Source organism: Sciurus vulgaris, assembly GCF_902686455.1.
Source record: "Sciurus vulgaris genome assembly, chromosome: 16".
Taxonomy (NCBI): domain Eukaryota; kingdom Metazoa; phylum Chordata; class Mammalia; order Rodentia; family Sciuridae; genus Sciurus; species Sciurus vulgaris.
In genome coordinates, this window is record NC_136477.1 from 67917581 (window position 1) to 68061759 (window position 144179).

A 144179-nucleotide genomic window follows, 5' to 3' on the forward strand; every position below is an offset into this window, starting at 1 on the left:
CTCTGGGTCTGAGCTCTTGACTCTGAGCTCTGTGCTCTCGTCTCTGTGCTCTGTGCTCTATGCTCTGATCTCTGGGCTCTGGGTACTGTGTTTTGTGTGTGTACTCTGGGTCTGAGCTCTGGCCTGTATGCTCTATGCATTGGTCTCTGTACTCTGCTCTGTGCTCTGGGTTCACTACTGTGGGCTCTGGTCTCTGTGCTCTGTGATCTTTGCTTTGTCCTCTGTGCTCTGGGCTCTGTGTTCTGTCTCTGTACTCTGGGTCTGGATTTGTGCTCTGTGCTCTGTGCTCCGAGGTTTCTGCTGTGGGCTCTATGCTCTTTCTCTGTTCTCTGGTTCTGTGCTATGGTCTCTGGTCTCTGGTTTCTGGTCTCTGTGCTCTTTTCTCTCTCTGGACTCTGGGTCTGAGCTCTGTGCTCTGTTTCTGTACTCTGTGAATGGGCTCTGTGCTCTGTGCTCTGGGTACTGGTTCTGTGCTCTGTGCTATGAGCTCTGTGCTTTAACTTCAGGCTCTGGGATCTGTGCTCTGTGCTCTGAACTTTGTGCTCTGGTCTCTGTTCTGTGCTCTTTGCTCTGGTCTCTGGTTGGCACTCTGTGCTCTGTGTTCTGTCTCTATACTCTGGGTTTGTGCTCTGTGCTCTATGCTCTGCTCTGGTCTCTGGTCTCTATGCTGTGTGCTCAGGGCTCTGTCTCTGTACTCTGGTCTGTGATTTGTGCTCTGTCTCTGTGCTCTGTGCTCTCGTCTTGGTGCTCTGTGCTCCATGGTCTAGTCTGTGGTTTGCACTCTGTGCTTTGTGATCTGTCTGTCACTCTGTGTCTGGGCTTTGGAATCCTTGCTCTGCTCTGGTCTCTGTGCTCTGTGCTCTGTGCTTTGGGCTCTGGGCTCTGTGCTCTGGCCTCTGGGTTCTGGTCTCAGGGCTCTGTGCTCTGTGCTCGGTGTTCTGTGCTCTGTGCACTATGCTCTGCACTTAGGAATTTGGGCTCTATGCTCTGTGCTCTGTACACTCTGATCTACACTCTGTGGTCTCAGGTCTGTGCTCTGTGCTCTGTCGTCTACTATAGTCTCTGTGCTCTGTGCTCTGGGCTCTGTCCTGTGTCCTCAGGATATGGGCTCTGTCTCTGGGCTCTGCCCTCCGTATTCTGGTTGTGGCTCTGCACTCCATGCTCTGGTCTCTATGCTCTGTGCTCTGTCTCTGTACTCTGATTCTCACACTGAGCTCTGGGCACTGGGCTATGCGTTTGTCACTGTACTCTGGGTCTGAGCTCTGGGTTCTGTGCTCTTTGCTCTATGCTCTAGGATCTGAGCTCAGTGTTCTGTCTGTGTACACTGGGTCTGGGCTCTGGGCTCTGGCTCTGTGCTCTGCGCTCTGTGCTTTCACTCTGTGCTCTCCTGTACTCTAGACTTGGTTCTGAGCTCTGGACTCTGGGCTCTGTGGTCTGTCTCTGTACTCTGTATTCTGTCTCTGAGTTCTGTGCTCTGTGCTCTGTATTCTGTCTCTGAGTTCTGTGCTCTGTGCTCTGTGCTCTGGTCTTTGTGCTGTGGTCTCTGTGCCCAGTGATCTGTGCTCTGGGATCAGTGCTCTGGGCCTTGGGCACTGCACCCTGTGTTCTAGTATCTGTATCTGTGCTCTGTGCTCTGTGCTCTGCACTCTGATCTCTGGGCTCTGGGCTCTGTGCTATGTGCTCTACACTCTGGGCTCTTGGCTCTGGCTCTGTGCTCTGTGCTCTGGGCCCTGGGCACTGCATGCTGTGCTCCAGGATCTGTGCTCTGTGTTCTGTGCTCTGTGATCTGGCTCTGTGTTCTGTATTCTCTGCTCTGGATCTGTACTCTATGCTCCACTCTCAACACTCTGGGCTCTGGCTTTGGTCTGTCTCACTCTCTTCTCTGTACTCTGTGCTGTGAGCTCTGGGATGTGGGCTCTGTGTTCTGTCTTTCTACTCTGGGTCTATGCTCTAAGCTATGTGCTCTCTGTTCTGGGCTCTGTTCTCTGGGCTCTCTTTTGCAGCCTCTGAGCTCTGTGTTAGGTGCTATGTCTCTGTGTTCTGGTATTTGAGCTCTGGGCTCTGAGCTCTGTTCTGCAGTCTCTGTGCTCTGTGCTGTGAGGTCTGGGCTCTGAGATCTTGTCTCTGTGTTCTGTCTCTCTACAGTTGGTCTGTTTACTGGGCTCTTTTCTCTGTGCTCTGGTTTCTGTACTCTGTGACCTGTTCTCTGTACTCTGGGCTCTGGGCTCTGTGTTCTATCTGTGTGTGCTAGGTCTGTGCTCTGGGCTCTGGCTGTGTGCTCTGGCTCTGTGCTCTGTGCTATGGTCTCTGTGGTCTGTGCCATGTGCTCTGATCTCTGGCTTCTGGGTTCTGTGTTTTGTCTGTGTACTGTGGGTCTGGCTCTGTGCTCTGTTCTCTGCTCTCTGTGCTCTGTGCTCTGGGCTATGGGCTCTCCATTGTGACCTCTGGGCTCTGTGCTCTGTGCTCTGGCCTCTGTGCTCTGTGGTCTGCACTCTGTGTTCTGACCTCTATCTCTGAGCTGTGGCTCTGTGCTGTGTGGTCCGTTCTCCTGGTTGTGGGCTCTGTGTTCTGTTTCTGTACTCTGGGTCTGTTCTCTATGCTCTGTGCTCTGGGCTCTTTGCTCTGGGCTCTGCGTTCTGTTTCTGTACTCTGGGTCTTGGCTCTTGGCTCTGATCTCAGAGCTCTGTACTCTGTGTTCTGATCTCTGGGCTCTCCGTTGTGAGCTCTGGGCTCTGGGCTCTGTGCTCTGTGCTCTGGCATCTGTGCTCTGTGGTCTGCACTCTGTGTTCTGACCTCTATCTCTGAGCTGTGGCTCTGTGCTGTGTGGTCTGTTCTCCAGGTTGTGGGCTCTGTGTTCTGTTTCTGTACTCTGGGTCTGTTCTCTATGCTCTGTGCTCTGGGCTCTTTGCTCTGGGCTCTGCGTTCTGTCTCTGTACTCTGGGTCTTGGCTCTTGGCTCTGATCTCAGAGCTCTGTACTCTGTGTTCTGATCTCTGGGCTCTGGGTTCAATATTCTGTTTGTGTACTCTGGGTCTGGGTTCTATTCTTCATGCTATGTGCTCTGGTCTCTGTGTTTTGTGCTCTGAGCTCTGTGTTCTGGTCTCTGTGATCTGTGCTCTGCAATCTGTGCTCTTGGCTCTGGATCTGTGCTCTGTGCACTGTGCTCTGGTCTCTGGTCTGGATTCTGTGCTCTTTTCTTTGGTTCTGTACTATGGTCTGTGGTCTTTGGTCTCTGCTGTGTGCTCTGTTCTTTGGTTCTGTGCTCTAGTCTCTTGTCTCTGAGTCTGTGTTCTGTGCTCTGGTCTCTAGTCATTGTGTTCTGTGCTCTGAGCTCTGAGCTCTGGGCTCTGGCCACTGTGCTCTGTGCTCTGGTATCTTGTCACTGTGCTCTGTCTGTGTACTCTGGCTCTGTACTCTAGGCTCTGTGCTCTGTTCTCTGATCTGTGGTCAATGCTGTGGTCTGTGTGCACTGATCTCTGTGTTCTAGACTCTGGGCTCTGGGCTCTGGGCTCTGGGCTCTGGGCTCTGGGCTCTGTGCTCTGTGCTCTGTGATCTGTGCTCTGTGCTCTGGGATCTGGGATCTATGCTCTGTGCTCTGTGCTCTGTGCTCTGTGCTCTGTGCTCTGTGCTCTGAGCTCTGTACTCTGTGCTCTGTGCTCTGTGCTCTGTGCTCTGTGCTCTTTCTCTGTCTCTTTGCTTCCTCTGTCTCTGTGCTCTTCCACTGTCTGCTTTGGCTCTGGGGTGTGTGCTCTGTGCTAGATGCACTGGCTCTGTGCTCTGTGGGCTGTACTCTGTGCTCTGTTTTCTGCACTCTGTCCTCTGGGCTCTGTTCTCTGTGGTCTGTTCTCTAAGCTCTGTTCTCTGGGCTCTGGGCTTTGGACAACCGGCTCCTGCTCTGTGCTTTGGGTTCTGTGCTCTGGCTCTATGCTCTCTGCTCTGTTCTCTGGCTCTGGGCTTTGGACAACCGGCTCCTGCTCTGTGCTTTGGGCTCTGTGCACTGGCTCTCTGCTTTCCGCTCTGTTCTCTGGCTTTGGGCTTTGGTTTCTGTGCTCTGTGCTCTGGCTATGCACTCTGTGCCCTGTGCTCTGTGCTCTGCACTCTGCACTCTGGGCTCTAGCTTTGTGCTCTGCACTGTGCTCTTGACCTTGTGCTCTGGTCTGTAGTCTCTGTGATCTAGTCTCCAGTCTCTGTGCTCTGTGCTTTGTGCTCAGGCCCTTTCTCTTAGTTCTGCGTTCCTGGCCCTGGGCTGTCAGCTGTGTGATCTCTGCTCTAGCTGTCTCTCTTTCCTTTGTGCCCCTGGCTCTGGGCTGTGGGCTCTGGGCTCTGTGTTCAGGCTCTGAGCTCTGTGCTCTGTGCTCTGTCTCTGATCTCTGGTCTCTGGGCTCTTTGCTCTGCCTCTGAGCTCTGGTCCCTAGGCTCTGGTTCCTGTGCTCTGGGTTTTGTGCTGTGGTCTCTTGTGCTAAGTTCTCTGAGTTCTGGGCTCTGGGCTCTTATATGTGCTCTGTGCTCTGGTCTATGTGCTCTGCACTCTGTGCTCAGTGCTCTGTACTCTCGGCTCTGGGCTCTGGCTCTGTGCTCTGGGTTCTGCCTCTGGGCACTGTCTCTGACTCTGGTTCTGGGCTCAGTGTTCTGTGCTTTGGCTCTGTGCTCTGCATACTATGCTCTGGGCTGTGACTCTGGGATCCTGCTCTGTGATTTCTGCTCTGGGCTGTGTGCTCTATGCTCTATGCTCTGGCTATGTGCTCTGGGAACTGGCTCTGGGCTCTGGCTCTGGGCTCTGTACTCTATGCTTGCATTCTGCACTCTGCGATCTGGCTCTGAGCTCTCAGTCTGTGCTCTGTCTTCTGTGCTCTGTGCTCTGGTCTCTGAGCTCTGTGATCTGTAATCTGTCTCTGAGCTATGGGATCTGGGTTCTGGGCTCTGGGCTCTGTGCTCTGTACTCTATGCTCTGAACTGAGTACTCTGGGAATTGGCTCTGGGCACCTGCTCTGTGCTTTGTTCTCTGTGGTTTGTGCTTTGTGCTCTCTGCTCTGGCTATGTGCTCTGGGCTCTGGAGTCTGGGCTCTGGAGTCTGTGCTCTCTGTTCTGTCTCTGAGCTCTGGTCTCTGGAATCTGGGCTCTGTGCTCTGTGCTCTGCACTCTGGACTCTGTGCTGTGGTCTCTGTCTCTCGGTTTTAGCACTGTGCTTTGTTCTCTGTTCTCTCATCTCTGCTCTGGCTATTTGCTCTAGGTTCTGGTTCTTGGCTGTTGGCTCTAACACTGTGCTCTGTACTCTGTCCTCTGCACTCTGTGCTCTGGAATCTGGCTCTGTGCTGTGTGATCAGACCTCTATGCTGCAGTCTCTGTGCTCTGTGTTCTGGGCTCTATGCTCTGTGCTCTGTGCTCTGCACTCTGCTCTGGGCTCTGTACTCTGTGCTCCTTGCTCTGGGCTCTGGGCACTTGGTTCTTTCTCTGTACTCTGGGTCTGTGCTCTCAGCTCTGGATGTGTGCTCTGGCCCTGTACTCTATGGTCTGGTGTCTGTGCTCTGGCTCTGTTTTCTGGGCTCTGGATCTGGTCTCTGTGCTCTGGTCTCTGTGCTTGGGGTTCTGGGCTCTGTTCCCTCTGCTCTTCACTCTGTGTTCTGGGCTCTGGCTCTGTGCTCTGTGCTCTGTTTTCTGTGCCTTTTGCTCTGCACTCTGTGCTCTGGGCTCTGGCTCTGTGCTCTGGTCTCTGAGCACTGTGCTCTGTGATCCATGCACTGTCTCTTCACTCTAGCTCTGTTCTCTGGATCTGGGCCCTTGGCTCTAAGCCCTGTGCTCTGGGCTTGGAGCTCTGGCCTTTGGCTCTGTGCTCTGGACTTCAGGCTCTGTGCTCTGAACTCTGTCTCTGTTCTCTGGGCCTGGCTCTGTGCTTTGTGCTCTGGCTATGTCATCTGGCTTTGTGCTCTGCACAGTGTGCTCTGGGCTCTGGCTCTGTGCTCTATCTCTGTTTTCTGTGCTTTGTTCTGTGAGCCTGGGATGTGGGCTTTGTGTTCTGTCTCTGTACTATGGATCTATGTTCTGAACTCTGTGCACTGGGCACTGTGCTCTGGTGTCTGGTCTCTGTGCTATGGTCCTGATCACTGAGCTCTGTGCTCTGTGTTCTGTCTCTAAACTCTGGTCTCTGGGCTCTGTGCTCTGGTCTCTGGGCTCTCTGTTCTCTGCTCAGGGTTCTGTGCTCTGGGCTCTGTGCACTGACCTGTGTGCTCTGAACTCTGGGGCTCTGTGCACTGACCTGTGTGCTCTGAACTCTGGGCTCTGTGCACTGACCTGTGTGCTCTGAACTCTGGGCTCTGTGCACTGACCTGTGTGCTCTGCCCTCTGTGCTCTTGGTTCTGGGCACTTTGAGCTGTGCTCTGGGCTCTGTACTGTCATCTCTGTGCTCTGTGCTCTGTGCTGTGTGCTCTGTGCATGGGCTCAGAGCAGGAGACCAGAGCCAGAGCACAGAGCAATGGGCACAGAACACAGTGCATGGAGCACACAGCAGGAAAACATAGCCAGATCCCAGACCGCAGACTGACAAGCACAGAACATAGATCCAGGACACAGAGTACAGAGACAGAGCCAAGAGACAGTGCCTGGAGGACAGATCTCAGAGCACAGAGCAGAGAGACTGAGATAGAAGAGACAGCACAAAACACAGAGACAAGACCCAGAGTACAGAGACAGATCTCAGACCACAGAGAACAGAAAACAAAGCCCAGAGCACAGAGCCAGAGCCCAGAGCCCAGAGCACAGGGTCAGGGCACAGAGAAAAGATCAAAGAGCACAGAGCACAAATTGCAGAGCACAGAACACAGAGGGAGAGCACTGATCCAAAGCCTAATGCACAGAATGCAGAGCACAGAGCACAAAGCAGAGCCAGATACTGATCAAGAGCCAAGAGGGCACAGTGGAGAGCACAGAGCCAGATCACATAGCCAGAGCACAGAGCACAAAGCACAGAGCAGAGATAACAGAACACAGTAAAAATCAGAGAACCAAGACCCAGAGTACAAAGGAGAGCCCAGAGCCAGAGCCCACAGCACAGAGAGTAGAGCACAGAGTGCAGAGCACAAAACAAGAGCACAGACCACAAAGTAGAGAGCCAGAGCACAGAGCACAGAGTGCAGAACACATAGCCAGAGCACAGAGCACAGAACTCAGAGCAAAGAGTCAGAGCACAGAGCACAAAGAAAGAGCCCTGAGCCAGAGCCCATAGTGCAAAGTGCAGAGCACAGAGCAAAGAACACAGAGCCAGAACACAGAGAAAAGAGCCTGAGTCCAGAGTTAGAAACCAGAGCCAGAGCACAGAGAAAAGAGCCTGAGTACAGAGTTAGAAACCAGAGCACAGAGCACAGAGCACAGAGCACAGGGTCAGAGCACAGAGTAAGAGCACAGAGCAGAGAGCACAGAGCTAGAGACCAGAACAGAGGGCACGGAGCACAGAGCAGGAGCCCAGCTCCAAAGCTCAGAGCACAGAGTTCAGAGCAGAAAGCAAAAGACCAGAGCACAGTGCAGAGAGCCCGGAGTACAGAGCAGAACACTGAGTCCTGAGCCCAGTGCTCATAGCTAGAGCCAGAGTAAAGAGACATAGCACAGAGCATGAAGCACAGTGAACAGAGACCAGAGCACAGACCCAGAGTCCAGAGCACCATGCAGAGCAGGGAGCCAGAGCAGAGAGCACAGAGAACACAGCCAGAACCCAGAGCCCAGAGCCCAATGCCCACAGCACACCACAGACCACAAAGCACAGAGACAAAGCCCAGGTCACAGACACAGAGCACAGAGAACAGAGCACAGAGACCAAAGATCAGAGACCACAGAAAAGAACAAGGAGCAGAGTCATCAGAGTACAGAGACCAGAGCACAGAGCCCACACCCAGAGTACAGAGACAGAACAAAGAGCCCAGAGGCCAGAGCTCAGAGCCAGAGCAAGAGTACAGAGATAGAGCACAGAGATCAGAGCACAGTGACCAGAGCACAGAGCAGAGTGCAGAGGAGAGCCAGAGCCCAGAACCAGAGACCATAGTGCAGATTGCAGGACCCAGGACAAGAACAAATTGTCAGAGCACAGAGCCAGAGACCAGAGTGCAAAGTGCAGGAGACAGAGTACAGTACACAGAGTCAGAGCCCAGAACCAGAGCACAGAGCAGATAGCACAGAGCAAAGAGCAAAGATCACAGAGCACAGGACACAGAGCGCAGAGCCAGAGGACATAGCACAGAGCACAGAGCCAGATCACAGAGCCAGAGCCCAGAGCAAAGAGCACATAGTCAAAGCACAGAGCACAAAGCACAGAGCCAGAGCCCAGAGCCAGACCCAGGACACAGAGTGCAGAGTGCAGAGCACAGAGACTGAGATAGAAGAGACAGCACAAAGCACAGACACAAGACCCAGAGTACAGAGACAGAGGACAGACCAGAGCCCAGAGCACAGAGCGAGAGCACAGAAAACAGAGCACAGAGTACAGATCAGAGCCCAGAGCCAGAGCCCAGAGTGCAGAGTTCAGAGCAGACAGCACAGAGCATAGAGTCCAGCCCAGTGTGCAGAGCATAGAGCATAGAGCCAGGACACAGACTATATAGTATAGAGCAGAGCACATAGCCCAGAAAACAGAACACAGACCCCAGAACACAGAGTGCAGAGCAAAGATAACAGACTACAGAGACAGAGCACAGAGAGCAGAGCACAGTGACCAGAGCCAGAGAGCACAGAGCAGAGCCAGAACCCAGTGTCAGAGACCATAGTGCAGATTGCAGGACCCAGAGTGAGAACAAATTGTGAGAGCACAGTGCCAGAGACCAGAGTGCAGAGAGCAGAGCACAGAACCAGAACCAAGAGTACATACTGCAGAGCACAAAGCAAGATCACAGAGCCAGAGCACAGAGTACAGAGAACAGAGCAGGAGCCCAGAGGCAAAGACCAGAATGCACAGAGCAGAGAACAGAGCACAGAGGACAGAACCAGCACCCAAAGTACAAACAGAGTTCATAGCCCAAACCAAGAGTATTGAGACAGAGCCAAGAGCCAGAACACAGAGCACAGAGCACAGAGCTCAGAGAACACAACACAGAGCTCAGAGCACAGAGCACAGAGCAAAGAGCCACAGAGCACAGATCACAGAGCAGAGAGCCAGAGTACAGAGAGAACACAGAGCCCAGAGCCAAGAGATCAGAGCCAGAGCCTGAGTAAACAGACAGAGCACAGAGTGAGAGTCAAGAGTCCATAGTGCAGTGCAAGGAGAACAGAGCACAGAGCACAGAGAACAGAACAAAACACAGAGCCAGATCCCAGGGCACAGAGTACAGAGTACTGAGTGAGAGCACAGAGCTTAGAGCACAGAGCTGTGAGCTAGGAGTGCAGAGCACAGAGCACAGGGCACAAAGCCAGATCCCAGAGCACAGATCACATAGCACAAAACACAAGACCAGAGCACAGAGCACAAAGCACAGAGCCAAGTCCCAGGGACCAGAGACAGAGCCCAGAGCCCAGAGCAAAGAGCCCAGAGAACACAGCAAAGACACAGTACACAGAGCCCAGAGCACAGAGTTGAGAGCACAGAGCACAGAGCACAGATCCCAGAGCACTCTGACAGAACACAGCAAACAGAGCACAGTGACCAGAGCTCTGTGATCTGTCTCTGTACTCTGGTTTTGTGATCTGTGCTCTGTGCTCTGTGCTCTGGGCTCTGGGCTTGGTGCACTGGGCTCTGGCTCTGGGCTGTGTCTTTGTACAGAGCACAGAGCCAGAGTACAGAGAGATAATACAGAGCCCAGAGCCCAGAGCTCAGAGCCAGAGCCTGAGTACCCAGAGCCCAGAGTGAGAGCCAAGAGCCCATAGAGCAGAGCAACAGAGTACAGAGCACAGAGCACAGAGAACAGAGCACAGAGCCAGATCACAGATCAAAGCACCAGAGCCCAGAGCACCAAAGCCAGAGCACAGAGTGCAGAGCAAAGAGCATAAAGCAGAGAGCCAGTACACAGAGCACAGGTCACACAAAACAGAGCACAGAGTGTAGATCACAGAGCACAGAGCAGAGAGCAAGAGCTGATCCAGAACCCAAAGCACTCAGTGGGAGCACAGAACCAGATCACACAGCCAGAGCAAAAAGCACAGAGCACAGAGTACAGAGCAAAGAGCACAGTGCACAGTGCACAGGAGACAGAGCTCAGAGCACAGACGGTAGAGCAGAGAGCACAGAGATACAGCACAGTACAAAGAGCACAGAGCCAAGACCCAAAGTACAGAGACACAGCACAGTGCCCAGGGTCAGAGTATTGAGACAGAGCCCAGAACACAGAGATAAGAACACAGGGTGCAGAGCATAGAGCCAGGACACAGAGCATAGAGCACAGGGCATAGAGCACAGAGCATAGAGCACAGGGCGTAGAGCACAGAGCAGAGAGCCAGAGTATAAAGCCAGAGCCAGAGTCCAGAGTGCAAAGTGCAGAGCACAGAGTATAGAGCTCAGAGTCAGAACCCAGAGACAGAGCCCAGGGCCCATAGACAAAGCACAGTGCAATGAACACAGAACCGGGACCCAGAGTACAAAGAAACAGCCCAGAGCCAGAGCCCAGTGCACAGAGCCTAGAGCACAGAGTACAGAGTGCAGAGCACAGAGCACAGAGCAGGACCCAGAGTACAGAGACAGAGCACAGAGGCCAGAGGGCTGAGGGCAGAGCACAGAACACCGAGACAGAGCCTAGAGCACAGAGCACAGAGTGCAGTGCACAGTTACCAGTGCCAAGAGCACAGAGTACAGAGCACAAAGTCAAAAGCAAAAAGACAGAGCCCAGAGCGAGAGCCCAGAGCCCAGAGTGCAGGACACAGAGCCCAGTGTGCAGAGTGCAGAGAACAGAGCCAAATCCTAGAGCACAGATTGCAGAGCACAGAGCCAGAGCATAGAGTACAGACCCAGAGCCCAGAACTCAGAATGCAGAGCCCAGAGCCCAGAGCAGAACAGAGGCAGCACACAGAGCACAGAACACAGAGCACTGAGCCAGGACCCAGAGTACAGAGACAGAACAAAGAGCACAGACCCAGAGTATGGAGACAGAGTCCATTGCCAGGGCCCAGAGCAGAAATCTCAGAGAACTGATAGCAGAGCACAGAGACCAGACCACAGAGCACACTGTACAGAGCACAGTGCACAGAGACCAGAACAGAGAGCACAGAGCCCAGAGGCGGGATCCTGAGTACAGGGACAGACCTCAGAGCCCACAGCCAAAGCTCAGAGCACAGAGCACAGAGTGCAGAGCACAGAGCACAGAACACAGAAAACAGGGCCAGAGCACAGAGTCAGAGGGCAGAGCACTGAGTTCAGAGCACAGAGATCAGAGACCAGAGCACATAGCACTGAGCAGAGAGCACAGAACACAGAGATGAGCACAGAGCATAGCACCAAGAACTGAGACCCAGAGTACAGAGACAGAACACAGGGCACAAAGCCCAGAGCTCAGAGACAGAGCCAGAACAGAGACAGAGCACAGAGCACAGAGCACAGTGACCAGATACCAGAGCTCATTTCACAAAGCCCAGAGACTAGAGAGGAGAGCACAGAGCCACAGCCCTGTACACCTGCACAGTAGGACAGTAATAGCTTACCTGATAGAAGAGACCTACATCACAACCACATAGATTTTCCTTCTGAAAACCCCATTAGTTGCATCCTTAGCCACAGGGGCTGTGTGCAAAACATGGAGCTCAGTGCTGTCTGCAACCATCTACCTGGGCCTGAGCCTTCCTTCTCCCCTGCAGTCATTCACAGGCCTACCCCAGTCATCACGTTTCCCCTCATCCCTTCTCAAGGTGCTGAAAACTTTCCTCTCACTCCTGGTGTGACCTCTGGTACACCAGATGTCCTGGGCTTCCAGATGGGGTCCACCTGACTTCACATGCATACACCCTTTTCATAGCAGACACACAGCTTCTGCAAACACCAGTCCTCCTAGAAAGACAGACATGTTTTCTGGACCAATGCTCTTACTGCAGAGCACCCTTACTAACGAAGGAGCTCCCCCACATGGGGACTGAGGCGGCTTGCTGTGTTGGATTTTAAGACAGAACGTCTTACTCACTGCCACCTAACTCAATTCCACAGAACACTTTCTTGAAAGTGAGGTTGTGGACATGCCATTCCAAAGGCAGGGACCTCAGCCTGCCTGTGCTCCTTGGCTGTGGATCTGGCTTGCTCAGTTTCTCCCCTGCTGGAACCCAAGTGTCCTTTGATTCATAGCATGACTTGTCTGCCCCTCAAATAAAAGACTCCAGAGCTTCCAGAGGGTGGACAGAGACCTCTCAGGATCCCAGTTTCCTCCTGCACACAGTACCAGCAGCTATGTGGGAGGACAGGGCTGGGTGCAGGTTGGATGAGACCCTTAAATTTGGAAAGAAAAGGTTTTGTTGGATCATGCACTGAGTGGATGTTGGGTGAAGAAAGACCAGAGGCCAGTAGGTTGCTGGGATCCCTGACTGCAGCAGACACTGCCCAGTGCTCCCACCTTTCTTGGTGCAGTTCTCCAAGCTGCAGCCCAATATCTGTACTCATAAAGGTTCTACTTTTTGCACCACAGGGGCCCTCATGCCAGGTATGCTCCCTACACCCCACCCAAGGCTCCTGCCTGGATCCTCCCATGGTGCCCATCCTTTCCACATGTGGGCACCAGCCAGACCTGGAAAGAGGTGCCAGACATGCAGAGCATGAAGAGCATGTTTTGAACTCTGCTTCACTAGCCCTGTTCCCCTCCTGCAGGCCCTGGCAAGGGGATGCCTCTGCCCAGAACTGAGGACTGTCCTGTGAGGGGTGCATCAGTCCACCCTCACTGTCCAAAAATATATACAGTGTCTTGGAAGATGTCAGGCTTGGGGACTTGCAGCTGACCCTAAAAGGGAGTCCAAGTCTGTTGGGCAAGAAATGTGTACAAGGCTCATGAAAAACCCTTGGCAGAGACAGACCAGCACTGTGCACTCAGGAAGGATGTGAATGCAGGGCCTGTACCTGTAGAAGAAATCATTAATACACCAAGGTGTCATGGATTGGCTCCTGGAAGCTTGTTATAATTAAGTTAAGGTTTGAGTTGCTGTGATTGGGAGTTCAAACAAATGCTGTGTTTCAGGACAGTGATGGGTAGTGGCCCAACTGAAATTGTTGTAGGATATTTGGACAGAGACACGAGACACCAGGAATGGCAGCAGGAAGCAGTGTTTATATGTGCTAGCCCTGGCTCAGTGGATTCATATCCAAAGGCTGAGCCTTTGGCAGGGAGCATAGCCTTGTATAATTTTGTTAGTTTCCTTTTATGCACTAGTTCTCTGTCTCCTGTATGAGGTAATTGACATTCCTTGTTGAGCATTCTATTTTTATACAGAGACTATCAGCAATGTCCCAACTGAGATGTGGAAGGATCACATTGATACTGATAGTGCCATATTATCGTCTTCTTTACTATGAGAAAATCTGTACCCAAAATAAGTTGGATGTGCAGAGATAAATTACTTAGGTAACATAGTTACACCTTGAATAACCCTGGGAAATATAATTTCATGAATGGATTTTTTTTCTTTTGCTTCTCTTCATTTTCTTTTTACAAGAGAATATTTTTCAGGTCTTCTATCTTTAGGCTTCTTTTCAAGGTATGGAAAGTGAAAACAGAAAGACAGAGCTGGGGTGTGGCAGGTCAGGTCAATCACTGATCCAGCCTATTGCTGGAGTCACCCTGACTTAGTGAAGAACAGATGGGGAATCAGTATCTGTATATTTCTCACTCAGAAGGAAGATTTTCCTGGGAAGCCCGGACACGTGGATGCATTAATCATCAATGAATTTAGAAGATAAACCATCCAAGTACCCACACTATTAAATTGAAATGAGTTCAACACATTTTATTATCTAATTCATTGATATAAAATTGGTTACTTTTTTGTTTGCCATTTAGTAAACATATAATTTATCCCTAGGCCAGAAGTTACTGATTATAAACATTTTGCTTGACCCACCCATCCTGTCTCTGAGCCCATGTGAAAACACTTCCCAGAGGCCCTGCACCTTTGACTTCCCTTGACTGTGGCCTCCAAAGCCTGTATTCAACTCCCATTTTTAGGTGGTGGTGGTGGGGGTATTGTGTTATTTATTCTGGCCCCAAACTCCAGGGCTCAGGGGATCTTCCTGCCTTTGGTACTGAGGGTACCCTCGGCACAGAATTGAAAAACAAATGTAACAAACGAGCAGCATGTAATTGCAAAAAAAATTACAAAGTAACATACTCCTGCCAAGAGAAGGGTAGTCAACAGAAAAATTACTGACTTGTTCTCTTCAGAGGCTTCTTCTTCTATCACATCCCCCTCCACACTCCCCACATTCTTCACTGATACTACCAAGCCCATGTGTTCTAGTCAGCTTGTTTGCTGCTGTGACTAAATAATCTGACCAGCACAATTGCAGAGGAAGAAAGGCTTATTTGAGCTCAAGACTCCATAGAAGGGCAGTTCCATTCCTCAGGTCCAAGGTGAGGCTAAACATGATGATGGAAGAGTGTGCAGAGGGAAGCAGCTTGCATCATCAGGAATCAGAGAAAGACTCTACTCTCCAGATACAAAATATATACCTCATAGCCATGCCCCAGTTCCCACCTGATCCAACCATACCTTACCACATTAATTAATCCCATCAGGGATGAATTCACTGATTGGGTTAAGACTCTCACAACCCAATCATTTCTCCTTGAACCTTCCTGCATTATCTCAAATGTGTTTTTGGGGATACCTCACATCCAAACCATAATACCATGCATCTTGCTTTTTCTGTTGGATTCCCCCCTCATGTCCACAAGCACTTTGGTCAGCTAGGCAATTGACCTTCTTGGTGAACCATCTTTATTCTTGCTGTCTGAACCTGAACCTGCCGCCCTGACTTTCTCCTTCACCATCCTGACCTAGCTGCACATGCAGTTCTAAATCTCCCTCACATCTTCCCTTGAGACAGCAACTGCTCAAGAGATGGCCTTGACCCTGAGTCACTCCCATGGGCCTGGCAAGGAGCATCCAGGAGGGTGCCAAGGTACACTATCACTGCATCTCAGCCTCCACCTCACAACTGTCTCATTAGCCCTGAAAACTGAACCATACCCATGGGCCTGGGGAGGTGCAGCTCCCTTTCTCTCTTTGGAGTTTGAGCTCTGAGGACATTTTTCAGGGAATTCTGGGGAACAGGAGAAAAGGACTTAAAAAGGACTTAAAAAGGGAGGATCAGAGAACACTAGGAGACCTGCTGTTGCACCCCAGAGGAGGCATTCCTGCCTATCTTGGCTTCTCCCCAGTTGTGGAGTCAATAAGATCCTTTGGACAGAATCCCTTCCTGCTGAGTTTTGAACTGATGGGGCAGTTGGCCAGGCCCCTTTTCTTTCTGCCTGTGGCCCTGGAAACCCAGGGGAAGCAGAAGTGCCTATGAGAGTGCCTCATGCCACAATCCCTACCCCTTCCACTCCAGTCTACCTACAATGACCCTGCAGACCAGGGAAGCTCTCCTGGTACACAGATGCCCATCTGGTTCACCCCTCCCCAGAGTCTGGGGTGTGGCCTATTCAGTGACCACACAGAAACAACATTCTCTTGGGCACATGGTATGCACTCATGGAGAACTCTTGGGAGGCTAGGACTGTATCTGGCTTCCTTGAGAATGTGCCCAGCCTCACACATCACTAGGGGAACCTCAAACCTCTCAGAGACACCAATCAGGATGAGATGTCCTGCAGGGGAGCTGGTAAGGGACCCAGGTGCAGCATGTAGCTTCTCAGGCAAGACTGGCCACTCCAGTACCTGCAGCCATACAGCCCTTCCTCCAGATCTTGTGCAGGCACCACTCCACCTCAGCCACCTTGTTCTTGTGCAGGTTCTGGTGTTCCTTGTACTGAGCCTGCTGCTTTCTCCACCATGTGGCTGAGCGGTGTGGCTGCACCCAGGGTTTCCCCTGTGTTTCAGGCCCTCCAGCTGCAGGCACGCATTGCTGCAGATCATCACACAGTACATTTGCTTAGCCAGGTGGTCCACTTCATCTTGGTCTCCAGATACTGGACCTGCCCTGCATCCTGCTCCCCGTGCATCTCTTTCAGTGGGCCTTGCTGTGGCTGCTGGCACTCCAGCACCTGCAGGCGGTTCTGGAGTGTCACCATTGTGAGGTTCCCTTCATCTTCTGCTGCTTCTCTTTCCTACACTGGGCCTTACTGGCTGGTGCCACCTCACACATCTCCACCTTAATGAAGATGAGCACCAGTTCTGTGGCTCCATGCAGGCCACCTTCAAGGAAGCCTGACTGCCTCCTCTATCTTTGTTGCCTTCTCTGTCCCACCAAGACCCCTTTGGTCTGGCTCCTGCTTTCTCCATTGCCTTTTATCCAGAAGAGCAGTGGACAGCTTCTTAGGGCTGCCCTGGTCCCTGGCCTGCTGAGTCTTTTCCTGCAGTACTGTTGCAGGGCCTCCAGGGCAAAGAGAGTCGGGCTCTGCCATCCCAGCATAAGCCTCTTCCTCTTAGGTTGGTGCTGGCTTCTTGGCCCCAGAAGTCATTGGAGACTTTTCCCCAAGGTGGTTGGCCTTGTTCCCAGCCTTCTGTTCCTTTATTTTAATTTTTTAATGTGGTCCTAAGGCTTAAACCCATGACCTCATGCATGCTATGTGAGTGCTGTAATCACTGAGCCAAAACACCAGTCCACGCTTCAGTTCCTGTTCTCAGAATTTTTTTCCTTTGCTTTTTTGGGGCCCAGACCCCTCAGGACCTTGAATATTTACAGCTTGTGTGAGCCAGTGACATGGGCCAGGTCAGGTTGCAGGTCATCCTGACCAGATCCCATAGTTCAGCATCTGGGTGGCCTCCCACCAGGACCCTGCAGTGGCATAACTCATGTTTCTGCTTTTGAAAAATGTCTACATAGAACTTTGGTCCATTGTTTAGTGTGCTTTTGTTTATTTCTCTCTCTTTTTTTTTTTCTTTCCTATGGAAATGTTTGAATTTCTTAGAGATTCTGGGCATAATGAAAAACTTATAAATATCTTTCCTCCTCTCAGAGATTGTCTCTTGACTCAATTGATTATTTTCTTGGATGTTCAGAGGATTTTAATTAGATATGAATGCATTTGTCAGTTTTGGTTGATGTGCTTTTGAGGTTGTATCCAATAAATTGCAGACTGGTTTTCTAAAGTGAGTTCTATACTGAACAGCTCCACTCTGTGAGCAACAGTCAACCTAAGGAGATACCTTCACCTTTATTCTGGACAGAGCTTCCCCATGAGCACATGAGCATGGTCTGAGGTAGGCTGTGAAGACAGGCCCATATATATACATCTATTTCTATGGAAGAAGAATGGAGATGGTGCTTCTAGTGCTCCACTGTGGAGGTAAGCCAAGAGGCCCCAGACTGCAATCAGCCCCTCAAACTGTCCACCTATGTCCTGGTTATCTTGATGCTGGGTGAATAGGATCTGTGGACCCATTGGTGATGGAATTGAAATTGGTTCAGGTCAATGGACCTGCGCTGGGCTGTCCTAGTTCCCATCTCCCATGTCTCACCCTTCAGGCCCCAGATCCTGGACTCTGCAGTTTGAATCCCTGCTACCATCCTTGGTCTGACCCCTCAAAGCCATATCAGCCCTATGCAAGTTGTAACTAATTGTCCGTACTAATAATTATGAATTGTACACTACAATACAAAGGTATCACTCCAGCTTCCATAGAAATATCACCCTAAATGTAACTTGTCATTTTTCATTCTTCTTTCTAGGCAGGGCCATTTGGGTAAAAAACTTCTGGAGTTAATAATTTCTTGTTCAGAAACCTTTATAGAAAGATTGTTAAAATGATCTGTCTTCAGGGCTAAAACATGATTGCTTTTTCATCTGACTTTTTCTCTTACTGGCAGGATTTTGTAGGTACTCTGGTTTCTGTGTTAGCAACAGCTGTTATGTCAGGGGCTCATGCCCAGCTCTGCAGTAGTGTGCAGGAATCATTGGTACTCTGGTACAACTCCTTCCTGTTCCTCATATTCACACAACTTCTTCCATACCTCCCCTTGGCCTCCTTCCTCATCTTGATTGGTGGGCAATGGCTTCATGGATGGTAAGTTTTATCAAAAATATTTGAAAGTAGAAAGATGTAGAAACCTAAGTGAGACATGAGGACAGGCTTTTGTTCCATTCTGGGCAGAACATACAACCATTTGGGAACCCAGTCTTCTTCAATGCTTCCCAAATCCCAAACCAGAGATCATGGTGAAGATTCAGGTGAGGCTTGTGGGACCATGATTCTGGGCAAAACCTGAAAATCCCTGGCAGTGCATAGTATGCAGCAGATGGGGGCTCCATGAATCTACCATACCACCAAGAAGCAAAGGCAGTCAGGAACCTGCTGAGGCCTCCAGGCCCTGCAGAGAAAAACACCCCCTCCTGCAACCCTGAGAGTTCCCTGGGTAGTTCAGGAAACCCACAGAGGAGCAGGACCAAAATTAGGCTGTGTCACACACTGCACTGTGAAGAAGCCCCGTGACAATGAGAGCAGCCTTAGCTTTGACTGCTTTAATTGGTAGCTAATTTGCTACATAATTCCACTGGACTGTGGTAGCTGGAATGTGCTCTCCATCTGAAGCAGCCATAACTATGCCCTTTGAGGAGTCTGGCCTGAGGGCCAGGTGGGACCATCAACCACACACCAGCCAAAGGGCAACCTTGAGTCTGACAAGAGGCTGTCAGAAATCCTCTCTGTGGATTCTGTGGCATTGCTGGAGTTTCTCCTCGATCCTAATCACAGCTGATGGGCTGGTGATAGCCTAGTTTGGGAGGTCCTGGGGAAAGGCTTGGAGAGAGCCAGATATGAACACTTGGAATAGGCTGGACATTCTATGTTTTCCAGGAAGTGAGGGTGGCACTTGGGAAGAGTGTGAGATCCAAGGAAGGAGCAGGAGGAGCCTTCTATTGAACTGGGTTTCTTCCTTGGAGGGGTGAGGGCAATGGTGTCACCTACACAGTCACCAGGGACTCATTTGTGTGGTGGTGAAGGAAAATCCATTTATTGTGCACAAAGCTTTTGGTTACATAGACTATGCAGCTGCTTACGTGAGGGAAGGCTCCTTCTGCATCAACCAATGAAATTGACTCTGCTTATTGCAGATGTTCCCAAGGCTACAGGCAAGCATCACAAGTCCACTGGATGGCATTCCATTCCAGCCTGAGCGGTGGGCCTTTGCTCACACCATTGACTCAGTGACTGTTGCCAAGTATGCCTGTGGGACATGACCTACACCTTTCTACATGGCAGTCCTGTGTCCTGGCCACATAGCCTCCTGTGCCACAACTGGGATTCCTTCTTCTCACATCCTTCCAATGCCTTCAGCTCCTCACACCAGAGACGGGGCCCATTCACAGGGGCATTGCTAGGGAGGTAGGCAAGATGGTCTTGGAGTCCCAGTGCCCTGGAGCTTGTGTGGCTCCACAGTCTTGAGTGGCTACACAGTCCTTGCAGAGACCTCAGACATGTTTTCCAGAAGATGCCTGGGCTGGGAATGCCCATCCCTTGAGAGGAGCAGATCATCCATGGAGTATAACCCACCACTGATAAAGAGAACAGTGTTCCAGAATTAATCACCCTGTGGCTTGAGTCATCTTGTCACCTTCTTGAACAAGTATGTGCTGCCCCAAGCCACTGAATCAGGATCTGAAGGTAAGTGGATATTTGTCTTTGTACAATTCCCCAGGTGATGCTGATATACAGTAGCACTGGAGCTCAGAAGACTTATTCCTCTTCTGGAAAGTGGGCCAGGTAGGTGACTCACCAAGGCCAAAGGAGCCAGGTCTGGATCCCAAGCCTTCCAGGTGTCTGTCCAATCTTACATTACCCCCAATGACTGTCAGTATTCTGGGACAAGGCTGCCCCACCCACCCCAAGCTCCCTGGGCTTCCATCTTACCAGGCCACAGGTGCTGAACTCTCCTGTGTACCCATAGGTGCCTGCTCCTAACCTACTTTGCATGGGAGAAAAGTGTTCATCACTCTGGTTTCATAATTGGATGATAGGCCTACAATGCTATAGCCCACAGTTCCTGAACAGGGCTTAGGGCCCCCACAGGCTCTGGAGGAACAGAGAAGTCAAGTTTCTTCCAGGGTAGAAGCTGATGCAGTCTCATGGAAAGAAATCTAATTTGGAAGCCGGCTGGTGGGCATGCAGCCAGATTTTGCATATGAGTGTTGGATCCTGGACTTGCTGGACTTTTACTCACCTGTGAAATAAGGCTCTCAGTTTTCATGAGTGATCACTTGAGTTAACAGATGGGAAGGCACCTGCTCTGTTATCATAGGTAGAATATTGCCTATATGATAGTCAGGAGAGGTAAGGTTGCTGCTGTTACAAACACTCCCCAGCTCTCCACAAACCAAGGCTTCATTTCTCCCACACATTAGATGTTGGAGGAGGAACTAGAAGCAGGATTGGTTGATAGTTGACCCTGAGACTAAAGCTGCAGAGTCTCCATCTGCAATGTAACATCAGGTTTCAGGTTCACAGTGACAGGGAAGAGAATGTTGGAGAACCACACACCAGCTCTGAAGTGTTCTTCCCAGAAGTAACACATCATATCACTCACATGTATCAGGTAGAGCAAGCCAAAGGGCACATCTGACTTTGAGGGCAAGTTTTCAGAAGATGAGAATGAGAAGCCTCAGAGATCATGACCAACATGGACATGAAGTAAGGACTTAGCATCATCTGGATGGCAGAGATACACTGCCACACAGAACTGACTAGCAACCAGGTTCTCCTTGGTCACACCATGCAGTCACCAATGGGCAGTTCTTTACAGAATTACCATGACTTCTGAGTCCTTCACCTCTCACTGGATGGTCACTAAAAGGGAGATTTCCAGTGGGCAAGAAAGACATCTGAGCAAATGCACTAATGTCAAGTCTTCCTGCTGGAGGACAGTTCCTACTCTTGGGTTCATAGCTCCTGCCATATTGCTAAGTGTCAACAGTAGTACTTACATATGCAGCAGGATTTCAGGTATGACACATGGAAGGCATCTCACTCCTCAGCATTGCCTTTGACTTCGGTTGTGGGTTCACATCCTGGTTCCTGTGGTCACCCACAGAGAGCCCCTCTTTCAGCCAAGCTCTGCAGAGGCTCTCCAGCATGCTCACAGGGACCTGGATATGGGGAATCTCAGGTCTGCAGTAGCTGCTGGGACAGGAGGTCTACTGAAACTCTGACCCACTGCAATAAAATCAGAGGCACCATGGAAGGGGAGAGATCCAGAGATCCAGCAGCAAAATATCTCTGGTTCATACAAGGTTCTTCCTTATGAGTCTACACTACAGCTAGAAGATCCTTAGTGGCTGCTTATACATGCATACTGTACTCAGCTTCTGCTACAAGCAGGGTTTTCATGGGCTTGGGGTCAGGCAATGAGTGGCAGAATTTCTGCTCCCCTGGAGTTGATATTCTTGAAAAGAATAGGAAAAGAGAGACCCACAGAGAAGGAATCCTGCTTTAGGTGGAGCATATTATGAGGAAAATCACACAAGGTACAGGGAGAAGGGGTGCCTTTGCCTGGGGAGGGGCCTCCCCTTTAATAGAGGGACAAGAAAGACTTTCCAGAGGAGTGCATGAAGACAGGCATGGAGAGATGGGATGAGTAAGCTGACACAGATGCACTCAGGGGTGTGCATGGTGCCAGCATGCCCATGTGGTGAGGGTGACATGCCTATGAAGTCTCTGCAGGTCGACTGGCATTATCTCAGGCTGTTAAGTTCAGTGAGGCAAGGAGGCAGTGTAGCAGATCACATGAGGTTGCTCTCTAAGCTCCTGCCCTGCCTCACCCTCCCGCCGAGTCAGGAAGTGACTTAGCTTATGAACCACCAAGTGGGTGAAAGGGGACAGAATTCAGCATCCAGCATCTAAACAAGAAGAGTGAGGGTGCAGGGTGAGGTCAGGTCCACAGTGGGTGCAACAGAACATAGCCCTTGAGGCCCATCTTGGCCTTCAGCAGCCACAATGCTGGTCTCCTGCAACCAGCTGTGAGAGCCATGCTGGGGAGAGGCTGGTGTCACAGGCCCAACAGGTGAGAACCCCCTAATTCCTGCACCATCACCCTGATGCAGTTGTTATGGGGCACAAATTAAGAACAGACCAATTACCACTGAGAAGTCCAAATTTGAAAGTCTTTATTAAGCTGGCCAGCTGACTATCTCACACAATGCCCCCCAAAAAAATGGCTATTGGGAGAACAGCCCCGACCACATTGTTGTAGGGGTTCTTATACCAAAAATCACATCAATCATAAGTGTCTGTTGCTATGATTTGAAATTACAAACTAACATAATGAAATCATTAACAGAGGGGGAAGTGGGTCAAAATGATCCTACCTAGGTACAAACTAAAGAATGGTTGCTAACATCCACACAATTACTGTTTACATGGTACATTATTTAGGATCAATAGGAATCAAAAGAGAGTAATTCTTTACTACATAGGAGTTGCCATTGTATATTATTAAACATGTCACACCAAGTAACTGATGATGGGCACAGAGCTTATTTCCTAAATAATATGGTGTCTCAGAGCAAAATGGAGTCTGTTTAGTCATTTCCCTTAGAGTCTGGCCTATAACATTCTCATGGAGTCAGATTTGTCAGCCTATCACATTCCCTACTGTTTTTTTTATACATAATCAAATCATTGATTCCTGACATTGTCCAAGCAAGAAAAACATGTTTAACATTTTTTCAGTCTTATATTTAGGTGGTGGTTGGGGTCTCTGAGGGCTGTCCATTTTTCTGTTGTCTTGACTCAGATGTGATGAGCCCATGTTGTGAGGAAGGTTCCTTCCATTTTAGCTGGGTGTTAGTCCTTTCTGGAACAATTTGATGTAGACATAGTCTTCTGACTGAAATGAGTGTTTGAAATCAGTGGTCTCTTGGGGCTGGTTCTCTCATAAGTTGAACCTGTTAGAGAGATTTAATAACAGTTTAGAACAGAAGCAGATTCTTGGTAAGGGTGGAGGAAGGGCTCTGAAAGCATTAACATTTTAATCTATCAGAGGTCATTTGCCTCCAACTCTGGACCAAAACTGGCCCTAATTTTTGTGATTTAACCTAATTTACCTACCTATATTGACTGTCTTTTAAAAATTTTATTATTGCCCCTCTAATTTTACTGCTGTAAGGAAAAATGGTGATGACTGCTCTTGCTGCTTCAAGCTGAGAGGGGCAATGTGGGGTGGGGCAAGCAGTAAAAAGTTCCTTTCTAGGGGTAAAAGTCTCGTTCTATGAAAGAAACAAAAAACCATGAGTACAAAATAAATAGCATCTGGAACATGTAGCTGAATATCATGAAGCTGATGGAAATTAATAATATCTTACCAGGAGGTGGAAGAGCTGAGAGGTTGTTCCATAAAAAAGCCTAACAAAGCTTTACAAGGCTGGAGAGGATAAGGAGTTTTAAGGAATGTAATGTCAACACTGTTGGAGTTATCAGGAATGTAAACACAACATTTAATTAAGTTACTTTACTGTCATCTGATTTTGTAAAAATATCTTTTTATTGGCATGATCTCTTTGCTTAGTAGAGATCCCTTTACTTTTGTTACTTAGGGTTGAAGAATCATACTAGCAAACATGATTAAGTCTACCTATATCAGAGGTTGGGCTGATCTAGCAGGCCTTAAACTGACTAAAAACCTATAACTCTGGCAATTTCTCTTGATAGTTTATCAGCATTTTGCTAAGAATATTTTTTGCTACCTCTAGTTTTACTTAAAATGTCCAGGAATGACTGTGTTTTAGTTTTAACTGTTTTTGCTAGGTGTTTAAGATCAATCTTGTCAAATTGACCTTGTTCCTAGCTGTTGATAAGAGTCAGCTGAGTTCCCACAGGGTCACTCTTGGGAAATTGAGAGCAGCTTCTTAGGTTCTTTAGTGACATTTACCTGGTAGGTCTCCTTGATGAAATGGCTTCCTTTGGAAGCATAGGGATGGCTTACTTTCCCAGGATCCTCCTCTAGAGCAGGTGCACTGATTGGCTTTTCATCCTTCTGGTTTTCTCATCAGTATCCCCTGATCAGAAGTTTGTGTGGCCCAGAATTGCAAAGCTCCTTAGAGAAGTTCTCTTGTTCCATGGGTTTAAGACTGACTCTGAGGCAAGAGCCAAATAATGATTCTCTTGACCCCTTTATTTTTAATCTCAATCTTTAAGTTTTGATCTTAAACATCCAGCAAGTCAGTTTCACCAGTCATACAGTAAGAGTACTGGGTTTTCAACTTTAATGTCTATGACTTTTATAGTTATTTACCAACTTTTATTAAACTGGGGTCTATATTATCTATCCTATAGGTGATGTCTTATTATCTCAAATTAATTTAGATTGTTCTTGAAGCTGTACCTCTATAAAACATTAATAAGTCAACAGTTACAGAGTTTACAAGGAAAATACGAAATGGAAATTAACAACAGTAAAAACATATTTAGTTATGTAATAGCTGTCTTACATTTTGACTGAGCTATATATTATATCCCCTGTTTGAGATCACAGTAATTTTATAACTAAAAAAAAATCTTTTGAATATAACTTTAAGTGAACTGAAGTCTGACTTATTTGGGAGCACTGTAACATGTAGTAAGGTGGGAGACAGAACCTCATCTCAGGTAAGGCAGGCTCTTCATAAATCTTAGGTAAAGTGGTCTAGTTCTGAAGCTGATCTTTATCTTTTTTAATGTCATTTTATAAAGTTTACATATATTGTTTCCTAAGTTTATATAAATGTTACTTAACACAGTACGATATTACACCTAAAATATGAATTAAAGAAAGCTGAGAGAGCTTTTAGCTTTCCTTTTGTGTAGTAAAGTGGCAAAATGTTTTTCTTGTTCATGATATTAACCTTTAAACAGATCAGACTCCCATTATCTTTTAGAAATACATTTTCATTTTCATCCCAGTGTAGAAGGTAACATAAGGTTCAGGTCCAGTTACAGAATATTAAATGATATAAATAATCCCCCATAAAATTTCTTATTTTGATAAGTTTAAAATTTACCATTACAACTTTAGGTTGGAGAACACCAGCCTGATAAAAGTTCTTTTAAACCTTTTAAAAACTTGTATACCTGGAAGATATGAACACATTTAATATATAGAAAGAGTAATAGAATCATAATTGTATTGATGTTTTTATATTAAACATGTTTAACTTTTAAAGAAAATTTAGACTTTGTAATGTAGTACAATACTCTAAAATAACAGTTGCTGTTTAACCAGAATTGTACAAACCCCCAAAGTTTTAAAATTAGTTGTTCTACAGATTAAAACTTAACAGATACAATGTTAAGAGTAAATTAATGCTTTAAAACATTTTAAAATTTACCCTTAACATTTTTTAATCACTTAGATGCTCTCGTTGTTTACTTAGATGTATTACAGCCTATTTTATCACATAAAGACATTTTTACCTAGAGACATTTTTATTAAATATATTTTATATCTAAACCTTGTAATGTTTTAATCTGCTGATCTCCTTTTTAAAATATATATTCTGAAACAACCCTTATAAATCTCTGAATTCAGATAAATTACTCCATTTTAATCTAATAAAATACTTTGTTACTTATAGAATTCTACTTAAATACAGTCGAAACTTTTGGACCCTTTACACAGAATAATACCTGTTAAGACTTTTAGTAATCATGTTTTTAGTGATAACATAAAGTAAATTTAAAACCTTCATTTATTTACTAATTTATAAAAACACCAAAAATATTTTAAGTATGTTACCCTGTGGAATCTAAGGAGTTAATAGTACTTGATGTTATACTTAACAGTTAGCATTTTAACTCTCTGAACCAATCAGATGATTCTAACAAATACATCCATGATCAATCCTATATATGTTAACCCTAATTTAGTTATGTTTAAAAGCCAAGATATCAGAGAACTGTATTGAGGCATATCAGTCATTTCTTTCCTGTTGAAGAAAAACCTAGAAACAATGAATATTAGACATTTTATAAAAATAATATTTTATTTATTTTTTTACCACCTGGAAACAAAACTGTGTTAGTAACTTGAAAGCCATATTTTTGTTTACCCAATTTGAAAACCTTTTAATCATGTAAAACAAAAGCATTTGGAGGGACTTTAAAACATCAGCCATGGCCCCTTCTTCCTGCTGGGAGAAGTCTGTATTATTACCTTTAAATAAAACGGGCTTAATATGGTTGCCTTGGTTTGCTTCTCTAATGTTCAATCTTCAACATTAGAAGGAGCAGAACTCGTCACTTGCAAATGGTGGTATTAGATTTGGAGGTCCCACCAAGATCTACGCCAAGTATACAAGTTTTTAAAGCAGGGAATTTATCAAGCTCTGCTATTCTCCAGATCAAACTTCTCTGTAATGGTAATCTTGAACTTATAAAGAGTAAATTTTAATTGGGATTTATTTATATCATTTAATGTTCTATTATAGGACCTGCTATCAATAGGGTATATGTAAAATTTGTTATTTTTACACTGAGATAAAGAATTTCAAATATAAATGTATTTATAAAAGTTAGAGCCTGACTTGTTTAAAGGTTAATATTGTGAAACATGAAAACATTTTGCCACTTTGACAAACAAAAGGAAAGTTAAAATCTCTCTCAGCCTTTCTTTGATTCATGTTTTAGATACAATGTTAAATTGTGTTAATTATAAAGTTTATATAGGCTCAGGAAACAGTATATGAAAACAACTTAATGACATTTAAGAAAGAAGCAAAGATCAACATCAAAATTAGAACACTTAAGATTTGTAAAGAGCCACGCCTTACCTGAGATAAGACTCTGCCTCCCACCTTACTGCATGTTAGAGTGACTCCAAAATAAGTCAGACTTCAGCTTATTTAAAGTTATAGTCAAAAGATTGGTATTTGTTGTAAAATTACTATGATCTCAAATAGGGGATATGTGGTTCTCAGTCACATTTCAAGATAGCTATTATACAAGCAGAATATATTTTTACTCTTGCTAATTTCATTTTTGTAAAACTGTTACCTGTTAAAGTTTTGCAGAAATAGCTGCTTCAAGAACACACAACCTAGGTAACTTGTGATAATAAGCCATCACCTATAGAACATAGTGGTAACTTCCAGTACTAATGCAGACTCCAGTTAGAAAATAGGGTAAATAATTTAAAGTTATAGACATTGAAGTTAAAGCCCAGTACTCTTACTTTATGACTGGTGAGACTGGCTTGCTGGATGATTAAGATCAAACTTAGAGATTGGAATTAAATACAGAAGGCAAGATAGACAAGTATTTGGATCTTTTGCCCTCAGTCAGCCTGAACCCATGAACAAGAAAACTTCTCTAAGGAGCTTTGCAACTCTGGGTCACACAACTCCCTGATCAAGGAGATTGTTGAGACTAGAGGATGAAAAATCACTCAGTGCATCTGCTGCAGAGGAGGGTCATGGAAAAAGGGAGACATCCCTTGATGCTTCCAAAGGAAGTCACCGGATCAAGGAGACCCTGCCTAACCAATGGCACTGGTGGAGCTAAGAAACTGCTCTTAAGTTCTCTATGAGTGACCCCTGTGGGAACTCAGCTGACTCTTTAACAAGACAGGAACCAGGCCATTTGACCCAGCTTGATCTTTAGACACCCAGCAAAACAGTTAAAACCAAATATAGCCATTCTTGGGCATTTAAAAGAAATAATAGTTAAATGTAACTTAAGATGTACACTTGTATTAGCCCTCTAGAATAATGACTGGAAGCTACAAATGATTCTCCAACAAATGTGCCTGATACCTATCAAGAGAAACTGCCAGAGTCAGAAGTTTTTAGTCAGTTTAAGGCCTCCAGACCTTCCTAAGCTACACAGGTAGACTTAATCTATGTTTGTTCATATGATTATCCCTAAGTAACAGAAGTATAGAGATCTCAACTAAACACAGGTTATACCAATAAAGGGATATTTTACAAAAATCAGATGACAATAATTAGCTTAACCATATTTTCTGGGGACATCTATGACATTAAGAGTTAAATGTTGTGTTTACATTCCTGATAACCTGGACAATGTTAAAGTCCCCAAATAAAGGCTTTGTCCTCTCCAGCCTTTTCTAGGCCTAGTTATGCGAACAATTTCTCAGTTCTTCCACCTCCTGGTGAGAGATTGACTTCTTCTATTTTCATGATACTCAGTGGCACGTTTCAGATGCTGCAACATTTACTTTGTACTAATCTCATTTCAGTATTCATGTCTTTTTGTTCTTCTATCATAGAAGCACCCACCCCCAGATGACTTTACAACCTGCTCTTCCCCAACCAGACTTCTACCTTGGACCCCTTGATTGACCTGATTTTTAAAAAAGGAATTCCAAACTGCTTGCCCCTCACTGCCCCCTTTCAGCTTCGAAGCAGCCAGAATGATCGCCGCCCCCTTTCATTTCCTTAACAAGCAGTTAGGAGTTCCTAAAGCTAAAGGGGGGAATGAAGCCAGAATAAAGAACAGGTAGTTAGTGTAGAAATAGGGAATCGGGGCATTCGAGGAAATGAAGCCATGAAGCCATCTGCCTCTGGAAGTTGGAGACTGCCCCTGGAACAATGGGATGTCAAGGATCTCCAGAGCCCATTGATTACCAAATTTACCTACCTTTATCAAGGACTGCAAGCAAGGAGCTACTAACTAATGCCCCCTGGGCTCTTACCTGCCTGAATCACCTTGGCCCTCCCCCTGCCGATGGCTTTTCACTTAATGCAAAACCAGGCCTAGTCACATAGGCAGGAAGGAGAGATAAGGGGGGAGAGAACTGGAGAACAAAAGAGAATTTAACCTATAAAAGATGTAGGGTGCATTCACTTTTGGGACTTTAGAATATCAGCCATGGCCCGCTTCTTCCTGCCGGGAGAAATCTGTATTATTACCTTTAAATAAAACCTGTTTAATATGGTTAAAAAAAAGGCATTTGGATCCATTTTTTTATTTTTATTTTAATTTTTGAGCTCACATGTCAATTTTGGTACCAAATATATGTAGACATGAAAATACACCAGTGTACACATACATAAAATAAACAGATGGACAAAGACCTTATAACTTATTTTTAAAAACCCACTAGACTGAGAGTTAACCCTTGTAAACTGGTCTTTAAATGAAACAGAGTGTTAAGAAAACCTTATACTTGGATAAAGTAGTTCTGATCAAAAACTAACCTAGGCACACCAGATGGAAATTATGAACTCAAAAAAATAGAATTTTAAAAGTCTTTTTGGCCTCCATCCTGAGATTTAAAAGAATTAAGAGAGACAAAGGTTATGCCCTATCCCTTCCTGAAGGAATTTCCTGAAGAGGCAGCAAGGGAGCTGCTTTTATTGGTCTACTGGGAGAGCACCCTCAGGTTGTGGTCTTGATCTAAACCAGTTTTTCTGGTCTCTTGGATAACAGCCATCAAAATTTTAGCCTGGCATTTTGGTGGACCAACTCCAATAGTTAGAAGTTCCTATTGGCAGCAGTTTACATTTTAATGTTTCAGTGAACATGGCTAAAAACCTTTTTAACCATTTTTTTTTCCAAATTTGACTACAAAACATTTGATCAAGATGTTCAGGCTGCCCAAAGACATTTTGGTGGTCCCCTGAGGGGGCCATCTGACCTCAAAAGTTGGTCATTCTCTCTCACAGAATTTACAGAGAGAAAAGACATTACAGCAGGTTCTGTAGTCACTTGCTCTCTTCTGGAATTCCTGGAAAATAGTTAACATGCACTGGAGGGGAGTACATGACTGATGTGAAGAAGACTGACCCAGGCTTACACTTAAGGGCAGCAAAAAACAGAAAAGGACAAACACAGAACAGGTAAAACACCAAAGACGCAGAGAAGTGGCCACTCCAGATTCCAGACCAGAGGGACTGAGCAACATCTTGCCAGTCCCGGACTCTGGATGTAATGCTGTGTCCAGCCTTCCTCAGAGTCCCCAGATGCAGATCCACCAGAAACAGACTTACCATTCCCCCGGGGTGCAGAAACAGGTGACTCTCTGAGAATTTAGTTGAGTCCTAGGGTGGAGCTCAACAGACCGTGCAACCTGGGGCTGAGGAACATCACTCAGCAGCCTTCCCCTAGGAGAAACTTTGTGGCCTCTCCCCTCTGCAGGAGTTGCCAAGTCAGTGGTGAGTGGTGATTGCTCACCAGGCAGCGAGGATATCACTGAAGCCTCCAAATGTTATGGGGCACAAATTAAGAACAGACCAATTACCACTGAGAAGTCCAAATTCGAGTCTTTATTAAGGTGGCCAGCTGACTGTCTCACACAATGCCCCCCAAAAAGTGGCTATTGGGAGAACAGCCCCAACCACAGGGTTGTAGAGGTTCTTATACCAAAAATCACATCAATCATAAGTGTCTGTTGCTATGATTCAAAATTACAAACTAACATCATGAGATCATCAACAGAGGGGGAAGTGGGTCAAAATGACCCTACCTAGATACAAACTAAAGAATGGTTGCTAACATCCACACAATTACTGTTTACATGGTACATTATTTAGGATCAATAGGAATCAAAAGAGAGCAATTCTTTACTACATAGGAGTTGCCATTGTATATTATTAAACATATCACACCAAGTAACTGATGATGGGCACAGAGGTGGGGTGTTCCCATGGGAGAAGCTTATTTCCTACATAACATGGAGTCTCAGAGCAAAATGGAGTCTGATTAGTCATTTCCCTTAGAGTCTGGCCTATAATGTTCTCATGGAGTCAGATTGGTCAGCCCATCACACAGTCTAGCCAACTTCCTCACTTCCACCCACCCACACCACCACCATGCATAGAGTGCAGGTGGCCTTGTGTACCCCTTTTGTCTGGAAAGTGTCTGGGCTCCCTGGAGCACTGCCAATAGCTTCAGGGACTGGAGGGATGCACCTCTCCCTTTAAGGAATGAGTCATGGGACAATAAGATGAGTAAGTGGGAAGCTCCTTGAAGCTTTCAAAATGACCTGGGTCAACCCTCAGAGGATCAGGATTTCAGAAAACAAACCCACTTTTGACCAGTCAGTCCAGGTTCCCCATCCACTCTCCATACCCACCACCATGATAATCACTTTCTTGGTATTGCAAGGTAACAGGTCACATTCGATTCTTTTCTTTCAAATATCCTTCTGACATCTAGGTGGAAGGATGTATGGTAAAAAAATTAACTGGGGAGGATCTGTGTGTTTCATGTCTTAGATGTGCAGGAATGCAGGCTGAGCACAGACAGTAAAATCCCCAGTTCATGGAAGGGTGGTGAGTTGGACTGTGGTCTACAAATGCAGGAAAAATCAGGATTGATAGCAGTATCGCCAAGAGCAAAAGCAAGAGTCAAGGGCAAGACTTTGGCAAGTTGAGATATTGTTGTGGATAACAGGGGATGGACACAGAGTAATAAAACATGCACAGGCTGCAGAGGAGGCCTGATGTGATGTAGAGGTGCAGAGAGGCAGGAATCTGACCCTGGATTCCTCTCCTGGGGTCCAGATATTTTCATCTGTACAAAGGCATCATGAGGTATAGTTTTTCTTGTCTCAGAACTTCCTCGACATTCCCGATTCAGGAACAATGAATTCTATTCCCAAATAGTCACTGGGTAACTGAGTAATTGAAAGTAATTGAAAGTAATTTCATTTTCATAACCTAGCACTGGTAATGGGATTTGGATATTGTCAATCTGAAGGAGGAGCAAGTGCAGGCATGTGAAGGAACTGCAGAGGTCTGATACAGCACCCAGTGAAGGGTCCCTGAAGCCTTCAGAAAAGAAAGGTCCCAAAGAGATATGTCATGGAGTGGGCTGCAGAGAAGTCATCTTGGAAGACTGCAGGGGAGGGTATACTTGGGGACAGAAGTGAGAAGCCTGCACAGGGGCATATAATCCTCCTGCCATCCACATCTTCCATGGTGAACGAGCCTGAGCATGTGGCTCAAGACAAGTTTGTCTCAGTATTAAGAAATAATGCTGCTAGCCATCTGAATTCCTTCCCTATGAAGGAATTTCATTATGATTACACTCACCTGAGCTGCATTGTTAGGAACTTAGGGAGAACATATCAGGCATTTCAGCACTATGGTGCATTTTAAAATAGGAGATCATATAATGAGCACAGGATGGAGGAGAGAAGAGGGGGACATTTCTGCCTCTGTGTTACTATCTGTCTCTGTGTCTTTGTCTCTCTCTCTCTCTCTCTCTCTTTCTATTTCTCGCACACACACACACACACACACACACACACATTTACTCTATTGCCTGCAGATTCTGGGATTGTTGGGGACAATTTGTTAGGTGGTAGAAACTCTTTGGATAGAGAAGCTGAGGGCACCAGAGAGAGGGCTGGGACTTGCCACATCCAACTTGGGTTTCATTCTATCTTTACCAGTGACTAGTGATGGGAATTCAGGAAGGTAACTTCCTAGGGTCTCAATGGCCAGAGAGAAATGTGATCCTACTGTTGTGAATTGAGCTGATGAGTGCTTTCCTGTCTTGTCACCTGGAGTACAGGGAGAACTCTTGGATTCCAGAACACATCCCCATATCTCTTGAGGAGCTCTGCAACAGGAACCAAGAAACTGTACTTCTGCATATGGTCCTGGAGATAATGGTGCATTGGAACCAGACTCCAAGTTTTGGAGAAGACTTGCTCTAAAGTTGTAGGATTTCCATTGAACTTTCACAAATTGATCAGAAAGAGCACTTGTATTTTCAAGATCAGCCTGCTAAGTGGCAGACTCCTTGCAATTCAATTGAGATCACTGTTCTAGGGGCAAAATTAAATCCAGGGAAAAGGAAAATGCTAAGATTGGTTGGAGTGAAAAAGTTAGAGTGTAATCTGCATGGCAAAGCAGCTGTATGTACTGCTATCTGCTCTCCACAGACCCCTGGAGAGGGGCTGGAGGGAAGACCCTCAGGTCCAGACATACTGGTGATACGACTCTTGCTTTCCACTGCTCCCTTATTGGTTGGCAGATTCCACTTTTCTGAATAGGGATGACAGGGCTGTGACCTCCTCAGAGTTGTGCAACTACTGAATGGAGGGAGATTCGAAGTGAGGTATTTCTGGTGTTTGCCTTTGTCCTGTTTACCACGTGCCACACTGCTTTATGTTAAAGCAGCCCATGGCATGCACTTGAATTCTCCTGCAGGCTCAGCAGCAGTGGAGTTGAAAATTAAACAAGAAATTGCATGAAAAAAGGAGAAAAAAATGGAGCAATCAAAGTAGAATATTTGGAGAAAGAAAAAGTAAAGAAGAATCATATGAATTGGATCATTGGAGTTCTGGGTTGCCATGGATCCAGACTTGGTGCAGCAAATACTTAGATGGGGGAGGTGGTGACTTTGATTTGGGACTTCAAATCCTCTTCAGAGTCTCCCTACTTCCAGAAATCAGGGACTAATCTGAGGTTCAGAGTGCATCTTTTCAATGCATAAATACAGATGACTGATGGGTTCTAGGCAAAGCCTGACAGACCACTGTTTTCTAGCAAGAAAAACAGAGACAGAGGATGTATCCATACTGTGGAATTTCAGGACACAGTACACTGTCAGAATGGGCACAGTGACCTTCTCACAGCACCTTAGTGAAAGGCAGAAGTCCCATGGCCTAGGAGGCTTCCTGCCACCCAAGCACAGGTTAGACACTTCTCCAGAGACAGGCTGATATTTGAGTTACCTGCTGAACCTTTGAGATGTATTCTGAGGTTGGAAGCAAACTGACCTCAGGCCAGTGTCCTCAAACCATTTCTTCTCTCCACTCTGTGCCTGTGTCCCACAGGCAGGCAGAACACTTCTGTTGAGCAAAGGTTCAGCCAACCTGAGAACATGACACATCCTACAGCTACCTGCAGCACCTGTGTGTGGCTGGTCACCTGTACAGTGCTGTCAGTAAACATCCCTCACCTGTAAAAGTTTCTTTCATTTAGTGGACAACACCTGGGAGCCCTACAGGTCTGGGGTCAATCCCTTCAGCAGATGCGGTCCATGATCCCTGGAGAGGAGCCCACAGGGAGTGAGTCTTTCACGTTCTGTCCTCTGATAGGAGGTTTTTCTTGCTCTTGAGCCATCCCTCTGCCCAGGGATTATCCCCAGAAGATTGTCATCATAAGATGCCTCTTCAAGTTTGAACAAGGAATTGGAGACATATCTCTTTCTCCCATTCCTGCTGAAGTTTTCTTTCTCAAATAGTTATTGAACTTCTACCATAATTAGAAGCCTAGAACACCAAGAAGTGTGGGTTTTCAGGAGCCACAAACTATCAGGGGAGATGGAGAACTACCAAGCAAATGTCATCCAGCATGCTAAGCAGAGAGAGGACAGGATGCTGTGCAGACTCAGGGCAGTGTTCCCTGCACTTGATCAGCTGGGCTGTGTTCTAAAGGACTTTTTAAGATGGCAAAGCAAAGTGGGAGAGTGGGGAGAGAAGTATTCCAAAGGACACCATGGGAGAAGCCCAGGGGCCTGCTGCATGATGGAGGAATTCCAGGGGCTCAGCTGTAATGTACAGTGGGTTGGAGGGTGGAGCAGGGACAAGGCAAGGGTCTCAGAAGACTGGGTCACACTCTGAGTATAAATCCTGAGGGTGAGCCTAGGTAATTTCAGGCATTTGCTGGGTTGCTTGCCCAACACAAGGAGTATAGGAAGGTCCAACTGGATCACTGGGTCCCAGGTGAACATATGGTTGCCCTATTCCTAGGTTCAGGAAGATCTGACTGAGGAGAGCCCTGGAGCTGGGCTTCAGTTGTGATTCACATTCTCCTTCAAGGGTAGTGAGCAATATGGTACCATGGCTTAACCTTGAGAAAATAATACAGAACTAGAAATAGGTCCTACATAGCAAGAAAGGGTGCAAATCACCTTGGAGCTCTGCACAACCACAGGATTAAAACCCCAGTTGGAGTGTAGCTGGAGGCTCTTCTCGGATGAAGGGGGCATTATATCCTGCCTGCCAAGGGAGGTTCTATTCTCACACACACACACACACACACACACACACACACACACACACACACAAACAAATAGGTTATAAACATCAAGGATATATCACTGACCAGTAATTATATTTAAATTAATAAAATTTTAGTTTAGATCCCAAAGTCACTGTTAAATGAAGAGTCTTCCACAAGTCAAACAAAGCAGTTTATTGTACAAGTTTAAAAAAAAAAATGTATGATTCACAATCGAGGAACACAATAGAACAAAATTAGGGGCACAGGATCAGGCAGCACTTAGTGACAGAATCCAGATGTTTCTGACTGAATGATACCTACCCCCCAACAAACTGCCAGTCTTGTCCTATTGCAAAATCTTTGTGGGTACGCAGAAGACCAGCCTCTAGGAAAAGATGGGCTGGGTCCACCTGACTTTATCACACACCTCAGCTGCAGCCAGATTGTGCAGATGTCTCAGAGTCTGCAACCATGGGACTAAGCTCCAGCACTGGGATGTGAGGGAAGTCAGCACCACTTTCTTTATATCTGGTCATTCTCCTGATTTTGCTGAGTTTAAATGTTTAGATATTTATGTCCCTCAGGGGCTCAGGTTGCAGCTGGTCCTCCATATATGCTGATTAAACATCCACATTTTCAAACTATCTTAATTGCAGAACAGTTAGAAATAATTCCATCTGTACTACATAAATAGGTACTTTTTTTTTTTGTTATTACTGCTTAACTTTTTACATAGTGCTTATGTTCTACTGGGTATTCTATGGAATTTCCTCATGGTTTAAAGCATGCAGGAGGGTGTGTATGCATTATATGCAAATGCTATTCCATTGGCTATGAACGACTTAGGGATTCCTGGGTTTTAATATCTATGGGGTTCCTGGAACCCATTCAGACCAGCGATTAAAAATTTCTGTTTATTTTGCCTGTGCAAAATTTAGATGATCTCTGGAATTGTGTTGTCTCCAGCCACATACTGGATATGTAAGGAAGTCAGCCAAGGAAGCAGACCTGGAATCCTCACAATATGCTTTGGAGAGCTAGGCATGAAGTTGAGTGTAATATTGTCAATGAGATTTATGCAAATGAGATAGCCAGGTGTGTAAACTACTTTTGGGGGAAATGAGGATGATAAAGACACTGAGAAAATTGGTGTAACTAGGGAAATATTTAGGGCCAGGAGTGGCTCTATTTTTGCGTCTCCATGTGTTTATGAATATTCCTGTGTTTGTATTTTGAGGAGTGAAGATATTGGAGCATATTCATTATTTGGATGACAAAACCAACTCTAGTTAGGACCATAGGAAACCAAAAGTTACTGCTGGTGGGGAAATTCTGCAATTCTTTATTTTGGAAGATACTTGCAGTTTTTGAGAGCAGTTTTGAGAAATGTAAATATGAGACAGTATGTTTTAAAATACATATTTCCTGAAGTTCATGGGACTTCAGTACTATAGGAAGGGATCCACCCTTCCCTTGGCCTGTCCACTTCAAGCTCATGGTCAAAGAAGCAGCTTTTCCTCTTTGGTTCATTGCCTCAAAACCAGCCCTGTTGAAGCCACAATCTTCTCTTGTGACCACTGTAGTCACCTCCTCTCTAGTTTACCTGCTTTCCCTCTAGATCCTCCTCTGGATCCCACTTTTCTACTGAGAAGTCAGGGAAAGGCAACCCCCATCCAGGCATTGCCCCACTTGGATCCGTTCTATGATTTTCTTTTGCAGTCAGAATAAAATGTGAAGTGCTGGCGAGAGTAACAGATGGGACCTAATTTTCCAGCATCTTTCCTATTGTCCTCATCTCAGCTCAGAGGTCTCCTCAGAGATGCTTTCTGTGGTCATCTGGTCTAAAATAGAACACTGCCCAGTTCCTACCATTCCTGTCACCTTCTCTTGTTTTACTGTCTTCACAGCTTCAATGATCACATCTTATCTTGTGCCCCGTGCTGTCTCCCCAATGAAAACTAATTGTCAACCTAAAATGAAATGTCCTATTTGCTACAGTCATCTTAGTACCAAGAACTGTTTCCAGCACACTGTAAATGCTCAATAAATACTGCTAAGTTAATATTCTTTCACTTGTCAATACCTTCTCTAGCTAGTGTTCCATGTACTCAGTCCTATGGTTTTAAAAGATGTGCTCTCATTTAATAACTATGGTTTGCAGGGGAGGGTGTCAACATAACTGCAAATTTGAAATGGATAAAACTTCTGCCAGGTTTCTTTCAGTTATGCACAAAATGCAAACATAAGGGGAGTTTTATTAGGCAAAATGGACCATCCCTTTGCTAACTGGCCTAGCAACATGATCACCTTGCCTCAAATGGACAAGGGCAACATTAGTTTTGCTTTTGAAAAAGATGAGCTACCTTAAGGGACACACTGATGCAGAGTGGAAGAATCCTTCAGTAAACCAGAAAACATTCCCTTGAGAGTGAGATGTCCTTTATGTTTTTTTTTTTTTTTCTTTATGGTATGAGGAATTGAACCCAGGATGCTTTACCACTGGGCCACATCCCCAGCCATTTTTTACATTTTATTTAGAGACAGCATCTCACTGAGGTGCTTAGGGCCTTGCTAAGTTGTTGAGTCTGGTTTTGAATTCATCATCCTCCTGCCTCAGCCTCCAAAGTCACTAGAGTTACAGGTGCACATAACTGCATCCTGGATGATTCTTGTTTGATCCACAGTTGTACAGTAAATTGCAGCCTGTGACTCTTCCTTTATACTAGTGCCAGTGAGTTTCAGAACATTGCTAATTTTATTGCATTTGCAAGTATGATATTGACAAGTCAATTTGACCACAGATCTAAGATCAAACCTTCCAATACACTTTTTAGGTAATAAAGATCATATTTAGACTTCCATCTCTCTGTCTACTTATTGGTTCTCATATGACCTTGTACTTAGGAGAAGTAGGTATTATTTTTTGACCATCCACCAAAAATCCCCAACAGATGTATGAGTCAGTTGGATACACAGTCCTTTTAGATAGGTCACTATTGATTGCTTTCTTTTCTTTTTTTTTTTTATTGTAAACAAATGGGATACATGTTGTTTCTCTGTTTGTACAAGGCATAAAGGCATACCATTTGTGTAATCATAAATTTACATAGAGTAATGTTGTTTGATTCGTTCTGTTATTTTTCCCCTTCCCCCCACCCTTCCCACCCCTCTTTACCCTCTATACAGTACTTCCTTCCTCCATACTTGCCCCCCCTCCCTAACCGTAACTCTAACCCTAACACTAACCCTTCCCTCCCCCCCATTATGTGTCATCCTCCATTTATTAGCGATATCATTCGTCCTTTGGCTTTTTGAGATTGGCTTATCTCACTTAGCATGATATTCTCCAATTTCATCCATTTGCCTGCAAATGCCATAATTTTATCATTCTTTATGGCTGAGTAATATTCCATTGCATATATATACCACAGTTTCTTTATCTACTCATCAATCAAAGGGCATCTAGGTTAGTTCCACAGTCTGGCTATTGTGAATTGAGCAGCTATGAACATTGATGTGGCTGTGTCTCTGTAGTATGCTGATTTTAAGTCCTTTGGGTATAGGCCAAGGAGTGGGATAGCCGGGTCAAATGGCGGGTCCATTCCAAGTTTTCTAAGGAATCTCCACACTGCTTTCCAGAGTGGCTGCACTAATTTGCAGCCCCACCAGCAATGTATGAGTGTACCATTCTCCCCACATCCTCGCCAACACCTGTTGTTGCTCGTATTCTTGATAATCGCCATTCTAATTGGGGTGAGATGGAATCTTAGGGTGGTTTTGATTTGCATTTCTCTTATTACTAGAGATGTTGAACATTTTTCCATATGTTTGTTGATTGCTTGTAGATCTTCTTCTGTGAAGTGTCTATTCATTTCCTTAGCCCATTTGTCGACTGGATTATTTGAATTCTTGGAGTAAAGTTTTTTGAGTTCTTTATAGATTCTGGAGATTAGTGCTCTATCTGAAGTATGATTGGCAAAGATATTCTCCCATTCTATAGGCTCTTTCTTCGCATTGCTGATAGTTCCCTTTGCTGAGAGAAAGCTTTTTAGTTTGAATCTATCCCAGTGGTTGATTGTAGCTTTTATTTCTTGTGCTATGGGAGTCCTGTTAAGGAAGTCTGATCCTAGACCAACAAGGTGAAGATTTGGACCTACTTTTTCTTCTATAATCTGCAGGGTCTCTGGTCTGATTTCGAGGTCCTTAATCCATTTTGAGTTTAGTTTCGTGCATGGTGAGAGATATGGGTTTAGTTTCATTCTGTTGCATATGGATTTCCAATTCTCCCAGCACCATTTCTTGAAGAGGCTATCTTTTCTCCATTGCATATTTTTGGCACCTTTGTGTAGTATGAGAAAATTGTATTTATTTGGGTTTGTGTCCGTGTCCTCTATTCTGTACCATTGATCTACCTTTCTATTTTGGTACCAATACCATGCCGTTTTTGTTACTATTGCTTTGTAGTAGAGTTGAAGATCTGGTATTGCAATACCCCCTGTTTCACTCTTCCTGCTAAGTATTGCTTTAGCTATTCTGGGTTTCTTATTCTTCCAGATGAATTTCATAATTGCTTGCTCTATTTCTGTAAGGTACATCATTGAGAGTTTAATTGGAATTGCATTGAATTTGTATAGCACTTTAGGTAGTATGGCCATTTTGACAATATTAATTCTTCCTATCCAAAAACATGGGAGATCTTTCCATCTTCTAAGGTGTTCTTTAATTTCTTTCTTTAGTGTTCTGTAGTTCTCATTGTAGAGGTCTTTCACCTCTTTTGTGAGATTGATTCCCAAGTATTTTATTTATTTCGAGGCTATTGTGAATGGGGTAGTTTTCCTAATTTCTCTTTCTGAAGATTCATCACTTATGTATAAAAATGCGTTGGATTTATGGGCATTGATCTTGTAACCTGCTACTTTACTGAATTCACTTATGAGTTCTAAGAGTTTTCTGGTGGAATCTCCAGGTTTCTCTAAATATATAATCATGTCATCAGTGAACAGGGATAGTTTGAGTTCTTCTTTTCCAATTCGTATCCCTTTAATTTCTTTCATTTGTCTAATTGCTCTGGCCAGAGTCTCAAGAACGATGTTGAATAGAAGTGGTGAAAGAGGGCATCCCTGCCTTGTTCCAGTTTTTAGGGGGAATGCTTTCAGTTTTTCACCATTTAGAATGATATTAGCCATGGGCTTAGCAAAAATACCCTTTACAATGTTAAGGAATTTTCCCACTATCCCTATTTTTTCTAGTGTTTTGAGCTTGAAGGGGTGCTGTATTTTATCAAATGCTTTTTCTGCATCTATTGAAATAATCATGTGATTCTTGACTTTAAGTCTATTAATGTGGTGAATTACATTTATTGATTTCCTGATGTTGAACCAACCTTCCATCCCTGGGATGAAACCCACTTGATCATGGTGCACTATCTTTTTAATATGTTTTTGTATGAGATTTGCTAAAATTTTGTTGAGAATTTTTGCGTCGATGTTCATTAAGGATATTGGTCTCAAATTTTCTTTCCTTGATGAGTCTCTGTCTGGTTTAGGTATCAGTGTGATATTGGCTTCATAGAATGAGTTTGGGAGGGTTCCCTCCTCTTCTATTTTATGGAATACTTTGAGAAGTATTGGAATGAGCTCTTCTTTAAAGGTTTTGTAGAACTCGCCTGAGAACCCATCTGGTCCCGGACTTTTCTTTGTTGGTAGGCTTTTGATGACTTCTTCTATTTCAGTACTTGAAATTGGTCTATTTAAATTTTGTATGTCCTCCTCGTTCAGTTTAGGCAATTCATATGTCTCTAGAAACCTGTTGATGTCTTCAAAATTTTCTATTTTGTTGGAGTGTAGATTTTCAAAATAGCTTCTAATTATGTTTTGTATTTCAATCCTGTCTGTTGTGATATTTCCTTGTTCATTCCGAATTTTAGTGATTTGGGTTTTCTCTCATCTTCTCTTTGTTAGTGTGGCTAAAGGTTTATCAATTTTGTTTATTTTTTCGAAGAACCAACTATTTATTTTGTCAATTTTTTGTATTGTTTCTTTTGTTTCAATTTCATTGATTTCAGCTCTGAGTTTTACTATTTCCTGTCTTCTACTACTTTTGGTGCTGTTCTGTTCTTCTTTTTCTAGGGCTTTGAGCTGTAGTGCTAGGTCGTTTATTCATGGAGTTTTACTTCTTTTATTAAATGCGCTCCATGAAATAAATTTCCCTCTAACTATTGCTTTCATAGTGTCCCAGAGATTTTGATATGATGTTTCCTTGTTCTCATTTACCTCTAAGAATTTTTTAATTTCCTTCCTAATATCTTCTGTTATCCATTCATCATATAATAGCATATTGTTTAATCTCCAGATGTTGGAATAGTTTCTGTGTTTTACTCTTTCATTTATATCTAACTTCAATCCATTATGATCTGATAGAATACATTCTAGTGTCTCTATCTTCTTGTATTTGCTAACATTAGCTTTGTGGCATAATATATGGTCTATTTTAGAGAAGGATCCATGTGCTGCTGAGAAGAAAGTGTATTCGCTCTTGGTTGGATGGTATATTCTATAAATGTCCGTTAAGTCTAAATTATTGATTGTGTTATTGAGATCTATGGTTTCTTTGTTCAATTTTTGTCTGGAAGATCTGTCCAATGGTGAGAGAGTCGTGTTAAAATCATCTAGTGTTATTGTGTTATGGTCTATTTGGTTTCTGAAATTGAGAAGGATTTGTTTGACATACATGGTGAGCCACTGTTTGGGGCATACATGTTCATGATTATTATATCTTGCTGATTTATGCTTCCCTTAAGCAGTATGAAACGACCTTCTTTATCCCTTCTGACTAACTTTGGCTTGAAGTCCACATTATCGGAAATGAGGATGGATACTCCAGCTTTTTTGCTGAGTCCATGTGCATGGTATGTTTTTCCCCATCCTTTCACCTTTAGTCTATGGGTATCTTTTTCTATGAGGTGAGTCTCTTGCAGGCAACATATTGCTGGATCTTTCTTTTTAATCCAATCTGCCAGTCTATGTCTTTTGATTGATGAATTCAGGCCATTAACATTCAGGGTTATCATAGAGATATGATTTGGTTTCCCGGTCATTTGGTTCATTTTTAAAATTTTATTTATTTATTTGTTTGACACAACTTGTTTCCTCCTTTATTTGACAATTCCTTTAGGATAATTCCTCCCTTTGCTGATTTGCTTCTTTGTTTTTCCTCTCTTCCTCATGGAATATTTTGCTGAGAATGTTATGTAATGCTGGCTTTCTTTTTGTAAATTCTTTTAGCTTTTGTTTATCATGGAAGGATTTTATTTCATCATCAAATTTGAAGGTAAGTTTTGCTGGGTGTAAGATTTTTGATTGGCATCCATTTTCTTTCAGGTCTTGAAAAAGGTTATCCCAGGCCCTTCTAGCTTTTAGGGTCTGGATTGAAAAATCTGCTGATATCCGTATCGGTTTCCCCCTGAATGTAATTTGGTTCTTTACTCTCACAGCCTTTAAAATTCTGTCTTTATTTTGTATGTTCGGTATTTTCATTATAATGTGCCTTGGTGTGGGTCTGTTGTAATTTTGTGTATTTGGAGTCCTATAAGCCTCTTGAACTTGATTTTCCATTTCATTCTTCAGATTTGGGAAATTTTCTGATATTATTTCATTGAATAGGTTGTTCATTCCTTTGGCTTGTTTCTCTAGGCCTTCCTCAATCCCAATAATTCTTAAATTTGGCCTTTTCATGATATCCCATAGTTCTTGTAGATTCTGTTCATGATTTCTTCCCATCATCTCTGTTTGTTCAACTTTGTTTTCAAGGTTAAATATTTTGTCTTCAATGTCTGAGGTTCTGTCTTCCAGGTGTTCTATCCTATTGGATATGCTTTCTATGGAGTTCTTAATTTGGTTTATTGTTTCCTTCATGTCAAGTATTTCTGTTTGGTTTTTTTTCAATACCTCTAACTCTTTATTGAAATGATCTTTTGCTTCCTGTATTTGCTCTTTTAACTGTCGATTGGTGTGATCAATCAATGCTTGCATTTGCTCTTTCATCTCATCATTCAGTGCGTGCATTTGCTCTTTCATCTCATCGTTTGCTTCTCTGATCATTTTAATTATATACATTCTGAACTCCTTTTCTGTCATTTCTTCTGCCATGCTGTCACTGGATTTTATTGATGTAACATCTAGATTTGTTTGCAGCATTTTCTTTCCTTGTTTTCTCATATTTTTCAGGTATCAGAGGACCGCTGAGTTATTGCAGATTTCCTCTATTGACTTACAATGTCCCTGAAGATTTCTATATATATCCCCCCTTAGCCTTCAGTAGGCTGAAGTCTTGGAGGAAGTTGATAATGCGGTACTCCACAAGGAAGCTGCCTCTCTAGGAGTGGTGGCCTTCAGGTGGGGTATAATCCCTGCTAGTGGGCAGAGGTGCCTCCACTTGTTGACCAATGGTCATCCAAAGGGGACCTAGGCTGTGGGCTGAGGCAAGGCCTGTTTGGGCCTGAGTCTCTGGTTTTACTGTCCTTGTGGGGAAACCTCACTCAGCAGGGAAGACTCACCCGGTGGGGAGGTCTCACTGGTCAGTTCCCTCCTAGAGGTTCCCCTCAATTTACAGCTACCGCCTGGGCTGGGCTGCCTTCCTCTGCAAAGTTCCCAGGGGCCCGGCCCTACCTCCTGGGCCTGGGAGCCTCACCCTTTGCAGATGACTCTCCTTAGGCTGCCCTTCCTCAGAGAATCTGCCTGCAGACCTGGAACCTTCGCTCCGCCCTAAGCCTGTCTCTGTGCGACTCTTCCACCAAGAAGCCTCCTAGATCCTGGGACCCTGCTCTGCACCTAATTGCCTGGCTATGTGGCCCCTCCTCTGAGCAGCCACCTGGGGCCCTGTACAATCGCTCTGAATCCCAGAGACCCGCCACACGCCTCTTCTTCCAGACAGCCTCCCAGTATTCCGGTGGGGTCACTAGGAGTCCAAGAAACTCACTGCGTGCCTCCACCTCCACCAACCACCCATAGCCCTGGGCAATCAATCACTCCAAGTCGAAGTGACCCTCCCCGTTCCTCCTCCTTCTCCAGATAACCCCCGGGGTGTTCAGGAGCGGTCGCTCTGAGTTTCTCTGAGTCCATGTGACCCGCAGCATGGGTCCTCTGGGCAACCGCCCGGAGCTCTGGTGCGGCCACTCAAGACCAAGCATCCCACCACGCTTCTCCTCCAGGCAGCCCCCCTGTGTTGAGGAGCTGTCACTTTAAGTCCAAACAACTCACCACTCGCCTTCTCCTCTGAGCAGCTGCCTGGAGCTCTAATGCAGTCACTGCGAGTCCAAACGCCCCGCCCCGCTCCTCCTCCTCCTCCTCCTACTCCTCTGGGCAGGCCCCGGGGTTCAGAAGTGGTCTGAGTCCAAACAGCTCACCACGCAGCCCCTTCTCTGGCAACCGCCTGTAGCTCTGGTGTAGTCACCCCGAATCCAAGCTGCCGCGCTCCTCTTCCTCCTCCTCGTCCTCAGGGCAGGCCCCGGTGTTCAGAAGCGTCGTTTTGAGTCCAAACAGCTCGCCGCGCGGCTTCTCCTCTGGCAACCGCCTGTAGCTCTGGTGCAGTCACTCCAAATCCAAGTGGCCACGCTCCTCCTCCTCCTCCTCAGGGCAGGCCCAGGTGTCCTGAGTCCACACAGCTCTCCTCGCCACTCTTCCCCTGGGCAGCCGTCGGAGCCCCAGTGGTTGCTCCGAGTCCCAGCGCTGTGCCGAGCGGCCTCCTTTACGATGCTCCCAGCTGTCCGAGTTCACTGCTCCAGCGGGGGGAGGGGCGTCTCGCCAGCAGTTCTACTTCACAAAGTTTCCTGCGTTCCGGGACCACCGTCCCATCCGGGATGCCTCCCCAGGGGGTGAGAGTCACCCGGCTGCTTTGAGTTGGTCCCAAACGTCTCAATATCTCCTCTTTTGAATCCTGAGTCCTGGAGCAACATGAAATGCAGCCACCCTCTAGGCCGCCATCTTGAAACCCCCTTTATTTTCAAATATGATTCTTCATCATCATGGCTGCAGTCTGACAACATTAAGTCAATCAAACAGCAAGATGTTTAAAAGAAATATCTAAAGTACATTTTGCAACACTGATATGTGGCTTGGTTTCAGGTACTCATTTCTAAATACCGTAAATACACTTTTATCTTGGAGGTGGAAATTCCCAGGTGGAGTGGGACCATGTTTATGGAACCTGGAGGCCTACTTCTCTGTTTCTGGTTCAGCTCCTGAAATTACTCTTGTTGACTGTTCTCAAGCCAAAGGGAAGACTCTCTTTGTCCATGTCAGTGTTGTGTCTGAAGCACCTATTTGTATCACAAAGGGAAGCAAGAAGGAAGGCTCTCCTCAAAAAGAGTGAAAATCATTCAGGCAGGCGTGGCCCAGTGGTAGAACACCTGCCTGTGTGCACAAGAGACCCTAGGTTCCTCTCCAAGTACTGAAAAAAAATATGTTCTTCCTTATAACCAAGAAAGATAATATTCTACTTTACTTCTTTTCCCTGAATAAATTTTAGAAGAAGTTATCCAAAAAGATGTTTTATAGTTTTACTAAAATTACATCATAGAAAAGCTGATTGTTGCAGAAACAGTTTGATATAACTATTGCTCCAAACAAAAACTGAGAAGCTATTAGAACATCTGATTCCTACTAGGACTGATGTTTTTCCTAATATTTAAAAATAAAAAATCTTTACATCTTGAGGTATTCAGTGGTATGCTGGTAATGTTTAACTGGTTCTCCAAAAAAGGAAGCAGGATCTTATTGATGGTGTTCTTCAGTTTTTTGTTGCAGATAAAACCACCATGGCTAATTTTAGGTGACCAATGCATTAAACAAAAGCTTGCAAAAACTTGAGGATTGAGCCATGAGCTTTCCCAAGCTGTGGCTAGCTGGCTGAAGCACACTACTGCATTTAGCCTTTACTTTTTCTTCACTTCCTCTTTTTTTCAGAGTGACATTTGTTGCAGTGACAATTTGTCCAGATTAAACAATTGTTATTTAGGTTCTGTGTGAATTGCAGCCAAAATCAGTCCTTCAGTGTGGGAAATTTGATAATGGATGTATGTCTAGTGGGGAGAACTTGCTAACAGAAGTAAAACAATTGAAGATTTTTTTTTCTGGAAATCATGTCATCACTTTCAAAAACTGACTACTTCATTAATTATTCTGTTGCTATGAGTTTACCTAAGATATTTAGCTTAGAAACAGAAATTTTATTCTCAGCACAGCACTACAAACATTCAAAGAGAAGAATACCAGTAACCTTTGTGACACATACAAGATGCCAGGGGTCACATCCAGTACTTTCTAGTCACCAGCATACTTGCTGTGTGACCTTGATGAAGTCACTTAACTTGTTGGTGCTTCCATTTCTGCATCTGTAGAGAAAATAGTGTCTATCTCATGGTGTTTTTTATCAGTGTATATTAATTACACAGAATAGTGGGTTTCATTGTGGCATATCTATACTCATATATAACATACTTTGATTATATTAATTCCCTCCCAATGACTCTCCCTTAGTCTCCCTCCCCTTCCCTAGGCCCTCCAAATTTTCTAATCTCTCATTGGGTTGTTTGAAGGATAAAGAGGTTAATAACATATGCATAAGGCTCAAAACAATTACTTACAAATTGTAAACCCAAGTATTAGATAACATCACCTCCACTGCCATCATCATCCCATAGACACCCTAATTCAATAAGCACTGCTATCATCTAACGATGAGGAGGATGGTGTATACCTTATTGGAAGGTTCTGAGACTATAAGCAGAAGATGCCTCTCAAGTGTTTAGCGTTGTTACAACTTTGTAATGCCAATTTATAACTTTTCTTTTCTTTTTTCCAATCAAGAATCATATACTGCATTTAGTTATATCTTCCTTTTTCCCTTTAACACCTTTGTTGAGATAAAATTCACATGCCATATAATCCACTCATTTAAGGCATAAAATGCAATGTCTATACACACGATGTAGTGCAACCACTACTAGAACTGATTTTAGAATAATTTCATCATCCTAAAACCTTTGGCTATCATCCCCAGTTCGCTCAATTCCCAATGACTTTCTATTTCTGTAGATTTGTCTCCTCTAGATTTTTCAAATAAATGAAGCAAACAAAATGTGGTGTTTTATGTCTACTTTCTTTCACTTGCAATAATTTAAAGGTCATCCAAGTAACATATGTCAGTACTCTGCTCCTTTTTATAACTAAATAATGTTCCCTTGACTAGATATATCTCATTTTACTTACTGAAGGAGGGTTCTGAACAGGAGAATGACCTGCTCTCAGTGGCATTCTACAAGGCTAACTCCAGCTCTTGCTGCAAGAAGCAGAAAATGAGCAGGTTTGATAAATGCTGCCTTTAGGAAAAATAAGATGAGATCCAAGAACTGACCTGTAAGTGCTCAAATAGTTTAACAAATAAGGGATTTAAAATTTACTTAGCAGACATATTCTGATATATAACTTAAAAATGACATTTTATGGCTTTAATATGATTTGTTGCATATCCTTTGAATAATTAAATATGAAATATATAATACTTGGTTAATAAGCAATAATTTTAAATGGAATTCTTGATGCATACAGGTACAGGGATAATGGCAGGAACATTCATTTACCATGGTTTTTGATGTTAATGATTCTGGAAATGATTATTTTGCTTCATAAAAAATTTACTCCTCAGACCAATTCTTCTCTAAACACAACTCAACATTTATGGTAATTATTCAAGATTCCATTCCAACTTTCAGAAACTGGCCATGAAAAAAGTTAATTCTTAGACAAACATCTTTTCAATGTCTATGCAAATCAGATATTCAGAAGTTTATTTATGTTCTGAAGGCGTTTGTGACATCTAAAAGGTCATACAAATTGGACCAAACAACTAGAGTATAAACTGCTATCTCCTTGTCACTTCTGTCATTATTTGAAGCAACAGAGCCCTACTCAAACCATTTAATTCTGAGTTGGAAATGCATCTATGGACTCGGGATTTGCAATAGTTACTAGGCTATCGAATTCGGGACACAAGCAACTTTTGGGGCTGCAAATCTTTGTGGGGAGAATGAGGGGAAATGAAAACTAGACAAAAAAGGGGAGAGAGAAAATGTGATCTGCTTTCTAAAGAAGATCAGTGCTCAAGGTGGATGTGATGTATGAAGGCCCATGCGAGAAATAAACACACAGCACAGGGAGCCTGATTTGCACATACTGCACCAATCCTGCTCCACCAGGAACACAGTCGCCACTGGGAAAGCCAGAAAGCTAGTCTGCTTTTTTTTTATTTTAGGCATAGTCAAGGCTAAAGTTTACTTTTTTTTAATTGTAAACAAATGGGATACATGTTGTTTCTCTGTTTGTACATGGCGTAAAGGCATACCATTTGTGTAATCATAAATTTACATAGAGTATTGTTGTTTGATTCATTCTGTTATTTTTCCTTCCCCCTCCCACCCCTCTTTTCCCTCTATACAGTTCTTCCTTCCTCCATAATTGCCCCCCTCCCTAATCCTAACTAAAACCCTAACACTAACCCTTCTCTGCCCCCATTATGTGTCATCATCCACTTATTAGCGATATCATTTGTACTTTGGCTTTTTGAGATTGGCTTATCTCACTTAGCATGATAGTCTCTAATTTCATCCATTTGCCTGCAAATGCCATAATTTTATCACTCTTTATGGCTGAGTAATATTCCATTGTATATATATGCCAAAGTTTCTTTATCCATTCATCAATTGAAGGACATCCAGGTTGGTCCCACAGTCTGGCTATTGTGAATTGAGCAGCTATGAACATTATGTGGCTGTATCTCTGTAGTATGCTGATTTTAAGTCCTTTGGGTATAGGCCAAGGAGTGGGATAGCTGGGTCAAATGGTGGTTCCATTCCAAATTTTCTAAGGAATCTACACACTGCTTTCCAGGGTGACTGCACTAATTTGCAACCCCACCAGAAATGTATGAGTGTACTTTTCTCCCCACATCCTCGCCAACACCTGTTGTTGCTTGTATGCGTGATAATCGCCATTCTAATTGGGGTGAGATGGAATCTTAGGGTGGTTTTGATTTGCATTTCCCTTATTACTAGAGATGTTGAACATTTTTCCATATGTTTGTTGATTGCATGTAGATCTTCCTCTGTGAAGTGTCTATGCATTTTCTTAGCCCATTTGTCGACTGGATTATTTGAATTCTTGCAGTAGAGTTTTTTGAGTTATTTATATATTCTGGAGATTAGTGCTCTATCTGAATTATGATTGGCAAAGATATTCTCCCACTCTGTAGGCTCTTTCTTCACATTGCTGATAGTTTCCTTTGCTGAGAGAAAGCTTTTTAGGTTGAATCTATCCCCGTTATTGATTCTTGCTTTTATTTCTTGTGCTATGGGAGTCCTGTTAAGGAAGTCTGATTCTAGACCAACAAGGTGAAGATTTGGTCCTACTTTTTCTTCTATAATCCGCACGGTCTCTGGTCTGATTCCGAGGTCCTTAATCCATTTTGAGTTTAGTTTCCTGCATGGTGTGAGATATGGGTTTAGTTTCATTCTGTTGCATATGTATTTCCAATTCTCCCAGCAACATTTGTTGAAGAGGCTATCTTTTCTCCATTGCATATTTTTGGCACCTTTGTCTAGTAGGAGAAAATTGTATTTATTTAGGTTTGTGTCCGTGTCCTCTATTATGTACCATTGATCTACCTGTCGATTTTGGTACCAATACCATGCCGTTTTTGTTACTATTGCTTTGTAGTAGAGTTGAAGATCTGCTATTGCTATAACCCATTTCACTCTTCCTGCTAAGGATTGCTTTAGCTATTCTGGGTTTCTTATTCTTCCAGATGAATTTCATAATTGCTTGTTCTATTTCTGTAAGGTACATCATTGGGATTTTAATTGGAATTGCATTGAATTTGTATAGCACTTTAGGTAGTATGGCCATTTTGACAATATTAATTCTTCCTATCCACGAACATGGAAGATCTTTCCATCTTCTAAGGTGTTCTTTAATTTCTTTCTTTAGTATTCTGTAGTTCTCATTGTAGAGGTGTTTCACCTCTTTTGTGAGATTGATTCCCAAGTATTTTATTTTTTTCGAGGCTATTGTGAATGGGGTAGTTTTCCTCATTTCTCTTTCTGAAGATCCATCACTTATGTATAAAAATGTGTTGGATTTATGAGCATTGATCTTGTAACCTGCTACTTTACTGAATTCACTTATGAGTTCTAAGAGTTTTCTGGTGGAATTTCCAGGTTTCTCTAAATATATAATCATGTCATCAGCGAACAGGGATAGTTTGAGTTCTTCTTTTCCAACTCCTATCCCTTTAATTTTTGGTTGTCTAATTGCTCTGGCTAGAGTCTCAAGAACGATGTTGAATAGAAGTGGCGAAAGAGGACACCCCTGCCTTGTTCCAGTTTTTAGGGGGAATGCTTTCAGTTTTTCACCATTTAGAATGATATTAGCCATGGGCTTTGCATAAATGGCCTTTACAATGTTAAGGAATGTTCCCACTATCCCTATTTTTTCTAGTGTTTTGAGCAAGAAAGGAGTGCTATATTTTATCAAATGCTTTTTCTGCATCTATTGAAATAATCATGTGATTCTTGACTTTAAGTCTATTGATATGGTGAATTACATTTATTGATTTCCTGATGTTGAACCAACCTTGCATCCCTGGGATGAAACCCACTTGATCATGGTGCACTATCTTTTTAATATGTTTTTGTATGTGATTTGATAAAATTTTGTTGAGAATTTTTGCGTCGATGTTCATTAAGGATATTGGTCTGAAATTTTCTTTCCTTGATGAGTCTCTGTCTGGTTTAGGTATCAGTGTGATATTGGCTTCATAGAATGAGTTTGGGAGGGTTCCCTCCTCTTCTATTTTATGGAATACTTTGAGAAGTATTGGAATGAGCTCTTCTTGAAAGGTTTTGTAGAACTCGCCTGAGAACCCATCTGGTCACGGACTTTTCTTTGTTGGTAGGCTTTTGATGACTTCTTCTATTTCAGTACTTGAAATTGGTCTATTTAAATTTTGTATGTCCTCCTCATTCAGTTGAGGCAATTCATATGTCTCTAGAAACCTGTTGATGTCTTCAAAATTTTCTATTTTGTTGGAGTATAGATTTTCAAAATAGCTTCTAATTATGTTTTGTATTTCAATCGTGTCTGTTGTGATATTTCCTTGTTCATTCCAATTTTTAGTGATTTGGATTTTTCTCTCATCTTCTCTTTGTTAGTGTGGCTAAAGGTTTATCAGTTTTGTTTATTTTTTCGAAGAACCAACTGTTTATTTTGTCAATTTTTTGTATTGTTTCTTTTGTTTCAATTTCATTGATTTCAGCTCTGAGTTTAATTATTTCCTGTCTTCTACTACTTTTGGTGCTGTTCTGTTCTTCTTTTTCTAGGGCTTTGAGCTGTAATGTTAGGTCGTTTATTTGTTGAGTTTTACTTCTTTTATTTAATGTGCTCCATGAAATAAATTTCCCTCTAAGTACTGCTTTCATAGTGTCCCAGAGATTTTGATATGATGTTTCTTTGTTCTCATTTACCTCTAAGAATTTTTTAATTTCCTTCCTAGTATCTTCTGTTATCCATTCATCATATAATAGCATATTGTTTAATCTCCAGATGTTGGAATAGTTTCTGTGTTTTACTCTTTCATTTATATCTAACTTCAATCCATTATGATCTGATAGAATACATGCTAGTGTCTCTATCTTCTTGTATTTGCTAACATTAGCTTTGTGGCATAATATATGGTCTATTTTAGAGAAGAATCCATGTGCTGCTGAGAAGAAAGTGTATTAGCTCTTGGTTGGATGGTATATTCTGTAAGTGTCTGTTAAGTCTAAATTATTGATTGTGTTATTGAGACCTATGGTTTCTTCGTTCAATTTTTGTCCGGAAGATCTGTCCAGTGGTGAGAGAGGCATGTTTAAATCACCTAGTATTATTGTGTTATGGTCAATTTGTTTCTGAAATTGAGAAGGATTTGTTTGACATACATGGATGAGCCACTGTTTGGGGCATAGATGTTTATGATTGTTATATCTTGCTGATTTATGCTTCCCTTAAGCAGTATGAAATGACCTTCTTTATCCCTTCTGACTAACTTTGGCTTGAAGTCCACATTGTCTGAAATGAGGATGGATACTCCAGCTTCTTTGCTGAGTCCATGTGCATGGTATGTTTTTCCCCATCCTTCCACCTTTAGTCTATGGGTATCTTTTCCTATGAGGTGAGTCTCTTGTAGGAAACATATTGTTGGAACTTCCTTTTTAATCCAATCTGCCAGTCTATGTCTTTTGCTTGATGAATTCAGGCCATTAACATGCAGGGTTATTATTGAGATATGATTTGGTTTCCCAGTCATTTGGTTCATTTTTTAAATTTTATTTATTTATTTATTTGACACGACTTGGTTCCTCCTTTATTTGACAATTCCTTTAGGATAATTCCTCCCTTTGCTGATTTGCTTCTTTGTTTTTCCTCTCTTCCTCATGGAATATTTTGCTGAGAATGTTCTGTAATGCTGGCTTTCTTTTTGTAAATTCTTTTAGCTTTTGTTTATCATGGAAGGATTTTATTTCATCGTCAAATTTGAAGGTAAGTGTTGCTAGGTATTAGATTATTGGTTGGCATCCATTTACTTTCAAGGCATGAAAATTGTTGTTCCAGGCCCTTCTAGCTTTTTGGGTCTGGATTGAAAAATCTGCTGATATCCATATTGGTTTCCCCCTGAATGTAATTTGGTTCTTTTCTTTTCTCTCACAGCCTTTAAAATTCTGTCTTTATTTTGTATGTTTGGTATTTTCATTATAATGTGCCTTGGTGTGGGTCTGTTGTAATTTTGTGTATTTGGAGTCCTATAAGCCTCTTGAACTTGATTTTCCATTTCATTCTTCAGATTTGGGAAATTTTCTGATATTATTTAATTGAATAGGTTGTTCATTCCTTTGGCTTGTTTCTCTAGGCCTTCCTCAATCCCAATAATTCTTAAATTTGGCCTTTTCATGATATCCCATAGTTCTTGTAGATTCTGTTCATGATTTCTTCCCATCTTCTCTGTTTGTTCAACTTTGTTTTCAAGGTTAAATATTTTGTCTTCAATGTCTGAGGTTCTGTCTTCCACGTGTTCTATCCTACTGGATATGCTTTCTATGGAGTTCTTAATTTGGTTTATTGTTTCTTTCATGTCAAGGATTTCTGTTTGGCCTTATTTCAATATCTCTAACACTTTATTGAAATGATCTTTTGCTTCCTGTATTTGCTCTTTTAACTGTCAATTTGTGTGATCATTCAATGCCTGGATTTTCTCTTTCATCTCATCATTCAGTGCGTGCACTTACTCTTTCTTCTCATCATGTGCTTCCCTGATCATTTTAATTATGTACATTCTGAACTCCTTTTCTGTCATTTCTTCTGCCATGCTGTCATTGGGTTTTATTGATGTAATATCTAGATTTGTTTGCCGCATTTTCTTTCCTTGTTTTCTCATATTGTTCAGGTATCAGTGGACCAGTGAGATATCCAGATTTCCTCTACTGACTTACAACGTCCCTGAAGATTTCTATATATATCCCCCCTTAGCCTTCAGTAGGCTGAAGTCTTGGAGGAAGTTGATAATGCGGTGCTCCACAAGGAAGCTGCCTCTCTAGGAGTGGTGGCCTTCAGGTGGGGTATATTTCCTGCTAGTGGGCAGAGGTGCCTCCACTTGTTGACCAATGGTCATCCAAAGGGGAACTAGGCTGCGGGCTGAGGCAAGGCCTGTTTGGGCCTGAGTCTCTGGTTTTACCGTCCTTGTGGGGAAACCTCACCCGGCAGGGAAAACGCACCCGGTGGGGAGGTCTCGCTTGTCAGTTCCCCTCTAGAGGTTCCCCTCAATTTACAGCTACCACCTGGGCAGGGCTGCCTTCCTCTGCAAAGTTCCCAGGGGCCCCGCCCTACCTCCTGGTCCTGTGAGCCTCACCCTTCGCAGATGAATCTCCTAGGCTGCCCCTCCTCAGTAAATCTGCCCGTAGTCCTGGAACCTTTGTTCCGCCCCTATGTGTGTCTCTGTGCGGCTCTTCCACCAAGAAGCCTCCTAGATGCTGGGACCCTGCTCTGCACCTAATCACCTGGCTTTGCGGCCCCTCCTCTGAGCAGCCACCTTGGGCCCTGTACAATCGCTCTGAGTCCCAGAGACCCGCCACACGCCTCTTTATCCAGACAGCCACCCAGTATTCCGGTGTGGTCACTAAGAGTCCAAGCAACTCACTGCGTGCCTCCTCCTCCCACCAACCGCCCGTAGTCCTGGGCAATCACTCTGAGTCGAAGTGACCCGCCCCATTGCTCCTCCTCCTCCAGGTAACCCCCTGGGTGTCCAGGAGTGGTCGTTCTGACTAGCTCTGAATTAATGTGATCCGCTGCACGCCTCCTCTGGGCAGCTGCCTGGAGCTCTTGTGCAGCCATTCCAGACCAAGTGACCCACCGCGCTTCTCCTCCAGGCAGCCCCCCTGTGTTCAGGAGCGGTCGCTTTAAGTCCAAACAACTCACCAATTGCCTTCTCCTCTGAGCAGCCACCCGGAGCTCTAATGCAGTCACTGCGAGTCCAAACTACCTGCCATGCTCCTCCTCCTCCTCCTCCTCAGGGCAGGCCCCAGTGTTCTGAGTCCACACAGCTCTCCTCGCTGCTCCTCCCCTGGGCAGCCACCGGAGCCCCAGTGGTTGCTCCGAGTCCCAGCGCTGTGCTGAGCAGCCTCCTCTCCGATGCTCCCAATTGTCCGAGTACACTGCTCCAGCGGGGGGAGGGGTGTCTCGCTGGCAGCTCTACTTCACAAAGTTCCCTGCATTCAGGGACTACCGTCCCATCCGGGATGCCTCCCCAATGGGAGAGACTCACCCGGCTGCTTTGAGTTGGTCCCAAGTCTCTCAATATCTCCTCTTTTGAATCCTGAGTCATGGGGCAACATAAAATGCAGCCACCCCTAGTCCGCCATTTTGAAGCCGCCAGTGTGCTTTTGCTACCCCTTGGAAGGAGCTGGCCATGAGCATGGGCCTGGGGACTGGGGACTGGGGGCGGTAGTTCCCGCAGCTCCCCTGCGCTGTCTGCCCACTGGGCTGGGAATTTGGAGAGGATCCCTGGTCCCTCCACCTGCACGCATGCTCGAGTGCACACGTGAAGGAGCAGTGGGTGGCTCCAACCTCTAGAAGCCAGCGCAACCAGATCAATCCAGGCTCTGGACCCAGGGGAAGGAAAGAGAGACTCAGTGGCTGATCTGGAGTGGAGCCCAGGTGAGGGGAGGGCCCACACTTGCCCGACTACTTGTGCATCCCACAGCCGGGGTGCCTCCAAGCCAGTAAAAGCAAAAGGACCCGAACCCTGCTTTCCCCTGCACACGTGTGCTCCATGGAACGGGGCTTCGGGGTACGGCCATCTTCCCCTTGGGGGGGTGCGGGCTGCGCGGGAGGGGCACTTCCCTATGAAGATGCCTCCAGCCTGCCCCAGGTACAAGTCTGCCAGCTCGCTTACCCTGGTTCCTCGCCCCCGGCTCCCCGCGCCACTTTGTCGCGTTGTAGCCCTCCAGTTCCACGTCTCTCTTTCCCTTTCCCCAGCCCGTCCGAGGCCCGTGCGCTGTCTGCGGCCCATGGTGTCCCACGCTGGTCCATCGACCCTCGCGGGGATGGGAGGACCTCTGCGGGCACTGTCCTTTCCGCCCCCGCCAACCGGTGTGCCCAGGAGGGGGACACCTGGTGCCCTGGTCCCAGGCATCCTGCGCGGGTTCTCTTTCATGCCCACCAGCCTCTTTGGGGTCCATGTCGGGGGAAGCTCGCACCGAAATTCTGTCTTGATTTATCCAAAAGGTTGGCAGCAGCGTGTAATTACCTCCTCTTCCACAGGCAACCCCCAGCATCTCCTAGTCCTCTCATCCCTTCCCATTACCGGATTCCTTGGCCTCACTGCACCTGTGTCCACGAGTTCCTTTAATCTGCAGCCGTCTTAGTGCTTCTATGGTTATTTCTGGAGGAAGGTGGGGCGGTGGGTGTGAGAGACCTATGGGGACCTGCTTTTCTGGTTGCTGAATTTCTGTGCAGGCTTAAAGAGAGCGTGTTTCCTTGATGTTCTTCAGGGAGGCAGCAGGAACAGATAGATGCCGGCCAGATCTCAAAACTACTGCAGTGGAGGCCTTTCTTTTGAGGCACATGCATTTTGTAAAATACTCTCTGAAGATAACGAGTGAGACGCCATCTCTGGAGAAAGCATTCTTTTCATGAGTACTGACAGCCTGCCCCTTCTCTTTCCTTGGTTCCCCCCAAAGTATGGAATGATAGAAAAGGTGCATGATTCCTGTTCTGTCTTCCTGTTGCTGAAGCTCTCAGTGGCTGAATCACAGAATGCCCTTTTTTTCTGAAAGAACATCTTTTGCTCAAATTGCCTGTGTTGGATAATGTACCCACACTTCAGGAACACCAGGAGAAAACTTTCTGGCCCAGGTTGATTTTACCTGTTGTTTATAACTGCTACCTAACATTGTATTGGTGGTAGGTGAGCTGTATTGAAACAAGTGTTTTTTAAAAAGAATCAAGGCAGATTCTGTGTTCACTGCCCAGCATTTTCAATGGGTGTAAATGTTTTTGCATCAGCATTGCTCTGATGTAGGTGCCAGGCCTAAATATGCTGTACTGATCAAAGAGTTTGTCCCCCACTCTCCCTCCCTCATTACCATTTGCAGTTATTTGGTATTTCTGTGCAGGTGGTGTACCATTCAGTATAATATTGCAGTACTTAGGAAACTGTAACCAGGATCTTGAAAGGTGATTTTCTGGAGATGGTGATGCCAAATTATCTAGAGGACCTAGACAGGATCAGATTTCTTCTGAGGGTAGGGATTTGTCCTTGATCCCTATTACCATAGGTATGTAACCAAATACATTTTTCCTTTTGCATTTTCCTTTCCTTGCAGAGCTGATTATCCTTGTGTTTTAGAGAAATGACAGTTTTTAAGCAATTAACAATGTTAACATCTTAGACCTCTTGAGACTTTAAGTAATTATTTTCCTGCTAAGTTCATTAAAGAATTACAGGAAGTAAGTCTCATTTTTCAAGCAACATTTACTACATTTTTAGTTAAAAATAAAAATTCAGTTTGTAAGTTTTATTTTTAGCAATTCTGGGTTCAAGATAAAATTTAATAACATGGTAGATTGGAAAAAGAATAAATGAGTGTAAATAGAGTAGAATATTTAAGCTGCAGTAGCCTACCTAATTAAGGCCAAGTTGTGCGTGTATGAAAGAACTCATTTGTGTAGTCTTAAAAGGCTAATGGAGGCCTCACTGAAGCTTTATAAATAACGTAAGTTGTGTATAATGTAGAGTCTTTGGAAATGGCAGAGAAAGCATCATTACCAGCCTTTTCAATTTGCTTGAGATCTTAACTGATTTACAGCACTGAAGTGGTACAAAGTGATATAACAGGATGACATGGGGTCAGCCTGTGAAGCTGTATGATGTCAGCCTATTAGTTCAGTCATCATAATTAAACCGTATTACAGGGGCAGCTAAGCAGGAGTCTGGCATTTTACTTCAGACATGGGTGCTACATTTATTTTGTTCATAATGGAAAGGTCAAGATAGCCAAGAACACTAGTGTTTCTAAAGGAGGGAAAGCCTTACAGAACTATGAATTTCTGAGGGAATAATTGAAGGTAAATACAGAGATGTTCAGTGCGCATTGAACAAGTAGCTTCCCACTTGGAGGTATAGAAACAAGTGCTTCAGTGCTGGCCCTTTGCAGATCTGGTCTGTGTATTAAATCATGCTTTACATGAGCTTAAATTTAACTTGGCCTTAGGGACCTTCTATAATATCAAAGGACCAGATATTTCTTTATCTCTGATCCTTTCATTAGCACTGAGTTTGCACTGTATTGGTACATGAGTTGATATGTTATTTCTCTAATTCATCAGTGACCAGATTTCCATTAAACACAAAGATATTTGCATTGAACATATGAGCAATTTAGGAAAAGAAGATCCTAGCTTTTGCTCAGATTTCTTAGGTTCCTTTTGCAATTTATGGATCATCTTTGGCCATGTAGTCTAGTAAAGTAGCCCCATAGTCACATATGGTTATTTGTTTAAATGAATTAAAATTAAATTTAAATTTTTTCTCAGCACTGTCCATATTTTAAGGGCTCAATAGCCACATGTGATGCGTGACTTCCACATTGAGCAGTGTGTATATAGGATAGTTCCATCATCTTAGGAAGGTCTAGATAGTGCTTCCCAAGGACCTTCCCCTCTCTTCTCACTTGTCTCCTGTAGCTACTAGTGAATTTAGGAGGTTGAAGAAGACAGACATGTATTGGTTTAAGTGCTCTAGTTAAAACACAGTTTGGAAGTGACAGTTGAAGCTGGTGGATAACTTGAGATTGACATTTCGGTAGATATTATTTGTCATTAATGTCATGGATTCTAATTTGATTTACAGCATGGGATAAAAGAAATAATTGTACTTTTTAATTGTATTTTTTACTTTTACCAAGTGCCATGTCAGGCATTATTTTTAATATTTTAAGCCTCAAAACTTCCCCTAAGATCTATTGTCACATTTTACAGATAAACTGAGGCCAGAGCGGTTGGTTGTCTTCCCTCAGTGAGTGGTTATGATTTTTCATCTTAGCTGGGATCCAGACAAGGCAGCCTGACTCCAGACCCACAGCCTTAGCTGTGCTTTTGGTTTGCATCTAGAGCACCCAGTTAGGCATTGTGTGTCATTGCTTTACTATGCCAGTGTAGACATGACTTATCTTACTTTTTAGGCCTCTAGTCATATTTTCCCTCTTGTTCTTCTTTTGGGGCTGTCTTCTATTGTTACTCATAATTGTTTAAGAGGGAAAAGTAATTTTGATATTTATCTAAGGAACACATAATTTGAAGAAAATCTGACATAGAAGTAATGCATTTCAAAGCCCAGTTAGTTTTTTTCTTTCACCTTTTCTGTATAATTCCTGCCAATTTTCTTGAGTTTTATTGTATAATCACAAGGTAATGGGAACTGATGAAGAAATTTCTAGTAGTTCAGTATATCTCATTGACATTACCCTGTTTTTCCTGAGTGGTTAAACATGCAATGTGAGGTAAGACTAGTTCATTGCAAATTCCTTGGGGATTTTTTTGGTAAATGTTTGAGTATTCTTTTGTTTAATGTTTTACCTTTCACTTGCTCTCAGCTTTTTGAATGGAGTGGTGGACCATTTAAGAATCTGGTAAAACCAAGAGTCCTATATCTTCTCTTCCATCCTCCCATCCAAAAATGTCCATGTTCTGGTGAGTTTGTGTATATACTTAAGTAGCCCCAGTGCATGATCCTTCAGGTAAAGCACATCCATGGGACTGTCTTGCCAGGCACTTTCATAAACACTGACTTATGACTGCCTATTTAGAAATGTTTGATGTTTAAAGTTGCTTTAAAGGCTTTCTAATCTAGATGGCTCATGTCAAGATGAGCAGTGCGAGGCTGAGAGAAGATGACCTGCTTGTATAAAGTTACCCACATGGTGTTTGCAAGCAGGAAAGCCAACCCCGGATCCTCCTAGCATTGTTGAGCATTATTATTATTATAATTATTATTATTTACATGATAGTAGAACATCTTTTGAAATATTATACATACATAGAATAACTTGTTCCAATTAGGATTCCATGATTGCAATTGTGCATGATTTTGGTTTGCATCTAAAACACCCAGACAGGCATTGTGTGGTTACCTTGGTGGTGTATTTATATATGAGGACAGGGTGTTTCTCTTGTTTGTTTTTTCCTTCCACACTCCCTACATTTCTGAAGCTTTGGACTGAGCATATCCAGTAGAGCTTGGGTGAAGGGAGGGGAGATGAGTTTTTATTTGGCATGATACTGACAGTTTATACCTACTGTTTGAGCCAAATAGAAATTAAGTCTGACAGAGAGATATTTGTTTCTCCATGTTGAAATTGATATTTCTGTTTCATTCTAGAAATGGAAAAGAAAAACCCTATGTCTAATTTAATCAATGGGACCTTATTAGAAAATGGGAGTTCCAAGGTTGTAGAAATTTCAGATTAAACCAGAGAGTTCTGACATAGGGCTACATGAAACTCCTGCAGACTCCCCAAAGCAGATCATATTCTCCACCAAAAGCTGAAGTTTGGGCTCTTTGGAGAAGGGCTATGGGGCACTAGGGAGAGAGTTGGAAATGTGTGAGAAGAAAAAGGATAATTTAATTGTAAAATGGTAGAGAAAATTGGTATGAAGTCATAAAGCAACTGTGAGGTAGAAGTGCTCTGGTACTTCTCAGTATGTGGCTTTAATTATTGGTGTGATGATGGCAGGGTGTTCTTTGGAAACAGGGGCATTGCCTCTGGGCCTCAAACTGAAAACTCTTGGCTCTGTATCTGCCTTTTCTGCTATTATCTGGTAGACAAATACTCAGTCTGATGAGGTGATCTCTTATTTGATTTGAGGGAAAAATACCCAAAGTCTCTTTAACATTTAAAACTTATAGCATCCTTTAAAAAGAAAAGAAAGATAGTGCTAAATAGCATGTACTACTTACCATCTAAGTTAAATTCTTCATTGATGTATGCATTAAGGTAATGTCAGTTTTATAGCAGCTAGTTTTACGGCAAAAAAGTAACATTTACTTCTGTTGCTCACTGACTTGCAGAAATCAGCAGGCTCTAGAATATTCAATTGCATAAGGGACTTATATCTTTTGGATAGAAAGAGCAAAAGCTTTAGTAAATGGTACCTCAGAAGTCATTGGAAGTGCAGTATTGGAATAACTGAGCATCTCTGCCAGTTTTGTCATCAACTAAAAACTTTAGAGAAGACTCTCTTGAAAATAAAGCTTCCTACCCTCTTAAGGTCTGAGAAATCTACCTGGTGTGATTCTCCCAAATCTCTTCTGTTTGGTTCTTGGTGTTTGGAAAAGGAGCTTTATCTTTTTATAAGAACCCAGGTCTGTGGTATACTGGATTGGTTTCTTAATTTTTTTTTTTTTTTGACAAGAGACCTGAATTTAAAGAAAGAGCACACATATACATACAAGTATAAATTATGTGTATGTGTGTTTTTGAGTTCAGGATGTAAATATTCAGTCATATTTGAGAAGTGGGATATGAGTCTATTTATTTGAAAATATATTTTATTTATGTATGTTTATATATTTACATATTTATAAATATACTTATATATTTTGAAAATATATTTTATACAAAAATTTTAAATCTATGTTTATAGTTTCTCCTAATTTTAGGGCTAGTCTACTATTGATTTCTTTTTCCTACAATCTCAGATTGTTAGGGTACATTTACTCATACTATTCATTCATTTTCCTGTCCTGGTCTATCTTTTGTGGTTTCTTTGTTATACACTTATGCAAAGTTGAAGTATTTCAGACCTTGTATAGCTTTTCCTTTCAATTTCAAACACCACAAATAAAGAACTAACTATCTTTGAACTATTATGATTGGGCATTAAATCATTCATTTAGCTAAATGCAAAATCATTTGTTTAGAGCAAAAGAAAACATCATTTTTAATGAAGGAGGAATATTAAGTACACCCATATTTGGTAATTTTGGTGTGGTATCGTAATAAGTACATGTTCTTAATTTATTCAATGAATATTCATTAGTTTCTAAGAGGCACAATAATTTAAGACACAATAAGGAAAACTTAAATACAATAACATTGTAAGAATTATAACAAGGTAATGTAGGAGTGAGCTGTGCTGCAGCTCATGAGAAGATTGCTGTGGTATGGAGGGACACATGGTTTTGCACAGGTAGGATGGAGACACTGCTGGGCACAGAGTGCTTGGGAGTTCAGCACAGGTGCTGAATAGGCTGGAGCAGCACTCTCTGGTAGAAGCAGATGTTCTGTGTCTGTGCTAATAAAATAGCTATGGCTACAGGAGGCTACTGAGCACTTAGAAAGTGGCCAGGACAACTGGGAGCTGCATTTTTTTTTTTTTTTTTGTCCTAACTTACTTCTGTTTCAGTAGCCTCAGTAACCATGATGGCTGTCATGGAGCAGCCCAGGTTTGGTGACTGGTGATCATCTCCACCTGACCTTTCTGGTGTTCCCAGTGGAACCCAGCAGATTGAGGCTGAGGAGATGTTCAGAATGCATGGGTTGGGATGACAGTGACCCACCTCCTCCAGCCACAACCTGCCTGCTAACAGTTAACCACCAAATTAATCTCCATCAGCAGATTAATGCACTAATTGGGTCAAAGCTCTCATTACCCAGTCATTTCACCACTAAACTCTCTTGCATTGTCTCACACATCAGTTTTTGTGAGGGAAATTTGATATCTAAACCCTAACAGTGATCTATGTACATGAAGTTGATCAAGTTTTCAATCATGTTTCTCTTCTATATGTATCAATTTTTGTTTGCTTGTTTTCTCAGTTAATATTTTAATCTCCCTCCTGGATTGTGGGCTTGTTCATCATTTTGAATCTTTCAGGTTTTGCTTTATGTTTATGGAGGCCATGATCACTTGCATATAAACTTGAGGTTGAGACGACTATGTGATGGGTCAACCCTTAACATATGAAATGTCAAATCCTCCTCCCTTCAATATTGGATGAGATGCCTTAAAGTTTTATTTTCTCTGAATGGATAACTGGCTGTGCTAGCTTCATGATTAGAATGTACATTGTGTAGCTTTTCCCATCCTTTGGCTTTTAATCTTCCTGTATCCTTATGTTTAATCTGTGTCTCTTGTAAGCACAGCATTGGGAAGTGGTATTCCCCACCCAGCTCCACCTTTTAGTTGCTGTAGTTGAGTCTGTTTTGTAAGTAATTATTGATACATTGGGAATTGGACCTAAATCATATCATTTTCTATTTGTCATCTATTATTTGTTCCCTTTTTCTCTTACACACTTGGATTATTATTATTATTATTATTATTATTATTATTATTATTATTATATTTGGTTTTGGTTCTGGGGATTGAACCTGGAGACACTTTGCCACCGAACCATATCCCTAGCTCCCTCATTTTTATATATTTTTATTTTTTTTAAATTTCTTCCTTGTTGTTGATCAACCTTTATTTTATTCATTTATTTATATGCAGCACTGAGAATAGAACCTAGTGCCTTCCACATTAGGCAAGTGCTCTACCACTGAGGCACAACTCCAACCCTCCTTTCTTTAATTGTTTTTTTTTTTTTTTTTTTAGTTACACATGACAGTAGAATCCATTGTGACATAATTATACAAGCCTAAAATATATCTTATTCTAATTAGGACCCCATTCTTTTGGATGTACACAGTGGTGAGATCCACTGTGGTGCAGTCATATATATACATAGTAAAGATAGGTCAGATGCAGTCCACTGTCTTTCCTTCCCTATCCTCTCTCCCATTCTTTCATTCTGCTCTGCTTAATCTGTTCTGTTCTCTCCCCTCCTTGTTTTACATTAGCTTCTGCAAATCAGCAAAAACATTGGGCCTTTGGCTTTTTGGGACTGGCCTATTTGACTTAGCATGACAGTTTGTTGCACAGGGTCTGCAACTATGGAGGGGACCCACAGCTGATGCTAGCAACCACGGGGGACTCAGTCAATGACTCACACACCAAGATCTAAGGAGAAGAACTTTATTCAGGAGAGATGACATACTTGTCACGTAGGAAGCTGCCTCTGTCTTTACTGCATATAACACTGTGTTTTATGTTTGCAGTTAAGCTAGTCACACACTTTAAAGACAAAGCCTTGCGTAAGCAGTTACTAGTCTATTTTTTGGCAGATTATATAGTGGTAACTGAAGGTAAAACACATGTGAACGCAGAAGGTGACAGTTTCTCAGATCACAGAAGGGCTGTCTTACAGCCCACAGAACATTTTGTTCAGAACACAGGAAAAGGGTGATGGGACCCAAGTCCCTGAGTGGCCTGAAAGGTGTATGCCATGTTGGCCTCCTTCCAGGGACAGGGTGGAATCCTAGTCCCCACGTGGCCTGTTTGGCATATCTGTCTCCTGACAGAATGCCACATAGGCCTGCTTCCAGAAGGGGCCCACAATAGCTTCCAGATCCATTATCTGACAAACAAAATAAGGTCATTCTTCTTAATGACTGAGTAATACTCCATTGTGTGTGTGTGTGTGTGTGTGTGTATACAACAGATATATATATTATATATATATATATATATATATATCTCACTTTTTTTTTTATTCATCCATCTATTGGAGGGCACCTGGGTTGTCTCCATAGATTGCCTATTGTGAATTGAGCTGCTATAAAAATGGATATGGCTGCATCACTGTAGCATTCTGACCCTTCTTATTTGTTATTTTGAGGTAGGGTCTAAGTTGCTTAGGGTCATGTTAAGTTGCTGAGACTGGCCTCTAATCTGTGTTTCTCCCTCAGCCTTAAGAGTTGCTGGAATTACAGGTTTGCGCCCAGCAATATGCATATCCAGCAATCACAGTATTTTTAAAAATTCTGTTACCTTGTGTTTTAGTTTATTCTTTTAGTTGTTGTATTATGACATGAATTCATAATTTTTAGTGGCAATAATAATGCTTTACCATGGTCTAGATAATACAAGAAACTTAGAGCACTAACATTACTTAACTCATTTTGCTTTCTTGTTTGTTTTGCCTTTTTGCATTTTAATTCTACATATATTTTAATAACACAAAATATTTATATTATTGTGTGAAATCAGTATTCCTTTTAGACTTCACCTTTATTTACCCTTCTGGAGATTCTCATTATTTTCAGTAGTTCCTTACTTCTTTCTGAATTCTTTTCCCTTCTGCCCAAAGAACTTCTGTGTTTCTTTTAGATCTAGTCTGCTGGAAGCCAGTTTTAAGTCACCTACTATTTATTTACATGTGCCATGCTAAAGATGTCATTTCATTGTCTTGTTTCCATTGTTTCTGTTGAAATGATAGCTGTCAACCTTATTTAAAATATAAGGGCTTTTTAAAGAGTTTTATCTTAGATTTTTAGGTATTTTACTGTGAGATGACACATTGAAACATATAGACTTGTATTTCATTTCATGCATCTATGACTAGAGTCTACTATCAATTTTGGAAAACCCTTAGAGTGCTAGACCTTTTTAATGCATCCATTATGTCTCTTTATTTTCTTATTTTCCCTCTTAAGACAATTTTTTTTTATTGATCTCTCAGATCACTAACTCTTTTTCTTTTTGGTAACTAATCTTAAGTCTTCTGTTTAAAGTCTTCACTGGTTATTTTTCAGTTCTGGAATTTTTAATTGATTTGTTTTTTATGAATTGGAGTTTTCTGTTAAAATTCTCACTCTTCCTATTCGTATCCTACAGAGATACAGCCACATCAATGTTCATTGCTGCTCAATTCACCATAGCCACACTGTGGAACCAACCTAGATGTCCTTCAATTGATGAATGGATAAAGAAACCGTGGCACATATATACAATGGAATATTACTCCACCATAAAGAATGATAAAATTATGGCATTTACAGGCAAATGGATGAAATTGGAGAATATCATGCTAAGTGAGATAAGATAATCTCAAAAAACCAAAGGATGAATGATCTCACTGATAAGTGGATGATGACATATAATGGGGGGTGGGAGGGGTTAGCATTAGGGTTAAGGTTAGGGTTAGGGTTAAGGAGGGTGGAAGAATGGAGGAAGGAAGGTCTGCATAGAGAGAAAAAAGAGGGGTGGGAGGGGTCAGGGGAAGGAAAAAATAACAGAATGAATCAAATTGCATTACCCTATGTAAATTTATGATTACACAAATGGTATGCCTTTACTCCATGTACAAAGAGAAACAACATATATCCCATTTGTTTACAATAAAAAAAAAAAGAATTTTCCGGGGGGGGGAATTCTCACTCTTCTTTTCCCTTGGCATATCAGTCAATAATTTTTGACATTTTCAAGTCTGTATTTGGCATTTTCACTGTAAACTTTGTTGGCCTCTCAGGTCAGTTTCTTTTTTGTTTTGTTTTGATCATTTGTTCCTGCCTCCTGGATGCCTGTGTAACTTTTGGTTGATGCTGTCCATTGTGAATAAAACCTTGAAGAGGCTGAAGATGATGTCTTCTCCCTCAGGAGGGTGTATTGCATTTCTTTGTCTAGCTGTTAGACGATGATGTTCATCATCTTGACCCAGTCAGGGATTAGGATCATTCTGGGCTTCTGGTGCTGTGCAGACTGCTCCTATTCTGTTTTGGCTTTGCACTGAGCATTCACCTGCAGGAGACTCTGATGGAAGCCAGAGTATTCACCAGGACTCCTCTTTCTTGGTGGACACTCACCTGCATATTTTTTTAATCTCAGCATTACTGGGCTGTTGGGGGACCTGCTTAGTTTCTTAGCCTCTTTATAGCTGCTTTCTGCTTCCCTGCTAGCTCTCTAACAGGATTTGGCAAATGCCTGGAGAAGAAAAGAAGATATTCAGCTCACTTCTTTGCTTATTCCTTCTCTCTAGGGTCATAGCTCTTTAAATTTTTAAAGAATTTCTTAACTCTTTTAAACTTTCTCTTAGTTGCTCTGTGGTGCCTTTAAAAAGCTGAACATTTTGTTTTCTGATTTGGCGATGTTTTGGGAAGTGGTGAGTCTGGTACTAGCTGCTACCCTATCTCAGCCCAAGTGAGTCTCTTAACCTACCTCAACTATTCTGTCTTCATCTGGAGCAGCTTAGATGGAAAGTTCAGTGAAACAATTTGACTGAAGACTTTGGCATAGCATGTCAGCATGTGCTTCATTTTTTTTCATGGCAGTGCTGTTTCATGTAAATGTGAAAGCAAGGATTAATTTCCTACATCACTTGCCCCATTTCCTGTAGACAGAGACTTGTTTACTGAAAACATCCTAATGGGCTAAGTTTATATAGCTTAAGAAATAAATCAGAGGTGTTAAGATTGATGTATTTTTATGGCTTTCTTTTGAGTTCAGTTTTTACTGATTGAGGTATGTATATTTTTAGGAGTTACAAATGAATTTCAATAGAGGCAATACAGTATTTTTTGAGAATTCAGATTTATTTACACTAAGGTGTTATTTGTTTCTATCCCAATGCTTACATTTAAAAAATGACATACTACTTTTAAATTGCCTTAGTTTACTCATCTGTAAAATAGCAGGGGTTCCATCACCCATGTCAAAGGATTGTTAAAAGAGTTAAATACTGTGTATAGTTCTGCATTGGTCTCTATACCTTAAACTGGGTGTTTTAAAAATAAATTTATTTTCTCTCATTTCTGGAGGCTGGAAAGTCCAGGATGGATGGTCTGGACAGTCTTCTGGTTTGGGCTCTCTACCTGGGTTGCAGATGGCTGCCTTCATGCTCTTCACTCACACAGCCCTTCCTCAGTTCTTGGGCACAGGTGTTTGGGATCTCCTTCTTCCTCTTATAAGACCATCAATCCTGTTGGAGTACAGTGCCAGTCTTATGACTTTATTTGCCCCTAAATACTTCCGTAGAGGCCCACATCCAGAGTCCCAACAGGGGCTGGGGCTTTAGTATGTGAATTTCAGGGAAATGCCATTCAGTTCTTAGCAAACTGGGACAGATGCTCCCTGACTTAGGACAGGGCTCCATCCCAGTAAAACCATTGTGTAGTAGAAAAGTGGTGAAGTTGAACCACTGTAAGCCAGGAACCTTCTGTACATAAAAGTACTTAAAATAGTCACCTGTCACATAGTAATTAAATTAATTATGTTTGTGTGATTCTAAACATCTCCCCCATTTTTTTTTCTTTTCTAGGTACTGACTTTGGATTATGTTTTAGAACAGCAGGAATAGTGATTTCTACCTTTCAGGACTGCAAACTAAGAAGCTACAGAGAATCCTCTGTAAATAAACTGTGATCTCCTTTGCTGCCCCTTTACATGGGGAGACCCCTGTTTTTCACCACATCCAGGAGTGTGTATCCAGCACCATCATTATGAATGTGATGACTTTGTTTTCCTTCACAAGTCCAACTGTGAAGAGACTTCTCGAGTGGAAACAGTGTGACAAAGAAGAAAAATGGTCAGAGAAGGCTGTTGCTGTATTGGTTAAAGAACTGAAGAAGAAGAAGAAGGGAGCCATGGAGGAGCTGGAGAAAGCTCTGAGCTGCCCAGGGCAGCCCAGTCACTGTGTGACCATCCCCCACCCGCTGGATGGCAGGCTGCAGGTCTCTAACTGGAAGGCACTGTCTCACATCATTTACTGTCATGTGTGGCACTGGCCAGATCTTCAGAGCCACCATGAGTTGAAGCCCCTGAAGTGCTGCAAGTTTCCTTTTGGCTTCAAGCAGAAGGAAGTCTGCATCAATCCCTACCACTGTAAGTGCATAGAAAGCCCTTGTGAGTGTGTCTTTCTGTGTTGATTGCTTTATGTGACAAGCAGCAGATTCATAGTCTTTGAAACAACAGAGTTTCTGTCTTTGGTTGTAATTCCAAAGTATCAGGCCAACTTGCATGCGGGTCTTTGTGTGGGAAAAAGACAATGTGAGCCCGTGTGTTAGTCTACTAGCTCTCTCACTGTAACAAACACCTGAGATAATCAACTCGTGAGGAGAGAAGGTCTGTTGGGCCACAATTTGAGGGGTTTCAGTTCATGATCATCTGGATTCCTTGCTTTTGGGCCTGTGGCAAAGCAGCACATAATGGCATGGCATGAATGGCAGATCAAAGCTCCTCTCCAGTATGGAAGCTGGGGTTCCATCTGCCCCTCAAGGGCATGCCCTGAAGGACTGGAAGACCTTCAGTAGGCCCACATTTTAATGGTCTCACCACCTGCCAATTATGCCACTCTGGGGAACAGCCTTTAACACATGGCCTGCAAGGTACATTCCCAATCCAAACTGTAGCAGCCCATGACTGTTCCATACATTTTAAAAGCTTAGAACTCTTTAATCAGCTCTGTTGGAAACAGGCTGTGAAAATCATCACTGCAGTACCAGTACCACTAATTTTTAGTAAATGTTGCATTTCTGGATTTTTTTGTTTCACTTTGGTCCTATACATTTCTGTAGACAAATCTAGCTTAAACATATCACAAGAGGAGAAAATTAGGAAGTAACATGCTGTTGTTTGGCATCGATGTACATGAGGAAAGTACATCATGGTGGCAGATGGGACTTACCACTTTGTCTATGAGAACAACACTTATCATCTCTAGTGGAGGATATGAAGGAATTAGGCTGTGACATCATTTGTTACTATTATAAGATATTCCTAGTTTTTATACATATGTCCCTTTTTGGAGGTAAAGAATATCCAGCTGACCTTCCATAACTGTGGACTCTGCATGTATATGTAGAACCATCTAGGGATCGAAAATATTCAGAAAAATATACATCTCTCCTGAACACGTATAGATAATTTTATTTCCATTATTCTCTAAACCATAGAGTATAACAACTGTCTATGTAGCACTTGTGTTAGCTTAGGTTTTGTAAGTAATCAGAGATGATTGACAGTGTAGAGGAGGATCTAGGTAAGTTATATACAAATCCTACACCATTTTATATAAAGGAATTGAGCATCCACAGATTATAGAATCTGAGGAGAGTCCTGGCACCAGTCTCCCATGGATAGATGACTATGGTTTTTGTTTTTATTTTTTTTTATTTTTTCAAATTTTCACAGACCATATTTTTATTATTTGTACACAAATGGGGTACAAATTTTAATTTGTCTGGTTGTACACAATGTAGGTTCACACCATTCAGGTAATTGTACATATACAGAGGGTAACACTGTCTGTGTCTTTATACTGTCTTTCCTTCTCCCACCCGCTACCCTACTCTCATTTTGCTCTACACAATCCAGTTTCTCCATTCTTCTCTCACCCCACATCCTACCCCAAGCCCCATTATATATCATCATCCACTTATCAGAGAAAATATTTGGCCTTTTGTTTTTTGGGATTGGCTTATTTCACTTAGCATGATATTCTCCAACTCCATCCACTTACCAGCAAAGACCATAATTTTATTCTTCTTTATATCTGAGTAATATTCCATTATGTATATATACCACAGTTTCTTTTTTTAATTTATTTTTATAGTAAACAAATGGGATACATCTTGTTTCTCTGTACATGAAGTAGAGCATACCATTTGTGTAATCATACATTTGCCTAGGGTAATAGTTTTTGACGCATTCTGTTATTTTTCCTCCCCCCCACCACTCCCACCCCTCTTTACCCGCTATAGAGTCCTTCCTTCCTCCATTCTGGCCCCCCTCTCACCCCTCATTATGTGTCATCATCCGCTTATCAGCGAGATCATTCATCCTTTGTTTTTTTGAGTTTGGCTTATCTCACTTAGCATGATATTCTCCAATTTCATCCATTTGCCTGCAAATGCCATAATTTTATTTTTCTTTATGGCTGAGTAATATTCCATTGTGTGTGTGTGTGTGTGTGTGTGTGTGTGTGTGTGTGTGTGTTTAAAGAAACTGTGATATATATTGAAGGGCATCTAGTTTGGTTCCACAATCTGGCTATTGTGAATTGAGCAGCTATGAAAATTGATTTGGCTGTATCTCTGTAGTATGCTGATTTTAATTCTTTGATATCACATTTTTATCGATTCATCCACTGAAGGAGATCTAGATTGGTTCCACAATCTAGCTATTGTGAATTGAGCTGCTATAAACATTGATGTGGCTGCATTACTGTAGTATGTTGTTTTAAGTATGGGATAACTGGGTCAAATGGTGGGTCTATTCCAGGTTTTCTGAGGAATCACCATACTGCTTTCCAGAGTAGCTGCACCCATTTGCAACTCCATCACCATAGATGAGTATACCTTTTCCCTCACATCCCCACCAACACCTATCATTGCTTGTGTTCTTGGTAATAGCCATTCTAATTGTATTGAGATGAACTATTAGGGTGTTTTTGATTTGCATTTATCTAATTACTACAGAAGTTGGACACTTTTTCATGTATTTGTTGCTCACTTGTATATACATCTTCTTCTGTCAAGTGTCTGCCCAGGTCTTTAGTCCATTTACTTATTGGGTTCTTTGTATTTTTGGTATAACACTTTCTAAGTTCTTTATAAATTTTGGAGATTAGTGCCCTGTCTGAAGTGTATGTGGAAAAATATTCCTCTATTCACATTATTGTTTCCTTTGCTCAGAAATAGCTTTTTCATTTGAATCCATCCCATTTATTGATTCTTGCTTTCATTTCTTGTGGTATGGGGATCTTGTAAAGGAAGTCTGTTCCTAAGCAAACATGAAGAAGACTTGGGCCTACTTTTTATTCTATTTGGTAAAAGGGTCTCCCGTCTAATACCCAGGTCCTTGATCCATTTTGATTTGAATCTTGTGCAGGGTGAGAGATAGGGTTTTAATTTTCATTTTACTGCATAGGGATTTCGGCACCATTTGTTGAAGTGTTTATATGTTATTCATTGTAAGTTTTTGGCACCTTTATCTAGTATGAGATAATTGTATTTATGTTGCTTTGTCTCTGTGTCTTCTATTCACTGATCTGCCTATCTGTTTTGGTGCCAATACCATGCTGTATTTGTTATTATTGTTCTATAGTACAGTTTAAGCTCAGGTATTGTGATACCTCCTGCATCACTCTTCTTGCTGAGGATTGCTTTGGTTATTCCAGGCCTCTTATTTTTCTAGATGAATTTCATGATTGCTTTCTCTGTTTCTATGAGGTACATCATTGGGATTTTAATTGGAATTGCAATGAATCTGCATAGCACCTTTGGTAGTATGGCCATTTTGACAACATTAATTCTGCCTATCCAATAACATGGGAGATCTTTCCATCTTTTAAAGTTTCCTTTAATTTCTTTCCTTAGTGTTCTGTAATTTTTATTATACAGCTCTCTCACCTCTTTTGTTAGATTGATTCCAAATTACTTCATTTTATTTAAGGCTAGTGTAAATGGAGTAGCTTTCCTAATTTCTCTTGCAGAGGTTCATCACTTTTGAATAAAAATGCATTAGATTTATGCATGTTGATTTTATATCCTGCTACTTTGCTGAATTTATTAGTTCTAGAAGTTTCCTGGTGGGGTGTTTTGGATCCTCTAAATGTAGAATCATGTCATCAGCAAATAGTGATAGCTTGAGTTCTTCTTTTCCTATTTGTATCCTTTTAATTTCTTTGGTCTGTCTTATTGCTCTGCCTAGTGTTTCAAGGAAAATGTTGAATAAAAATGGTGAAATAGGACATCCCTGCTATGTTCCAGGTTTTAGAGGGAATGCTTTCAGTTTTTCTCCATTTAGAATGATGTTGGCCATGGGCTTAGCATAGATAGACTTCACAACGTTGAGGTATATTCCTACTATCCTAATTTTTTCTAGTATTTTGTTCATGAAGGGGTGCTGTATTTTTCTAAACACTTTTTCTGCACCTATTGAAAAAATCATATGATTCTTAAATTTAAGCCTACTGATGTAATGAATTACATTGATTGATTTCTGGTTATTGATCCAACCTTGCATCCCTGGATGAACCCTACTTGGTCGTGGTGCATTATCTTCTTAATATATTTTCATATGAGATTTGCCAGAATTTTGTTAAGAGTTTTTGCCTCTATGTTCATCAGGGATATTCTAAAGTTTTCTTTCCTTGATGGGTCTTTGTCCAGTTTTGGTATCAGGGTGATACTAGCTTCATAGAATGAATTGGTAAGGGTTCCCTCCTTTTCTATTCCATAGAATACTTTGAGGAATATTGATATTATTTCTTCTTTGAAGTTCCTGTAAAACTCAGCTGAGATTCCCTCTGGCTCCAGGCTTTTCTTGGTTCGTAGGCTTTTGGTGGCTGCTTCTATTGCATTGCTTGAAATTGATCCATTTAAATTGTGTATGTCCTCCTGATTGAGTTTGGGAGGATCATATGTCTCTAGAAATTTGTTGATGTCTTTTGAGATTTGTTGGAGTACAGATTTTCAAAATAGCTTCTAATTCTGTGATGCATTTCAGTGGTGTCTATCATGATATTTCCTTTTTTCATCCTGAATTTTAGTAATTTGAGTTTTCTTTCCTCATTAGTTTGGCTAAGGATTTATATCAATTTTGTTTACTTTTTCAAAGAACCTTTTGGATTTGTCAATTTTTTGAATTGTTTCTTTTTCAGTTTCATTGATTTCAGCTCTGATTTTAATTATTTCCTGTCTTATACTATTTTTGGTGTTATTCTTTTCTTTTTCTAGGGCTTTGAGATGTAATGTTAGGTCATTTATTTGTTGACTTTTATTCTTTTATTGAATGTGCTCCTTGCAGTGAATTTTCTGCTTAGTACTGGTTTCATAGTGTCCCAGAGTTTTTGATATGTTGTATTGTTGTTCTTTTTTTATCTCTAAGAATTTTTTTTATCTCCTCCCTGATGTCTTCTATTCAGTAGCACATTATTTAGTCTCCAGTTATTTTATTATATCATTGATTTCTAATTTATTTCCATTATGATTTGACAGAATACAAGGTAGTATTTCTGTTATATTGCATTTACTAAGGGCAGCTTTGTAGCATAATATATGGTCTGTTTTAGAGAAGGATTCATGTGCTGCTGAGAAGAAAGTGTTTTTGTTCATTGATGGATATAATATTCTATATGACTGCTAAGTCTAAATTATTGATTGTGTTATTGAGTTCTATGGTTTCTTTGTCCAGTCTTTGTTTGGAAGATATATCTGCTGGTGACAATGACAAGTTAAAGTCACCTAGTATCATTGTGCTGTGATCTTTTTGGTTCCTGGAATTGAGAAGAATTTGTTTGACATACGTTGATACTCCATTGCTTGGGGCACAAATATTTATGATTGTTATGTCTTGCAGATTCATGGTTCCCTTAAGCAGTAAGAAATGTCCTTTATCCCTCTGACTAACTGGCTTTAGTCTACCTTATCTGATACAAGGATAGACATCTTCACTTTTTTACTGATTCCATGTGCATGGTATGTTTTTCCCCATCCTTTTTCACCTTTTGTCTGCAGATGTCTTTTCCTCTGAGGTGAGTCTCTTGAAGGTGGCATATTATCAAGTTTTTTTTTTTTTTAATCCAATCTGCCAGTCTATGTCTTTTGATATTTGAGTTTAGGTCATTAATATTCAGGGTTATTATTGAGATATGATTTGTATTCCTGGTCATTTTGGCTTATTTTTGGTTTTGAACTCAACTCAGATTCTCCTTTGATTACTTTTCCTTTAGGGTAGTTCCTCCCTTTGCTGACTGACATTGTTGTTCTTCATTTCCTCCTCATGGAATATTTTGGTGAGAATGTTCTGAATGCAGGCTTTGTATTTGTAAATTCTTTTAACTTTTGTTTATCATGGAAAGATTTTAATTTGTCATCAAATCTGAAGTTTAGTTTTTCTGGGTAAAAGATATTTGGTTGGCATCCATGTTCTTTCAGACCTTGAAATACATTGTTTCTGAGCCCTTCTAGCTTTTAGGGTCTTGGATGAACAATCTGCTGATATCTGTATTGGTTTTCCCCTCTATGTAAACTGGTGCATTTCTCTTGCAGCCTTTAAAATTCTGTCTTTATTTTGGATGTTAGGCATTTTCATTATAATGTGCCTTCGTGTGGCTCTGTTGTAATTTTGTACATTTGGTGTTTTGTAAGCCTCTTGTATGTGATTTTTCCTTTCATTCTTCAGGATTGTTAAATGTTTTGATATTATTTCATTGAATAGGTTGTTAATTCCATTGATTTTTATTTTGTGCCTTCCTCTATTCCAAAAATTGTTAAATTTGGAGTTTTCATGATATTCCATACTTCTTGGAGGTTCCATTCATTATTTCTTTCCATTATCTCTTTTTGGCCAACTTTATTTTCAAGATTAATTATTTTGTTTTCATTGTCTGAGGTTCTTTCTTCCAAGTGATCTAGTCTGTTGGTGATGCTTTCTATTGAGTTTTTAATTTGGTTTATTGTTTCCTTCACTTCAAGTTTTTCTTTCAGGATATCTGTCTTTTTGTTGAAATGATCACCTGCATTTGCTTTTTTAACTGTTTATTGGAGACTGCATTTGCTCTCTTACCATCCTTTGCTTTGCAGATCATTTTAATTATGTGCATTCTGAACTCCTTTTTCTGACATTTCTTCTACCATGCTATCATTGGATTCTATTAATATAGCATCTTGGTTTATTTGGGGCACTTTCTTCATGTTGTTCATGTACCTTCCCCTCTAGCAGTTTGGGTCTTAGGTATTGCAGTTTCCCCCCTATAGGATTATAGTGACCCTGCAATTTTTAGCAACTCACCTGACAGTGAGCTTGTAGTTTCCAGCAGGTGTCTCAGGATGGGAGCTTCCCCACCTAAAGATGGCAGCTTATGCTTTGGGGATAATCCAAGATGGCTGTACCAGCTTCTGGATGCATTAGTAGATGGGTGCAGAGTCTGTGGTGTGGGTGGGCCAGTGTCCTGAAGAAGTTCTGACTATCTTTTTAAATTATAATTTTGCCCTCAAGTTAGAATCCTTGTTCTGGACAATTGGGTCAATTGAAAGAGATTTGATATCGAAGCATTTAATTATCTCATTGTCAGATTTGGGCCAGTTTTGTTTATGGAATGACTGTTAATAGCTAATGGTCATGAAGGTTTTCTAAAAGTGAATGTGTAGTAGAATCACAGGGTTCCCCTTCTAGAATTCCAGACCCTGGGATAGCTGGTAATCTGTTTTAACAAGTACTTCAGGTATTGCTGGCATAGTCATTGGATTGGTGTTTGGAACTACTGAGCAAAATTATGTAATAACATGATTTTCAAGTAAAAAGTATTCTAAAATATTGTTTTTATAAAAGGTATATAAAGAGTATTTAAAGACTAGGAAATAATTTATAAACTCCTTTGTATTCACCACCCTGTTTAATGATAGATCACACACAACTGAAGCCCTTGTCTTTGTTCTCTGACCACTACTCTGAATTTGATATTTATCATTCTAGGACATATTTTGTACTGTTATGATATATGTATAAATCCATGACAACACATACTATTATGTCGTATGCTTTAGAATACTATATAATATTAGTTTTTTTTTGCAACAAATTATTACATTCATTCAACATTATGTTTTTGTGATTCTAGATGATCCATTTTAGGATTACCTTGTCTAATTCTATGAAGAACCCTCTGAGTATTTATTGAAATTTCATTGATACTATCTGGGGAGGATTGACAGAATTATGTTCCAGAGCATATTATTATTTAATATTCTTTAAGTTTTCTTCACATCTTCTCATAGATGTATTTCTAGGTGGCCATTTTTATCATATCTTTGGAAGTTGCATTGTTACAGTTGTTCTATGCTAAGAAGACAGTTGCTTTTTTCCAACCTTCCCTATTAGTTCAAATGTAGATGTTCTTTACTGCTCGTTATGGCAGATATGCTAGCATTTTTTTTTTAAATTACAAAGATTAACATAGAATCAAATGTTCCTCTTTAGTTAGGAGTTAAAATGGAGCTAAGAGTTTGAGAGAATGAAAAGCAGGTCTATTAAGGCAGAGGTGTTTTGATTCCTACAGTGACTTTCAAGGCTAAAGAGGGAAGATTTTAGACATGAACATGCAAAGAAACTGAGACTCTCACAGATTAAGTGACCTGTGTGTCAGACATGTGGAAAGGAGTTCTCACCTGAAAAGTGTTCTGAAGCCAGGATCCACTACTGGAAAGCACTGGGTGTGTGCCCTACCCACTACCTGGTTCCAGCCTCCACCTTTCAGCGAGCATTACAGGAGGAGATTGCCTTCCTCCTGCTGGTCACCCTTGGGTTCCAATGCTGTAGGATACAGGTAGGATCCAGTCACCCTCCTGCTCCCCAGTCTTGCTGGAGCTCTGCAGAGTGTGTCCTGCCTTGCCTCCCAGCTTCCTTTCTTGCCTTTCATGTCTGTGCACTGTGTTTTCTGTGGGGACACCTGGTGCTCTTTTCCTCTGCCTTCACACATCCCTCCTCCGTATCTGTTCAGCTCACTCTGTCCTTGGCATCTGACCTTAATGGATGTCAATTTCTTGGGCAGCCTCTTAATATCTTCTCTGTAGCTCAGATAGGTCATGCCTGTGTCACAGCAGCCTGGGTTTCGTAGTGCTCTGCACTTCTGGGATCACCCCTGGGCTTCTCCATAAGACAGTGATTAAAGCCTCATGAGGGTGGAGGCCATGAGAACATCTCCATTTTCAGTAACTTGCATTGTTCAATAGATGTTTACTGTAAAATGAAAATGCTGGTTCTGACTTGTGTTTATGGTCATTTGCCCATCATTTTAGAGATGAATTTACCGTTCATATATATTGTCTTACTGTCCACTGCCCTTCTTTGCTCATTTCAGTGCTGGCTGATGAAGATTAAAAGTAAAACTGATACTGAGATGATTTTGTTACTCTTAGTAATTTACAAGGTATAATAAAAGGTTTGATAAGGAGGAGATGGGAAACTTACTAAAATAAACATTTTGTGACTCCGCAAGAGTAATTTCAGCTTCTCTTTACCTAAAAGTTTTGGGATCCATGCATAAAACAGTTCTAGAAAAGTTTTTGAGACTGAGGCTTAGATCTGTTTAATTTGAACGTATCAAGATTTTACTTTGTCGTATTAGTCCCTGGCATGAAACCTGGAACAGATGGCTTTTTTCCCAGAGACTGCTGCAAAATAGTCCCTGTACCTGGTGGTTAGAAGCCAGGCTAGATCCATCCCTTCCTGTCCTGGAGCACCTCTGGGTATTGTTTTTGTAAAACAGGAAAAAGGGGGTGTGGCATTCTAAGCTGCAAATGCACTACTCTACAATGCAATCACTTGAAATCTATTTCGAACAGGAGTATAGCAATTTAAGCATAAGGTACTTAGCTTATTAGTCTCTCAAACTTGTTTTCTGGAGAGTTCCCAGTAGCTCTTCAGAAAAACCCAACAGAAATCTTGAGTATCTAGAAAGTTTAGAGTAGTAATTTTCAAATTGTTGTCTGCTTACCACAATTTGATGGCAGTAGCATCATCTCAGAATGTGTTAAAAAAGGAAATTTTTATATCAATAAATAATAATTATATATCTTTTTATACAATTTGATGTTTCTACACGTGTACATTGTGGAAAAATCAAGCCCTAATTAACATGTCCATCATTGCCCATCATTGTCATTTTTTGTAGTGAGATTTAAAATCCACTTTATTTATTTTAAAATGTATGTTATTAACTGTGGTTGCTATGCTGTGTTCTTCCTGCCTAACTGTCTTCTTCACCTGTCCCCTCTTCAGCCTCTGATACCCTCCACTGCTTTCTCTCACCTTCAACTTTCTGAAATTCCACAGGTGGATCATGCAGCACAGTCCTGCTTTGCTGTGACTCTGATGCCCCCTGCCTTAATGTCCAGGCAAGGTGTCAGATCCAGCTGCCTGGGTGAGGTTGTCTAGTACTGAAAAGAGATACTATAGGGTTGGTCATGCAGTATTTTGAATTTTGTTTGTTTGGAGACAAATATAAAATTGATTTATTCTTTCCAGATTTTTCCTTCTGCCAGTATTCATTTAGATTAATGTGCTGATGTGATAAGGCATCTTCATGTGGGTAGGAAAGTGGGGGAGAAAGAAAAACATGTTTTTTTAATTTGTCTCAAATGCAAGTTTTGCCATTGTTCTTTTGGGTATATTTTGCCCTCAGTTTCTTTGACCAAAAATTTTTATATTGATTTAAGCAATTGTAGTTTTTCCTCAACTTATACCATTTATTTTGTTACAAATAAAATAGAATAAAATAATCATGTGGGAAAACTGAGTTATGGAAACACTTTGCAGAGGCTTAGATTCATGGCAATTAGTAACAATGGTGGAGCATGAGGAGTGGCATGGTGGAAAGGTGCCTCTTTGTCCATCACTGACAAATACATGTTTGGGAAAGTAGAAAATGTTAGGCATTTTTTTCATTGTGTGTGTGTGTGTGTGTGGACACATGGAGGACACAGAATGTTCCAGGAGCATCTGAAGACACTGACCCTGCTGTCATGTGGCAGGTGGCTGTTCTCCTAAGCATTAACTAGCTTTGGGGACCAAGGCTACTTAATAGTAGTTGAATTAAATAGAGGTTTTCTTTTTCTTTGACAAAGTAAATGCCAGTTGTGGCTAAGTCAGTAATCTGACTGTTGTATTGAGAAAACCATTCTGTTGCTATCTACTGCTACTAAAGTGCCTTACTGGAGACTTCCAAGCATTGGCCTTTTTTAATGTTTTCCACATGGTTCTTGACCATTGTCATTTGTACTTTGAACTTAATCAGTTCAAAACACTGTACTAAGCCTGAGCTTAACATTCTGTAATTTCAGTTTCCATCTTCATAGTAACACCCTAGGGTTGGCTTGCAGGTGCCTTTCTTTTTAACATGATAGCTTCCAGCTGTTTAAAATTACTACACCTGACAGCCTCCTCGCCTGTTGACTGAATGCAGGTTTTGATTTTGATACTTCAGTCATCCTGTAATTCATAACTTGGCAGATTTTTTCTTGAAGACAAAGTCTTGAAATTGTAGAAAAGGAGAACAGATTGGTTGTTGGCTGGGGTAGGAGAAGGAAGTGGGTGTGACTGAAAGGGATGGGAGAGGGAGGCCTTCTTTGTTTCAGTGGCATTATTCAGATTGTAGTGTAAAGGTGAGCTGAGTTTCTCCCTTCTTGCGATGGCCCATGAGTCTGGTTACTCAATTTAAAAAGATGATGTTACATGAAACGGCAGCTAGTTCAACTCACAGCTCAGCCACCTGGGCTTTTCCTTATGACAGGTTGTACCCTTATGTTGGTGCAAAGGCAGAACACATTCAACAAAACTACTTCTAATTTTTGGTTTTGATATTTTCCTTTGCTGGTGATGTGCAGTAGGATATACTCCTGGTGCTGGGCAGAGCATAGAGCCTCAGCTCCCAGTAAGCCACAAGGTCATGGGGGAGACACTCTAACACTCTGCAGGGTCTGTGTTGCTGAGCTAGGATGTTAGGTTAGGTTTGGATGTTAAATGCATTACCACACCCAAGGGTTGATGGGATCTGTGCACATTTGGAGGGTGGGGAGAAAATGTTGACTTTTCCATAAAGCCTGAGTGCTGGCAGCTCAGGGTTTGATCATTGATATTATAAACGAGATTGCAACCTGTGTTCATTAAAAGTATTTTGAAAATTTGGGATTAATTAGCATTAACTGTAAAAATTAAAATAAGGTATGTGTTTACATATATCACAATTTCTCTTTATTTAGACATTCATACCACATAGATGACTCCTCAGTAACTGTGCCTGCTTAAGGAAGCCTGGTGTGTGTCTCCAGCAGTGTGCTTAGTTGAATAACAAAGGTGCACCTCACTTATAAGCCTGAGGGTACCAACGACACTCTCCATTCTCACACAGCTGGACTTGTGTGTTCCAGCCTATATGGTGGTGTTCGTGTGTATACATTTTGCTGTACCAAGAATTTAAATCAGTTTATAGGTAGAGATAGAAGGTAGGAAAGTGTTATTAATGAAGTAGACCAAGGAAAACAAATGGAAATAAAAAGGTTGACTAAGGAAAGTGGGAAGATTTGGGCTTCTTACAGTTAACGGGGGCTATTAGTAGATTCCTATGTGCAGTTGACCCTCTGCATTGTCTGCTGATTGAAAAATTTTGCAAACAATAGCTGCATCTGCCCTGACTGTATGCTGTGGTTGGGACACTGACACTAAAGGCCCATGTGTTAAAGACTAGGTCCCCATGTCACTCTTCTTGGGAGGTGCTAGAGCCTTTAAGTAGTGGGCCTAGTGGGATGACTTCAGGTTTCTCAGGTCATTCCCCTTCCATGCTCTTGAAGGAGATTCTGGGTTGGCTCTCTCCTCACTCACTCTGACACCTGGCTTCTCAGGTGTGCTCTGTTCTTCTCTGCACTTCCACCTCAACAAAGACCTGACGGGCCTACTGAGCAGGAACTGTAACTCCAGAGGAAATCCATGGGCCAAAAAAAACCCCCTTCCTGTTGTGAGTTAATTGTCTCCCATATTTTGTTCATAGATGTTCATAGGTCAAATCCACCAGCCAGCTAGCAACTAATAAAGATTAAAAATATGGCTGAATAAAAAGAGAAATTTTGAAAATCACAGAAAAATATTTTTTGTAATACATGAAAGAAGTTGTGTGTATATTGATTGCAATTGTATGAAAATAGTTTTTTTTTTTTTTTTTTTAATAAGTAACCTGGCTGGGAGCTGTGACACACTCCTGTAATCCCAGGTAGTCAGGAGGCTGAAGCCAGAAGATCACAAGGTCAATACCAGCCTAGGCAGCTTAACAAGATGCTGTCTGAAAACAAAAGCTGGGGTGTACCTCAGTGGTGGGGCACCCCTGGGTTCAGCCCCAATACTGATCATCATCGCCACCACCATCATCATCATGATCACCTAGCTAATTTATTCATGACTGGGTTTGGGAGAAATAGTATTTGGGACTTTGTGAGTTATGCGTTTTGGCTTATTAACCACCTGTGAATTTCAATAGTGATTTATTCAATTTAATTTATTTGAAGGTTTGGGGAGATTTTATGTGTGGCTGAAGGTAGTAGAGAAATCACAGGTGACTTGCCTCATGTGGGGAATGCCCTGTGACCTTGATGGACCCTTACAAAAGGGAAAGACATAGATGAGGTATTGTCTTATGTAATGATCTCAGGCTGCTTGTCTTGGTTTTACTTTCAGCTTCCTTGGTACTGGATTTCGAAAGGCTCAGAGAGAAGACTGGATATTTCTGTCCCCAAAATGTATGCCCCACTCCCTTGACATTTTCAATTCAGAATGAAAATGTTCTTTTCAAAAAGTCGGAATCATGACTAATAATCATGAATTAGCCAGATGAGCAGAACTGTGCCCAGATTTGGGGGAAAGTGAGATTTGTTTGGGGAAGAGATGGGGAAATAAAAAAAAAAAAAAAAGGTGAGTATTTTTTGGGAAAGATATGGGGAAGTAAAATGAGGATATTCATTTTAAAAAATACAGCTGGGGAACTTGAGCAGCTATGAGACAGATCCCATGAGCACTGTGTTAAACATCTAAGTGGATTCAAAGAATCCCCAGTTTGGTGATTTGCCGGCCGAGCTGGGGATTAGTACAGTTGTTAGATCCTGTTGTTGACTAGTTTGAAAAGCCACAGGCTCACCTCCCCTCACTTAGTGTGATCCAGAATCCATGGCTTGGCAGCTCATCCCTGTATTTGGAGAGCAGACTCAGAAACCTTGCTGCTTGCCTATTCCTCCCTCATAATCTTGATTTCCCTCCTGTGACCCTGAGCCTGAAGCCAGACTGCGAAGCTTCAGTGCGGTTCTGAGGTCATCAAACTGCTATGGGCCAGAAGTAACTGTAACTTCCTCCATAAAAGAGAGTCTGGAAATGTGTTCCCTGGTCTAAATAAAAAGATTTAGGTCAAAGAAGGATTGGCAGTTTTTCCCCCATCTCTTTAAATGGTACATTTATGCTCTGGAATCTGAGCAAATGTTCTGAATGGAAGCTCACATTGATTTTCTGCAGCAGCACTGCCTCAGGCTAGGGCAGCTCTGCAGGAGATGCTGCAGTTCCTAGTTCATTCTCACAGGAAGCCACCCATATCTTAGGAGGTTGCAGCCTGGTGCCTGTAGTCAACAATAACTTTGCTGCTTACTGTCTGCCCACTTCTCTAGAGATGCACTTGGAATAAGGCAAAAGAAGAGTACATCTTTGTGAGGGGTGTTTGTGCAGCTTCTTGTGAATCAAAAATAAATGTACATGGATGTATGTGTATAATACATATGTACATGTATGTGTGTGTGTGTATGGTGGTATAGTGGATATATATATATATATGTACACACACATACACACATATACATAACAATGAAACTGGCCTTGTATAGTTTTTTCTTTATATTTCTCTATCATCATAAGGGATATATGTCCTGTCTCACTCCATATTTATATCATGTATATATATATGTGTGTGTGTGCGTGTGTGTGTGTGTGCGCGTGCGCGCATCTGTGTATGTACACACATATATATGCAGACATACATCCATACATATGTCCTGTTTCAATCTCATCATTGATGTGTGTGGGGGGCATTTATACTAATGCCTTCTTGAAACACCAAGGGACTGAAACAGGTCATATATGTAGATAGCCAGTTGTAGCAGTCAGTGATTTTTTTTCTGTGAGCACCTGGAACTTTCCCCAGTGGATGATGGTATAGTGGATAGATTTTTCATTTAAGATAATCAAGTTAGAAAATGGCTGGGGATAAATGCTTTTGGAATGTAAACCCTGTAGCTATGAACTAGGAAAAAGAACAGCTAATTTTAAAGTGAGATTTTAAGAGGCAGATGATGGGTCAGTCCTTGAGGCCAGCTTGAAGGAGAGGTCCCTGGCCAAATCTGAGATGGTTTTATCAGCAGAATAATTAAGGATAGAGTAGATCACTAGTAGTAACTGGAACAGAAATCCAAGGACGCTGCTGATGTAAATCAGTGGGGGAGCTTGTGTGTAGTAGAGGGCTGATTGCCAGCTGTGAATGTGGAATAAAGTTCTTGAAGAAATTCAGGACATACGAGGATAGTAAAAGGAGATATTTGTTTTCCTTTAGAAGTTGGGTGTTTCAAGACTCCATTCCTTTTTCAAAGGGGATTCTTAAAATTCAAATTAACCAGTGGCTCAGCTTTTCCTAAAAGGGAAGCCTCATTCTTCAAAGTTACCAGGTAGGAGTGACCTCATGGCACTGAGATAATAGTGCTCAAAGAAGCTGAAGATGGTTCCAGAAAAGTCATCACCCTAATATGCCTGTTTCCCATAAGAGAGGAATAGCCTCAAAGCAGAAAGAATTAGTATGAGGAAGGTGTCACACATCCTCTCTTCCTTCCTCCGTCTGACCTGAATGGGGCCAAGTTGGCAAATACTGGTTCTTTAGGTTAATCTCTCACTCAGGAACTAAGTATTGTACACAGAAAGTGCTTCGGCCTGGGTAGTCTGGATGCTTCTTATTTCCATCCTCCACCATAGAAAACAGATATATTGCCAAAATGATAGGAGCAGCATGGGTGGGGGTCACCAAGGTGAGTGGCAGCATCACCCTTCAGGATTCCAGCAGGAAGAGGTGCCTGGCCTGTTAGCCCAGCAGATTTTGGGTCCATGTGTCCTTCTCTAGCACACTCTTACTTCTTTCCTGGCTGGCAGCTCTTCCAGACCCATCTCTTCTGAATTTCATCCATCATGGCTAATATTAAGGATGACCACATTATTTATTGACCAAGCTGGGGAACTTTTGGAATTGACAATGGTCCTCTATTACTAATGAAACCAGATAACAGGTACAGAGTGGGACTGCTCCAGACAAACATCCTATTTCAAAATGTCTTCAGATGGCACAAATCAGATTTCTATAATTATTCTTGTATTGTGCACCATCAGGAACATAGGTACTTGTCATCATGAAACTTAATAATTTAGGCTGGACTTTTTCTGTTAAATGAGTGGCCTTAACTTTGATTTGTCCAGAAACATTCTGGAATTTATTCTGTTCATCCATGATTTAAACAGACCACAAAGAATGTAGCAGTCCTGAGATCCCAAGACAAGGTCCTCTTTTTAGTCTCCTGGGTCTCCTGGAGACTCCTGATAAGCACTCATCACCTTCCCCTAAAGCTTGGCCTGACCTTCCTGTGTGACATCTGAGCACCCCACTCTGTGGCATGATGTCCTATGCTCAGTGTGCTTTGGGGTGTTAGGTATACTTGCGGTGGAAGCAACATCAATGTGGCCCTTGTGGGACTTGGTCATCCCCTGAACATCAAGTTGGTACATTGTCTCCTCACTTCTAAATAGGTCTCCTGGTTTGTAGGGTATAGTTTTATATTTTAACTCTTTGCCTTTTCTGAGAAATTTATAACTTTGTTAGAATAGTATGTGATATTCAATCATGTTCATATTAGGGTGCCAACACCCACCCAGCCCCATGCAGTAAAAATACTCAACTATGGAATGGGTAGGTACATTTCCATCCTAAAGTCAGCATCATTTTTAAGGGTGAAACACTGCAGTATCAAGACAAGTCAGGGAAGTTTGCTTTTTGCTCTTTAACATTCTCCTCTCATGATTAGCCAATGCAATTAGACAAGAGCAAACAGTGGAAAGGAAAAAAAATTCAGCTGTACAGTGTCAGTGATGTGATTATACAAACAAACATCTCTGTAAAAGTCAATGATAAAACTAACTCAGCAAGATAACCCAGGCAGATAGTAGACTATAAAGGTAACATGAAAAGGTCAGTAACCTTTGTATGTGTAATTACTAGTTAGAACATATAATGGAGAAACATTCAAAAATAGCAGAAAATATAAAATAGTTAATTTAACAAGGAGTGACCACATCCTGTGTGTGACATGACAGACTGAATTGTTTAGTACTCCAGAATCCATGCTGAAGACCATAACCCAAGTGCCGTGTAAGGTGACTGGTTTTAGAGATAGGGTCTTTAAGGAAGATTAAGGGAAATCAAGGACATGAGGGGAAAGCTGTAATGCAGTCTGTCTAGTCTCCTCATAAGGAGGGTTAGGACACACAGAGAAATACCAGGAAAAAGGGCTTTTGTGTAAACCCTGAGAAGATGGCCATCAGCAAGCCAAGAAGAGAGTTCTCAGGTGAGACCAGCCTGCCAACACCCTCATCTTAGGCTTTCAGTCTCCAGAACAGTGAGAAAATAAGTTTGTTGTTGAAAACTCCAGACTGTTGTATTTTTGTGACAGCAGCCTTAGCAAACTAATACAGATGGTACCTATAGAACACAAAAGGCATAGCAGTAGACTCCAGCAGACCTTCCTAGGTCTTGAATAGGCCTTTACTATCCTCAAGATGTTGATGTTTACTGTCAAATTATGAACATGATATGATCCCAGTAAAAGTACACAATGATCTCCTTTTCAGGAAGTATACAAGATGATAAAGAAAGTGATGTGGAAAAATAAGCATAAAAATAAAACACTGGCTAGAACCATGAGAGGGCTAGCCCTGTCAGAGACCAGAACTGCTGTAATTGAGACAGTGGTACTGGGTGCAGACAAAAAAAGAAGGAAGCGGAAGAAAGCGTCTTGAGATGGACCCAAATATGTGGAGATTATGAGAAATGTGGCATCTCCAATTAGTAGGACAAAGATGAACCCTGGATAAATGGTGTTGACTAATGACTTATAAAAAGGCAAAATTAGATTCTTCATAAGTAAAACCAAACTCCATACACACCAGAAGATAGATAAATGCCTGAGGCTTTATGTGTACTGAAAAATGCATAGATGGATTTCGCCCTATGGTATGGGTATACATGACTATATATGATGCAGACATCCACATGCAATGCAGTGTCCATATGTGGTTAGCAAAAATTAATGTTGGCACATAAGAAAAGTCAAGAGAACTGTGACAGGCATGTGAAATTCCTGGAACATATGATACTAGCTAATATGGCAATCTATAGTGCATGGATACATGTTTTTAAATGAAGGGTGAAAAAATCAAAACAGGCAAAAAAGCATAAGACGACACTTGACAGAAGATATTAACACACTGAAATACATGAAAAGATAATTATTTACAATGGGAAAAGTAAATTAAAAATGCTCCTAGAAAATAGTTTTCACTCACTAAATTGTCAAAAACATCCAAAGCTTGACAAAGTCTCTGGAGAAAGGTGGGGAAGGGTGCTCATGGATTACTGATGGCAGTGGGAAGTGACAGCCCCTGTAAGGGGTGCTCAGCAATCACATCACATGTGCATTTACCCTTCACCCAGCACCCCCATCTTGGGAATTCAGCAGCACATACATATGCACAGTCAGTGCAGCCATACAGGTAATGGTAAGATAACATGAATTACTTCAACACCAGGACATGGACAGCTTCAGTCAACTGATGTTGCTGACTTCAGAAACAAATGATTAAGAGCTCTATAACACGAAGTCATTACTAGGGTGTAGAAAAAGCAAAATGCAGAAGAACAGAGTAGGCTACCTTTCTTTGTTACTGTTAAAGAGGAAATTAAAAAAATATCAAACATTTATCTGCTTCCCTCTACCTCAAAGAAGAAACACAAGAAATAAAAACCTGAAAAAAGGTTGGCTATCCTATGAGGAGGTTAGAATGGAGGACTGAATAAAAGACACAGGTTAGCAAATATATTATTTTGACTTTCAGAATCATGTTAACGTTGTATGTATTTAAAAAGTAAAATTGAATCTACATTGTAAAGCAAAACTCCTAAAACAGCAACAAACATATTCAAATAAACTTATCAAAAGAAGAGAAAGAATTTTTCAATTTAATAAAATAACACTGGGAGTGGGGGAGTACACTGTGAATGAAGTGTATGTATTAAAACAATTAAGAAAATAAGCCTTAAGTTCATCTTTGGATTATTTATAAGATAGTATAAATATAATGAGGGCAGGACTGGGGATATAGCTCAGTTGGTAGAGTGGTTGCCTCACAAACATAAGGCCCTGGGTTCAATCCCCAGCACTGCCTAAAATAAAAAAATAAAAAAAAAAAAAGAGAGAAAATATAATAGTTCTGAAAACTTTTCAAGTATATTTTAAAAATTGAGGAAGATGTTCCTCAATGACATTGGTGGTCCTGGGTCTTTCAAATGAAGTATGGCTGCTGATATGAACTAAAGAAGGACAAATAAAATCCCCATGTGGTTGAACTGGACTTGGAGCTAACAGGATAAACTTGGGATTCATAAGACACACAGCCTAGAATCTGTGTGACTTCAGTAGACCTACAAGCACAGAGCCCAGATTTTGGTTTCTAAATCTCATTCCTAACTGAAAGGGACTGGGAATTCCAGAGCTAGAGAGATGGCAAGAGTTAAACATGGAATATCTTGTTCCATAAATGAAATATTCAAAAAGTTATGGCATGTTAAAAGTACATAGGAACCACCTTGAGTGGGCTCTTGATGGCCAACTCTCAGACCATATGAACATCAAAATAGATAAGAACAGTGATAGTATAGCCCATTGACTAAGAATCCATGACTCCATATATATGATTGACTTTCATAAATGGGCAGATAAATGGAGAAGGGAAAGTGCTTATGTTAGAATTCTGACAAGTGGTAACAGAATTAAATATTGCTGTTTTGCAGTCATTGCAGCAAAAATTGATTCGAGCAAAAATGGATGCTTCACATGGGGTAAAGTTTGATGAGAAATGGTATTCACATAGTCTTAAGGTATTTCCCACTGATTTTTTATTAATTAAAAAAGAAGGAATTGTAACTCTAGACAGTGGATGAGTTGGACAACATGTTAACCAAGTGGAGAGATGAACAGCATTGGTCACACGCAGAGGTGGTGGACTTCTGGAGGTTGACCCACAGGAGAGAGGAATGTCACTGCCCTTCAGTCAAAAACATGTGAGTTTAATCATCAGGAAATACATTAGAGACCCAAAAGGAGAGACAGTCTATAAAACAACCCAAATGTCAGCAGAATCAAACTGAAAACAGCTATTTTGTTAACCCTACATGTGGAAGTTCACATTTTTTTTTAATAAATGGAGGGGATCTGGGCTACCTGTTCTGAGATTACTCAGGAGGAGAGTGGATGTGCATGGGGAGAGGGGAGGAGGGTAGAGTAACTGATGTTAGAAATTGTTGAGCATCTAAAGGATCTGTAAGAGTTCTTTATACCATTCTTGTAATTTTTCTGTAAATTTGAAATTATTTCAAAATAAGTTAAACAAAGAAAAGATCCTAGTAGCTTCATTATAATTACTCCAAACTGGAAACAATTAATTGGCAGAAGAGAATAATGTATCATCAAATGAATTGCAATACTACATGTGAGAAAATGGAACACAACTTTAGATGGATCTCACAGGCAAAGAAGCCAGTGGAGAGTTGTGTGTTCTGCTTATGTGAAGATCTGTGCATCTCACTATAGATATCTAGTAATTCAGTATTCGGAGTTTATTAAAAGGTGCCTCCACCAACAGTGACACAATCATCTAACAATCAGGTGAGGACCTGGGAGTGGTGTTCAGTGGCCGAGCATGTGCTTATCATGTGCAAGGTCCTGGGTCCAATTGCCAGCACCATACCAGAAGAAAACAGGTGAGGGGAAAAGTTATTTTCCTTGTCAAGTTCATCTGCAGCATGCTGTTTGCTGTCCTTGGTGACTCACTTTCCAGGTCATCTTCAAAAGCTGATTGAGCTCATCTGTGGCTGAGCAGATCACAGCACATCAGGTTACTGCAGGAGCAGAAATAACATTCTCCTTTGCTGTGGCAAAGGTTAATTTTTCCCCCTGGCTGCCCTGCCTGCATTCAGCAGGAAAAGGAAGTTCTCAAAGACTCCTGAGAAAAATAAGAGCTGTTAAAATAGGCTGGCAGGGGGTGTCTTCTGAAAGGTAGAGGAGAGGGCGATTGACTCACGTTACCACCTGTTTCTGCATTTGTGGAAGGTGATTTAGGGGGTTACGAGTGAAACCCCCTAAAGGGGGGTTTGGAGTGAAAATTGTGACAAACTGTAGCTAGATGATAATTTAATTTAAAGTCATTGGACTTTTTCACAGCTTGTAAGGTTTCTATTGGTATTTCAGAAGACTTTATCAGTAATTTTTTGACAAGATAAAGTAGTTTGAATTTCAGGTGATATTGAAAGGTAGAAAGAGAAGAGAGTCAGTGTTTTAATGGCTTGGTTTGGGAAGATTCCATCATACTGTTGAAAAAAAAAATAATATGCTCAAAAGCTTTATTTCTGAAGGGCCAGATAATAGGGAAATGGACAAATCTGCTACAGGATTATATAGGAATGTAAGATACAGCACGAGAATTTAATACTTAATATTTTTCAGCTCATAAATATGTGATAATCTAAGTATTAAGAGCTTATTTTCCCCCAAAACAAAATAAATCATGACTACAGTGGACATGCAGGAACCATCTGCTTGTTTAACTTAGCACAGGCAAAAAAAAATTATTTTCCTCTTACACAATAACTGATGGTGTAATAGTTATCAAAATAAATGATAAATTAGGACATTGTATTTTTCAAATTATAAATTAATAAACAAGAATCTCAGAAAACGAATAGTATCAAATTTCTTGCCAGTAGACCTCAAGGAGAATCAAAGATGGACTTGAAGTTCATTAACATTTTGAAAAGGGAAAATGGGTGAACATGTTTTTTGGGACATTTAAGAGTGTTTTTAAATAAATTTAAATTCAGCATCAGTCCTGGACCTTTAAAAATTGAAAAGCAAACAAGTGGGTGGCACACATCCAGAATTCCAGCTACTTGGGAGTCTGAGAGAGGAAAATCACAATTTCAAAGACAGCCTCTACAACTTAGCAAAATTAAAAGATCTGGGGATGTAGCTTCGTGGTAAAGTGTTCCTACTTTCAATCCCCAGTACTGAAGAAAAAGGAAAGGGTTTCATACTTTATATTGATTTCATTTTATGTAGTTGTTACTCCCCTATTTTTTATATATATAAATATGTATAAGTAAATATAGATTTGTTATTTATATATAAATTATATATAATTTATTTATATAAATGTGTAAAATTATATATATATAATACACACACACACACACACACACACATATATATTTATTTTATTCGCAGATGGACACAATACCTTCATTTTATTTTTATGTGGTGCTGAGGATGGAACCGGGACTTCATGTGTGCACGGGGAGTGCTCTATCACTGAGCCACAACCCCAGCCCTTGTTACTACCCTATTTTGTAAGACTGTTTATTTTACATTGTGGTTTTTCAATCCAAAATTGTTGGGATGAAGGTGGTATATTAGTTCAAAGATCAAAGTACTACCATCTGTTGATTCCCTGTCCACATCACTCCCTTCCAAACCCGTTGGATTTGGTGGGCAGGTTGGTGGTAAGAAGATACATTTCAGAGAACTTTAGAGCAGTGGCAACTGGGGTAATCCTGAAAGAAAAACCTGAAGATTATTGCCTGAGTTTATACTTTGTCTTTGGCTGTCAGGGATAAGACACAGGCCAAGTAGAAGAAATGCAGGAAAAAGAAAGGAGGAATCCTAGATCACCAGCTATAATGAGCTTCTCCCTCTTAGCCATGCTGATGCCGTAGGTGGCCAATGAAATTGTCCCCAACTTGAGAGTGGAAATCCATGGGATTCAGACTCACAGGAGGCTGCCTTGACTCCTGGCTTGAGGTAAAACAGTCAGCCATAGAGCTGCAGGGAAGAAGCTATATGTAAAGCAGAAGAAGAAATGGGGAAAGGCATCCAGATGCAACCCCTGTAACCCTGTCTTGGGACACTGAGTCACTGCTTTTCAGCCACTGGATGGTGGAAGCATTGGGCTGATTGAGCTGGAGCATCAGTTAGCATCCCTGAGAACCCCTGGAGGAGCAGTGATGGTTATTCCTGTTAGACAGTTGCCCAAGGACTTCTCCCAGCTTGTGCAATTCCCTCAGGTCAAAGTTTGTTCCCAAGGCTCTGTCATGGTGCTAGGTGGTGGGCTCCCCAGAGCCAGTGACCACAAAGGGTTATTGGTGAGAAGCCATGGTGTCCTTTATTTTACAGTAAGGAAATGCCAGACTTGGACTAGTATTTTCATTTCAGAAATCACTTTGCTTGCCCTGGTTTCCAGCTAGTGGTGAGCTCTTCAAAGAGTACATATGTAGATCCTGAAACAGAAGATTTTAGAATTAAAGCTGTGATAAACTGATTTATTTCCAATTATTTTATTAGGGATTTTAAAACCAGTGCTTATTTAAATAGTAGGGAGAAGGAAATCCTAACAGGTTGCTCAAAGTGATGGAAAATTAACAGTTTTAAATCCTTAGGCTTTAACAAAACTTGGCTGACAAATTCCTCAAAGCCCATAGATTTAATGCAAGAGATTCTCAACCTCTCCCTTTTTAATCATTCTCTTTTAGCTTTCAGATGTGTTCCATCCAGTAGTTGAAACTGAAATGCACAGGTCCTCTTCAGACAGATAGTATGGGTTTGAGCTAAAGTGTTGTTATGATTGTTTTTTAAAATGGCATGGTCCAAGCCACCTGGTGACTCTGCTTACCTGAATGTGTTCCTGCAGAAGTTTAGAAAAAACTGCCAGTACTAATGCCATGTTGTGAGCCTTAAGGACACTGAAGTCACTATTATTCCCACAAATGGCTGCAGCAGATATTAGTGATGGAAAGCATGTTCCATAAGACTTAATTATTAAGACTTCTGGGGGCTCAGATTGTGGTAGGATGCTTGCCTAGCATGTGAGAGGCACTGGATTTGATCCTTGACACCACATAAAAAGGTATCATGCTCACCAACAATTAAAAATATTTTTAAAAAGACTTCTGTATAATTAGTGCTAAAAACTTGGGTGAAACTTCCAAATGTTAACAAGAAACTGCATATAATGTTGAATTGCATATGATCAATTAAGGAAGAAATTAAGGAATGTATGAATGAGTGAATCAATGACTGACATGGTCCTGGATGGGCTGTCAACTCCTGTTATATGCATGTAGTGGTTGCTTCTCCTCCTACTGAACTGTCATTAAAAGTGGAGGAGTTTCTCAGATGCTAATAATCTTCCGAAATTGTACATCAAGACTGGTGTCTGTAGTATTTAGTCTTTTGATGTGAAGGTTAATTGGCAACTTGAAGTCTTCGTTTTGGCACAGAAGAAAATGTGTTTTAAGCATGTAATTTCTTTGAAATTTTGTAGCCGATACTCCCCCACCTGCTTACTTGCCTTGTGATGACCCCGTGACCTAGGATGGCTCTCAACCAATGGACACAAACATGATAGCGCCTTCACTGTGTTCAGAAATCAACAGAGGAGGTAAACTGAGTTGCTGCTTACTGCCCTTGTAGAGTCTAAAGTTGATATGTCCAAACATTGCTTTCTCTCACAAATATTATTAATCTTTAAAAAGATAACTGCTAGAGAAAGGTAGAGTACTGGGAGAGAAACCCAATGGAAAACATTCTGTGGATAATACACGTGCCTCTTATTTAATGGGCAGACACTGACTGTTTAACTAACCGTGGCCTGAGTGTGGCTGTTCACTCATCTCTTCAGCTCTCTAGTGCTTCATCGTTTAGAACTGGTGGTGATAGGATGCTTTTACATGGACAGAGGAGAGCTGAGCCACAATGGCCACAGCACCAGCAAAGCGGAGTTCCACAGTTGGTGTTCAAAATGGAGAGTTCACCTAATTGGCCTTCCAAAAGATTTCTTTCACGGTTAGAATCTAGATTCATAAACACCATCTGTTTTCTAGACCTTATTTATGACTCACTGAAACCGAAAATAATAACATTTGCTTCTTTCTTGCTGAATTTATTGTTAACTTTATCACCAAAAGAAATTGAGGCACACATTTTTCCTCTTCTCACCCTGAAAAACTTAAGTGAAACTGGACATTTCTTTCCTTCCTTGGTGAAGTTGGGTCTCTACTTCCAGCTCTGTATTATTCATGGCAGTTACTGAGGGATGGAGCCATCCTTCTTCCAGGTTGACAGTGACAAGGTGAGTAGGCTTAAGAGAGCAGAGCTCAGGTAAATAAGTGTGGGAGGACCTTGAGTGTCTGTCAGAAGCCACAGCCACACTGCTGAATAGAAAGAACCCTTCCCCAGGGGCCTCTTCTGGAGGGCTTCACTGGCACACCCACACACTCCCACATGTACAGGTGTTCAATCTGTTTAACATTTATGCAAATTGAAGTTAAAGTGCAACTTGATTTCTAGATTTTAATTGAAGTCAAAATGCAACTGATTGCTCATTTCGTTAGCAAGTTTTAAATAAAAGGACACACCTCAGACTTTGTCAGAGTTGCATGTATTTTTTAAGTACTTAAAGTTTGATGGTATCTGTGTAATACTATGGTGACAACTGTGTGTTGCTGTACATTTGTCCAGACCCATACAAGGAACAATATCAAGAGTGAACTCTTAGAGCTAGGGGTGTAGATAAATGGTAGAGTGCTTGTCAAGATTGCTCAAGGCTCTGGGTTCCATCTCCAGTACCACACACTCCTCATATAAATATTAACTCTGTGGTTTGGGTGATAATTACGTGGCAATGTAGATTCATAGGTTATAACAAATTTACCCCTCAGTGGGGGCCATGGATAGCATGGGAAGCAATTCATAGGGTCAGGGACATACAGAAAATCTCTGGACCTTGTATTGAATTTTTCTGTGAACCTTAAATGTGTAATAAATTGGGACGCACAACTTTTAAGCAGTAAATTTTTTGGATCTTTTTTATACTGATTCTGTGTTTTATGACACTTGATCCTCTCTAGGACATTTTATCAAACATATGTCAAAAAATAAAAACTGATTTGTTAACCACAAACCTCACATGGTTTTGGAATTTGGAGAATAGGATGGAAGGAAAGAATGGACATAGTAGTACACAGTAATAGGATCCTGTGGCCCCTGTGCCAATTGTGGCTAATTTCAGGAAGTAGACACAGATTTAAGAATGTTCCTTCAAGAATTTTAAACTTTAAAATTTTCCTCTATGGAGTAAGTCTACAATCAGCTAATATTTCACAAGGAAGGGATGTCTGCCTTTTCTTGTTGACCTCTTTGGTGGGTTTCCTAGAGCAGAAGTCAGCAGACTTTTGCCCACATCCAACTGAATCTGTCCCTGTTGGTAAATAAAACTTTACTGCATGTTAAAAAGCAAGTAACTTATTGTTAGTATTCAGCAAATGCTGTTGCTAGTCTCTCTTTCTGGTGGCAATTGGAGGAAATTTGTTTTCCTTTTAAAGGAGAATGTCTCATTTAGTAAGAAGTACTGCTTCAGACCTCAGAGAAAACCTGCTTACATATGAGCACAGTAGCTATTTCATAATCCTGAGCCAGTTTTTTGATGCAGTTTTGGTTTTTGAGAGCCCAAGGCATAAACTTCGGTTGATGGAACATTTTCTATTTTACAGATGTTCAATCACTTGCTTATGAGGAACCAAAACACTGGTGTTCCATTGTCTACTATGAGCTCAGCAATCATGTGGGTGAAGTGTTCTATGCTTCTTCCACAAGTGTGTTGGTGGATGGTTTCACTGATCCTTCCCACAGTAAGAACCATGTCTGCATTGGGCAGATCTCCAGTGCTAAGTAGAATTCCACTATTGAAAAGATAAGGCAGCACATTGGAAAAGGTGAATCTTCGCTTGATCCCTTCATATATGTACCTTTCCTATCAGTTCTCCCAGAGGAGACTTGGTCATTTGTTCAGGTATCAAATATCAGATCATATTCAGTTGCTGCAATTTGAAAATAATCCTAAAATTTGTATGGTCTGGATGATCTTCCATTTAAAGATTATATGGTCTTCTGACTGCCATCCTGTTGACATGAATTAGCCAAAATCTTGACTTGCTATTTCAGGGCACTATGCTATCTTGTTTTGCTATAGATTAAAATGTCTTTTTAATAGACTCAATTATTTAGTGGTGATATGAGACAGTTCTGTAACTTTTACACATATGATAAGATTAAGTGAATGACTGAGTGTTCAGTGTAGGCAGTTTTAAAAAAAAATTCTATTGGTGAATTCAGAACCAACAGATACCTAGGGCAAATATAATGAGATGCACTAGTGAATTTTAAACCACTCAAAAACAACACTGGCATGTGTCCTTGCCAATAATAAATAGATGAGCTAGTGAATTAGAATGCTGGTTCATGTAGAGTGAGAGCTAGAGTTGGAGAAACAGCAGATGGCAAGCATCCTAGTGGGAGTCAAGCAAGAATCCTCAATGAAGGCTAAATATAAAGGAAAATTTTTATGAGAATTAGTATATTTGCATGGTCTTCCAAGTGTCTCCCAACAAACTTCCTATTTGTCTGAAATACACTAGAAGGCAGTGATTGCACAGTGGAAAAATTGAGTAATTTTTATTTGTAATTACATAATTGATCCCCCATCTTTGCTGGGGAATGAAAATTGTCATCAGCAGTGAAGACAAGTAATAACACATACCTCTAGATGTGATTCCCTGACAAGGCCATAGCATTAGGCAAGGCCAACATAATGCAAACCTGGGCCCTTCTGCAGGAACATCAGGGAAACCCACAGTGACTAGCACTCTATATTTAAAAGAGTAAGGAGAATAAAGTCTTATTCTCCCAAAATATCTGTGGAAAAAAAAACAAGAAAATTGTAAAAATATTCCAAATTAAAAGTACTTAAAAGACATGAGAGCTGTATATAATACCTGTTAGTAGACATGATCCTGTACTGAACAGTGGGAAATTATTATAAATGACAGTATTGAGAACAGTAGACAAAATTGAAATAAGAAGGGTAGGTGAAAGTATCATATCATTGTCAAATTCACTGGCATTACTAAAAATTATGTGAAACTAATTTTAAGTATGTATTCAAGTACTTAAGGGTAAAGGACCATGATGCAATATTTCAGAAAGACAATATGTACATATGAGGATGCCTGTTGTCTCTCCATCTGCTTGTAGGTGAAGCAATCGTGAATCAGTGTGTGTGGGGAGGGAGGTACTGATGATAAAGGAAAGGGAGCAGAGTGTCACAATGGATTAGTCTGGGTGATGTTTATATAGTTGCTTTATTTTTTTCTTTGATATTTCAGACTTTTTTATGAATTTGAAATTGTTTTCAGAGCTAAAGGTTTCACAAGAATGATCTGTGAAATTTAAAACAATGGACCAGATAGAAAGATTATTAAGTTATTTAATGGACATTTAAAAGGCATTTGAAACAAAGCTTTAACATTCCAGAGGTAGGTGAACCAAGCAATCCTTAAATAGGAACTGATACATATTTCCATAAGATGATTAAAATGGGGGAAAAATTCCTAAACACTTTTAATTATGAAATGCTAGAAGTTAGGTTTATAACATGCATAGTTAACTTTGTACGGTCTGTAAATCTTGTGATTATTTTTAAACACATTCTGCATTTGGTATGGAAGGACTTACTTTTCATTAAATTCTAAGGTGACTATTCCCCCAAAGTAGTAAAAGGTCATAGTAAAATTTCCTCTTAGAAAATTAGGAAGAAAATAAGAATTCTGGGAATGCCATTACCTAGAGTAGTTACAGAAGCCCTCAATAGTGTGCTCAGAATTTCAGATGCTGGAAGTCTGCCAAGATTATCATGACTTGCAGATGATATGATTGATTTAGATAACATTCATTTTTTTTTTTTTTTTTTTTTGGTGGTGCTAGGGATTGAACCCAGGGCCTTGTGCATGCAAGGGAAGCATTCTAAAAACTGAGCTACATCTCCAGCCCTAGATAACATTGATGAGATACATTCTTGAAGTGAAATTGGTAGGCAAAATGTTCTTGATATGTTTTGTCAAATGATTTCCAGAAAGCCTGTATTAATTCACAGTCCTGCCAAAAGCACACTAGCCTTGTCCCTCACCTGTGCCCATACCATGAATGAGGCACTGTGTCAGTTCACAGGAAACTGTTTATCTAGAAGCCCATGGAGAACCTATTTTTTTTTAATTGTTAGATTCCCTTAATCTGGCAATATCTAGTTAAAAATATAAGCGAGGGTAAAGTCCCAGTCCTACTAGCAACAGAAAAAAATAAATTTCTTGAAAATAATGTAAACTATACTGAGTATTATATAAAGATAGTACAGCTTTACCAAGAGAGAAAGAAAATTCAAACAAGCAGAGAGTCTGTGTTTCTTAAAGGGAAGGCTTAATATTGTGAAAGCATTTTAGGGTTTTTGCTTTTCCCATCTTAATTTGTAGTTTAAAACAAATTAAACTACAATGTGATGCTTTCTGAGATTTGAATAATATGTTTTGAGTATTACCTGGTAGAATAAAAAAATGAGAGTAGGTAGCTAAAAGATTTAATGGAAAATAAAGAAATTGTTGACACCAGGGTTAGTAAAATGTTACAAAACAACAAGTAAATCATAAACAAAACAGGAGAATAAACTCAGACTGCATAAAAAAATTAAGGTTGTTGAGAAGCATATCAAATGAAGAGAGTCTTCTGACAGTTCTAGGTAACACAGTCAGCTGTTGGGAAGTGGAGGATCCTGACCCTGTACCATAAATGTAAATGGATTACTGAGTATTTTTTAAAGGCAAAGAATTAAAAGGTGAGAAGAAAATGTATTTGATCAAAGAGGTAAAAATTTTTTTCTAAGCATAAAAAGTAACATAGTAGACTTGAAAATTATTTCAAACTTCCTTAGGGTAAAAAATATATTATGAACCAAAATAAATACAAAAAATTAATAGGGAAATAAGATATAAATTATTAATTTTCTACTTCTATTTGCACAGCTCTTTAAAAAATAATAAGAAAGCTAGAGCCATGGTAGGATATATAGGTCAGAACATGGAGAGTGAGTTTAAGGGAGAAGCATAGAGGGCCACATAGGCAGCCTTTCACAGGTTAAAACCGTTACACCATGTTTCAGCAATCCATTAGAAAATTTTGGTTTTTGTTGAAGCTCAGGTTCAGTTCTGTCTGGATCAAAGGAGGAGGGTGCAAACTGATCCAAGCATTCTGGAAATTCATTTGGCAAAGTGAGTCAAAGCCTTTGCTCTAGTGCGTTAACATCCAGGAATCTCTAGTAAGGATGTTATTACAAATTGTCCAGACATTTATCATAGCATTGTCATAGCAGCAGAAAATCAGCATAAACACAATGGTCTGCTCATGGGAGAACTGTAAATTAAATGGTTAGATCATATTCATGCATAAATGTTTGCAAAGAAAGCTTAACGATACCCAGAACTGAATATGGTGTTTTAGATTATTAAAAATCATTTTCTCCATGTCACTAATGGAGTAACATTTTCTGCTTATTTATATTTTTATTACTTTCTAAATTTTATAAGATGAAATTTATCATTTTTCTTATTGGGAATGAATGTCTTTCTCTTAAGTTTCTACTGCATCAGGTGAAAAATGGGTTTCTACCTCAGCAACTGTTTTGTACAGACGTCTTCTGCCTTGAGCGTACATGTAAAAACAACACTTAGTATTTCAGATGAGACAGTCACAGTACAGTGTCTAAGCCATGCAGCTACCTGAAAGATGGCTCGTTTAAAGCCACACAAGCTCTGATTGCTGGGTGGCATGTGTAATCTCCCTTAATGGCATGGAACTTTGTTTGGGGGGGTCTTTTCCCCCTTTTTCTTCTTTTAAAAACTGCATTGTGTCAATTTCCTACGCTTCTAGCCCTCTGGGTCTCACAGGAAGACGTTTGTAGTTGGTGGTAGTTTGGTGAGCTATCATTTTACACAGCATGCCACTTTTTAGTTTAAAAAAAATTTACTATCCTTTCTATCTCAGTTCTCAGCAGTGTTTCTTCTACCTTTAGTTTTCTAGATCTACTTTTTTGGTCTCCCTTCTCTATATTTTCCTGCAAAATAAATGCAAGAGACATATGTTGAATACATAGAAGTTACCACCACAAAGCCCAAGTGTTATTGTACAATATTTTTAGAGTGAGCATACAAGTTCAGCCATGGCTAAGTAGGTCATTAATGATTTATCAAAATGAACTGTGTACAGTGACACCTGCCTGTTACCCCAGTAACTTGGGAGCCTGAAGCATGAAGGCTGCACATTCAAAGCCAGCTTCAGCAACTTAGCAAGTCCCTATGCCACTTACCAAGACCCTGTCTCAAAATTTGAAAAGTTGGGGGGTGGAGGATATGGATCAGTGATAAGGCATACTTGGGTTCAACCCCCAGGACCCCCCAAAAAACCCAAAATGGAAATTTTATACTTTGTTATATTTTTATACTTGTTCTTTTATTTTATAGAAACCTCTTTGATGTTCTTATTGACATGTGGATATTATATAAACTAAGATTTGTCAGTTGTGCAGGACTTAGAGAATATTTGCCTATGTTGCCAAAGTTGAAATCCATATAAATGTATACTTTTATGTTCAGGTTGCACAGGTGCCTTTCAGCTGTAAAAAGATGGCAGTAACTAAATGATCTGTCTTCCTACAGGAGTGCATCTTAGTATGTTGGAGGCGAGGTGTATGCTGAATGCCTCAGTGACAGTAGTATCTTCCTGCAAAGTTGGAACTGCAACTACCATCACGGATTTCACCCCATGACTGTCTGCAAGATCCCTAGTGGGTGCAGCTTGAGAAATTTTAACAACCAGGAATTTGATCAGTTGTTGGCCCAGTTTGTGAACCATTGTTTCAAGACCGTCCATGAGCTCACAAAATATGTCTTATATGCATGAGCTTTGTGAAGGTGAGTGAGCTCCGATTGTCTAGGTTGGGTTTAGTGCATTTTGGTGTGCCTTGTTAGAGTACATCATGATGTCTGTTTCCTCCGTCTTTATACATGTCAGTAATAGCAGACTTACTGATCGAGGGACTTTTAAACTTTAACCAGAATGTAAAATTCTAAGAAAATACTATTGGGACATAGGAGTATGTGTGTTAAAAGTCAACAGCAGTAACCTTCAATAGCCTCTTTTAGGCAGATAGCACTATTTTAGCTACTGTAATACTATTATAATACAATATGTATTTAATCATATAATTTAAATGTTTGCCATATAAGAGCAAATGAGCAAATATATCCTCTTTTTTATTACTTTTATGATTATTCTAGTACTTTTATACTTGTAACACTCATTACTTTTGGTACAATGATAAGTGCATGATCTTTTTGTAAAAGTAAGGGTTCATCACAGTGAAAATTATTTCTGATTAGTCAGGTTTTTGTTGTTTTAGTGGTTCTAGTATATCTTGTTATTTTCATATAGTTCAAAATTTATTAAGGCCCTTGCTCATAGATACATACCTTAACTGTAAGTATGTATTGTAAGTTTGAGGAGAAGGTTAAAGACATGCTTGTAGTAATTGGTTGCTCTGCTACTTCATCTCCTGCCTCTGAATAATGAAAGTTTTTACAATGCCATTGAAATATAAAAAGAAATTAATTTCTGATTGAGTTTCATGAGTCCATGACTTATTCTAGAAACTGACTTACCTCTGAATTCTCAAACATAAATTTCCATCCCATGTGTCTCTTAGAAACAAGACTAATGCAAACTTGGGTGAGGCAGTCACCCTCCAAGTCCTCTCTTCAGAAGCTTGCCTAGATAGTTGTTAAACCAGTTTTGTAATGTATTTATCACTGCAGATGATTTTGAAAACTTACTTTGTTCATCATCCTTTAGATCAAACATGTTTGTCCCCAATACCATTTTTTCCCTATTTCAAGTCATCTTAGCAGATTTTCAATATGCTTTTTTACTCTGTTTGCTCAAAATACAGTTCAATGGTTCTTTGCAACTGAGCCTGACACATCTTTAACAATAAAGAGTTTTGTTTTGTTTTGTTTTGCCCCTTTCAGAGAATGACCTATATGCCATGTACATATGAGACTACGGAGACCTTTTTCATTCATTTTTCACAGTGTTTAATTTTTGACTTGGCATTTTTGCCTCAGGTGATTTTTAGAATAAAGTGTTTTTTGTTTATTTTTATTATTTTGTAGCAAAGAATAGCACTCAAGTGAAGACATACATGTTCTCCCTCTCACTGCTTTTTTTTTTTTTTTTTTTTTTTTTTTTTTTTTTTTTAATTTTGAGATAGGATCTCACTAAGTTGTCAAGGCTGGCCCTAAACCTGTGATCCTCCTGCCTCAGCCTCCCAAGTCATGGAATTACAGTTATATGCCACCCACCTGGCCTCTAGCTGCCATTTTAACTATGTAGGGAAGTTGCAGGGACTCTTCTCTGGGCCTCATTTTCCTTATATGTAAAATGAAGGTGGATGGAGCCAGGACTGTAGTAATTATTCTACAGATCCCTCATGAGTCTATTGTTATTGAATGACCACTCTGGAAGAATTTACAATTTTAATACTGCAATTAGCTTCCTCTTCTGATTCATTTTATATTAATCACTCAATCAGTTTTAACTATTTCACTTTTACAATTTTAATAATGTACTTTTACACAAGAAAAAACCTTTTACACTAATAGAAGGTACTGATAATGCACAGATATACATTCTAAACTTGTCAGATTTTATTCTTTCAGTCAAAATTCTAGTACTATTCCAGAGAAGGAATACACAGATGAAGACAACCTATAGTCTCTAGCTTCAGGATGCCTGTGGTCTCACACATTTTATTAAAACAACATGCACTGTGCACTAGCACCAAAGGGCTTACACCATGAGATGGACATAGCTGGAAAGCTGGATTTAGGGTGTTGAGGATAAACAAATCTTACTGAAAGCTCCTGCTGACATTGCAAGGGATCCTCATATATTAGCAACAAAAACATTGCAGATTGTTTTCAAAGCATTATTTTTTGCAGTTGTTCTTTATTATCACAGTGACTGGATACTTCACCCTCTTTCACTTAGCATCTTGGAGAAATGCTCTGGACATTAATATAACCAACATTAATAGCCAATCTTGCACCATTTTTAAGTTGACCATTTTAAGATGGTAATATAAAGCATATATTTCATAAATTGTTTTCACCTTAAACTCGCCCATATCTGAAAAATTCAGATCCCTTCAGTTGAGTGCATATTTATAGAGCTTCTGTGTTGCACTAATGACTGTGCTGGATACTGTCTCTGCCCTCTCAGAACCTACCATCTGATGGAGACAAAGCAACACAATACATTTAGTGTATTTTGATATAGGTTCAAGTTCATGTCTCTGTGTACACATAGAAGATAGAGCTCACATTTTATCACTGCTCCCAAAAGTCCTCAGACTCAGCTGTACTTCATGAAACTACAGAAGTAGGCAGGTAGCAGGGGCAAACCCAGTCTTCTCTGGTACACCTAAGAAAACAGAGGTCTATCAGAACTTCAAGCCCTATTGTCCATGAATGCCAACATGTTTTTGAGCTCTAAAGTGGCAGTATTGCTCTTCTCTTTATCTTCTATTGACTTTAGGGCCCTGATTCAGTGATTTTGAAGCTGTCTGGCAATCTGCCTTCTTATACAAATGAATAATTTTGTTTAGTGGCTAGGTGTCAGTCACAACTTTGGGGATACTTATATGCATTCCTGCCCATTTGCTTAGAGATTGAAAGATCAAGAAATCTGTGATGATAGGTGGACCTTAAGTGGCTAAACAGGGAAGAAATGGTGTCAGTGTCTGAGAAAGCCTTTTCCTTATTTTATTGATGATAAAATGAGAATTTAATAATAGCTTTGGTCACTGGGTGCAGTGATGAATGCCTGTAACCCTAGCGACTCATTAAGTTGAGGCAGGAAGTTCAAAGCCAGACTCAGCAAAGGTGAGGTGCTAAGCAAATCAGTGAGACACTTTCTCTAAATAAAATATATAATAAAGCTGGGGATGTGGCTTCATGGTTGGGTGCCCCTGAGTTCAATCCCCAGTACCCCCCGCCCCCCAAAAAAGCTATTACCTTACTATCAGAATGGAATGGGGAAATAAAAATGAAAGTTAAAAAGTATCTTTATTAAGACAGCTTTATAATGTCTTTTAATTGTTTTCTGTCTTCTACATTTGGTGGTGGTATGTTCTTTTTCTAGGCTTTTATAATGTCTTTTAAAACTTTCATTCCCCAAGACTAGTGATTCTTTTTTTTTTTTCTTTTTTTTTTTTTTTTTTTGAGCTGGTAATTGAACCCAGTATCTTGTGCATGGTAGGCAAGCACTCTAACAACTGAGCTACATCTCCAGCCCCAAGACTAGTGATTCTTAATCTGGAGTTCATAGATGGAGTTCAGTTGACCAGCACCATCTACCTCAATTCACCTGCCAGATGATGTGTGTTCATATTAATTATTCTTGTGGGAACAGTCTATCACTTCAGTCAGTCCCTGATTAGGTGAACTCCTTTTAGTTCATAAGTTGAACACTGAGTTAATCAAGCTAAATGACACTGCTGTGTTTTTTTCAGCACTTGGGAGCACAATACCAGCACCAGGATGTCACTAGCACACCCTGCTGGATTGAGATACATTTGCATGGTCCCCTACGGTGGCTGGATCAAGTTCTCACCCAATGGGTTCACCTTCTAGTCCTATTTCATCAGTGTCTTAAGTGGCCCAAGGCTTCAACCTCTGAAAACCACTGAGCCTTGCATATATGTTTGAAGGATGGATGATTCAGACCTGATGGAGAGCTGACAAAGGAGCCTTGATAATACTTGACCTCTGTGACCAACAGTTGGACTCAAAAACTCTCAATGACATGCTGTTGATATCAAGAATCTGTCCAGTTTACATTGTAACATTCTCTTGTAAAATAACTAAAATACAGACTTTTAGCAGGACTCTGTGTATAAAGATGAGATGGCCCAGCCAGGGACAGATTATCTATCAGAAAAGAGTGGTCCTAAGAGGTTGTTTTGTGTTTGGCACTTTAGGGTCATTGTTTGGCAGAAATTTAGCATTAATGGTTGGTCTTTCTGAAGTGTGTTTTTATCAGGGTTAGGGCCCATGTCAAATCTTCTTTCATGGGTTTTCATAATTTTAAAACTATTCGTTTAGTTACAGTTTTTGTTTGTCTTTAGGTAAAGATAAATCTTTATGATATACATAATAATCTTTCTAAAATTATATGCTGACCATACTACTGTCAGAATGATGTTAGGTATATGCTGTTTGCTAAGTATATTTGTACAGAATATTTGAAAGTGGAGAGTTGATTATACTAGTGAATTCAGGAGTATTTGAGTTGGGGAGGAAAGGGAAAATGACAATGGCAAATGTAGAATATACTGTAAAATTCAATTTGTTGCCTTAAAAAAACTGATGACTGAGTTTGGCTGTTTCAATTTTTTTAGAGATTTTATGTTTTTTTTTTTTTTTTCTTTATACATTCCATACTCTCCCCAAAAAGCATAATGCAGCTGGTTAATTCATGTAACTGTGAGAGCAAATGAGTAATTCCTGATATTCTGAAATTGACAGCCTATGTATTTCAATACCAGTTATGTCAAGTGTTTGAATTTAACAGGAAGTTTTATGGAGTTTACACTACAGAAATAGGATTTTATTTTCAAACAAATTGTCAAACCTAGTAACTGTTAAAATAGTTGGAGGATTTTAAAGAACATCCCTGTTTAAAACCATTTCAAAATTTTAATTTTTTTTGTACTATGGTTTTATTTTCTTTTGTTATATTTTTATTCACTTATGCTTTTGTACATTGAGTACATTTATTCCAAAACTAGTGGGCTTTCTCTAATAGAAATTTTAAATATACTTGCCATTATTGTTTAGTTTGATTAAAAATTGGTGATTTCCATTCATTATATATTAGATTTTAGGGTAAGATTTGCTATTCTTTTGAAAGGTTTTTTTTTTTTTTTTTTTTTTTTTTGGTCAGATATTCTCTGCCAATTAAAACAAATTAACTAAATTTCTAATAAAGAGGAATCATGTAAAGAGCAAACATCCTTGAAGTCAGAAAAGACAAGATAGGTAGAACTCAAAAAAGAAAAATTGAGAGAAAACTAGCAGAATCTAAAGGTACACATCTCAATGTGCAGAAATCCAGAAGGGACAGTTATTGATTGGTGCCATTTGATCAATAGAAGGAACGGTTTCCAACCTCAGATGAAGCTAAGGGTGATGAGGCTGTTATGGAGGGTAGGGTGGGGAAAGGTGCTGAGAACTCACAGCAAGAAGAGGAAACTGAAACTACCACTTTTGCAGTTCTCATGTGTTTGTGATGATTCCAACCCCCTCCCAAAGGAAAAAGAGAATGATTTTGTCCATGAGGGACAGAGATTTGAGACTCTTACATTCTTTCTTGGCTAGGTAGATGCCACTCTTCTTCAAATTTTCTTTCTTTCCTGGAGGTGTACCAGACCTAAAATTGTAAGGTTCTTTCCCTTTCCATTTTAAAGCCAGCTTAAAAGAAAAAAATGCACCCTCCCCATCCCTGAAAATGCAACATCACACACTGTGACCAAACAAAAGTTTGTACTTACCGTTGTCTCCCAAATCATAATAGTACAGTGGGAGGAAGCCCTGGATTGAAGAACTGGGTTTCAACAAGCTCATGCCATCTTTGCCTAGCCACATCTGTGGAGTTTTTCCTCACTCATTAAGCAGAGATAATGTAGTCATGTCCTTATCACAAAATTGAGGTGAGGATCATTTAGATAAAAATATGTATAGAAGTATCTTAGAAATATAACTGCCAGGCAGGCATAGTGGTTACACACCTGTAATCCCAGTATCTTGCGAGACTGAGGCAGGAGGATCAAAAGTTCGAGGACAGCTTGGGCAACTTAGAAAGATCCTGTCTGAAAATAAAATTAAGTTAAAAGGGCTGGGGATATCTCAGTGACAGAGCACCACTGGGTTCAATCCCCTGGCACCAAAAGAAATAATAATAATAATTGGAGGGCCCTACAACTACAGCTTCAATCTGTTCTTTAATAGAATTTGACCTCCAACAAGTTTCTCAATCTTTCTGCACATGTTTCCTCAGGTGTGAAAAGGAGGCAAAAAGCCTATGTTATGGAGATTAGATCCTATGACAGAGGAGAATCAATCCACTGTAATCATATCTCTCCTAAATCAGGCTGCCCCAGATATTAGAAAAAAGCTCTATAAGCAAGAGGGACTAGGAGGAATGACTATTTGGAATCTTATGATGGTAGCAGAATGTGTGTTCAATACTCAAGAGACCTCTGAGGAACGGGAGGACAGAATTAGGAAAGAGAACCAGGAATTACAGGAAAGAATGAGAAGGGAAGATAGAGAGCACCAGAGTAAGGAGAGCAGGAGACAACAGAGGGAAATGGCAAAGATATTGTTGGCTGGGGTGAGAGGGGATGGGGGACAAGGTTTTTGGAGGAGTGGCCCTAACCACCCTTGGGAGGACTGGGCGATGCTGGATCAAGAGCAGTGTGCATACTGGAAGGAGCACGGGCATTGGAGGTGGGAGTGCCCCAAATTATGGAAGTGGGAGAAACCAGGAGATAAAATGGGTGGTGAAGCCCGAGTCCTTCTGGCAGGGATGGACAGCAAGTAATGGGAAACGGGGCTCAGAACCCCTCCCTGAGTCATGGGTAACCATATTTGTGGAGGGGAAGCCAGTGGGACTTATGGTGGATACTAGAGTGCAGTATTCAGTTCTCAATAAGCCCACCACACCCTTGTCCCAGAGGATTAGTCTAATTCAAGGAGCCACTGGATCCAAAGTCTATTGTTGGACTAGCAAGCAACAGGTGGATCTGGATCGAAAACAGGTAACCCATTTTTCCTGGTCATCCTTGAATGTACAGCTCCTCTTTTGGGATGGGACTTGCTAACCAAAGTGCGGGCCCACATTCACTTTGAGCTGGATGGCATCAAGGTCATAGATGGCCAAGGTCAAATCCTCCACGTTTTGACAATGTCTATTGCAGATGAATTTTGCCTGTTCTCCCCTTGGGAACTCCCTCTTCAGGCTAAGTGGTCCCCTGAGATAAACTATTGGGTAGAGACCTTCCCACAGGCATGGGCAGAAGTAGCGGGAGTAAGGCTATCTGCACACCAATCCCCGGTGATAGTGGAACTTAAAACCACTGTGCAGCCAGTCCAGATCTGGCAGTACCCAATGTCTGCTGAGGTGCATAGAGGGATTGCGCCGCAAATCTGTCGACTCTGGGAGGCAGGAATATTGAGGCCCTGCCGCTCAGCTTGGAATACCCTGCTATTTCCTGTCAGAAAGCCAGGGGGAAAATATTATAGGCCAGTCCAGGATCTGAGAAAGGTGAAAGAGAATATTGTAGACATCCACCCTAGAGTCTCCAAAACTTATACCCTGCAGAGTCACCTGCCCCCGGCACATATTTGGTACACCACCCTAGATTTGAAGGATGCTTTCTTTAGCATAGCCTTGGCACCCAGCAGCCAACTCATTTTTGCCTTTGAGTGGCAACATGAAGATGTGGGAACCTCTGGGCAGTTTACTTGGACCAGACTCCCACAAAGCTTTAAGAACTCCCCCACCCTTTTTAATGAAGTTTTGAGTGAGGACTTGGACACCTTCTGGTGGAACCATAGCTCTGTCACTCTACTGCAATATGTTGATGACTTGCTCCTAGCTGCCCCCTTTGAGACTGAGTGCTGAAGGGCAACGGAGGGTCTCCTCCAGGAACTTGGGAGGCTTGGCTATTGGGCCAGTGCAAGAAAAGCACAGATATGCAGGTAGACTGTGACTTACCTAGGGTACAAACTAAAGGAAGGAACTAGGTGGTTTACGAAGGCCATGATGGAGACCATCCTAAGACTCCTGGTCCCTGCCTCGGCCTGAGAAGTCTGAGAATTTCTGGGAACCACCAGTTATTGCCACTTGTGGATCTCTGGGTCTGTGGAGTTGGCTAAACCCTTGTATGAGGCCACTAAGGACAAGACCCCGAGTCTGGGGGCCAGAACAAAAGGAAGTTTTTGATGGGCTTAAAATGGCCCTCCTAGAGGCCCCTGCACTGGTGCTACCAGACCCTTGAAACCTTCAACCTCTTCATAGATGAGAGGAAGGGAATAACAAAGGGAGTGTGGATGCAGCGCTTAGGGCCATGGAAGTGCTCTGCAGCCTACTTGTCCAAAAGGCTAGACCGGGTTGCGGCAGGTTGGCCCCCATGTTAGTGAATCATAGCAGCAGTCGCCTTGGTGATAAAAGATGCTGACAAGCTCACCTTTGGTCAGCACTTAAAGGTGGTAACACCTCATGCCATTGACAGGATCTTGAAGCACCCCCTGTAGATGGATGACAAATGACCAACTGACTCACTACCACGGGCTCCTGCTGGACTCCCCTTGGATCATCTTTTCCAAACCAGCCTCCTTGAACCCAGCCACCCTGCTGCCAACCCCAGATCTGGAGGCCCCTCTACATGACTGCCAAGAGATCATGGCCAAAGTAACCCAGGTGTGCCCCAACCTGTGAGACTCTGCTCTCCCCAACAGTGAGTTGATCTGGTACACAGATGGGAGTAGCTTTGTTCAGAACAGGGTGTGCCGGGTGGGAGCAGCAGTAGTGGATCAACAAAGAACTGTTATCTGGAGTGCCTCCCTGCCACGGAGGACTTCGGCACAAAAGGCCGAGTTGGTCACTCTAGCTGAAGCCCTTAAAAGGTCAGAAGGGAAGCGAGTGACTGTCTATACTGATAGCTGCTACGCCTTTGGCATTGTGCACGTGCATGGGGCCATCTACCAGGAGTGAGGTTTCATTATCGCAGAAGGGAGAGGATTGTGCAACCTGGATGAGATCCAGAGGCTGTTGGCAGAAGCCCCGGGCCATTGTGGTCGTGCACATCCAGGCCACCAGTCTGCCCAAACCCCAGAAGCTGAAGGGAATCAATGAGCAGACAAAGCAGCTAGACAAGTGGCTGGAGCTTCTGCGACTTTGGCTCTGACCCTGCTGGTGCCTGAGCTTCCTTGACTACCGCCGCAACCCAACTACACCCCCGAAGAACTAAAATGGTTTCACCACCACCAGAGTGCAGGACCGGGTCCACAAGGCTGGTATCATGACCCTGAAGGGCGACTCATCCTGCCATCAGAACTGGGACAGTTTCTCCTCACCAACCTACATCAAGCCAGCCATCTGGGAAGAAGGAAGCTCCTGACCCTCCTTGAAATGGCCCACCTCTGGTTCCCGCATCAGACAGCCCAGATCCAGCAAATCATGGATCAGTGTGCTGGGTTCCAGGCTATTAAACCCAGTAGGAAGGGACTGTTACATATAGGTACCAGGGTATGGGGGAGGGCACCAGGATGGAACTGGGAAGTGGATTTCACTGAAGTCAAGCCCAGGAGGTATGGTTACAAATACTTGTTAGTTATGATGGATACCTTCTTGGGGTGGGTGGAGGCTTTCTGTGCTAAGAAGTTAACAGCTCAAGTTGTAGCCGAGGCCTTGTTTGAAGAGATCATACCTAGGTATGGGGTTCCTGAGATGTTAGGGTCAGATAACAAGCAGACTTTCATCAGGAAAGTCCTGCAATGACTAGCCCAGGCTGTGGGGACCAGTTGGAAGTTGCATTGTGAATACAATCCCCAGAGCTCAGGGCAGGTAGAAAGGATGAATCGGACTTTAAAGGAGACTTGTCCAAACTGGCCATTGAGACTGGAAGGGACTGGGTGACCCTCCTGCCTTATGCCATCTTCCGGACTCAGAACTCACCCTATATGCATGGATTGACTCCCTTCGAAATTCTATATGGGGCTCCAGCCCCTATAATTGTCCGTACATTACTGGACCAAGGCTCTGATGTGGCTCCAAATTATTTAGCCAGTTTGAAGGCTTTCTACGAGGTGCAGCGTGAAATCTGGCCCCAGGTACGCTCACTTTATGAGGCCTGTGGCCCTCCGAGTTTGGAACATGGCATCATTCCAGGGTACTTGGTATGGGTAAAGAGACACTGAGTCCACACCTTTTAGGGACATTGGAAAGGACCTTATGTGGTTGTCTTGGTTACTCCCACTGCTGTTAAGGTTGATGGCATCGGACTCTGGGTGCATCACTCGCACCTATGCCATGTGGGAATTGAGGAACAGAAAGAGGCAGAGGAGTGGACAGCGTGGTGACACCCAGACAACTCCTTGAAGTTGAGCTTCCGGAGGAAGAATGTGGGTGACCCAGCTGTTCCTAGCGACCGCCTGGCTCCCGCTTGCATAAAAGGCAATCACCACACTCCATTCAAAACTTGAGAAATGCTCCAGGCAGTAGCCCATTGCTTCCTAACTGTAAGTACTGTGCTGATTCAAGGAAATCCCCACCTTCTGTGGAACCAAACCTGGATAATTATCAATGTGGAAACCGGCAAAGTAGCCAATGTCACCTCCTCAAACTTAGTCCCCCAAGGAACTTGGATCCCTGACCTCCATGTGGACTTATGTGACCTTGTGGGGGATGCATGTGACCCCTCAGGCCAGGAACCCTTCCCAGGGTATGGGTGTAAGGACCCCAAGGGTCGTAGCAATACCAGAAGCCTAGGGTTCTATGTCTGCCCCGCTCACTCATGAGACAGAAAGCAAATTGCCAAGTGTGGAGGTCCTGAAAGCACCTACTGTAAAGCATGGGGGTGTGAATCTACTGGGTGGATCACGTGGACACCCCCCATCACTGGAGACCTAATCTCAGTGGAAAGGGGTGGAAATGTGCAAGAAGTGGGATCAGGTTATTGCCAACAGGACAGTAAAAGGGTCAACTGTGGGCCATGCTATAACAAAGACCAGTTAGGATATTCTGCCTCCCGTTAGCTACCCCAGGGGATTGCTGCAACCCATTAGTCATAAAGTTTACCCCCACAGGAAAGAAGGCAAACTGGGAGGCTGGAAAAACCTGGGGACTAAGGCTTTACCACAGTGGGTATGATCCTGGACTAATTTTCACAATCAAGCTAGTCCAGAGATCCCTGAACAAAACAGCATTGGGTCCCAACCAGGTACTTAACCCAAGTAGACAATCTGTTCAGCAAACCAGCACCCCAAAACTGCGCCTAACATATTCCTCAACTGCATTTCCTGGTGCCTGGACCTTGCCACTGGAATCTGTCACTTTTCCCGTAGAAACCCTCAGAGACCCCGTTAGCTCTTCTGAAACAATCCTACTTAGTCCTCAACAGCTCTAACCCCAATGACTAAATCCTGTTGGATGTGCTATGATACAGTCCCACCATATTATGAAGTAATAGCAACTCTAAGAAACTATACGCCTTCCCACAGCCCTGCTGAATGTCACTGGCAATCAAAAGGTACCCTAACCTTACAAGTCATTGGACAAGGTCTCTGTATAGGCCATATCCCTGAATCTCATCAGTCTTTATGCAACCAAACTGTGCCACTGGGCAACTTAAGTCAATATCTAATTCCCCAGCAGGATGCTTGGTGGGCCTGTTCTACAGGACTCACACCATGTACCTACACAGAGGTGATCAATGACTCCCGGGGTTTTTTTGTGTTCTTGTTAGGTTAGTTCCCAGGCTGTTGTACCATTCAGATGAGGACTTCTATCAACAATGAAGAGGAACCCCCCGAGGACCAACAGGGAACCTCTTATGGCCCTAACCCTAAGTATGATTCTGGGTATGGGACTCATAGGAGCCAGAACAGGAACATCTTCCTTAATAATTCAGAACCAACATTACTCAAGTTTAAGAGCAGCTATTGATCTAGATATTTAGAGGCTAGAAAACTCCACTTCCCACCTTCAAGAGTCCCTTACTCCCCCCTAGCTGAAGTAGTGATGCAAAACAGGAAAGGGTTAGATTTGATTTTCCTACAGCAAGGAGGATTATGTGTGGCCCTAGGTGAAAAAATGTATCTTTTATGTTGACCATTTGGGATTAAAGAATCTATGGATAAAGTTAATGAAGGACTAACAAAATGAAAGAAGGAATGGGAGGCACAACAAGGATGGTTTGAATCATGGTTTAATTCCTCCCTTTGGTTGGCCACCTTGATTTCTACCTTACAGGGGCCGCTTATTATTTCTTACTCTTAACCTTTGACCCCTGCATTCTAAATAATAGCTTTTGTCAAGGACCATGTAAGCACGATCCAACTGATGGTGATAAGACAATACGAGACAGTACCATCACCAGAGGATGGATATGTGCAATGCCCAAAGGAGTGTGATTCCTCATTGTGAACAAATACAGGGGGGGATGTTGAGAACAAGGTGACATCTATGCAGCCATGTTGTAAGAACAAGCCATTTCAGGAACTGATCCGTAAACAGCCCCCAGGAAAGGGCACGCAAACACTAAGGAATGAGGAACTATCTTAACCACCAGGATACAGGAAGGTGCTACCCTCGAGAGCCAATATGGGACAAACAAGACATACTGGGCCCCTGGGGTTTATCAAGGCTGTTAGGAGATATCATTCTGAGAAATGGGCAGCTGCCCAGAAACCTTATCTAGCAATGATGGGGGGTAGGGGTAGCACCGACTCAACTCCTGCATACTTCACCCCATCCCTCCTCCCTTCTTCCTCCTGGACCATTCAGTTTTGGCAGGACCCAATGAGATTCAAATAAATTGGTGGGATCCAACCAAAAGAGAACAAATGTTTAGCTGTTTGAATGTTAACCAATAATGTACAGGTCTTTGTATGTGAATGACTGGAAATTTCTTAAATAGAGTGTTTTCTCATCCCTCAGGGCCACTCCCCACTCAGCCATTGTAGTGGTCTGAGAGCTGGTCGCAGTCCAGGCTTGAGCTTGCTTTGAATAAGACCTCATTATGTGACTTGCATTACCGTGTGTGCACTTTGACTTTCTGGGGATTTGTTGATACTGAACCCCAATAGTTCAACATCACTTTCCCTGCTGGATTGCAAAGACCACATTTTTAACTGCAGGGCAGTCACTAGCTTAAAGTCAACAGCTGAGGAAAGGGTCACTGTTTGCACCTGAGGCAGAGAGCCAGGGAACATGGCTTCCTTGGATATAGCAGTTGCCAGGCTTTCTGCTTGGGTGGCAATTCTTATTCAACTCAATCTGTTTTGCATGCCCTGATGTCCGCTCTTTGGTGTCTCTGCAGGCCTCCTCATGCAGCTGGAAATGGAAGGTGAAGAAGAGACTCCAGTCTTCTTTTTGCAACTCCACATGAGGGTCTAAAGGAAAACCTGTGACCATGTTACACTTACTGGTACTTACCTCTGACCACTATTTGGTTTCTGCATGTCTATCACATTGCTTGTTACCTCACTTGTGTCTGTCTTCCATTCACCATGCAGGCTTCCACAAGACCTTCACACTGCCTGCCTGCTCACTCTGAGTCAGTTTTCTCTGCACCTCAGCACTCAGCAGTTTTGCCCATACTCTTCACAGTGTCTCACTGCTCACTGTGGTTCATTCATCCCACAGGCACCTCACACTGCCCTATTTCTCTGTTGATCAATCTTCCTGACTCCGTAGCAGGAGTTTGCTTGCCCTGCACACTGCCTGCTTGGTCACTGTGGGTCAGTCTACCTATGCCCTAGCAGGTCTAGACCTGATCCTCACAATAACTGATAGTTTACTCTGTGAAGACACCATGGAGTTCACACTTTGGAATGAAAAATTTGAGAGGTGAAAAGCAGCCTGAGGTTGTGTTAGAATGCTGTCACCTACCCTGCCACCTCTGTGTGTTCACATGGTCCAGGTGATGGGCTCTGGTGCTTTCAGCTATGAGGATCCATCTGTACCAAGTCATAGATCTATTTTCTACTGTGTGTTACAGTCTCTAATGAGGTATTCAGAGGGAGAGATACCACTCTGTACAATGTAAAAACTGGTAGCATATTTTCCTGTTTGGGAACTGTACTCAGTATAATAAAGGTATTGATTATTTACCATAGTAGAATTCATACTGGTAAGAAGCCCTGCAAATGTGAAGAATGAGACAAAGTTTTTAATCAAACTTCAAATCTTATTATCCACAGAAGAATTCATATTGGAGAAAAGCCCTACAAATGGAAAGAATGTGGCAAACTTTATTTGATACCAGGGAATTCATCCTGGAGAGAAGTCCAACAAATGGAAAGAGTGTAGCAGAGCTTTTAATGAAAAATAAACTTATTCACCACCAGTCAATTCATACTGGAAAGAAGGCCTACAAATGTAAAGAATGAGACAAACTTTTTATCAAAGATCATACTTTATCAATACCAGAGAACTCATACTGGTGAGAAGCCCTACATATGTGAACAACTTGAAAATCTTTTCATAAAAAATATGCCATAATCACCCCCAGAGAAATCATACTGGAGAGAAGCCTCAGAAATGTAAAGAATGTGGCAAAACTTTTAGACAAAAATCAAAATTTACTTACAACCAGAGAATTCATACTGGAGAGAAGTAATACAAATGCAAAGAATGTAGCAAAATTTTTAGTGCAAAATAAGGCCTTATTTACCACAGCAGAATTCACACTGGGGAGAAGTGCAGCAAATTGAAGAATGTAATAAAGCAATTAAAGAAGGTCAAACCTTAATAACCACAGAATAATTCATACTAGAATGAAGTTCTATAAATGTAAAGAATATGGCAAAGCTTTTTGTCAAAAATCACTACTTACACAACACTAGTGTATTCATACTGGAGAGAAGCCCTACAAATGTAAAAAATGTGGCAAAGCTTTTTCTGGAACATCATTCTGTGATCAACACCATACAATTCAGTCAAAAGAGAAGGCCTACAAATGTAACATTTGTGGCAAAGTATTTAGTCAATACTCAAGCCTTATTTACCACAGCAGAATCCATACTGAAGAGAAGCCCTCCAAATGTAAAGAATATGGAAAAGGTTTTGATCTAAAATCGAACCTTATTCACCTCCGAAGAATTCATACTAGAGAGAAGCCCTACAAATACAAAGAATGTAGCAAAGATTTCAATGAAAATCAAGCCTTATTCACAACAAAATAATTCATACTGGAAAGAACCCATGAACCAAACACAGACACTTCTGTTATGAGTAGGAATAATTATTTCCAATTTTTTTTCTGTGAAAGGCAAGGCAGTTTAGATTTACATTGGCAGCACACACATTTCTTTGAGATCTGAGTCAAAAACACTGAAATATAATACTTTCTCACAAACCAGTATTGTTTTCTAGTAAAACTGCGTTTAGTTTTCTCTTTCAAAAATTTATAAATGTCTTTGTAGTCTAATTCCCTTCAAAAGGAAATCACAGGAGGTTTCAAGATGGCGGCCTAGAGGGTGGATGTATTTCATGTTGCTCCAGAACTCAGGATTCAAAGAGGAGATATTGAGACACTTGGGAACAACTCAAAGCAGCCGGGTGACTCTCACCCGTTGGGAAGGCGTCCCGGATGGGACGGTGGTCCCGGAACGCAGGAAACTTTGTGAAGTAGAGCTGCCTGCGAGACACCCCTCCCCCCGCTGGAGCAGTGAACTCGGACAACTGGGAGTGCCATAAAGGAGGCCGCTCGGCACAGCGCTGGGACTCGGACCAACCACTGGGGCTCCGGCGGCTGCCCAGGGGAAGAGTGGCGAGGAGAGCTGTGTGGACTCAGGACACTGGGGCCTGCCCTGAGGAGGAGGAGGAGGAGTGTGGCCGCTTGGATTCGGAGTGACTGCACCACAGCTACAGGCGGTTGCCAGAGGAGAAGCTCCGCGGTGAGCTGTTTGGACTCAGAACGACTGCTTCTGAACACCGGGGCCTGCCCTGAGGACAAGTAGGAGGAAGAGGAGCGTGGCTGCTTGGATTCAGAGTGACTACACCAAAGCGACAGGCGGTTGCCAGAGGACGGGCTGCGTGGCGAGCTGTTTGGACTCAGACCACTTCTGAACACCAGGGCCTGCCTGGAGGAGTAGGAGGAGGAGGAGGAGGAGCGCGGCGGGGCGTTTGGACTCGCAGTGACTGCATTAGCGCTCCAGGCGGCTGCTCAGAGGAGAAGGCGAGTGGTGAGTTGTTTGGACTTAAAGTGACAGCTCCTGAACACAGGGGGGCTGCCTGGAGGAGAAGCGCAGTGGGTCGCTTGGTCTTGCGTGGCTGCACCAGAGCTCCGGGCATGTGGTGGGTCTCTGGGACTCAGAGCGATTGTACAGGGCCCCAGGTGGCTGCTCAGAGGAGGGGCCGCATAGCCAGGCGATTAGGTGCAGAGCAGGGTCCCAGGATCTAGGAGGCTTCTTGGTGGAAGAGCCGCACAGAGACAGGCTTAGGGCGGAGCGAAGGTTCCAGGCCTGCGGGCAAATTCTCTGAGGAGGGGCAGCCTAAGGAGATTCATCTGCGAAGGGTGAGGCTCCCAGGCCCAGGAGGTAGGGCCGGGCCCCTGGGAACTTTGCAGAGGAAGGCAGCCCAGCCCAGGCGGTAGCTGTAAATTGAGGGGAACCTCTAGGAGGGGAACTGACCAGCGAGACCTCCCCACTGGGTGAGTCTTCCCTGCCAGGTGAGGTTTCCCCACAAGGACGGTAAAACCAGAGACACAGGCCCAAACAGGCCTTGCCTCAGCCCGCATCCTAGGTCCCATTTGGATGACCATTGGTCAACAAGTGGAGGCACCACTGCCCACTAGCAGGGATTATACCCCACCTGAAGGCCACCACTCCTAGAGAGGCAGCTTCCTTGTGAAGCACCGCATTATCAACTTCCTCCAAGACTTCAGCCTACTGAAGGCTAAGGGGGGATATATATAGAAATCTTCAGGGACATTGTAAGTCAATAGAGGAAATCTGCAATATTTCAGCGGTCCACTGATATCTGAACAATATGAGAAAACAAGGAAAGAAAATGCTGCAAACAAATCTAGATGTTACATCAATAAAATCCAGTGACAGCATGGCAGAAGAAATGACAGAAAAGGAGTTCAGAATGTACATAATTAAAATGATCAGAGAAGCAAACGATGAGATGAAAGAGCAAATGCATGCACTGAATGATGAGATGAAAGAGCAAATGCAAGCATTGGATGATGGCACCAATCGACAGTTAAAAGAGCAAATACAGGAAGCAAAAGATCATTTCAATAAAGAGTTAGAGATATTGAAAAAAAACCAAACAGAAATCCTTGACATGAAGGAAACAATAAACGAAAGTAAGAACTCCATAGAAAGCATATCTAGTAGGATAGAACACCTGGAAGACAGAACCTCAGACATTGAAGACAAAGTATTTAACCTTGAAAACAAAGTTGAACAAACAGAGAAGATGGGAAGAAATCATGAACAGAATCTACAAGAACTACGGGATAACATGAAAAGGCCAAATTTAAGAATTATTGGGATTGAGGACGGCCTAGAGAAACAAGCCAAAGGAATGAACAACCTATTCAATGAAATAATATCAGAAAATTTCCGAAATCTGAAGAATGAAATGGAAAATCAAGTTCAAGAGGCTTATAGGACTCCAAATACACAAAATTACAACAGACCCACACCAAGGCACATTATAATGAAAATACCGAACATACAAAATAAAGACAGAATTTTAACGGCTGTGAGAGAAAAGAACCAAATTACATTCAGGGGGAAACCAATACAGATATCAGCAGATTTTTCAATCCAGACCCTAAAAGCTAGAAGGGCCTGGGATAACCTTTTTCAAGCCCTGAAAGAAAATGGATGCCAACCAAGAATCTTATACCCAGCAAAACTTACCTTCAAATTTGACGATGAAATAAAATCCTTCCATGATAAACAAAAGCTAAAAGAATTTACAAAAAGAAAGCCAGCATTACAGAACATTCTCAGCAAAATATTCCATGAGGAAGAGATGAAAAACAAAGAAGCAAATCAGCAAAGGGAGGAATTATCCTAAAGGAATTTTCAAATAAAGGAGGAAACAAGTTGTGTCAAACAAATAAATAAATAAAATTTTAAAAATGAACCAAATGACCGGGAAATCAAATCATATCTCTATAATAACCCTGAATGTTAATGGCCTGAATTCATCAATCAAAAGACATAGACTGGCAGATTGGATTAAAAAGAAAGATCCAACAATATGTTGCCTGCAAGAGACTCACCTCATAGAAAAAGATACCCATAGACTAAAGGTGAAAGGATGGGGAAAAACATACCATGCACATGGACTCAGCAAACAAGCTGGAGTATCCATCCTCATTTCCGATAATGTGGACTTCAAGCCAAAGTTAGTCAGAAGGGAAAAGAAGGTCATTTCATACTGCTTAAGGGAAGCATAAATCAGCAAGATATAACAATCATAAACATCCATGCCCCAAACAGTGGCTCATCCATGTATGTCAAACAAATCCTTCTCAATTTCAGAAACCAAATAGACCATAACACAATAATACTAGGTGATTTTAACATGCCTCTCTCACCACTGGACAGATCTTCCAGACAAAAATTGAACAAAGAAACCATAGATCTCAATAACACAATCAATAATTTAGACTTAACGGACATTTATAGAATATACCATCCAACCAAGAGTGAATACACTTTCTTCTCAGCAGCACATGGATCCTTCTCTAAAATAGACCATATATTATGCCACAAAGCTAATGTTAGCAAATATAAGAAGATAGAGAGACTACCATGTATTCTATCAGATCATAATGGATTGAAGTTAGAAATAAATGAAAGAGTAAAACACAGAAACTATTCCAACATTTGCAGATTAAACAATATGCTATTATATGATGAATGGATAACAGAAGATATTAGGAAGGAAATTAAAAAATTCTTAGAGGTAAATGAGAACAAAGAAACATCATATCAAAATCTCTGGGACACTATGAAAGCAGTACTTAGAGGGAAATTTATTTTATGGAGCGCATTTAATAAAAGAAGTAAAACTCCACAAATAAACGACCTAACACTACAGCTCAAAGCCCTAGAAAAAGAAGAACACAACAGCACCAAAAGTAGTAGAAGACAGGAAATAGTTAAACTCAGAGCTGAAATCAATGAAATTGAAACAAAAGAAACAATACAAAAAATTGACAAAATAAATAGTTGGTTCTTCAAAAAAATAAACAAAATTGATAAACCTTTAGCCACACTAACAAAGAGAAGACGAGAGAAAACCCAAATCACTAAAATTCGGAATGAACAAGGAAATATCACAACAGACAGGATTGAAATACAAAACATAATTAGAAGCTATTTTGAAAATCTATACTCCAACAAAATAGAAAATTTCAAAGACATCAACAGGTTTCTAGAGACATATGAATTGCCTAAACTGCACGAGGAGGACATAAACAATTTAAATAGACCAATTTCAAGTACTGAAATAGAAGAAGTCATCAAAAGCCTACCAACAAAGAAAAGTCCAGGACAAGATGGGTTCTCAGCTGAGTTCTACAAAACCTTTCAAGAAGAGCTCATTCCAATACTTCTCAAAGTATTCCATAAAATAGAAGAGGAGGGAACCCTCCCAAACTCATTCTATGAAGCCAATATCACACTGATACCTAAACCAGACAGAGACTCATCAAGGAAAGAAAATTTCAGACCAATATCCTTAATGAACATCGACGCAAAAATTCTCAACAAAATTTTAGCAAATCGCATACAAAAACATATTAAAAAGATAGTGCACCATGATCAAGTTGGTTTCATCCCAGGGATGCAAGGTTGGTTCAACATCAGGAAATCAATAAACGTAATTTACCATATTAATAGACTTAAAGTCAAGAATCACATGATTATTTCAATAGATGCAGAAAAAGCATTTGATAAAATACAGCACCCCTTCATGCTCAAAACACTAGAAAAAATAGGGATAGTGGGAACATTCCTTAACATTGTAAAGGCCATTTATGCTAAGCCCATGGCTAATATCATTCTAAATGGTGAAAAACTGAAAGCATTCCCCCTAAAAACTGGAACAAGGCAGGGATGCCCTCTTTCACCACTTCTATTCAACATCGTTCTTGAGACTCTGGCCAGAGCAATTAGACAAATGAAAGAAATTAAAGGGATACGAATTGGAAAAGAAGAACTCAAACTATCCCTGTTCACTGATAACATGATTATATATTTAGAGGAACCTGGAAATTCCACCGGAAAACTCTTAGAACTCGTAAGTGAATTCAGTAAAGTAGCAGGTTACAAGATCAATGCCCATAAATCCAACGCATTTTCATACATAAGTGATGAATCTTCAGAAAGAGAAATTAGAAAACTACCCCATTCACAATAGCCTCGAAAAAAATAAAATACTTGGGAATCAATCTCACAAAAGAGGTGAAAGACCTCTACAATGAGAACTATACAACACTAAAGAAAGAAATTACAGAACACCTTAGAAGATGGAAAGATCTCCCATGTTCTTGGATAGGAAGAATTAATATTGTCAAAATGGCCATACTACCTAAAGTGCTATACAAATTCAATGCAATTTCAATTAAAATCCCAATGACGTACCTTACAGAAATAGAGCAAGCAATTATGAAATTCATCTGGAAGAATAAGAAACCCAGAATAGCTAAAGCAATCCTTAGCAGGAAGAGTGAAACAGGGGGTATTGCAATACCAGATCTTCAACTCTACTACAAAGCAATAGTAACAAAAATGGCATGGTATTGGTACCAAAATGGAAAGGTAGATCAATGGTACAGAATAGAGGACACGGACACAAACCCAAATAAATACAATTTTCTCCTACTAGACAAAGGTTCCAAAAATATGCAATGGAGAAAAGATAGCCTCTTCAAGAAATGGTGCTGGGAGAATTGGAAATACATATGCAACAGAATGAAACTAAACCCATATCTCTCACCATGCACGAAACTAAACTCAAAATGGATTAAGGACCTCGGAATCAAACCAGAGACCCTGCAGATTATAGAAGAAAAAGTAGGTCCAAATCTTCACCTTGTTGGTCTAGGATCAGACTTTCTTAACAGGACTCCCATAGCACAAGAAATAAAAGCAAGAATCAACCACTGGGATAGATTCAAGCTAAAAAGCTTTCTCTCAGCAAAGAAAACTATCAGCAATGCGAAGAAAGAGCCTACAGAGTGGGAGAATATCTTTGCCACTCATACTTCAGATAGAGCACTAATCTCCAGAATCTATAAAGAACTCAAAAAACTCTACTCCAAGAATTCAAATAATCCAGTTGACAAATGGGCTAAGGAAATGAATAGACACTTCACAGAAGAAGATCTACAAGCAATCAACAAACATATGGAAAAATGTTCAACATCTCTAGTAATAAGAGAAATGCAAATCAAAACCACCCTAAGATTCCATCTCACCCCAATTAGAATGGCGATTATCAAGAATACGAGCAACAACAGGTGTTGGCGAAAGGTACACTCATACATTGCTGGTGGGGCTGCAAATTAGTGCAGCCACTCTGGAAAGCAGTGTGGAGATTCCTTAGAAAACTTGGAATGGACCCTCCATTTGACCCAGCTATCCCACTCCTTGGCCTATACCCAAAGGACTTAAAATCAGCATACTACAGAGACACAGCCACATCAATGTTCATAGCTGCTCAATTCACAATAGCCAGACTGTGGAACCAACCTAGATGCCCTTCAATTGATGAGTGGATAAAGAAACTGTGGTATATATATACAATGCAATATTACTCAGCCATAAAGAATGATAAAATTATGGCATTTGCAGGCAAATGGATGAAATTGGAGAATATCATGCTAAGTGAGAGAAGCCAATCTCAAAAAGCCAAAGGACGAATGATATCGCTAATAAGTGGAGGATGACACATAATGGGGGGGAGGGAAGGGTTAGTGTTAGGGTTAGAGTTAGGGTTAGGGAGGGGGGCTAGTATGGAGGAAGGAAGCACTGTATAGAGGGAAAAGAGGGGTGGGAGGGGTGGGGGGAAGGGAAAAAATAACAGAATGAATCAAACAACATTGCTCTATGTAAATTTATGATTACACAAATGGTATGCCTTTACACCATGTACAGAGAAACAACATGTATCCCATTTGTTTACAATAAAAAAAAAAATTTTAAAAATCTGGTTACAAACCAGAGATAATAATACTAGCTTTGAGACTAATAACTGCTTTTTAAATACACTGAAGTCACTTTAAATACACTTTAGTCACTGAAGCCATGTGGAAAACAAGAATTGGAGTTACTATTATTAAAATTATTGGCAATTCCTTATGTTAAGTGAGTCATTTCTGCCTTGTGGTTTTAAAAAATTCTCTATTCCTTTAGTATCTGACAGTTTAATTATTTGTCTCATAGAGTTTATCTCTAGTTTGTTGAACTTTCTGGCTATTTATATTTGTATCTTTCACAAAACATGGGAAATTTTCAGTCATCATTCTTCACATCAGCTCTCTACTCCTTTCTTTTCTCCATTTGGAACTCTCATGTGTACTTGTTGGTTCACCTGCCAGTATTCTATAAATCCTTTGGGCTCTATTCAATTTTCTTCAATATTTTTTTGATTCCTGTTCCTCAAACTCAATAATTCTAATTTTCCTATCTTCAATATTGCTGATTCTTTCTTTTCCCTGCTCAAATATTCCTTCAAATTTCTCTCATGACTTTTTTTTCATTTTAGTTACTGTATTTTTCAGTTCTAGAATTCTTGGTTTCTTCTACTCCTTATTGAAATTTCCATTTTATTCAGACATCATTTTCTTGGTTTTCTGCATATCTTCTTCTGTTGTTTGAGTACAGTAGGACAATGTTTTAAAGTAATTATCCTGTAGATCTGTTATCTTGTCATTATTTGGGATGCTTTCTTATTTTTCTTTTGAATAGTCCGTACTTTCTTATTTCCTTGTATGCTTTGTGATTTGGTGAAAACTTGATATTTGAAACTAATAATGGGATAAACCTCTGAAATTTGGAAATGCTCACTAGGGATTGTTATTTTTTGGTTTTTGTATTAATTGCTAGAGGATGTTTTCATGTCAACGATCAATCTGATGTGCAAACTAGTCATTTACGGTCTTATTTCCCACTCTGATTACCCTAACCTGTGTGAAATTTGCAACAGGAGCACCTGCATGGCTGCCTATAATGGGGCAATGGGGTGAGAGATGGGGAGATGTTACTAAACTAAGGGCTGAACTTGAAATTAAATTCCCAAGCTTAACCCTGAAAGTTGTATGCTTTCAGAAGTCTCCAGATGTCTTCCCAGAACTCTCCCAGACTTTTCGTATTTTACACAGACTGTTCTTTATTTTCAAATAATAGTTTTTAATCACTGTATATTGAATTTTAATGTATTTATGACTTTTAAGAAATATTTCCTGCATTATTGAAATAAGTTTTTCTTTAATTTGTTCATATTTTAGTTGCATTGGTAGATCCTCTAAGTTGATGTGATATTGCATGCTTAAATAAACGCAGGATAGTTATGCTACATTATTTTTAAATACATTGCTATAATTGCCAATCTTTTGACTAAGATATTACAAGCAGCTTTATAAATATGTTTTCTATCTTGCACTTTCTTTGTTAAATTCATTGTCAAGATTATACTAAGTATAAAATATGTAGGGGGTATTTCTTTATTTTTCTTTTTTCTATCTTCTATATGAGTTTATGTAAGATTACCAAAATTACAGTTTTCTTCTAATCAGACCATTTCAACAACTTGCCAACATTTACCTAAGTATGCTCTCAATTTTTGGCCTAAAGTGTGTTTAATTTTTTAATGTGTGTATTCAATATTGTATGTTTTACTAATTTCATTTTCTTCTTTTCTATTTACTTAATTTCTGTGCTGTTCTATTAATTTTTTCTTCAGGTATAATCTATAATTTAATTCAGAAAGTTGAATACTATACTTGAATTGTTTTTGTTTTTAATATATACTTTATGTATGTTGATATATAGATTTATTCTGTTTTAAATGTTTTAAATAAACTGATTTCTTGTATTATTGACGAACATAAGAAATTATGGATTTTTCTAAATTTTTAATAATTTTATACTTTATTTTAATCATAATATATGTTGTACAGCAGCACCTCTTGGTTTAGTAATATCCATGCACCGCTCGATATGGTAACTAATAGGTATATGTGGCCATGGAGCTTATAAAATGTGGCCAGTGAGACTGTGGAATTCTATGGCTACTGGTTATAATAGTGGATAGTTCATACTTATAGAATACCTATGATTTGAACATTGTTGACATTTTATTGATGTTGTAGTACATCTGTAGTAATCTGTAGAGATTGCATATGTCCTTGAAAGCACGTTATGTTTCCTGATTTTTGATACAGTATACTATATATGTCTCTAACTCAGACTTACTCAATGTACTGTATGTTGCTTTCCAAATTCTGGCTGATTTTGGACTTTCTTCCTTTTTTTTTTTCTTTTTGGACTTTTTGATCCACCAAATACTGATACATAACAGATACTTTAAAGTTCTCTGATATGTTTAAATTGGCATTGTGTTTTTCAATCTCCCCTTCTGTTTGTCAGACTTTACTCATACACTTTGGCCTATGTTATATACATACAAATGTGAAACTGTCACATCTTCCTAATGAATTTTTTATTGTTATGTATTGAATCTCTTTATCTTGAGTAATACATTTTGTCCCAGAGTCTGTTTTATCTGATTTTAACACAGATACTTCATTTTTTCTTTTTCTAGTTTAGTTTGTGAGTACGGGTCACTGGGGAGGATGCTGACTGATGTATACAAAATGATTTATCTTACCTGCTTGATTATTAGAAACCGGAGCAGCGAATGCCCTGGAGAGCCTTCACAAGAGACAGAATATCTGTTCCCATTCCAACACCCGTGGACAAACTTCCTCCAAATACCTCACCATCTGACCAAAGTGTTAACTACTGTTCATGAATTGGTGACTTTGGCATGTGCTTCAACTCTTCCAGCTGCTATCTGTGCTCATATCACTTTTATTGGAAGACAATAATGATTTTTTTCCTAATTTTCTTTCAAATATAAGTGTCTTTCTTTGGCAAAATCTAAATCAGATCCCTGCTGAGAGAATATATGTAAGAATTTTATTATTGTATGTTTTAGAGTATCTGCAATATTTCTATTCTGTGCAAAAGAGAGCTTAGAATGATAGAGATAGATTCAGCCTTTGAGAATATTTACAACAAAGCATAATAATACATTTTTTGAATGGCTGACACAGAGGTGATCAAAGGACCAGATCATTCTTTAGAAACTACTTCTAAAACAGACTTTTTTCCCAACAGACTATAAATGCATGTGTATTTATTTGCACTTCTTACTGGAAATTACATTTTTCCATCTCCTTTTTTGTTCTTAAAATAGATGAACATATTTTCTTATGATTAGGTATTTTTCTGAAACTTGATATCAATTGCTGAATATTTTTCACAATATTGCTGTGGCAGTATTTACAGTATTCTACAGTTAGATATTTAGATTATTTCTGATTTGTTATTACATAAATAATGCTTTTATGATCCTCTATTTAGATATACATGTGCTCAGTTCCTATATTTCCTTAGGATAAATTTCAGGAAATGAAACTGTTTTGTTAAAAAGAATATAATCTTTTTTAAAATGTTTGCTGTAGTTCTCAATACTGAGAATGTGTGTGTATGCATTTATGTATTTTTTAACTGTTACTACTTATGATAACCAAAAAGGTTATCTCCTTTTGATTAATATGTCTTTGCTAGGAAAATTGAACATCCATTCATCTTTCCTATCTTTCTTATCTTTCCTGAAGTAGTCTCAAAATCTGCATCTGTCCTGTGACACTCCAGACAACAGTCACATTCTAAGAACAACGGAACAGAAAGGAAGTAGTCTAAAGTTTTGTGGATGTGTGATATCAACACTGTAAAGAAACACATGCATGTGTTTTGTGTAAGAAAATAAGTCATTTTTTCATTTAAGACTATATACCAGATTGTTAATTGCCCCCAAATCCAATTCCTCAGGAACACAGTGGCCAATATTTGAGTACATTAAAATGAAGCATGTATGGTCCCACTTTAGAGTTTTATACAATGTATTTTATCTATCATTACCACAATAGAAGCTACATAGAGTACATTATTGTTGGCTTTACTTTTCTTGTACCTCTCCTGTGTGTACCACTTTCTTCTAGAAAATGAGCTTCATAAGCAATAGGAAACTAGGTTTTGTTTATTAATATATCTCAAGTTTCAAAAATAATTCCTGGTACAAAGACAACATTTGTTAAATATTAAATGAATGAATTAATGGCTTACAGTGAATGGTGGGGAATGGATGGATTAACATGGAGCTTTCTGGAAAAACATGGTAGCTTGCTTTATCTGAAGGGGAGTAAATCATAGCAGAGCAGGCTCTGCTTGTGCTTAGGTAGAGAAATTTCAATAGTATATGCTTTCTAGGGTTCTGAATAAATATTTCCCTTGTTTCTGTGATGGGCTGACAGATCTGATTCCATGAGAATGTTATAGGCCAGACTCTAAGGGAAATGACTAACCAGACTCCATTTTGCTCTGAGACTCCATGTTATGTAGGAAATAAGCTTCTCCCATGGGAACAACCTGCCTCTGTGCCCATCATCAGGTACTTGGTGTGAGTGTGAGATGTTTAATAATATACAATGGCAACTCCTCTATGTAGTAAAGAATTGCTCTCTTTTGATTCCTATTGCTCCTAAACAATGTAACATGTGAACAGTGATTGTGTGGATGTTAGTAACCATTCTTTAGTTCATACATAAATAAGGGTCATTTTGACCCACTTCCCCCTCTGTCAATGATCTCATGATGTTAATGTGTAATTTTGAATCATAGCAACAGACACTTATGATTAATGTGATTTTTGGTATAAGAATCCCTACAACCCTGTGGTCTGGGCTGTTCTCCCAGTAGACATTTTTTGGGGCATTGTGTGAGACAGTCAGCTGGCCAGCTTAATAAAGACTCTCAAATTTGGACTTCTCAGTGGTAATCGGTCTGTTCTTAATTTGCGACCCATAACATTTCCAGAGTGATTATTTATTGAAGTATTTCACAAATCAAATGAATTGATAATATAATAATTAATACAATTCTGGTACAGTTGCTTTCTATGGGAATCATTTAGCAGCTAGGCTTAGCAATATAACAGGTAAGTGTCATTTTAGGAAAAGCAGATGTATATGTTTCTTATCTTTCACAAACCTTTGTGTCACATGTGCATAACTGTATGAGTATACTTGTAACAAACATGTTTAAATTCTTTGTTTTATGCCTATCACTGAGCTACATCTCCAAGGTCATGGGTTCACTCCCCATATGGGCCACAAACTGCCTTGACTAGTATTGCCAAATTGCATATTCTGGCAAAGGGTGAAGGGGGATTAGAAAAATAGAATCACAAACAGATTTTGAAGATAAAGTTTGGGTCAGGTGGAGTGCTTCTCTCTAGTGAACATGCAGATGTGAGTTACACCAGCAATCTTTATTTTTATGTTTCATTAACAGGTTAATGACTATGTAACCAATATTCTTTGTATTCAGGAAAGTTACTGAAACTATAACATCTTTGTAGATTTTCTGCAATTGCAATCCTCAGTTCCAAAGTGCAATGTTAGGAGCTTTGTTTAGCTCTCTACAAAGTCCATTGTTTAAAGCAGACTCAGGAGTAATGGAACTGGTGAAACATTTTAATTGTCTCACAAATGAATTCCTCTATTCCCAGGAGCTGTGTGCCTGAGATCAAGGTCACAGCTGATAGGACTCTTGAACTGAGCCTTCTCATGCAGGGCATTACCATAGCAGCTAAGCATTCTGTGCCCTTGCACAGGAACATTCCTAGGCACCACGCATGCCACAGACATGGTTAACAGGGATCCCCAATCTTAGTCACTGCTCTGCCATCCTCTGTCACCACTCTCCCATACTCTGTTACTGCTCTCCACATACCCAGTCCTCTTTATTTATTTACTTATTTATTTTGGCAGCAGAATCTCACTAAGTTTCTGAGCCAATCTTGAGCTTGATATCATCCTGCCTCAGTCTCCTGAACAGCTTTATTTACAGATGTGTACCAGTTCTCCTGGCTTGTAAACTTTCTTCTGTATCTAAGTGTAGCTTTCATTAGTTTTTCATGCTTCATTGAAGAATAAACCATATTTTTTAGCCATAAATTGTTAAAACATTGTCACTCATGCTCTGAAACTTATTTCATCACAAATTGCATTCCATGAAATACTATTCATCAGATGTTTTCTTTCACAGTTGGATGTCTCTTAAACTATGTTACCTATGGAGATATATGCAAAGTTATATATATTTACTTCAGTCTTGTTTCTAATATATAAACTGTGTTAGTCAGCTTTCCATCACTGTGACTGAATACCTAAGAAAAATAATGTGAAAGGAGGAAACAATTGTTTTGGTTTATGGTTTTCAAGATTTCAATTCTTAGTCACCTCTTTCCAGTGATTTGGGCCCTGTAGTGAAGTAGAGTTTCATGTTGCAAGTTTGTGGTGGAACAAAACTTATTGCCTTCCTTATGGTCCCTAAGAAGCAATGAGGGGAGAGGATAAAGCTAAAGCCTCAATAGGTTTTGCAGGCATGCCCCAGCAACCTTTCTTTCTTCTACCAGGTCCCAACCTGTAATGTTCCTACCACTTCCTCATAGTGTAATCAGCCATGTACCACATTGGTAAAACATAGCCTTTGGGGGATGGTACAGATCCAATCAATAACATAAACTTTACCATCAAAATCCTTGTGGTTCCCACTGATGGTGGAATACTTCTCAGGGTTGACACATCCGGCCAAGTCTATCACCGTTTTTATGATCTTGCTACACAATGCAGGGGGGACCCAGAGAATGTGAATGTAAGTGGGCAAGGTAACTATTATCAGTAAGAAGGCATGGCTAGTATTCTGGACAGATGCATAGGAGCAGTTTTCTCTCTCTCCCCACACACACACACATATATATATGTGTGTGTGTGTGTGTATGTGTGTGTGTGTGTATAATGTATATAATATGTATATATATTATATATGTATATATATAATCAACGTGTATCTGATTGATTATATATACTCTATTTTTCACTGTACTTATATAATATACAACTTCACCATGTGGGCCCATGCAAACCCACTACTATTCTATGTAAATTCCTTATGAGAATTTAAGTAAAGATTTACTACTCATAAAATAATTATTCATTTTTCAACAAAACATCATATTCATATATATTTTTAACTTTTTCCAAGAAGGAAGATTTGATAACATAAGAAATCTTGAAAATTCAGAATGAAGTTGAACACATGGAACATAATGCCTGTAGCCTACAATATAACATCTTATAAAATGTTTTAATGCAGTGATCCCCAGCTATAGGCAATTTTTCTCAATAGAATACATTTGGCAAGTTCTGTACATGTACCTGATAGCATTAATAAAGCAGTGTGTGTGTGTGTGTGTGTGCACATGCGCACATGTATGCACACACATGACTATGCATGCATTCCTGACATCTAAAGTGTAGAGGCCATGTATACAGCTAAACATCTTATATTGCACACATCTTCTCTGCCCCTCAAATACTCATAGTGCTTTGATTGAAGTTCTGTATAATTGGTTGCTAAATAAAACTGGATTATTATTTATATTAAATATTTTAAGCAATGCTTAAATAACATATTTAAAATGTGATCGAGCAGGCATCATTAGGGTAAACCTACCAGAGATGGCAAACAACAGTCACTCTGCCTCTGGCTACTTCTGGATTTCAAGGAACCTCTAAGAAAACTTGAGGATGGGTTGGGGACTGTTAAAGTGGACATCATGTGATCCTGCACAAAAGTGCCCAGATAGGGACTGAGCGGGGCTGAACTCATGGCCTAGTACCATGTACCCTGGCTTGAGGTTTGTTCAGCCTAATAAAGGAGGCACATGCCTAGAGAGGTCACCTTCTGGTGATCTGTCAGTCCAAAATGGACACATGTGCAACCTCTGAAATGCAAAGACACTTATGTGAAAGCAGCAGTACCAACTAACTGAAGATGTATATGCTTTAATTCCAGAATCACAATGCTTACATTCATGATTCACAGCACTCTCTTGGCTCTCCTCCCTTACCTATTCTGTAGTATTCACTACAGGTTTAAATGTGATAGCCCTGTTTCAGTTAAGATATTTTATGTACACTTGGACCATAATATTAATAAATGATGAGCACCCATTCCCCACAAAGATAACTAATTAGAGGAAAATCCCCTAACATATTGAGTCCCCGTGATTGTTTCTCAGCTGCTCAGTCCATAAGCACTCATTCCATGCTTACAAAAACTGAAGTGGATGGTCTGACTTGGACTTTCATTAGGAAAGCAGCATTTCTTACAAATGTAGAACAAGTGGATTGCAATAAATCACACTTGATCTTAAAGCAGGAGAGAGAAACATCATTATTCAGCAGCTGGCAGGATGAGGGCAGACAGTAAGTCTAAACTCCTCACCCCCTTCCAAGGGCTAAGTACACCTTTAGAGTCTAAAACCACATTAATCATGAGTGGCCTGTTGCTGTAATTCAAACTACAAACATGAGATCAAAAATTGTAAGCTGATGGGGAAATGGGCCAAAATGACCCTCCTTGAGTACAAGTTAAAGAATGGTTACTAACCTCTAGACAAACTTATAATAGAAAATAAACTCAAAATTCTCTGGAAAATATGATTATAGGGTATTAGAGAAAAGTTACATAAAGAAATAGCTCTCTAAAGAGCCTTGTCACTTCCTATTTCTCAATGCTCTTGTACTTATAAGATAGAATATTTTCAATTAACTCTATAATAAAACATAAAGCAATATAATAACAGTTTTATCAAATATATATAAAAATTACTTTCCATTTAAACTTTCATTTTTAATTACTGTGCATTTATATTAAGATAACAAAGGAACTAATTTCAGGGAAGATTATGCATTGACTTTATTATTATTTTTAGTTTAAAAGTGAAAGTATGCAACTTTAGTATAAAAGTTTTAAGATGAATAGAACATGTTCCATAAATAAATGATACAATGAATACAAATAAGAAGTGTGTTTCACATTCTTTTCTGAGTGCATAATGCTGTGGAAATTACTAAATAATCACAAACAAGTGAATCATATCAGGGGCATAGCATTTTTGATGGGAAAATTATAATCAAGAATATGGTGGGCTAGGGAGATAGCTCAGTTGGTAAAGTGCTTGTCCTGCAAGCACAAGGACGTGGGTTCAATCCCCAGCCCCATAAAAAAAAAAGAAAAAAGAAATAGAATATGGTGTTAGGAGATTTTTGAAAGAACACATTTAGTAAAGTGTCCATGTGTATCAGTTTCCCCAAAATGATCCAATTTATGCCCACTGTCTTATGCCCCAACCAATTTATCATGTATCCTAGATTTTTCATTCTTCAATGATTTTTTTTATGGGCCCATTGAAATAAGCTGAGATATCTGTAATTTTCATTCAGGCTCTGGCATGAGCTCAGTCATTTCTCAGTACAGGCAAGGAAAGCAGTTATTGATTCAACAGGTAGTTACATCTGAATGACACCTAGCAGTAACCAACCTTTTGTAAGTATCATAACTGACTCTTGACTCTCAAAGAGAATACCCATAAGAAATAACCAATGTTGCTGCCCCTGCTTTTGACTTGATCAAACACACCAATGGAATAAAAGCAGATAAAGTGTTTTGTATGTTATTCTATTAAGCATGACTTTTCATCTAAATCAAATGACTTTTTAAAAAATCTCAGTTCTGATTCAAAATTGTTTTATATATTCAAGGTAAAGTGATGAATATAATTTTGTTGGCTGCATTAACAGTAGAAATTAACAATTTAATGACGTCAGCTTTCTATCAGTGTCAAACAGAAAATTCAATTCAATAATGGCTTGATTTCCCACTTAATTCATGAAATCAATGTACAGCTTTTGGACATTCATTCTGTAGAACATGAAACACCTGATGTTGCTGTAACTGCTATTTCAATACAGTTAAAAAGTTCAAAAATAACGATAAAATTAGAGTTAGTTCTCATTATTCAGAATAGTTAAGTTTTATAATGTTACCCTGAACACTTACTTAGTGCATTAACTATCCACAGCTGCTAGGAGATACAAGATTAGGCTGACAGACTCTGGTCACATTTTCATCACCTGATCAAATGTACTCTTATTTTATGTATGTGTCTGTTTTAAGATATTTTATTTAATATATGCTGTTGATTCACTATTAACTCACGGTTAAAGCATTATAACACACAGGTCTGAATGAAGATTTTCTAATGTGTATTTTTTTCTGGATGTACATCATCGCATTCTTGCCCTTAGGAATACTACACAGTTCTTCAATTCTGTATTTGATACTTAAAACATTAAAAACAGAGAAATTACTAACAAGAAGCACCAAAAAACAAAACAAAATAAGCCAAATAAAGGACACTTACTTACCATATCTGAGCTAACACAAAGTAGAACATAAGTGTCCAGCTAAAATTGTGTGTCGAGTAATCACAATTTTATAACTATTTTGTAATTTGTAGTCATTCATTTCAGTGAATGACCACAAAAACTCCATGAAAAATGATTTTGAAGTTATAATTAAACTTACAAGAATAGAAATATTCACAAAAATAAAATCTGTGAATAAGAAGCACCGTTATTTTTAAGGTAATAACAAAACTACAGATTTTGGTGGAGCATAGAGAGTATCACAGTAAAAATATCAATTATGGAACATAAACAAATTGTACTTGGGTTGTGGTTCACAAATAATTCACAACTGTGAGCATATAAATGTGAATATATCACTACCAATAAAAATGGAGGGAATTTATCAAATCCATCCACAGAAGATGTGATAGTCTACTAAATTTTAAGAAAATTTATACACACATGAAGTGAATTAAAATATTTTTGTGACAGATGATGTCAACTTAAAAAAATACTACATCATAATAGTATACATGTCCTCTTTTTGTTACCTGTCTTATAAAACTTTGAATCTTAATATGCACTTGGTATAATCAATAGCACTGATGATTTTCAATCACTTTCTGAACCTTGGTTTCATTTCATTCATAGTCATTTGGAAATAGCTTCAGATTAAAAATATGTATCCCACCAAAAAATTCTTAAGTTGACATCCTAATGCCTACATGTGATGGTATGTATAGGTTTGGCATGTGGGAGGTGACTAAAGATAGATTATGTCATGTACTTGGATCCCTAATGATGATATTAATGCCTTTATGAAGTGATGAGAAAAGATCATTCTCTGTCCCTCCTACCCTCCCTTTCTCTCAGCGAAAACATTTGGAAAGGCTATGGAACGACATAAGATCTAAGCAGTTCCGTAACCAGGAAGCAGGAAGCAGAACCTTTTCAGACAATGACGATTTCAGCACCTTGGTCTTCAGACTTCTCATTTTCAAGAACTATGAGGAATGAAAGCCTGCTATTTAATCTTTGAATATATGACATTTTATAATAGCAATACAAATCTTCATTCAATATTTAGTATTTAAAGTGATTTTTTTTTTTTACTTAGACAAGTTTATAATATATGACAGAATAAAATAAACCTAAGAATGCCTAAAAAATTAGCAGTATATAAATTTGGTACACTTTTCAAAAGCTATAAAATAGATACAACTTATGTGACAAGATTTCCCTTCTAAAAATTTTGATTTCCAAATAAAGGAGATAATACCTGTGAAATAATTGGGCTGGAATATTTACATATTAAACTATTTTAAAATATCAAAATTTTAGAATAATTTGATAAAATTAGGTTTGAAATCAATAGATACCTTAGTATTTATAATTTGAGCCTATTTTAAAATTTTAAAATCATAATTCAGAGATTAGCAGCTGTTGAAAAAACAACAAAATTTTTAAAATTTTTCAATGTTTTCAAATTTACAAACCATAAAATGCAACTTTGAAAAAAGACACAATTTTATGAGACAATTAAAAATAATTCAACCAAATTCTTAAAATATATTTTTTTCAGAACTACATAAATACCCCATTTAATGGCTAAGATACTAAATATATATGAACTAAATATATACAAAATATATACTAAATATATATGAGAATTCCATTTATGTACTTTTTAATGTTGAGAAACTCAACAGAACAGTTTTTGTTTTGCTTTAATGAACACAGATAAATGTTGATATTTTAGAATAATTTTCTTAACAGGACAATTTTGTAGGTTCACCAATGATAAACAACAGTTGGTCAATGAATAAAATCACATAACTATAATACTCAATGTATATAATTATAAGAATTTAATTATAATTTATAATTCCTTATTCTCAAGAAATCTCAATTTGGACAATAAATTTAGTGTTCAATGTAGGTGTGATGGTTAATTTCATGTGTCAACTTGGCTAAGGTTATGGTGCCCAGGTCTATAGTCTAACACTAATTTAGATGTTGCATGAGAGTCTGTGTGGATGTCGTTAGCATTTACACTCAACTGGTTTTAAATAAAGCAGATTACACTCCATAAATGGTGGAACTTATTAAATCAAGGTGAGGCCTTATCAGAAAAGACTGATGTTTGCTGAAGAAACTCTGCCTCAAGACTATTAACACAAGAATCTTGCCTGAGTTTCCAGTCTGATGGCCTATCCTACAAATTTCAGACTTGCCAGCTCCCAAAATCATGTGTCGGTTACTTAAAATAACCTACCCCCTTGTTCTTACATCAATCTATCCATCAATCCATTCACCTTACTAGGTACTCTGAAGAACTGCACCTAACTAGGGAAGCTAAAAGTAATCAAGAAATTCCACCAAAAGGAAGTTATTGCTGGTAGGAGTAGAAAGTGACAGGGTTTCATTTTAGGAAGCATGGAAGCAAATGTTGAACATTACTATTAAAGGAAAATTGAATCCCAGATTCTATGGCCACACCTTTCTATACAAAATGATACCACGCAAACCAACAATGCTGACCTTTAGACTTAGGAGAAACCTTTCTAAACAAGATGATACCACGCAAACCAACAATGCTGACCTTTAAATTTAGGAGAACATGGAAGTGTATTACTCCTTTTTGTATTCTCAAGACAAAATTTCAGTATCAATAAGAACCTGTGAAGTGTTTTTTTCCTTATTTTAAATATGTGCACTGTTATGGTTTAGATATTAGGTGCTCCCAAAAGCTCATTTGTGAGAAAATGAAAGAAAGTTTAATTTAAATGATTGGTTTATGAGAGTTTTAACCTAATCAGCACATTAATCCCCTGGTAGGGGTTAACTGGTGGTAACTATAGGAAGGTAGGATGTGGTTGGAGGAGATGGGGTTCTGGGGGCATGCATGCCTTTGGGATTTATATTTTCACTGTTGAACAGAGCTCTCTCTCTCTGCTTCTTAGTGCAATGTTCTGAGTCACTTTCTTCCATCACAGTCTTCTGCCATGATGTATGGCCGTGCCTCCCACTCTGAGAAATGGAGTTGGCCATCTATGGACTGAGATCTCTAAAAATGTGAGCAACAAATAAGTTTTTCCTCCTCTAAAATTGTTCTTGTCAGGTCCTTTGGTCATAGTAGAAAAAAGGTGACTAAACAAATACATATTTCTAACTTCTGTCAGAAAAAAAAAACAAAACAAACAAACAAAAAAAAAAAAACACTGATACAATGACCAAGCTGATATCACATCTTAGACAGGGCTTCTAATAGAAATGACTGATTTTAGGACTCAGGAGTCAACTTCAAGAGTCTCCCACTGACTTAAGATATAATAATGTCAGCTTCAATAATGATCATACTTGAAATGGATTAGACCCATCTAATATGTTTAATGATAAGAATAACCTTCAATACATAGAGATCTCTTATCCCACATCCCCCAGGGGTGACAGAAAGGATTCCTGTTAGAGGGATGGGCTGGCTTAAAAAAAAAAAAAAACTGTGAAATTTACTTATGAGAAATAAAGACAGAAGACAAAATTATCTTAAGAGCAGGGGCATGACAGATTGAGCCATCCAGAGGGTCTGGCTCTAACAAAGAGAGGCTGTACTTGCATTATTTATAGTGGTACAGATCAAAATGCACTGGAAGGAGCTGATTCTGGGAAAAACAGGAGAGAGGGGTGGAAGTAATCAAGTCATTTGGCTCTAGAGGGTCATTCCCACATCCAATGCTTGAATTTGAACTTGAGTGGTGAGCTAATTCAGGATAACCACATGACTTGGTCATTCTCGAACTCTCATTAGTGAACTGTGAGTTTCTGAAGACAGATACCTGGTTAAAGGCTTGAACTACACTCAGTTCTCAAATAAGACATCATAGATGGCTTCCTGCAGGTAACCACCTATCTTATAATCAGCAAATCAAAGGGAAAAATACCAATAAATTACCCTACCTTTTCTTAGTTACCCATACACTGGGTAACCAAATCCTAGGTAAAGGTAAGCATCCCTTTATAAAAATATTCCAATGAAAAAATTAGAATATTGACATTTTCAAATATATAAATGAATAGATAAAGGCACACACAGCTACTAGGATACAAAAAGAGATGCCATCAGACATTAAAAATATGTTTTTCAGCAGCCTGAGCATTATTTGGGTACTTGCAAGAAATGCAAATTCTCAGACCCGGATTCAGGGTTATGAATCAGAAAGTGTGGGCTTGCTACTCAGTAACATTTGCTTTAAAAACTCCAGCAGGTGATTCAGAGGCATGCTATATTTTGCTAAATTCCACATATAGTACTGCCTAAGGGATTGAACCTGACTCTGATCCAGTTTCAGGGTACTTGTAGGAAAGACATAGATCAAATGAACATGCTGACCAACACCACAAGTATGCAAACACCAAACTCCAAAATGTAGGAAAATCTACATGAAAAACTTCTCAAGTCTTTCAACAGGTAAAGGCATGGATACAAAATGGATGGAGAATATTAAAGATTAGAAATATATAAATTAATATGTAGACAATAAGAGATATAAAATTTATCAATTTTTTTTAAATGGGTAAAAACAGGAGACCAAATTTGGGAATGAAGAATAAAAAGTGTTACAGAATCTCTCCCCAAGAAACAGCAACTGAACTAGGAAAAACTATTTCAAACAATCATTTAATGTCTCTGGAAAGTGTGTTAAGATTTTCACTCAAGAAAATCTACTAAATCATAGTAAGTGCTACTTGGTGACATCTGAGCCACAACCTGCTCTGTCCTTATATCACCCACATTTCCAAGTTCTGACTTAAGAAATGACTCCAGAAACTCTAGTTTAGGCAGATCTATTTAAGAAAAAGGGGATTTCCTTTTCATTCAGTACCCAGTCTATGGCTAAAATTTCACTCAGGGAAGGCAGGCCACTGGCACTTTTCATTTTCCCCAGACCTTTATGGCAGAATCAGAGGATTAAGAGTTCTCTTCCTCCAGCCAACTTCCTCATATGAGGGGTGAAAGTTTACCTTAGAAGCAACAGCCTAATACTAGGCTGCTATCACTCCTGGCCCAGCTTGTTGATAATGCACAGGGTTCCACACCCAGAGGGACAATCCAACAAGGCTAGGGGATTCGCTGGCTCCCAATCACCTTAGTTAAAGCAAGGGTATCAGCCTTAGAGAAGTGAGCAACTATCCTTTTTCTTGTGCAGTGGTAAAGGGTTCTGCTTAGAAGGAGAGACAAACTAGAGAAGCAAGACTCAAGGACAAACAGCTCCTCTGTTTTGATGGAACTAAATATTCACAAGACAGCTTGTGAAATAAATACCTAAGTACAATGCTGTAAACAACAAAATCTTCATGGAAAGCAATTAAGAAGTTGTTCACATCTCCATGATAAAAGCAGTACCCAACAAAATGGTAGAGCAATGAGAAGTTTAAAGACAGAACCAGGAAAGGAATAGCCAGGGCACAGCAAAATCTGGGAATTGGGAAGACTGTATGAAAGTGGTAGAATGCACTAACTCGAAAATAATCAAAGAAGTTCATGGGGCACATGAAAATATTTTCAAATCACACACAGATCTTCAAAAAAAGGACAACTCACCATCACCAGGAGATGAATAAAAACCTTTGATCAAACAGTAGCTGAACATGAACCTATTCTGCTGCAAGAATAATACCTAGGAATCTGGGTGTTAAAATGAAAGCACACAATCTCTGGCAATCTAGAGGATTATGGGTATGCCCAAGGTTGCTCTCTCTCAGGTATAACTGGAAATGGAAAATCCAAGCTACATGTTTCCATATAAACATAGGGCAGAACAAAAATTACTTCAATTCTGTTAACTTTGATAAGAAACACACATATACAACAGCAAAGAGTAAAAAAATGTAATTGTCACAGAGAGTATAAGCACAGATTTTGACCAATATGTGGCTTGTGCTAATCAAGGGGTAAGCATGGGATGGCAAAGCTAGAAGAAAAAAAAAAAAAAAAGAAAAGAAAAGAAAAGAAATCTGAACACGGACATCTCAGATCGTACACTCTAGGGAAACAGACTTCACAAAGTTAGCTCAGCTAACTCATTAATAAGTGGTTAACCAAAGAACATCAATACCCCTCCATTAACAGAAGGGCATCTGTAGGTTCACTAACTACACTATGTTATGTGTCAGTTTTTAAACATGAATTGAAAATTGTGCAAAGAAACAGTCAACTGTGACCCATAAGCTGGGCAAAAAGGGAGGCAATAAAAACTGGTTTTAAAGGGGTACAGATGTTGGACTTCACAGATACAGATTTCAAAGTAGTTAAAATAAATATGTTCAAAACCTAAAAGAAACTACACATAAGGAATTAAAGTATGATTACAATGTCTCATCAAACAGAATATCCATAGAGACATAGATGGTATAAAAACAGAAGTTTTAGAATTGAAAAATAAAGTAAGTTTTGAAATGAAAAATTACCTAGAGGAAACCAAAAACAGATTTGAAATGATAGAAGAACAAATCATGCCAGGCACAGTTGTACACTCCTGTAACCCAAGTTACCTGAGAGTTTGAGGTTAAAGTATCACTAATATAAAGCCATCCTGGGCAACACAGTGAATATCCAAATCTGAAGGAATAAAGAACGAAATATAAAAAGATCAATATAACTACCTATGAATATGGACATGCTTTCCTTTTTTCTCCCAGTTCCTTTAAAAGGAATGATTATATAAAGTAAAAATTTTATATACATATATATATATATATATAGAGAGAGAGAGAGAGAGAGAGAGAGAGTTGAGTTATTAACATATATAGAATATATAGAATAATAGCACAAAGAAAGAGATGAAATGAAATAAAAAATGAAGGAAAAATGTCTCTTTTGCCAAAAAGTAAATATAAATCAGAAGTAAGTTCTTATAAAATGTACAGGAAGTCCTCTGTATCCAGATTTCTATGTCCATGAATTCAACGAAATAAACACTGAAAAAATATTTCAAAAAAACATAAGAGGAAAGATTTATTTTGGTTCATAGTTTCAGTTCATGGTTGCATGACCTGATTGCTTTAGGCCTACAGCAAGGCATTATATAACGAGAAACACAGGAAGAAGGGAAGTGGCTGACCTCCTGGTGACCAGTACACAGAAAAGAGTTCACTTTTATAACAAACCCATTCCCCATAACCCATTAAGGTATTAATCAACAACTGTATTGATCCACTCCTAAGGCAAGAACCCTCATGATCCAATCACCTCCCAAAAGTCCCAACTATGAACTCTGCTTTTTGGGAATGAATATTCAACTCGTGAACTTCTGATGACGTTTAAGACCCAAGTCATTTTTTTCAAATAAAAATTTGCACATAACATCAGAGGGGCAAAAAAGGTAAAAGGATAAATAATTAAAAGTATTAATTAGGGACTTGAACTTCCCCCACTAAATACTAGAAAGAAAAAACAATAAGGAAAATAGCAATAACAAAGATGTTTTGAACAACACTGTAAGATAACAGACCTATAGACATTTATACAATACTCTACATCCAAACCCATTAGACATTCTTTTAAAGTGCACATTAAATATTCTACAAAATAGACCATGTTGTAGACTATGAACACTAAATAAAGAACAAGCCTAAATAGCATAAAACAATGGAATGATTTCCTTCTGGAAATCAATATCAGAAGGAATTTGGGGAAGTTCACAAATAAGGAGAAATGAAATAACATACACCTAAATAACCACATTTTAAAAGAAGAAATTCACAAAGAAAGTGGGAAACTATCCTTCAAAAAATGAAAACTAAAATGCAACATACCAAAATTTATAGTGTTACAGCTAAATAAAACAGTGCATAGAGGCAAAATAACATCCATAAAAATGGTTTAAATTAATAACCCAATCTTGCTATCTAAAGAAGAGAAAAAGAATATATTAACCCTAAGCAAGAAAAAGAAAGACAATAATAAGGCATATAGTACAAACAAGTGAAAAACAGAAGGTCAAAAGTGAAGAAAACTGATGAAGAAAACAAAGTGGCAAAGGATTATGTAATCAGATGTTTACTGAAAATTATGGAACAAGAGACTCTATTAAGAGCAGAATTCAAATTGCAGGGAGATTAAGGAAAAATGAGAGGGAAAAATGGAGATGGCATCTGTAGATTTTTTTCCTAATAAACTTGAATTTAAAAGAGTGAGAAAAGAACCTGAAAATTCAGGCAAGAAGAATGATTAACAGAGTAGATTTTTCTAAGAGACTGAAAGTGATTAAGAGCCCAGGCATAATAATTTGGCCTTGGGAGGAATTAGAATAACATAATCCTAACTATGTTCATACTGGCAAGGGTGGAGTGCCATGAATTTTGTCTAGTCTCAGGTAAAGAGGACTTACAGGCCCCTGAGATGCAACTAATGAATACGAGATGTAATTTTGGCTAGAAAGATCAAGTCTTCCAGAAGGCTTCTAAGAAAGTCTTCTTCACTCAAAAAAAAAAAAAAAAAAAAAAAAAAAGACATCAAAGATATACCCTAAAGAGTTGTACCCCATTTGTTTACAATAAAAAAAATTAAAAAAAAAACAAAGAAGTAAATAAAATGTTTTAAATGTTTTAAACAAACAGAAAAAAAAAAAAGACATACCCTTTTCTTGAAATCTTGATTAGTTTGATATTTAAGTGAATTTCTTAGAGCTCAAGCTGCTATCTGTAGACCAAGAAGAGAGAAGTCTGCAGACAAAAAGTAACCTCATCCAGGATTGTATAATGGAAAGACAGAAAGTACCACAGTCTGATGACAGCAGTTAGGTGCTGCATGAAACAACTATAAAACCAGATCTTCTAGTTATCTATCTAGTTAGATAATAAAATGTGCTTATTACTGAATTCATTTTCAGTTGGGTCTTTTTGAACTTGCCACTGAAAGCATTTCTACATGATATAGAAACATGTTTTTTCTGAAAAGAATGTGGATGAAATTAACTGTGTGTTGCAGACATGGGAAATTGAGAGTTTCAGTTTCAGTCTACCTTTTTCTTAAATGAAATGCAGTTCATATAAACTTATTTTCCAAAGTGACTGAACTTACCAGCTTCTTCCTGATTTAAAAATTCAAGTATATATACTGCTAACAATAGCTTATGATTAAGTATTTTAAAATGCAAGGCACTTTATCATTTTACTGTTTACTTTCTGCATTACACTTGACTTCAGCGGTGAAACCATACTAATCTTTTACTTTCTATTAATTAATAATATCAGTTTTCTTGGTATATAACATATCCCATAATATAGTTCACAGAAAATCCTTAACTTTTTAGAACACTTTAAAAATCAACTTATAAATATTGATGAATATATTTCCATATATTTTCTAAATCTGATCAAGAAAATAAAATTCAACCACATCAGAGAGTGAGAAAATCAACAATGTAGCCTCATTTTAAAATACCAATAAAAGCACATTTTTAGCACAAACAGCAAAAAAAGCACTAGAGTCATGCACTTATCCAAGCAGTTCCCAAATGGTTAAAAAACTTTTTGAAAGATAAATTGTAATACTGCTTTTGAAGCCCAGAACATTTTCCCTATAGAAACAATGTAACCATCTCCTTATTAGGTCAGTCCACAAAAGCCTTGTAAAATCATTCACATAAGACTTCTGTTTGATTTACACCAAGGTAGAATAATAGTTTTTTCTTCTACATCATTTTCTTTCCCCATTCCAAGTCCCAGGCGTCACTGCGTAGCACAGACTCTGGTCACTTCTCCAAGATCACCTCTCATCAATCTCACCCTACATACCCATGGGTCAGATATACTGAACTCCAGCAACCTGCAGGCTTTTCTCCCCTCTAGGACATTGCTTACAAGTCCATCTTTTCCTCTTTTTGTAGGTCACCTCCATTCAAGACTTCTGGTTTCAGTTTAAATGCTACTTCCTTGGGAAGGTCACCCCATGTCTCCCATTGAGTCATGTGCCCCTGATTTAGGAGTTCTCATATCACCCTACACTTCCCTATCACAGCATTTACCATACTTTATTATAATTACTTTTGTCCATCTCCCCATAAACTCCACTCTATCAGGGATTCATTTTATTTCCTATTATTTTAAGTCAGAGCTTCAAAAAGAATGCCTGACATATTGAGGATGCTTAATATGTATTCCTATATGAATGTATTTTCATAAGCAGCTAGCAGAAAGGAAGAAGAAAAGGTAGCAAGCAGATAGAAGCAGCTCGCAGAGAGAATAACCTATGGCAGCGCAGAAGGCAGATCACAGAGCAGAGAATTGAGAACACACCTCTAGATCACAGATAGGCAGATCACAATAGGCAGGACACATCACTAAAGCACCTAAGATAGATGCACCCTTAGTTCACAGGATGCAGGATGCACTTTTAAGAAGAAGCAGCAGAAGCCTAAGAAGATACAGATCTCTGAAAGTGTAGTCTCTCTTAAGCAAAGTCTCTCTTTCTCTCTTATGCAAAGCCCCTCTCTCTCTCCTCTCAAAGCAAGTAAGCCTCATTTCCTCTATCCTCTATAAATAAGCAAGTAAGGAAGCAGCTCAGAGATAGAAGTAGCTGAGTTTGCAGTCCACCACCCAAAAAGAGCCTCGCAAATTGTTGCTGCAGGCGGTGACAAATATCTGCAGATTTGGAACCACAAAGAGCCAGTGACAATCTTTGGAGTCTCACAGCCAAGTTATCTCACTCTTGCTACTTAAATACGATCCATAGAAAAAGTGTTGGCATCAATGTGAACCTACAGAAATGTTGAATCTCAGGCCCTGCCCCAGACCTGCTGCATGAGAATCTACATTTAATTCACAAGACACTTTATATTAACATAAAAATTTGAGAAACACTGGTTTGTAATTTATTTTTTCCTTTCTCCTATACATCAACTCTGACACCAAAGCATATAGCAGAATATAGAGGAACATTGCAATGGCCTCTTAGCTGATCTTATTTCCTTAGTCCACTGGTTCTTACTCAGAATTTCAGAAGAGACACTCTGATGTATAGATACAGTGAGGTCATAAAGTTGATTGGCTAGAATTGTATATAATATAAAGTATGTGTATGTTGTAATCTAAAATCTGGGGATCTTTGTTTAACTGTCACCTGGGAGAGCACACAACAAAAGTGAAGAGTTTGAGAATCACTTTTCTGTTACAATTATTCCCAACATTGACCTCAATTTTATTTCAAAAGCACAAAACAGATCATGTCATATCCCTGTCTAAAATGTTCAGTGGATTCTGAACATACACTGTACTTCTATAACTCTTTCTGTTCATGCTTTTCCTTTTTTCCTTCCTCCTGACGAAAAAACTTGCCTATTTTCTGGAGTCCTGCTGAAGATTCATCACATTATAGAAGAATCTTGCATCTCACTGGCCTCCTGTGGTAAAAAACTAAAAAACAT

At 40.5% G+C, this 144179-nt stretch overlaps 3 long non-coding RNA genes across 3 annotated transcripts; all 3 read left to right on the forward strand.

Moving 5' to 3' along the window:
• Nucleotides 1-56214: 56214 nt before the first annotated feature.
• On the forward strand, nt 56215-95726 carry LOC306646638. Its single transcript, XR_013759911.1, has 4 exons — nt 56215-56478; nt 59217-59313; nt 67763-68346; nt 92710-95726. It is a non-coding gene; the product is annotated as an uncharacterized lncRNA (long non-coding RNA).
• Nucleotides 95727-98497: 2771 nt separating this feature from the next.
• Nucleotides 98498-104178, forward strand: LOC306646643. The gene is made up of 2 exons (XR_013759918.1): nt 98498-100237; nt 103894-104178. It is a non-coding gene; the product is annotated as an uncharacterized lncRNA (long non-coding RNA).
• A 5085-nt stretch (nt 104179-109263) lies between these two features.
• Nucleotides 109264-113758, forward strand: LOC306646069. The gene is made up of 2 exons (XR_013759814.1): nt 109264-109756; nt 113488-113758. It is a non-coding gene; the product is annotated as an uncharacterized lncRNA (long non-coding RNA).
• Nucleotides 113759-144179: the final 30421 nt, after the last annotated feature.